Source organism: Microcebus murinus, chromosome 5, assembly GCF_040939455.1.
Source record: "Microcebus murinus isolate Inina chromosome 5, M.murinus_Inina_mat1.0, whole genome shotgun sequence".
In the NCBI taxonomy this organism is placed as follows: Eukaryota; Metazoa; Chordata; class Mammalia; order Primates; family Cheirogaleidae; genus Microcebus; species Microcebus murinus.
In genome coordinates, this window is record NC_134108.1 from 65,165,463 (window position 1) to 65,309,641 (window position 144,179).

A 144,179-nucleotide genomic window follows, 5' to 3' on the forward strand; every position below is an offset into this window, starting at 1 on the left:
TAATAAAGATACTTGAGCCCAGAATGCCCAATTGTCAACTGCATATAAATATACCAAAAATAATTCAAGAATTAATGTTCTATTTAATAGCCTATTTTAGCTCTTCAATTTCCCATGTCGGTTCTGGGGTATGATTTTTTTTATCATCTTATAAGTCATCCCTCCAACAGACCTCTGGATTTGTTTTTTTGGTTTTTTTGTGTGCTTGTTTGTTTGTTTGTTTGTTTGTTTGTTTTTGAATAAGGTATATGACCCTAAAAACAAATAAACCAACATGTATTTATGGCATGTTGGGCTTCATACTCTGGTAGGCTGTGGCATACACCAAAAATGGTCTCCACATGGAAATCAGTCAAAAATCATGCCTGTGGATAGTTAAGTGCTAAATCATGCCACAGAATACAAATACTCTTGGAAATAAGAGGCAAGAAGAACACTGAGGGTGGGAATGGTCAGGATAGTCTTTCTGAAAGAGTGGACTTGAGCTGATCTTTGAAACACGACTTAGAATTCAGAGGGAAGGGTACTAGATTTTCAAGTAGGGAAAAGTTCAGGATTAAATTCTGGGAAGAAATCATCAGAAGTCTGGACTGACTAGAGATAAGGGATGATGTTAAAAGGTAATGACAGATTCATTTGGCAAGGTAGAAATCATTTTGTAGAATCCTGATAACTTTACAAAGAAGTCAGTCTTGATAGGCAAAGGAAACCATTAGGCTAGTTCTTGAAGAATTTTTCACATGAAAAATTAGTGTTTAAGGAATCTTTAGGTGGCAATTATAAGCATGGGATTGAATGGAATGACACAGACAGCCAGGACACCTTTGGAGATAGTTATATAAATCTAGTTGGCATCATAATCAGAAAGAAAATATATAAGACTAAATCCCTGGAAGGAAACTATCTAATTCAAAGTTCTTCTAGGCACAAACTAGGGCTTAGAAATATTGTATTGCTTGCACAAGTTGATCGTCTTCCCAGTTAGTGGCAGAATTAGGACTGAAATCTAAGTTTTTGGCCATGTAGAAAATTTCACTTGAGAAATTTTGAAGAACGACATTATAGAACTTGATAATAGTCAAGTTTGGCAATAACAATAAAGATGGAAAGTGTGAATCTTACCTCAATGGCTTAGATTGCAGAGGTGGTTGTCCTAACATTGCCACAGTTAAACATAGGGGTTAAGAAGATTAGCATGGGAGAAAAGCTGATGAGTTAGAATTTAATTAAGTTGAATTTCAGGTGATGTTAGAGTATTTAGATAGACATGTCCTACAACAATTGGAAATGTGGAACTGCTCAAGGCTGTCAGCACAGTTCTGTAGCTCCTGCCCAGATCCTCTCCTGAACTCCAGTATCATCACATATCAAACTACTCATCTGACATTAGTATCTCCAATTTAATGGGCAAAAACCAAATTCATTATCTTTGTCCTCTATCTTGGTTAGTACCATTATCTATGCTGTTCATTTTCACCAGACAAATATTTATTGTCACTGACTAGTCTATCTGGCTTGCATTTCAATATCTTTGTTTGGGTAACTCTCTCTGCTTGAAATGCCCTTCTTTCTACATCTCCCCTACTCTTACTGTACACTCCTGCTCACTAGTGAACAACTATTTATATTTCAATATGAACCCAAATATGACCATCTCTGTATAATCTTTACTGATATTCTCTCACCCAGAATTGGTCAACCTTTCTTTGTGTCTTCTTTGTCATAAACCATATTATTCTATTGCAAGGGTACTTGAATGCCTGTAACCTCTTCTAGACTACATGGTCTTTGAGAACAGAAACTATATCCTATTCAGTACTGTATCTCCTAAAAGAGATCTTGTTTCACAGTGTGTACTTCATAAAGGACTACACTTATGTATTATGTGGAGTAATACCTGAGTATTGTCTGAATAAAGCTAACACTTGAATGAGACTAGAAGTGCAAATTTCCCAAGTGGGTTGATTCAAGAACCTGGATGACAGTTGAGATCCAAGGACAGCTTAAAAAGTCATAAAAAGAGAAGACAGAAACTAAATAATAAGAACTTTCCAAGGAAGAAAAGAGTCTTAAAAGTCTTAAGAAGAAATAGGAGAAAATCATTCAAAGAGAATTTTTTAATTATTAAAAGATATTTGTATTACCATTACTATAGCATTGAAAAACTAAAAACAATCCAAACCTCCAAAATAGGGCACATTCTGACATATTGATTTGATAGAATAAAATCATAACAATAAAGAGTTAAATATGAAATATGGGCAGAGAAACACTTACGAAAAACAATGCTAAATGAAAAAGTAGAAGACAATGTTGTACAACTCATTGATTACAACCATATAAAGATATAAGCAAAAATTGAAAAGCAGACTATATTGACAGACTATATTATAAATAGTCAAATAAGAAAGAAAGGGATTAAAAGAACTATGAAAAGTATAAATACAAGGGTAACTGATAGAAAAAACATAAATTTTCCTAAATACCAAAAGGAACTTTTTAAAAAGTAGCAAGAATATATACCACAGAAAGAAATATAGTAAATATAACATAATATACACAGTAATTACAACATAAATAATATAACAGAGTCAACACCAATCATATCAGTCATACCAATAAATGTTAATTAGTTTACATTGCCTATTAAAAGAGGAATATTTTCAAATTGGTTGATAAACCAATAAACCAGCTATGCTATATACAAGAGACACATTTAAAACAGTGATTTTAAAAGATTAAACTTAAAGCTATCGGCATAGATATCCAATACAAATGGAAACAATAAGAAAGCAGGGTTTTTAATCCTGCTTTCTTGTTTAATGCCAAAAGGCACTAACAAGAAAAACACACTATGTAATGCTAAATGCAAGAATTCACCTTGAAGATAGAACAGTTATGAATATCTATGCACCAAATAACACAAAAATCACATATGTAAATAAAAAACTATTCATGATGCAAGGAGAAAGAGATGGAAACTTAAAAATAATAGAAAAATTTAATTCTAAGCACAGCACTTTCAGTACAAAGACAGTCTAGTGGAAAAATGTTTAAAAATATATACATAAATAAGTATATAGAAGATCTAAATAATATAATCAATAGAATATATCTTATAAATACATATGTAAAATACAACACTACACCTTGATAATAAAGAATACATTTCTTCAGTATGCACATGAAAAATTCACCCAAATTGGTAATATGTTAGATGACAAATATGACATATTGACCAAAAAATCATAAATTGTATAAAGTAGAAGTATTACTAAACACACAGCAGTCAGAATGCAGTAAAACTAGAAATAAAAAATGCAATCAGGCCAGGCACGGTGGCTCACACCTGTAATCCTAGCACTCTGGGAGGCCGAAGCTGGTAGATCGCTCAAGATCAGGAGTTCAAAACCAGTCTGAGCAAGAGTGAGATTCCATCTTTACTAAAAATAGAAAGAAATTAATTGGCCAACTAAAAATATATATAAAAATTAGCCGGGCATGATGGTGCATGCCTGTAGTCCCAGCTACTCCGGAGGGTGGGGCAGGAGGATCGCTTGAGCCTAGGAGTTTGAGGTTGCTGTGAGTGAGCTAGGCTGACACCATGGCACTCTAGCCCAGGCAACAGAATGAGACTCTGTCTCAAAAAAAAAAAAAAAATTGGATAAAGTATTTGATAAAACATTTGATAAAGGTAGTATCTCAAATTACTGAGACATAGATGAGTGTTTTAATAAATGGTATTAGAACAACTAATAGCCATTGGAAAAACAAAATTGAATTCATTCCTGATACAAACATTAAAACAAAATGAAAGAATATAAATACTAAATGGAAAGCATAGTAATTTTTATAAACTGGCTGTAGGGAAAGACTTATTAACCACGACTCAAAATCCAGATGCAATAAAAGAAAAATTGATATATTTAACTACATAAAAATAATAAACATTTGCTTGACATAAAACATTACAAGCAAAGTCAAAAGATAAATGGCAAATTGGGAGAAAAATCTGTATAACGTATCACAGATAAAGAGCTAGTATCACTGATACAAAAAGAAATAATGAATAAATGAACAAAAATCCTATAGAAAAGTGAGCAGAAGTCATGAACAGTCAATTCACCAAAGAAAAGACTTAAAAATGCTTCTAACCATGTGAAAAAAATGTTCAACTTCACTCATAATAGATAAAGTAAAATTACACTAGGATACCATTTTTCACCCCTCAAATTGGAAAAAATTCAAAAGCTTGACAATAAACTCTGTTCGTGGGGTTTTGGGAGAAAATCACTCTCATACAAGACCAGTGGGAAAGCAAAATGATACAACCCTAATAAAGAAGACTTTTATAATATCTAATAAAATTGCATACCCATTTACCTTTAGTGCAACAATCTCATTTCTAGGATTTTTACCTAGAAATTACACCTCCAACAATATGAGGTTATCCATTGCCACATTATTTGCAACTAAAAAAATATTGAAATGTATCTAAGGTCCCTAACATAAAAGACTGAATGAATTAACTATAGTACAAACCACACAGTGAAGTATGATGAAGCAGTAAAAAGTAATGAAGAAAATATCTGTAAACTGATAGGGAGTAATTTTTATATCAGTGAAAAATGTATATATAGTATGCTACCTTTGTATAAAAAAGAAAGGAAAGTAGAAAGCATACAAGAATATGCTTGTTTTTGAAAAAAAAATTGATTACCTACATAGAGGTAGAGGAAGTGGAATGAAAGGGATAGAGGAAGCATTAATTAAAGCTGGCACACATTTGTATATACTTTTGGAAGTATGCTAATGTCCTCAATATTCAAAAAACAAAAATAAATCAATAGGATGGGGAAAACTCACAATCTAAAACTAAAAGCAAATAGAAATAATGAACCAAGCTATTTCAAATAAATAATATAAACATTCTGCAGAAGAAATAAAGAACTCACTTCAGTTTCTTTTAAGCACCAGCTAAAAAATAAAAGAATTGCAAACAAATCTGGAATGGTCTTAGTAGGTTTGTTTTTGTGGTGATAAAATGGATGAATTCTGAAACTATTTTATGTACCTTGAAGGGATGAGCAAATGAGTCAATGTGTTAATGTTGCCAGAAACCAGAGTTCTCACTGCAGGAGAAGGGCATGCAAATATGTAATGAAGAAAGGCAAGTAAAGAACTTTGTGAATTTGGATTAAAATTAGAAGTATCAGCATGATATCTATGATTTTTGATACACACGCACACACACACACACACCACATGTTCTGACCACTAAAGGGGCCTCGTAGCAAATGAGCACATTTAATACCTATCTTCATTTCTAAATACCATTCTCTACTAACAGAACAAGAGCTCCTTGTAGAAATGTTGATCCCAGGTCTGGTGCAGAAAAAGTTCAAGGTCAGCCTTAAATATCTTTTTATGCCAGAAAATAAGAACGTATTCAAAACAATGATGGAATCACATCAAAAAGACACAAGATTCAGCTTGGAGGTCCTCCCACTGACCAAATCGGGGGGAAATTTAAGCATAAAAATAAATATAGTAAGAATTATAACCCATGAAAGAAATAGGAGTTTATGAGTCCATTCTGATACTAAATGATGATAATGATAGATAACTTTTTCAATATATCTTATTTCAATATTAATTTTCTGATTGTTACTAACAATGGATTTTTAGATCTTTCTATTTCTGCTTTGAATTATCTGCCCTTGTCCTCTCCTCTTACTTTGATTGGAGTTTTAATATTTTTGTGAGATAATAAGCTTGCTCTGTCTCTCTCTCACACATGCACAATATTATATAATATATAGATAGTAAACCTTTATCACATTTATTGTAACTGTTTTTCCTAATTTGTCCTTTTCCTTTTAACAAATGAAATTTTACTTTTGAAAACTCTGATAGTAGTAGATACACATTAAGAAAAATAACTGTTTATTGTATTCCTTCAAACATATTCCTTCACTTTTCCTCATAAAAATAAAGTCAGACATCATCCCCAAAATCCCTAGAAGGCACCCTTCCCTCTGTCATGCCCTAAACCATTCAATTGCGATAGTGAAGGGCACCAGAAGAGGAAAACAGGATCCTCTTCCACAGAGAAATTAATTACTTTCTTAGATTTGAAACCATTCCAGTAAAAAATTTCCTGTTGCCCAGAAGCACCTTTCCAATTAATGATCTTTAGTTTCCCAGGTAAGCTCAGGCTATTCAAATCCTCTCTCAATCTCTTTATGAAGGAAGAGGCATTTAAGGCATGAACTGCAGGCTGATAGAATAGGAGAATTTGCATGGAGGAAATGAACTTGACAGTTGGAGTCCATGCCCCCCCCCACTCTTCTGTATGGAGCCATAAGATGGTGGAGCTCCAAGAATCTTTGCCCCCTGGCTTGGTGGAAAGGAATGTGTGCTGACTCAAGGCTCCAGTGCATTCTTGAAAAATCACTGCACAGTTAACTTCCAAATTACTGAGAACAATTGTAAAGATCAATAGAAAACACCAAGCTGTAAAGACATTTCCTACAGCATAATTTGAAGAAGTAGAATAAATGAAGCTATGAGCCACAGAAAATCAGGTCTTAGCACTAATTAGAAAATTTTCTAAGCTTTCTCCCTCAAGAAAATAAGTTCATCGGTTAAAGGGACAATTGGAAACAAGGTTGGTTTACAAATTTTCATTTGGACTGAAAAAAATTGCAGCGGAATATTTCAACTAACATTCTAAATAAAATTGTGAAACTGATTAATTACTTACTATTAATAAAACCATAATAAAAAATTGATTATCCACTAGTAATTAAAAGCCATTTTCCATATGTAAGAATGAAGACAGCCTATAAAATAGAAAAAGCAAGACACCCACTAGAGTATCTCGTTTAATCAGAAAAGGGAGAAAGAAGCTTAATATTGTATCCCCAGAAACATAACTTCCTCCCTTAAGCCCTGATTTTATAACATTTACTTTCAACAACTTAATAAATGCTTACTTCATGTTTATTAATACTGACTGGCAAAGCAATTTCTTCTCTTACAGCTTGATCCCATCTGACCCAGAGTGGAGATGCCCTGAAGAGCTATTATATGTATATCTATATGTGTGTGTGTGGTGTTTCTCAAGTAAATACTTTAGGGGCCATTTTCCCTCTTCCTATCAATGAAAAATCCTGCTGAACCTCCATTCAAATCCATCCCTCTCATTTGATTTTTGTATGTTTGGTTCAACTGTGCACATTGATGTGATGTCTGAGACTTATATCGCCATGAGAATGCATCTGCCAAAAACTATCATTTTAAATAGAAATAAGGAAATAAACTGTCTTTGAGAAGATCAATTGGGCCAAACTTTCTCCTCATTAAAAGGGATACAACCTTATAAAAATAGATTGCCAGGGTGTTAGCTGAACTCACCACCTACCTTTCTTCAAAGCATGACCTCCTGCCCTGACTGATTGGTTTGGCCAGTCACTACCAATAGTTCTATCTTCCTTTTCCCCACAGGCACACTTAAAATGTGGTCTCATTTGGACTTCTTTTCTATCATCTCATTCTTCCTTTATGCCCAGGTCACATTCTATACATAATTTGCTGCACATAATCTTACATACTCACTTCTGCTGTATTTGCAAAGCTAAAATTCAGATCCATTGTTCATTTGTCCTTTTTTTCTATTTCTGAATTCACTGTATCCTCTCATTTGTATAAAACAAATTAGGTGTTATCTGTGTTATATTTTGCTTAATTTTTAATACTTCTTGCAAGAAAATATATAAATATAAAAACAGAGGACACATGAATAAATAGGAATTATAACTATGTTAGGACCAACACAACATCAACAGGAGTACACTGTTGTATTCCAAAGTAACATGGAAAATTTCCTGCTAAATACTGGGAAGACTGGATACTAATGTATCCTTTTTATTAAATAATTAAATATATTTTCTGTGGAAAAATTAAGAAAATACAGATAAACCTAAATGAAATGAAAACTTCCCTAATCCCACTGCCCAAGATGACATTGTTAATGTTAGGTATATGTCCTTTCTGATTTTTCACATTCTTATATATGTTATTTTTTTCTTACCATATTGGGATTCGTACTGCATAATCTATTCTGTAATGTGCTTTCTGTGTTAATAAATATACATCTAAAACATTACTCTTTATGGCTAGATTTTATGAATTTTATGAATGTTCTAATTTGGTTATCCAAACCTTCAACGATTTTTAGATACTATATCTGAATCCATGTTTTGCATGAAATTTTGACTTAATGATTATTTTATAATAGTTAATGTATAATGACCAGGCTCCACATAAAGCCTGCTATTACATGAAAACATCGGCAATCGTGTTTAGTGCTTAGAAAAACCATGCATCATCATGTGAAATTCAGCTAAACACATTTTTTATTGAGCTGCAGCATTTAGTTCCTCGGGCTCATCTACTATCAATTAGGGTGATGAGCAGACACTCAAAAGCTAGCTTTTCAATTATGTTCTCTACCTTCAACTGAATGTTCCTGTCATTGCATATCGTGTAGTAATTTTGAAAAGGCTTCATCTTAGCAACCAAGTGATAACTCTAAAATCCAGAATCTGAACCAATTAATTCCTAACATTAATTACTTCTTTTAAAACAAAAGGCACTTTAAAGTAAGTGACTGCAAATATACTTTTATCCCACTAACAGTCCTTATCTCTTTTTCCCCCAGCTCACAATTCTGTTGACAACTCATGCTCAGACTCAAATCATCATTCAAATCATAATTAAAGCATAATTCTGAGCTCTCTTTGTACATGCTAATTCCAAAATCACCAGATGTAAAAGCCACACAGAAATTCCTATAGAGTATTATTAGCTTGCAAGGAGCAGAATTAAGATGCATAAAAGTATCTTCTATGGCAAGTAAATATTTTGGTTTTAATTACATTATTACCTTGTTTTATGCCACTAATTACTACAATTTATTGTATAATTGACTCTTAGAGAAAAATATTACCAGAGCAGTTCTGCAGTCTTAAACCGAAGATAGTATATACTAATCATTTTGCCTAGCCACTCAGTTCCCTTTAGAAAATATAATGTGAAGTATTTTTTGTAGTGGGTTTGACAAATTTCTTTCCTGTTTTCCCTCTAATATATAAAGTTATCGTACACTACAGTTATTTGCTGATTTATTTCTCTATAAATCACGGGGCAATAAAAACAATGTATTCTCAAGCCAGGGACGATATATTATCTGTCTTTATTCCCTAGCACCCAGCTCAGAACTTGAAACTTAGTAGGTGCTCAATAAATTTTATTAAATAAGTTAATGAATTAATTAATCATTTAAAGTATTCCTTTAACTTGACACTATTAAAGTATTATTGTTCAATGCTTGCTCGTATCTATTTCAGCCTTTACAGATTAAAACCTGCAGCCTTTAGAGGAAAAAGACTGAACATTAGCAATAATAATAGTTTGCCGTAGATTAAAAACAAATGAACTCATTCTGAGACCCGGCAGTCATTCATAAGCCACTTGAGCTGCTTGCCCTCTTGCAGTTTATGACCTCAGTCAAGTCTTTTCAGTGAAATAAAGCCTTGTGTTCACTCCGGGGCCATCTATTGTTCTCTCTGTAATTTGTACCAAGTTTTAAAGGTTATAAATATTTGCTGTGAAGCCTAGTTGCTGAGCTGCATTCATTCACACTTAGGCACCGTTTTTCATTAACTACAAAACCAGGGACTGGCATTTACTTACTTTATAATAACCTAATCATACGTACCTTTGAACTCAAGATGTTCTTCAAATGCCATGATTTATTATGTCCTCCTTGGTCACCTAACAGTCAACCTCATCAAATTCAACTAGGCCAACCTCACTCTCCTAGGAGTAGTAGCTAGCAATAAAAAGTGAAGAGTTATTTCTTACGTGAAACTACATATACTTGAAGTCTTTTTCAGATTAAAAAATTTCTGATAAATTGTATTGCAAATGACAATGAAAGGAGTGAAAATAAGCACAGTTAAATACTTAAATTTTCTCTGCCTACCACTTCTAAACCTATTTCCATCTTATTGCGGTGCTTTTTGTTTAATTTCTCTTGAACTAATGTGCCCTCTAATGGTTAAAGTAAAAATATAATCAGAACCATAAAATAAGTGCCAACATATAAATTGCAAAGAATATTTCTACTTATAAGATATCTCTTTGATTCAAACCTATGCATTCAAGACTAAAATGGATGTATTTTAATGAATAACAAGAATAAGCATTTTATTTGTTTGCTGCAAATGAGGTACAGCAAACAGACCTTCCTCAAATAGAATCAAATGCTAGTTCCTATAAAAAAGCATCAGATATTTGCAATGATGTCTATAATTACGTCTTGCAGGTGCTGATGATGAAATATAGTTTGGGGCTATGACTATTCTAATACTATAATTAAGGATTTAATTTAAGAAATATTATTCCAAAAACAGATTATTTGGGTTCTTTCTTCATTTTTATTTCTCTAACTTAAAAAGAATATTTGTCCCCACCACCTCCAAAAAATATAAACATGTATACACAAAAAAATTAAATAGCTATGTTTTTATGTTCACAATTCACCCTCAGTGCTCATGCTTTTTTATTTTTGGTTTTGCTATAATATCAGAAAATAATGAAGATTAAGTAATTACCCAGTTCATGTGAGCAATGACAATTGTCTATCCAGATAAGGCAGAGATCCAGGGGGAAATTACTTGAATGATTTAGCTTGGCTTATTAAGTTAAGAAAAGTTATTATAGTTTTATAACAATTTATTTCTAGCAAGAATTTGGTCAAGACAGAAAAACATATATAAGAGAAAATATTTTTAAATCTGTAGAAAAGAATAGAACTGAAATCAAAGACATAAACAAAGGATATCATGCTAAAAGGCTTTCTACCTTACTTAACCATTGTTGCTAGTAGTTTAGGTAATTTGCTTCTCATCAAAACGTTATAGTATGTCCATAACATGGAATTTTCAAGTCCTTTCCAAATGTCGACGCTTAAAAAAAAAAAAGCAACCTTTTCCCTACCTCAGAAAGTGAAGACATTATTTTTCCTACTATCTACATGGGGTAACTGTCATTGAGGTGATCAGACCTACCAAAGACTCCATAAAGTCAGTGATGGAAGCATGATTAGAATTTAGAGTTTTTATGTGGTTTGCTGATTGTAGCTAATGTTTTATGTGCATCACAGGAATGAGTTTGTTAGAGAAAAAAATTACATTTTCCTGAATTAAATTTCTGCCTTTGTCTTCCAGCACTAGTTTTACAGATGTACAATCTGTATTATATATACAATATGAATATTTTTAAATAAACACAAAAATATTGAAAGGGCTAAAGGCTGAGGGACAGGATACTTGGATTCCAGTTCTGTTTGTGCTCCCCAGAGACCCTGAGCAAGGCATGAAAGATTCTGATCCTTAGTTATTCACCCTACAAAGGGGAAAGTTGAATTAGATAACCTCTGGGCTCCCTTCTCATTTAAAACTGGAAGGTTTTTTTAATAATACACGTGGAAAAAATATATAGGCACTTTGTATATATACTCTAAAATTACAAGATGTTATTTAGCTTTCTTAAGATAATGTAATTTTTTTCTTTTATATTTTGTCCTTGTACTTTATCATTTTGCAAAAAATACATGATAATATTCAAACAGATTAAAGTAGGATAAAATATATGGTGAAAACACTTTTAAGCTATAATCACTGAGAATTAATGTAAGTAATTCCTACTACCATTTGCCCTTTTTTACATTGCTTTTGATTATGTTGTTTATCTTTTGTTTTGTTTTACTTTCTGGCATTTGTTCCTTACCTCTATACTTTGGAGACAGGAATTATTTTCTCCATATCAGCTTCCCATGGTAGCACTATTCAATAAAGAGGTCCTCAGTAAGCTTGACCAACATAAGATTGAGTTTGCCAGTTTAATGAATAGAATACAACTGGGATCCAGGTGAGTGAATTATCAATAAAAGAGGTGAATGAGTGTGTTCTCATATTCTTTAATGAAAACTTAAACATAATATGTCAAAGAGTTTAAAAGTATATGTGGTAAATGTATGTCTATACCAAAATTTATATCATAATAAATGACTGGGACTAGAGATGTCTTAGTAATAAGGATGAAAATAACCACCAAAAAAATCAACACAACTCACATTATGTAGAATTAGAACTGGCATGCAAGAACAACAACAACAAAGAATTGGCAGTATATTGCTCCTAGTTCTTGAATCTCATCATTTCCCACTATGAAGAGAGCTAGAAATCAAAATATAATCAGTACAGTGGTTCTTCGTGATTTCTCAGCACAGCATCAGCCTAGGGGAACCTCTGCTGACATCTCCAGCAGTTCAGTGGTAGCCAGGATTGGAGGCTGTGACAAGGAGCCTTAGGGCATGGACCAGAAAACCTGTCCTTGTCCCTGTATTCACCAGCTCCCTTTCATACTTTTATTCCCTGGAAGCAAGAGGAACTCCCTCCCTTCTACCAACAAAAACTGAAGCCTAGTTTGTATATATAGTTCTTGTGTAGAATGCATGGATGATCAGGAGCCTCTATTTCCTACCTTTACACATCACTTCCATTGGATGCTGCTTCTACCTCTGCCTGCTCACCCAGGCTAACACTGTTACTACTTCTGCTTCCTGAACAGCATGTGTGAGACCCACATGTCAGAAAGCACGCTGAGGGTCATCCGTAACTGTAGCCTAATTCCTTATTTGTGATCTCTCATATAGATGTTTTATCTCATTCTCTAATTATCTACTACGTCCTACGCTGGGCCTTCAATTATTTAAGGCCCTAAAATTGCAAATCTTTGAGATGTACTCAGCCCTTCAAATATTATGCCATTGGAGACCTTCCTCTGCAAACATCAATATTAGAGGCAGGAGAGGCAGAATGAGGTGGCTGTCAAGACATGGATTTCGGAACCAAAATACCTAGATCCTAGATCCTTTACTTGCTAGCTTTGCGATGATAGACAAGTAACTTTACCTCTCTAGGTGTCAGTTTCTTCATCTATAAAATGGGGACAAGTGTAGCAACCGCACAGGGTTATCATGAGGATTAATGATGTTTCTATAAATAAAATGCTCAGAATAATGTCTGGTACATAAAAAGTGATTAAAAATGTTAGCTATTATTAGAATTGCCAATTTAACTTTTCCCTCAGTCATAATGGCAGAACACTAAAAAAGCAATTAAATTAATTTTAATGACTCAACCGTCTGGCAATTTTAATTTCCATTTTTTATAATCAAGGTGCTCATAAATCCTAGTTTCCCAGTTTACACCTGTTGTTCTGAGGCAATTATTAATAACAACCCCTTTTATTCTCAAAAGTATCCAGGTTCGGACAATCAAGTATGGAGTCACCCTAATTATAATAGAGAGTACTCAGGTTTCTCCTGTGCAATTGGGAGAATGAATTAGACGGCCTCTGAGATCATGTAAAACATGAGGAGTTTTGTGACAACGTGTAAGTCATACATAGAAATATTTGGGTGTTTTCTAAATAAAGTCTGAAGTCTAATAAAGTACTGTTAACATTAGTTAAGATGGCATAATTTGGTAAGTTTTAAATTTTTCAAATAAATAAAGCATGAACTTACATGTATGTAAAGAGCTGCTTTTATTTCGCATGTTCAAAATGCACGAGACTATCTCTGGAACTGCTGCCTCACTCTCTTTCAGTTCTTCCTCTCCTCTTCCCTACTTGCTTCCACTTTCCCTCTTTTCTCCCCTAGATTGGAGGTGGAGTAGGGAGTGGGCAAGAAGAGAGACAGCCTCTTCTCTCTCCCCAATCTCGACCTGTGCCCGGGTCCATCAGGGTTCCCAAAAAAGCTGACCAGTCTCCAATGCAACCCTGGGTGAACAATCACTCCTAAACAAATATCGACTAAACTTCTTAAATATAGCAAAGAAAAATATAGATTTGTAAGAGTCCTCTGTCACTGCATGAAATCCGCAGAATGACAGTATCAAATCTGAGAAGTAATAACATCTTCATTTAGTTCATTACTAAACATTTTAAAGTACTTAAAGCCAGAAATAGCTTCTAGAGGATGATACGATTTTTTAAAGATTGAATTAAATACCCCACATGAGAATTGTTTTTATTTCTTACCTTTTTTCCATCATACATACAGAGAAGCTTTTCCAATTTGAATATTGTACTGTTTACATTCATCTTTAAATTAATCACATTGCTTTATTATAAGTTATTGATTGGTGAAACTTATGAAATTCAATACTACTTACTTTAAAAGTTGATTGATTTTATAAGCATAGTTCATAATTATGAAAAATAGAGATTTTTATGTACCTCAGTAGACAAGCAAAATTTAATCTTAAATATGAATCACACTATAATTGCTTGATTGTTGCAATGAGCTGAGGGGGGAAAAAAACAAAAAACAAGGATCCTGCAGAGAACAAGAAATTGTGAAAGCAATCATACAGGGAAATAATTGTTACATTTATGATTCTTTCAATTATGGATTATGGAGGCGATTGCACGGCATCCTCTTCAGTTTCAAGACAGCATGGTGTTTTATATAATAAGCCTCTGAATAAAGAAACTATTATCAATAGTGTTTGCAGCTTAATTGGCTACCTTTGAAGCCAAGGAGGCCTTTTTGCTTTCGAGTTTTGAGTCCTAGCTATATTTTAAAACATTGGCGTTCTGTCCAGCTGTTTAAGTTCCATTTATGTTCATAGATTCTCCAGACGACAGTGCACATACATTTTCCGAGAGCTGAATAACATTTTCACAAGGGAGAAATAAACCTTACAATATAAGCCCAGAATCTGTTAAGCATTCATAAGTTTACATATTTATCCAACAACATGCCTACGTTGCACCTCTAGCCTATTATAATTACATTTAATGTAAAAAGAACATCACCTCAAAGCACAAGTAGAATTTATTAAGTCCTTAAACAAAGCTAGCCTCTAATGTGTGGCCTATTTACCAGAAATAGTATTAACAAGGATGCATTCCCTGTTTAAAGAAGCTTTGCTTTAAACAGGCTTTGGTCTCTTGAAGCCTGATGTTCTCAAAGGCATCTGCCCCAACAGAATCGCCAGCCAGTGAGGATAGCAGCTTGAGAAAATGACAGTTTCACTGGCCTGGCTTGGTGTAAGCAGAAAGGAGAAGGCTTACTGATATATTGTAAAGGGAGGGGAGGGAGAGAACGTGAAAATATACATCTCTTGATTAAAGGGTGAAATTGAGAATTCCAATGAATCAAATATCTTAGAAGGCAAAAAACTGGGGGAGGGAAACATCTCAAGCTAATTTCAATGATCCATCCTGTTTAATTTTCCTATAGTGAGGTCTTCTCTATAGTATGACAACATCCTCTTTAATTCATATCATAGAAAAAAAACTTGTTTATTTGATGTCTGTTATCATCTGATCAGTAATACCAACATAGAAAGTGTGAAAAAGAGTGGATTATTAAAGACAACAATAGTTAAAGAGCAATACACTGATTCAGAGTGAAGTTTCCCACAGTGATTTTATCTGAAGTAACGCAGTGTTTTGATTGGTTTTACTAAGACTATTTCTGTTTTTCCTGGAAGATCAGTGCTTATCTAAAACTATTTGGAAGAAAGTAAATGCAGTTCTGGGGAATAAGGTCCCAGTCATGGTTCCCACTCAATCAGTTCCTGCAGAGGAGTCCTTCTGTCCCTAAGACAGTTCCTTCTGCTGCTGTCCCTCTGCCCCGCTGGCCCTGAACAAAGATATGTTATAATTTCAGAGATGTTGAAAAGCTCCCAAAATACCTCCCCATGAAATCCAATACTGACAAATTCCCAAATCTAACACTGACAAATTCCCACTTTTGTGACTTTTTCTGTATCTCAAAGGATTGATTTCAGATAGTCTTTATTAAAATACAAATATGTTACTAGAAGACCTAACACTTTGCCATCCTCTATGATAGCAACACTAACTTTGCAATTTCATAAGCTTTTTATTAGAAAAGGCATCGAGAAAATAAGGCTCGTTTTCATTCATTCAAACATATATCATCAACCAACCAAAACTAGACTAATTGCTGGGAATCTCAAGATAAATTTTTTTCAGCTGTCTCTATCAAAAGGTTTTATGTCTTTTGGGGAAGATAAGTATACTATATACAAATAATTTTATTGCACGTAACACATGAGTCTTAAAAAGGAATCATTTGATAACAAGAAACAGAAACTCACTTGGGTTATTTAAATAAAGAAAATATTAGCATAAAGAGTTAAGAGTATCTCACAAGCAACTGCAGTCTCAAGAGTGACTCAAACAGGAATTGATAAGCCAATAGGAACCAAGATGGTGCCCCACTGCTTTTCTCTCTTTTAGGCCCCTTAGGATTTCTCATATATACTTTTCCCTGCAATCTTCTCCATATTCCTACCTTTTCCTATAGATCAGCTCTCTTGGCTTGCACGTATGACCACATCAGCACTTGAGACTGTGAGACCTTATTCATACAACACCCATAGCCAAATAATTCACTCTCTCTGTGTCTCCGTATCAGTTCTTTGCAAAGAGAATGTGCCTCAATCCACCCCTAGTCCAAGGATACGTTCTCTTAAGAGAAAGTATGGTAATGCAGAAATAATTATCCTCTCCATTACAGTAAGATAATTTCAAGGTAAGCCTTCATAGGCAGTCCAAGCAGACAAAATGTCACATTCAAAGATATAGATGGAGCAAAGCAGCCCATAAATAGAGAGCCTATAAAAGCCATGTATAAAGATTCATGGACAGGGGGCAATTGATAAAGCTGGGAAGATAGCCAGGGACCAGATAACAAAGAACTTTTTATGCTCTGCTTAGAGGTATGATTTTTACTCTGTAACTGATGGAGGCTGGGTGTCAAAATTTTTAAGCAGAGGTGAGACAAAAGCAGATCTGTGTTCTAGAAAGAAAAGTCTAACAGCAGGGTGAAGGATGCCCCACAAGGAGACCAGACTGAATATACCATTCAAGAAGCTATTCCAGCAATTCAGACAAAAGATGGTACAAACTCAAAATAAGACCATGGCAAAGAAGATATAGAAGAAGGAAAGGATTCAAGAATATTAAGAAACTGGAATCTAAAATGGAATGGGGTCAGTTAGGAAAAGAATCATAAGCTTTGATATGGGGAAAAAAAGGGAAGTTTAAACCAAACCCAAGGCAGGTATAAGGGTTGCACTAGATATGGGGAAAAGAAGATGCTGGAAGAAGTGATGTGCATAGACGACACATTTTGCCATCTTTCTAGTCTTGTCATGGGCTACTCTAGTCTACCATCTCTGACTTTTTCAACCCGAATAAATTATGGCAGATCCCAGCTCTTCAGGGTGTGAGCACAAAGGGCAGCAAAAGAATTGGTAATTAAACCTTGATCAAAGACATATTCCAGTCATCCTGTCATATTATTAAAGTGTCTGTCGATTCAGCCTATCACACAAAAGGACAAGAATTCCTTCCTAGTGAAGCCTTAACTTATGAATGCCAGGCCTTGTTTCATTATGTATTTAATTAGAAATTTTTATGGTGTTGTTTTCCTTTCAATTCCAAGAATAAAAAGTAAAAAATAGGGAATGCGAACTTCTCAGATGATCCTATGACTTTGAAGCCACATATCTGAATATGTGATCTCTTGCTTTTGCATTTAGAAGCCCTGGGGAATGACATTATCTGGCTGATTATGAATTCGTTTATTTTCATAAGAATATGCAATCTTAACCAGCTCAGCACAGGACACTGAAGTGACTAAGTATCAAATTAAAGATTATTCTTTTTTGTGTGGAATTCACTCCAGCAAGAAATTGAACAAAGGGATTTGAAATCCAAAAACAGTGGGACCACCTCATGAGACATTATTAATTATTAGTGGGCCCCAGTCTTCCAGTTTCTTATCTCCCTATACACCCAACGCTCCCATTGCTTTAAATTATTATCATTATTTGCTAAATGCCTTCAGTATGCTTGGTACCCTGGCAAGCACAGAAAAAAGGTGCCATACCTGCCCAGGGGCTTTCTACCTAAATTACACAGATATAATTTAAGTTTGAAAATGAGTTATAGTTGTCAGTTACAGTCTTTTCAATGGGCTTAGAAGCAATAGAGCCAAATTAAAAGTATATAGGTTCATGTACCTCCTCTTTTGCCCTTGGATCTTCTTTCTAGTTCACAGCCTGGCTCACTAGCCCAGACAACAGTGTCACAGAAATATGCCACAGGTCAGTAGTGAAAGGCCATTATTGATAGCTCAGAAAAAAGTATTATTAGCACTTAGAAACAATCCTGGGTGTGTGTTCCACTTCTCATCCGCTCCCTGCTCTCCCGTGGGGAAGCCTGTGTCCAGAAGCAATAGCAAGCAAGGAGAGTTGAATGGACAGTGAAGTCTCAGAGTTGCCTTCCTCTTCCCTGACCCTACCTCACCCAGCTCAAGCCTCAATGTCACCAGCAGCACCCACATCCCCCTCCAAATCCTCACCCACCTCAGAGACCTTATTCGTCCCAGACGTCTCCTCTGACTCCTATGACAGCTGTCTAGAGAAGTGGGGTCTGAAACCTCAGTGCCTCTGGTTTCCATCCTTCACATACACTCAGAAACACGTTTTGTCTATATATACTGCATTGTGTTTCCATAAATGTCTAAGCATATAAAAGAAAGGCAAATGGGGGTACCCTTTCACCTGTATTTCTTCCCTCCCTTTTTATTATTGCTAATAAAAACAGCAATCCTTTTTAAAAATCAAAAATGTTGTATTTGCCTCAAGGTCAGATGGATGATAGGACAAAAGCAGTGAACCAGGGCGCCATTCCACAAGATGGAGAAAACTCCAGACAAAAACCATGGGAGACAGATGTGGAAAATGAGAGCAGCCGACCCTTCACTCCCTTGAGGCAGTGAAGAAAAGAACAGTAGGAGCATTGGCACAAGGGATGGGGTGTAAGGAAATGGCCCAGGGCTCCAGAAAATGACTCTGGGTGTACTCTACTAGAAGTTCTTCGCACCTCATAACCCCACTGCCATTACAGCCATCCCCAAACCAACCACACCCCAGACCCTACCTCGGCCTCTGCCAATGGTTTGTCTGCCAGTGGTGTCTCCACCACCAGTGGTTTGTCTTAGGGCATGCCTTGCTTCTCCTGCCCAGCAGGAAGAAGAAGAGGACTCCTTCCCATTTACGGAAAGGGGAACCATGTAGTCACCCAGAAGTTCAGTGACTGAAAGTCATTTCCCAGCTCATCATTACACATAGTGGCATGGGTTCTACTGCTTTCAGGGCTAAACCAAGAACTTCCACATACATGTCTTTCTGTGGGAGGATGTTTGAATTATCTAAATTTGAACATATATGTTCCCTAAAGGCAAAGCTCTTGTCTGACTGTGAATACAGTGCATATGAATACATTTCCCAAGGATAAGTGCTTACATATCTGCTGCATTATTGCCTACCAGCTTTACCCTGTACCTTAATTCACACAGAACCAGCTCCTCAGTTGTTTCAACCCAGCAAGATGCCACCAACTACCCCCACTTCTGCAACTAAATGTGTCCAACTATGCCACTTTTCTGGCCATCTCTTTTGTTTTCTGTCTGTGTTCATGCCAACCTGCATTCCCTCCCCCACGCATGCTTTACACACACATTCACTATTGATGGAAAGATCATTTACTGAATGCCAACCATGTACAAGACACTGTGCTGAGTACAAAGTATTGTTAAGTTTGGAGTCCCTGGAGTTTTAACATTCCATTCATGTCTGTTCTAACCCAACAATTTCTAAAATGTCAACCAGGTCTTAGTCTACTGATAAAATATGAACCTAAGTTCTTATTCCTTATACTCCTGGCATTTTTCTGGAGAGTGTTGAATGCATGCGTAGTTATTTTCTTACTGATCCTTTATGGTCCTATTGTTTGGACCACCAAAACCCTAGCCCATTTTCTCTGAATGAACTTTGGCTGTTCAGTCATTAAAATAAATGAAATAGCTTTTAATAGATAGCTCAATGAAATTGTGTTTTGCAAAGACTGTATAAAAATAACTTCAAAAGTAGTTCCCTATGGGGTTCAGGACATGCTAACCCCAAAATATGAAACCTTGGCATATTTTAAGCTGAAGGAGTATTTTAAGCTAAAAGAACTTGAGAAAATGGCAGACGTAGGAAGGGCTCCCTAAATTTCCCCCACTCTTTCCCCCTGAACAGGTCATAAACCTAGGAAGGATTTTCTGACCTTCCCTTGAAGCAAGTCATAAGACCCTCATGTGAGAGACCTCCGCCCTATACCCAGAGGAAAGGAACACCCTTATCTCTGTAGACAAAGGGACACATGGAAGAATCTGAATCAACAGGCCTTACTGATTTCCCCCAGTTTGTCACATTTAGCACTTACTCCTTTTGTCGTATCATATTTGTCCACGACTATCCACTCTTCGTCAAACCTACTATTAAAAAAATTCAGATTTAACTGTCTCTTCAGGTCTTCATTTCATTACGAAGGCTCTCATATCATGTAAAACTTATATTAAATAAATTTGTATGTTCGTCTCTTATTAATCTGTCTTTTGTTATAGGAGCTTCAACCATGAACCTAGAATGGGTAGAAGAAAAGATATTTTCCCCTGAAAATATGTATATCTACTATGTATCAATTTTTTAAAAAGATATTTTTTACCCTTACAGCCCAGAGATGACTCTCAGGATATAAAGGGAGGAAAACTACATAAAGGGAGGCAAAACTACAATAAAAGTAAAACCAAACTGGAATTAAAACGGCAAAAATCCTGAGTGTAAGAGGTACTGCTATACCAATGTACTTGAAAATATACATTTTCAGAGGAAAAAATGGAAAAAGATGAGTTTTCACTTGACAAAAAGATTTACAGCATCATTTTGCAATATATGAATAAAGTGTGGTTCGATTAGTAAAAACAGAATATACATACCTCTTTTCTGGTATGCATGAATATAGCAAATCTGTAGTATGTATACAATAATTACTCATTATAGCCTTGTTAAATAATGGATGATCATTTCTCATTTTTTAGTTCCCATTCTGTCTTTAGTTCCCATTCTAAACCTTGCCAAATAGCTATGAAAATAAGAATAATCAGTTGGGAAGCATATTTTAAGAACAGGTCAAATGATTTAAGACTGGATCAGTCCTCTGCTTTCTCTTCACTGCCCAGACAAAGGCTAGTATATGATTGTCAGATCTGGAATCCATAAATGTCATAAGCACAAAGCTAGATAATCCATATCAGTGGGGGAAGGGGCAGAGTCCAGGGGTGCAGGGGTGAAAGAGAAAAGAGAGAGAAACACAAAGATTCCACTTAAAGAAAACATTTTATTATTATAGTTTCTGAATGGGAGAGGGATGTTTTGGTCTTATAAAAATATTTTTTTCCTAGTTTCTGTACTGCCTAAATTCTATCCAAATTACTACATGAATTTACTGGAAACTTCATTTTTTCTTCTATACATTCTATAGCTCTTTTCATCCTATATTTTTCCAGGCTTTTTCATCCCTGCCTGTCCCCCCACCTTTTTTCTTTCATTTGTCTGTGTAATCTGTTTTCCTCCCAACCGTTTTATTTTTGTCTAAGTTTTTTTTTTTTAAATCCTAAATCTGGTTTGTACACAATTAAGTATGTAGACAACAATGGTAGGTAGCTAAAACAGGATGCTAAAAATAAGTATAAGAGCAATAGCAACTTCATTTTATTTTTAAATTGTTTTTAATCAGCTTTCCTGCCACCCACACCCGGAAGGATTTTCTACCTTGCTTTCCTGTTACTGTCATAAGCATCTTTACTCAATTAAAGGTACAAGTGTGAATCCACATTTCCAACAATAGCGCAAACCCAAAGCCCAGAGAATTTAGGCTCTGTAAAAACCTGTGGGTGCCTTGACTCTTTGATGGGAACAGATTTGGGTCTGGATGAAGTCACCGATGTGCCTCTGAAGAAACAAATGTCAGCGCGACCTATTAAAGTCAACCCTGAGCTAGGTAGCAACAATGAGCTGGGGATTAGCATTGACAGCTCCCTTAATGTGATTCTTTTGGACAGGGATTAATTTAATGTGTTGCTGTCAAATGAAACAAAAAACGAGATGGATTTACTAATGACTCTATTCTATACCACACACTTTTCCACTCCTGATCTATGTCAGAATGAATCTGACAGCAAGAGAAAATAATTTTTAAAATGAAAAGGAAGAAGACACTGCCTTCTTGACAAACTTTCAAGAAGGGCTTTTTTACTGGGCTCCCAAGAGGGAGGATGAGTGTGGGGTGCGGGGCCACGTGGGGAGAGGCATTGGGAGCCACCCTCTGACAAGCAGACAGAACACCAGCCGGGACCTGGGGTCCAGTCCCAGCTTTGGCACAAACTTGCAAGACAACCTTAACTTCTCCAGGCCTCAGTTACCGCCGATGTGAATGTTAAAGGTTGTATTAGGAGACTTCTAAATTTCCTCTTAACTTTAAAATTGCTAATCTCTAGAAGAGGGAGCCCCAAACCCGCCAGGAGCACTAGCCTTGTTCCAAAGACGACTCTGCATCTGTGACAGGGAGGGGGCGAGTCAAATAGCGAAGCCTGATCTTTAGCAAAAAACGGTTTGCCAAGGCAAATGCTAAAGCCTCCTTAAAATAATTTGGATTCTTCTTTGTTCTCCCTAACAAAGAAACTTTAATTCGCAGTTCTCTACGGAGAAAGACAGTGCAGACAAGCCATTTTCAGGTGAAAGGTGTCTCGTCAATTAATAATCATTGAATAATCACTGAGGATTGGCAGGAGCTATATTCATCGAATAGGGCGCTCCTAACATGAGGCTGCATCGATTCCCAGTATAGACTGGGCATTATTCTTTCTTCCCTGCGGTCGTTTTGTTTTTACTGCGTACGACGGACACACGTCCCTAGTCGTATGTATTTGTGTATCTTCGTGTAAGTTACTGTGAGGTTTGCAAATAGCCGTGGCTTCCTTGTGTGGTGTAAGTCTGGTCCCATCTACACGGATGCTCCCTGGCAGCGCCCGAGCGAGCCAGGCGCTGGGACACCGTGTCCCGCCCCGAGCCTGAGCGCGGGGACGCGTGGTTCACTCGGCACCGACTCGGCGCAGCGCCCGCCCGCAGGCCTCGGGGCACGTTGGTGGGCCCGGCGGGGACGCGGGGTGTGGGCCCCGGGAGCGGGGCGCCCAACGATGGCGTGGCTGGGGGACCCGAGTGTGGCGCGGAAGAGCCTGGGCGAGACGGGGAGCGCAGGGATGGGTGCTTCTCCCCGCACCGGAGCCCGGACGGCGCTCGGCCCTCGCTCCCCCGCCTGTACTCTGGCCGAGGAGGGGACGCCCGGAGAGCGCGCCCGGCCGCGCCCCCGCAGAGCGCTCTGGCTTGGGGAGGAACCGGCCCCGACCCGGCCGCCGCCTCCGCGCGCTCCGGCGCCGCCGCCGCTTCCCGGCCCGGCTGCGCCCTGCCCTGCCCGCCCCGCGCGTCCTCCGCGGCCGGCCGCCGGCCAGAGCCCGCGTCCGGGTAGGCGGCGCCGAGAGTCCCGGCTCTGGGACTTAGCTCGGTGACCTTGAGCGGTTACCTAACCTCCCAAGGTCGAAGTTTCCCCATCCGTTAAGCGGGACTTAAGACACCCGTGTCTGCGGGCTCCCCGGGAGGATGACAAGAAAGAATGGATGCGCAGCCCCGGGCTCCCGGCGTCCGGCCCCGTCTTCGCTACCCTCCACTCCTTCCTCTTTTCTACTTTTCTGCCTTCTCTCCTCGCTGGTGTTTGCTGTGGTTTTTGATTCTGTTGTTTTCCCTTGGTTTTGTCTTCCCAGTCTCTCGCAGAATCCTTTTTCTCGTCTTCTTTCATTTTTTTCCTTTTCTTCCCACGTTCGTTACTGTGACCAAATTCATCAAAGATTTGTTTCCGCTCCCTAGACCCTGGCCTCCCCCGGACAACACCCCTATCTCCATCAGCCCCCTCCCCGAGCCACCCCAATAAACAGGCACTCAAGAAAGAACTCTGCTTGCTAGGTCAAGGCAGTCTTAAGACACAGGTCCCTCGCCCCACTTCCAACTATTAAATTCCTGCTACGCAAGACCCCTGAGAACGCCGCTGCCCGAGGGCAGGAGCCGCGGTGGCTTCTTTGTCCCGTGTCCCCGACGCCAGACCCAGAAATCTATGCAGGGACTTGACAAGCGGCGGCCTGCGACCGGCGAGCAGCGTGGGGAAGCTGAGACTGGAACCCAGTCTTGCAATTACTTGTCTTGGTTATTGGTACAGAGAAAAACAAATTTATATGTGTGTTCCATATCCAAAAATGAATATATATTTTTTTAAATCGTCAAAAAAAAAAAAGCTGAAGGATACACTGTAAAAAGAAATTAACAGCATTATGTCTACTCACATGCTTTTAAAAAAAAAACATTTTCGGTAATTTTTACATGTAGAACTGAAGTTTGGATCAAATTCTTTATCATGAAAGTTTGTTTGAAAATAGAGAAAATTAAAACACCACAAAGTTGAATTACCTAAAGACAATGAGCTGCATTTATACTCATTTATTGAAACATTTTAAGGAGGTTAATATTGTTATTTCTTTACAACAAACTACTACTATATCCACTAGCGTAGTATATATAGTACAAAAACTATAAACTGTTATAAACTATAACCAAAGTTTGTGCAAGAACTTTTTAAAAGAGACAAAAAGCTAAGGGAAAAAAAACCTCTTGTAAAGAAGGCTAAATAGAGAATTTTTAGTCGCTTGCAAGTTACTTCAAACCTAAAAGTAGCAGGTTTCCTTTGAAATTATTTCTCATTTTTATTAGAATCTAATTGAAGATCACCTGTAAAGGTGGGGGAAGGAAGACAAGTGGAGAAATATCAGTTCTAGACGCAGATTTTTGAAAGAGTAAAAGAACCACAGTACCACCTTGTGGGGAAGAGAGATTTTTTTTTTCTTTTTCAATATTATGGTTGTTTTACTTCCCTCTACTATAGCACACACATGCACACACACGTTAAAAATAAAAATAAATAAAGCCATTTAAGGTACAGTACAAAAATTTAGGTCTATGTGAATAAATTGTTATGCATGCTTTCCCTAATTGTTTAAACACACTAGCATGTTTATGTCAAAACATTTAAGATTTTACAAGCAAGTTAAGCATAACAATATATGGTATTAAGAAATTGCACTTCTAATACTGAAAAAAAAAATCCCATAAATCAAACATTAGGCATGAAACAGCTAATATAAAATTGTGTGTACATCCTAAAAGAAGGCTAATTCTTTTAAAAATTGGTTTAGATTTCACTATTAAATGCTATTCATGCTTTTTAAAAATATATTTCTTTGTTCAATTGCTCAGTCCTGGAAAAGGCATATTCTTATAGAAATACAAAACAATATTTTATTTTTTAAAGTTGTTTCATTATATCTAAGAATGGTAGCGCAGCTAGACATTTACAGAACCTATAATCATTACCTTAACAAAACTGTTCTAGTCACTTCCAGGATATAAAGAGGGCACAGATCATAAAGCTTGCATGTGAAGAAGTACAATTATAAGACACCAAAGCCAAGAAATGCAAAATGAAAAGTGTTCCTCTTCTATTGTACATCTGGAAATATCTTACATGACATGAATGTTTCCTGCTTTAAACGTGTTTTCTGTAAGGCAAGAGGGAATTCAGGGGTTACCTGTAGGCATTCTTTATTCTTTGTGCTTTAGAATCACAGGGCTGGTATATCCCTCTGACCTTCAGGAAGGACTAAATCAAAAGCATCCCGGGAAGAGACCAGTGTATTTCAAACTGTGTTCAGCAGAGCCCTAGGGGCTGTCAAAAGATTATGAGGGGAGGGGAACACCGAGAGAGGCCCCTCACTCCCAGCTTCCACTAAGCAACTCTGCTTTCATCACTTTTCACATACAGGAATTCTGCCTACGACTGAATGTAAACAAAAGGCTCCACGGCTATAAAAATGTTAGAAAATCATTAATCTAACCTAACTGATTTTGTGTAAGTCTAGTAAAGAACTGCTATAAGAAATGTCCTGATGCTTCCCGCAAGTTTATTAACAAATGTACTTTAAGAGCAGTCCACCATGCTTCCACATCTTCTGTATTTCTTTAAAAAAAAATTATCCATTACAAAATGTATACAAGTTATTTAGATTTTTTTCATTAAAACCAAAGTATATTAAATGAAAAATCTCCCTATCATAACCCCAACCCATTCACTCCCCAGAAGTAAAGCAGTTAATGTTTTGGTTTGTATCCTCCAAGACACTTTTTCTCCATGTGCACATACCTGCATTCGTTTGTTTGTTTCAAGAAAACAGGATCCTACACTTGGGTTTTCTTCCTCAATAACATAACATCTTTCTACTAAACCATCTTGTTCTTTGTTATGACTCCATAGTATTCAAGGTATGGATGCATATAATTTATTTAATCTCACCTCTAGTATTGAATGTTTGGAGTTTTGCTTTTATATCATATATTTGCACTTGCTCTTCCTTCTCTCTAAAATACATTTCCTGTACTTTTTACCTGGCTAACATCTACAAGTTTCAGTTTTTTTATGTTACTTCCTCAGAATAACCACACCATCAACTTATAAGAGCAAAAATTTCAAAATCTTAAAACATAATTTCTCAATACAGTATACTTTTCCTGAAGGAGCCAATTTTTTCTCTATTTGAACATTTAAAATACAACAGAATATGTTGTTTGTTTGTTTGTTTGTAGAGACAGAATCTCACTATGTTACCCAGGTTGATCTTCTACTCCTGGCCTCAAGGGAGCTTCCCACCTGAGCCACCCAAAGTGCTGGGAGTACAGATGTGAGCCACTATACTCAGCCAGAATAGGGTTTTTAAAAACATAGTTGCAGATTAATTCCTTCACAAGAAAACAAATAAATCCATATCCTTTTTAGATTTTTCCAATACCTCAGGAATGGGATTTATGCTTTTTGGAGAGCTATTTGTCTCCATAGATCAATATTTTAAATGTTCATGTCTTTCAAACCAACATCAAGGTAGCTTTCCTATAGGAATATTCACACAAGTTCATGAATTCATTCAACACATTTATTGTACACATCTAAGTGCTAATCACTTTGCTAATTTCTCATAGAAGAGTGGTTAAAAGAAAAAAATCTCAGGAAAATTATAGTGTAATGGGAGAAATCTACACCAGATAAATAATCACATAGTATATATGTCATTATAAATTGTAATAGATAGTAATAGGAAAAGTACATTATAATAAATGACTTTAACAATGGATTTTCTTCCCAAAGACCTACAAAATGTTATACTGTAATATCTCTCATTATACTTCACCTTTTAAACCCAATCTTTGATGATATAGTTCTAAAGCATTCCACATATGTTCTTTTTTTTTTAGTACACCTCAATACAGGGACAAGCTGCTTAACTCTAATGAACCTTTAAATGAGATTGACAAATCACTGCTTTCAGCTCACTTTAGTCTTCGTCCCCAATTCATTATTAAGATACTTAAGCCTTTGTATCTTACCAGCTCTTTCATTTTTCTATTGTGAATTCATTTTTCAAATAAGGATAAAATATAATAGGATATTCAAATATATAAATAAATACCATTGCTTAGATAAAGCCAAGAACATGAGTGAAGCTAAATTTTTGACTGGCAGTCAACACCAACCCAGCAAAATTTCAAAATCATTGCCAATAAGATGGTCTAGAAGAGTCCAAATTCAGTGTACAAGAGGTAGTTTGAGTATGTTAATGTTTAATAGAGTCTGCACTTTAATACATCAAAAGGCATGTATAAAAACTAAAGGCTAACATAAAATAGAAAATGTTTTCTATTATATTGGGCAAATAAGGTCTAGAAAAACGATACAGCCCTTATCGATGATGTAGTTTTCAAGGATGTCAGTTGTGATAGTATGTAACAAATACCAGGACTATGTCGAGCTATGAACCCACAGAAAATTTAGACATGTCCGAGCATATCTAGAGAACAAGTGAGATTTGGCCACCAAAGATCTATCTATAAAAGATGCTTCTAGAAAATAAATCATCTTTAGGTTAACAGAGACTTTCAAAGTACCAGTTTGACCCAACAAAGGGTAATGAGCTAGTCTCAATACAGAGGAATGATTTTGGCTGTTTGCAGGCTCATATGAGACATATACTTCCTGAAAGTGCTGGTAAGAATTTAAGAGGCCAGAATGAACTCAGAGTGGGTGGGAGGAGGGGGAGGTGATAACCAAAGAAATACTGTTTTGTTTCTGTTAATGTAATACTGTGACCCTATGACCCTATTTTCAATCTGTATCTGGTGGACCCTGAGGAAATATGAGTTAGGTAACATAACACTGGGCTCTAAATGGAGAAAGTCATTATGAAGCCGACACTGGCTTTGTTGTTTCAAGTTCTTTCTTTCAAGCTTTGGCCAAGTTTGAATTTTGGAAGCAGAGTTCTTTCCATATGAATCATGAGAAGAACAGATAACTGCTGAAGAAAGATTATTTGAGGGCTCATTAATGACACTAACTGGTATAAATCAGTGTGTCGAAACTATGGTAGCAGAAAAACCAAAACAAAAAACAGAACAGCCCCGGCCTCTAGCGGTTGGGGCAGGGATTGACGGGGAAAGGGCATAAGAGAACTTTCTGAGATGATGGATGTTTTATATTGTTATAGAGTTTGATTTATACAAGTATATTCATCTGTCGAGACTCAGTGAATGTATTCTAAAGGTTTATGCATTTATTATGTGTACAATTTACCCCAGAAGAAAAAGTGTAAAAATACTAAATTCTTGTTAATGATGAGTGCTAAAGTATTTAAGGGGAAATGTACCAACAACTATATTTACTTTCATCAGTAAATACATCAAAGATTAAGATGCAGTAATGGGTGAATAAAGGGCTAAATAGATGGATGGTAATGCGATAAAACAAGCAGAGTGAAATGCTAATGATAGAATCTAGGTGGTAAGTATTTGGGTGTTGACGGTAAATTATTTCAAGTTGCTACATGTTTCAAAACTTTCATAAGAAAATATTGGAGGGAAAATTAAATCCTTGAATCTAAGATTTAAAGTCTAAAAGGGACTAGAGTAGGCTAAGACAGAATCTATTTACATCCTGTCTAAAGCCAACAGAGAACCAGAATGATGGGAATAGGCCAGACTGGAATGTCAGCTCATCTCATTTCCCCTGCCTTCGGCTCCCCAAGCATTCCAGTTAGTTATACTGATTATCCCACCTAAGGTCTGTCTTTCCCTTGTTAGCCAGCCATTCTGTGTGTTAGGCAGTCAGTAGGTAAACAGATACAGCTGCTCACTATATAACTACCCCTGACTCACACACATATCACATTGGAAAAAAACAAGCTTAGAAGCAGACACTTGCCCATATTCTCAGTCTCATCACTGGCTTCGATGTTGCTGAGCCTCTTCTGCCCATAGTCAGGCTTGGGGTTCAGTGCCCCAGGCATGACGAACGGGATTCTGGGAATGTCCTGCCCCTTTCAATTCCAGCTCTGGGAAGCTCCAGTTGTAAGGGTGGAGTTTCTGTTTTGGGTCCTGTTATCTCATCAGGTGTCTGTGGTCACCCTCCCATTTTGGTGCCTCAGGCCCAGCCTACCACATAAATAGATGATGACTCCTGTACCAGAATGACTTCTAGGACAGGCAGCTAAAGAAGAGGGCTAGGAAAGGTCCTGCAATTGGAAGACATGAGACTCAAAAAAGGGTTGAGAGAATCGAGACTACTTCTAAAAAGTTATTCAACAAATGTATTTAAGTCTCTACAATGTACTAGGCACTATGCCAGGCGCTGAGTAATTTGGTGGTGAACAAAACAGATATAGTCTCTGATTTGACAGAGCTTACAGTGGTGGGAGAGGTAGTAAATAAACACTAAAAAATGTAATTCCTTGAGACCCTGTTTTTAGGGAGCCCACTTTAGATGGGGTGAGTAAGGAAACTCTCCAAAGAAGTGCAATTTAAGCTTTAAGCTGGGCCCATATGAAGTGAGGTGCAATGGAGGGAGGGGAAGATAGTCAAAACAGAGGAGAGAAAATGTGAAATTTTCTGAGACAGATTAATGTTAGAGAAAAAGAAAGAAAGCTGGTGTGACTGGTGTAAGTTGGTGTAAAGCAGGGGGTATAAATTTTTGGATAAGGTTTTGGGCAAGTGAGCATGGGCCAGATCTTATCAGGCAGGCTCAACAATGTATTAAGGCCTTCGGATATTATTTAAGTACAATGGGAAACCATTTAAGGGTTTTAGGGAAAGGAATGAAGTCTTCCTGAATGCCACCTACCCCAGAAATGGCTCCTGTTCTGGGTACCATGCCTTCTGCAATAATACAAGAACGTCAGCTCTAAGAAGCCAGGGATTTTTATGTGTATCACTCATTACTCTTTCCCCATATCTAAAATAGCCACATCTTGGTAAACATTCATTGAATAAATAGTAGGTATATCTCTAAGTACAATAGGTCTTCTTTACAATTATAGATTTAGATCACACTCTAAGCTTAATGACTCTGCCCTCCTTTAGGCATCTACCTAGGAATTCAACACCCTAGGGCACTTCTTATTGCTACACAGCAAAGAACAGCTTTACTCTCCCACACATAGGACAAGAGCCGTCAGAAGTCTATTTATTTGCAGTTTTGAACACAAAAGTCTTGTGAAAGGAGGGAGAACAATAGGTTCATATAGTCTATGTAGTATTAATAAGTATTAGGAAACCTGTGGTTGCGAGTAAGAAAAAATAATGCAAACAGTAAAGGGGTGGTGGGAGAGTGGTGATGGGGCAGCTGAACATTAATGGTTCAAGTAAGAGGACAGGGCTGGATCTCAGCACCACTGGCCCCAGGTGCTTAGGCTTTGTCAATAGGATTCTGTTTGTCTCCATTTGTGCTCCAAATCCTTTTATAGGCTTTATTCTGAAGCAAACTCTTCTCAAATGGTCCTAAAAATATTCTAGCTGCTAGTAGCTCCAGACATATAGACGACCAGCCTAGCAACCCTAGCAGGAAGAGAATGCCTCTTTCCTATAGTTCTAGCCAAATTCTGCAGGCTCTGATTGGCCTGTCTTGGTTTACATATCCACCTTGAACCAACCACCATACGGATGTCATCAAAGGGATGTATTAATACTGCTAACCTTAGCTACTCCTAAATTATGTTCCATCCATGGAAGCCAGAAGCAGTCAACCTCACCTGAAACCCAAGTATTGAGAGAGGTCATTCTCCAAAGGAAAATCAAGATGGTAATGCCAGCAGAAAAGTCAACTACAGAGCATAAAGCATGTCTATATGCAAAGAATATTAGAAGCAAAGAATGCCTAATAAACTGTCTTTTTAAAGAAGAAATACTCATATTTTATGAATATAATATTTTAAATAATGGACTCTATTATACATAAACTTTCTGCTATGTTTCCTCAAGGTTTGGCTAGTTGCAAATTTCAGGTGAGTATTCCAATCAGTGAATGCACAGGAATACCGTGACCATGAGGAAAACCATAGTTTTTAATTTATAAATGCTTACACTGACATATGACAGGAAGAAGTAAGTATTTGTAAGAATTTTAGGCATTTCTAAGACATTATTAGCTTTATTTTTTAAATTAAGATGAAAAATTGCTATAATGTCTAAAACTAACTATGGCACTTATTTCAAACTTATATATACTATTCATAGTATTAAGAATTATTTGTGCTATAGACAACCTAATCAAAAATATATTCAGTTTTGAGCATTTTTATACATAATCAAAAGCTTTTAAAATTTTACATAACTATGGCTGAACCAAATATAAAAACTCTGAGAAATGCTAATCTCAGTGAGACATTATTGGAACAATAAAATAGACCTTGAAACAAATAAAATTTTACAATAATGAAAAGTCATTATTGGAAGAAAATAATGAGTAAAGATGAAAAGCAAAAAAAGAACTAGTTAAGTAGATGTACCAGATATTCAAAATCGGTAAACTGAAATCAATATAGAAGAGCATAGCAGAGGAAATATATTATCACTCTGAGTATTGCAGTGTACTAGGGAAAAGAATTAGACACATTCAGTAAAACCAATAACCTCTTTTTAACAACTATTAAGATTTGCAAGAATACCATATATTTGCAAGAACAGCATGTAATATAGCTAGAAACAATAAAATAACCTCAACTTTAAATATCTATAAAGGCAGAGAGTTAAGACTAAGCAATCCTTAGTCTTAGTCATTGCTGTATCTCTAAATAGTACCTGGCACATGATAGACATTCAATAAGTTTTGTTCAATTAAAAAATGACATATATAATTACTCTACCCAGTTATTTCCATTATTTAAAGCTAACAATTTTTAAGTCATTTGGCTACCTCAAAGTGAAACCAGTTAATCCAATACAAGATTTATGTGAACATGGATTTTGTGAATGTGAATTTATATACACCAGAATTTCTGTGACCATAATCTGCAATCAAATATACCCACTAAGATTCTTCCAGTCATAGGGTGAGATATGTAATTTTTCAGACCTGAAAAAAAAAAAATCTACCTGCTTTTAGTATTTGGTGGCCTTACACTGCTACAGTCAAAATTCTACCTTGACTGTTTGGACAATACCAAATTCTTGGTTGTGTTTCCCCTAGAAGCAAACCCTAAAACAAAACTTGAGTGCACATAGTAATTTGGAACAATGATTCTTACATAAAAATAGGAAGATGATACAGAAAAGGTAAGGCAGGCAATACAGTGTGTATTATTAAGCCAACCATCCCAGTAGACACCACAGGAAAGCTCTAGAGTTAGCCAGCAAAAAAGGTGAAGAGCCTGGGTATTTATACCTCCACACCACAGGCCACTGGGTTAAGGGCCGTCACCCGGGGAACATTAACTTCCATGCACTTCCAGCCTGCCTACGTGCGTGGGCAAAGTGGGTTTTGGTAACCCAAAGGAAGCTCCCCACCAAAGATGTAGTCTCTGGCTGTGGGAAGTCAAGCTCTCACGTATGGAAATAGTAAGAGTGTATAAGAGGATATGGGTGGGGCACTTAGAATGTCTGCTACACCTGGAAAGTATTGGCCATTTTCATGTAAACAAAAGGGATCCCAGAGTAAAAAACAAAAAAAAAAAAACAAAAAAAAAAGGGAGACATGAAAACAAAATATAACTGTAACTTCTTTTTTGCTCAAGGCTAAACAGATTTTATGGGTACCATAGTACAGTGGCTACTACTGTCTACACTCAGTAAATCACCATTGCTTGATGAAGGGATGAATACATGATTTAGAACTAAGCTGTCCCAGGTATAAATACACGAGAACACAGCCATAACAGCCCACTTGCACTGAGCTCTGAGTTTTAATTTATTTTTCAAAGTTCACTTTGACAACCTCGCTAAGAGGGGATAGCTTTGATGCAGGACTTTTTCTTTTGTAAGAAATCATCCACATAGTCCACAATCCATTTTTACCCATAAAAGAACCAAGAATAAAAATAATAGATAAAACCCTAACAATTTTTCTTAATATAAAAACAATTTTATATATAGCAAATTAAAATCTAAAGTAAAAAAACCATCTTGAATGTAAGAAGCAAAGTCATCTTACCACTTTTTCTCTACATATTCTGAATCTCTCACTTTCTTTCTCAAGATCCAATGGTATCTCAAGGCTAAATTTTTAATGCAGATTTTATATCTTATTGTAGGCCCGCAGCTAATTTTGTTGCTTTCAGAAATCGTTTTTATGCCAGTTCAATATGCTTCAATTGGAGGTGAATTATCAAATATGATAATATCTATTTTTTATAAATTAAGCTAGAGACCTAGGATATAATGTATTCTTTGTTTTCCAAAGGGGATCAATCCCAAGCTTATTAAAGTTGATAATGAGTCCTTTAGAAAAATGTAGAAATCAATTCTGAACAGGAGAGTTAAGGTAAGCAATATTATATGAAATTAAAACCAAAGACAACTCCATATTTGTTAGTTTAATAAGCATCATATGTCAATTAGAATATGCTATTGTTTTTCTTTTAATGAAAATGGCTTATATTGATTAATAAACTTTCGAATTGTCTGAATGTATGAGGAAGTGTAGAACTTACTCTCATTTAGATTGATCGAGAATTGCTTAATTTGATTTCAGAATGAAATTTCCCCTTAGGCTATAGACCAAGATAATGACATACTAACTCTAAGCAATTGTCACTTATCAAGGAAAACATAAGTATTTATTAGAAAAGTTAAGAAATTTAGAGATTTAAAACCCTAACATAAGCTGAAGGATAATAATCATTCTTTTTCATCTTCCCAAAATTACCTATTTCTACTTAATTCCACGCAGTATAACGTTACCTTTGATGCATTCATTACAGTACGGACCACATTCCTAAACATCCCTGAGGATTCATTCCTAGGGATTAATTGACCTTGCACTCTTTAAAATGTTTTACTCTGCTTAAATTTCAACTTTAATTTCTTCTTCCTTAAACCAAAGGATCTCTCAACCCTACCCCCAAGTTTTAAGCATAGCTGGCCTTCAATTTGTAATAAATGATCAGATAAGAAAAGAAAGGGAATACTGTTAGAAAAACCATAATGATGCAACCCTAAAGCATAATTATCTCATCAAATAAGGAAACAGAAAAGCTTCATACTTTTCTGGGGAAAGTTCATATTCAAAAATAATCCCTCAAACAAAGAAGATTACAATTAATCATTTGTCTTAAGGGCCTCCAATATCCCCCAAAGCAATTTGATCATCTCATAGCTCATGGGACCTCTAGAACTGGAAATCCAACTCTAAGTTTTCAGGCAAGTAGACTTTGGTGACTGTATATAAGAGCATTAAAATGACATGTCTTCCTATGGTTACAAAGCTAGTTGTTTTCTTTTCAAGCAGTAATCAGGCCAAGTTGATAAAGCAATTTTTACAGGATACTGAAATTCACCCATAACTGTGACAATATCTTTATACAGCAGTCCCTTCTTATCCACGGGGAACATGTTTCAAGATACCTAGTAGATGCCTGAAACCGTGGATAATACTGAACCCTATATCAACCATGTTTTCTTTACCTGATAACCAAGATGGTCACTAAGCAACTAATGGGCAGGTAGCATAGATAGTATGGATATCCTGGACAAAGGGATGAGGCACATCCTAGGCAGGACGAGTGGGACGGTGTGAAATTTCATCATGCTACTCAGAATAGTGCACAATTTAAAACTTACGAATTATTTCTGGAATTTTCAATTTAATATTTTCAGGCCATGGTTCACCACAGGTAATTGAAACTGCAGAAGGTGAAACTTCAGACAAGGGGGAACTGTTGTACATGCTACACTTTTCAAGCCTCTTGTTCTTCTCTCCTATTATAATTGTCCCCAACTTAACCAGTCTCCCTTCCTCCAGCCGTGCACTCAGGACTAGTACACTGTACTGGCTCTTTAGTTCAGTACTAAACTGAAGTGACTAGTGAAGTACTAAACTAGGTGACTAGTGATTTGGCAAGCAGGAACCAAAAGACTTATCATTCTTTGAATGAACCAATGAAATTGAGGTACTGAACTTACAAAACCAAAGATGACAGCCAAGATCAGGATGTCCTCACCAAGGTGGACCCTACCAGAAATAATCTTCAACTTTGTTCAAAAGAAATATATTACAAATCAAAACAGAATCATTAAAACCAACTTTATTCTTTTAAACAACAGGAAAATGGGCCCAAAATTAAAATATAATTACTAATTTTTAGTTCTTTAAAATGAATTATTCAAATTATTTATGAAAATAAATGCCGCTGCCTATCTGTGATCTCACAAGTACTCAACTCTGCCTGGGCTATGAAATAGAAAGTAATGCTGCCCTAGTCACATCAAAGACTTACTAGATCAGAATCTGCAAGTGTTTAATACTCACTGACAAATCTATAGGGTGATGACTAACTTTTGTTGTTGCATCATGTCATCTATTTCTGTTCCTCTCTATAGTATTTCACTCATATTAACATTTTTGAATACCACATATTTTCTAGGAATGCACAACATACTTTCACATATTGTTTCATATACAATAAAAGATTTAGAGATGGATTGGCATCATAACATTTAACAAAATTGATATGATTCAAGTTCTTATTAATAACTCAAATAAAATATTTTAATATTGATAGGAGTATAGCATAGCTCATTTAGCTCAATACTTACACCTAGTATGTTTGGTCAGGCTTCAAATACCGAAAGTTTATCAGATTATTTCTTCATTTAACAATTCAAGCTTGGGCCTAATAATCTGTGCTGAGATTGTCTTCTGCACTTCAGATAGGAGATTCCATTAAGGAATAGTTGTCAGAATTCCACTTCCTGAATGTCTTCTAATACTACTAATATTTCTTCAAATATCTGAACACTAAATATTGATTTCTCAAACTTATCAAATGTGATAGAACAACTGAATATTGAAGAGCAAACTAAGGCACCGTTTGGGGATAATTTTCCCATTAGACTTTTTCCCCTTAACTTTCTGAAAGCCTCTGGGCATAATTAAAAGACCCTGTTTCTTTTCCTGTACTGTGTGTTAAAGTTTAAGTGTGTTACATAATTGAATTGATTAACAATTTTTAGAAGATTAATTAGCATTGCAACAGAAATTTAACAGAACTTTTCATTAATACCTTAATCTTGATAGTACCAATTTCCCTCTCAGAGCACTTTGAATTCCCACAGATGGCTTCTAAATATGGAGCCTCTATTTACTTAATGGAGCTTTGCGCCACTGAGAGTAGCTCTGCGGGGTGCTAGGGAACTCAGAGGAAGATGGGAAATGGGTTGCTAACGAACAGGAATGCAAAGTGGGCCCTCTCAGCCTTGCAGGTTTCAAGCACTACAATATCCCTTACCCTGATTGCAACTTCAGCAGAGTGGAGTGGTTTGTTTGTTGAAATAATGAATAGTAGATGGCATCCATTTTAGTGGAAAGTTTTAATTTGTGATTCCCTGAGGCTGTGTGAAATGAAACACCCTTATTTATTCCTGAAAATGAAACCAAATTGCTTCTGCAATTTCTTCCGAGAAAGATCATCTGAGAACACCAATTTGACATATTAGTCTATGATATAAAACATTTAATGAATGCACATCTGTAGTGAAGAGCACTATTTTCCATGAAGATTATTTTTATTTCTGACTCATGTTCTTTATCTGATTAAGTTTCTGCTTTGAAAAACTGATGGTGCGGTGCGTGATTATGTTAAAGCTTGCCTCTGAAGCTTGGAAAATAAAAATCTCTCTATTCTCTCTGATTTTACATATTTTTCAGTTAAAATAGCAATTATTTCTGAAAGTAATCGTTAATGCCACAATACCACTTTACTACTAACTTTTAGCAAGCAAACCAATGGATTAACTAGCAGCGGGTATTTGGAAAGAAGAACTAAGGTTTACCCTTGGAAAATCTAGGAAGAATAAGAACTAAGGTTTATCCTTGGAAAATCTAGGAAGAATAAGGATCCTAAAAATTGGTAACATTAAGATCAGAGAGAGATTTAAACTGGCCAGAAAAACAAAGCATTTTCAAAACACTCAAGTACTTAAAAATCTTCATTACAAAATAATTTGTATGCTAATTGTATATGTAGCTATTTATTAAATCATTCCCCAATGATATTATGAAAATATTTTGTTAACCCAATTCTTATACCTGAAATAAATTAAACATCATTTACCTAAAAATGTAGATATTCATTTACTTCCTAAATAATTGAGTAAGTGTCTACTAAACACTTATGATTTCTGCCCCAGTGGAGCTAACAGCCAATGGGCAAGGTCAGGGAGGAAGCGGAGGACAGAAAATAAACAAGGGGGGAAATAATTAAATTAGATGATATCAGATAGGTAAAGGGCTAGAAATAAAATAAAAATAATGGATAGAAAGTGAAGGGGTAGGGACCTGAAAGGAGGATAATATCACCATCTCTGAGCTAGTAATTGAGCTAAGACCTAAGTGATTAGAGCCATCTGTGGGAAATTTAGGAAATAGCAAATCCAAGCTGGGAACACCTTACCTGTAAACCACTAGCTGTACACAGGAATAGAAATAAAACACATAGAAAAAAAATTTTGGAGCTCAGGTCAATAGTACAAATGGAGGCCCACATATGTCTAAATATGAATATCTATAAGTTCTAAATGAAGATAAACTGGTAAATGAAATATATTCTATCCTCCCACCTCGACCATGGTCCCTTCACCTGAATATGGTAGTATGAGCACAGCTAGCTCCAAATCCTGATTTATTCCCTGTCCTCCTTCTCTAGGCCCTATGAACACTGCAAGAGGCCTTACACACCCACATGGGGGCATCCCAAATGCCCATCTGAGTCCCTTCACGCGCTCTCTCTCTCTTTCTCTTGCGCTCGCTCTCTCTCTCTCTCTCTCTCTCTCTCTCTCTCTCTCTCTCTCTCACACACACACACACACACACACACACACACACACACAGATACCCTTTGGTTAGCCCTCGGAAGACAGATCCAGAGAAGAACCTTGCACACATAGTCTTGGGGCTGTTTGGGTGGGCGCTTTGGGGTCCTGAGTATCTGAAAGGTCATTTCCTCATGCTCCCATCCCATTCTGGAGAACCAGAGAAGACATTTTGAAGTGTAAAGCTCAGAGCAGAGACCCCCCTTGTTGGGGCTAGTGGGCATTACCGTATGTAAAAAGCACCATGCTTATTTCCCCTCCACAAACCCACCCAAGCCAGCTCTCTTTTCCTTTCAAGGTTATACCAATCAGCAACTAAACTCTCCTGGGACAACAGAGTCTTCTAGTGTCCGTGATAGAGAACTGTTCTTCCCAATATCACCACTTAAGGACGGAAAAGAGGAAAACTAACAATTATTTCACATTTAATTTCTATGAATCTGTCACTTTCAATCTGCACCAAAAAACCTTTGATGTAAGTATTAGGGAGATAAACTAAAGTTGAAAGTCTAAGTAATTTATTCAAGATATGTGGCAGAATCAAGATAAGAACTCTGTCATTACAGTTCTAAAACCTGTTCTCTGAAGATAAAGCACAGAAATCCTAACTGCAATTATTAATAGTTTACTACCCCTCTTTAAAGTATACGAAAACTAGAACATTTCAAAGAAAGGAAAATAAGATAACAAGGGAAACAGAATAGCTTTTGTATGAAGACACCGTGAAAACATTAAACTTAAATACAAGGATGTTCATCTCAGTGATATTTATAATACAAAATTAATGTTAAAAACAACTTCAATGTCCAACAGCAGACAGTTAGATGAATGAACCATACATAACCTGACTTCTTAGTTCCTGCTCTTCTCAGTTCCAAAGACCTAACTCTTCTTTTCTCCCAATCATATCTCAGATTAAATCTTGTCCTCGGCCAAGACAAAGATCACCTGAGGCCAAGAGTTTGAGGCCATCCTGGGCAACCTAGTGAGATCCCATCTCTATAAAAAATAAGAAAAATTAGCCAGTCATGGTGGTGCATGCCTGTAGTCCCAGGCATGGGACTTCTCAGGAGGCTGAGAAAGGAGAATTGTTTGAGCCCAAGAGTTCCAGGCTGCAGTAAACTATAACTGTGCCACTGCCCTCCCAGCCTGGGCAACAGAGCAAGACCCCATCTCAAAAAAAAAAAAAAAAACATAAAAACAAAGAAAACCTTGCCCTCACCTGAAATTTCACCACCTTTGAAATCACAAATTCAAATATCTCACTTTCTAATCATAACCCCAGATGCTCTCAGTTTATGGAGGAAATTTTCATCACATCTGTTCTTCAATCACATATCAAACCTCCACCCCACTGACCCTACTACCTTCTCCCAATCCGTCACACCCTCCCACTCTCTTGTCATCCCTCTCTTCAGGTTGGCTTCCATGACACATCATTTCAACTACACTATTACCAAATCTCTAAACTTCACACTGTTCTATATTTCCCATCCCCTTAACAACCAAATTTTTCAAAAGGTTGTCTATATTACTGTCCTCATTTTCCTGACCTTTCACCCACTTCTCGATCCGACTCATCTGGTTTCTGTTCCCATCATAGAAATTGTCCTAGTTAAGGTTATAAATGACCTCTGAGTCCCTAGATCCAATAGGTACTCTTCAGGTTTTTTTTTCTCATATTTAACTTCTCAGAAGCATTCAACACTGAAATATCCCTTTTATCTTGGTTTTTACAATATCATAATTTCTGGTTTCCCACAAATTTTTTGGCAGTTCCTCCATCCCTTCCTTAAGGCTCTGTCTTAAATCCTATTCTATCTCATTTTACACATCTTCCTTCAGCGATCCCATTCATTTCCATTTACTTATCATCAGTAGGTTGGCATGTTTCTTTAGCTTTGCCTTTTTCCCCAAGATCAACTGCTTACTTGATAATAAGACTGGGAATTTTTTTTCTGGTATCTCTAGCTCAATGTGCCCAAACCAATTTCTTCATTCTCTTCTCCCCCTTCCTTATTCCAGTTCTTCTTCTTCCTGTCTTCTGTAAAAGGCACCCTTCTTACCCTGAGTTTCACAAGTAAGAAATCTGGGAGTCATCCTTTACATTGCCCTTTTCTTTACCTCCTTCCCCACATTCAGTGTCAATCACTGACTCCCACCAACTCTATTTCCTCAATGTCTCTCAAATCTATTCATTTATCTACAACCCCTGTGGCCATCATTCATGTTATTTAAACCACTATTATTCTTGCCTTGACCAATGCAACAGCCTCCTGATTCAGTGCTTCCCAGTTTTTCATGTCATGGCACAAATAGGAAATGATAACATTGGAAGATACTCTGGGATGAACTAGAAGGGATCTGAAGATATCCATTTGGGGCTTAATTTGTAAAATCATTGCTTTTTTTAATACTATAAAATTTTGAAAAATAAAATAAATATATTAGAGATAATGTTAAACACTGAATTTATATAAAACATCAAATATATATTTTAAAATTTTAGTAAGAATTCCTAGTAAACTTTCCTTCATGAATATAACTTTTTTTTTTTTTTTTTTTTTTTGAGACAGAGTCTCACTTGTTGCCCAGGCTAGAGTGAGTGCCGTGGCGTCATCCTAGCTCACAGCAACCTCAAACTCCTGGACTCAAGCAATCCTCCTGCCTCAGCCTCCCGAGTAGCTGGGACTACAGGCATGAGCCACCATGCCCGGCTAATTTTTTCTATATATATTAGTTGGCCAATTAATTTATTTCTATTTATAGTAGAGATGAGGTCTCGCTCTTGCTCAGGCTGGTTTCGAACTCCTGACCTTGAGCAATCCGCCCGTCTCGGCCTCCCAGAGAGCTAGGATTACAGGCGTGAGCCACCGCGCCCGGCCCAATGAATATAACTTTTTAACATGATTTTATATTTGAAATGGCTACCATCAATTTCTGAGCCAGACTTCACAAGGCTGATCTCTTCAATTTCTTAATAATCATCATCAAAGAGAAACTTTGTTCATATAAGTAAATGAAAAAAAGCATTTAAATATTTTTACAACTATTCTAAAATTTATGACAGTTGAAATAATGTTTAAAGAATCCAATAGCTCTCCTCTTCTTTAATTGTCAAATACAATGTTCAAATTTCTTGTGATAATATGAATGAATTTTGAGACAGGTAGAACTTTTTCATATCAAGTCTTTAGAAAACAATTATGGAGTCTTATCTGCCGAATACACAGGCACCATCAAAGCAGTCACCTATACCTAGGTTAGTTGGAGATGGGAGGAAACATTAGCTGAAAACAGAAATGTCAGCTAAGCGTGATGTCACACAATGTCTTGGAGGTGCACTTCTGGAAGCCTCTACTCCAACTTTCCATGCCCACCCTTACAAGCCACATTGTGAACACCTAGAATACAAACCCTTCTGGCAGCTCCCTAGGTTGGTTAAACTCCAGTTTAGTTTCTCCTAGGATGCCAAAGCCCTTCGATGAAGATGTGGGGAGTAGAAATATGGAATAAACTCAGATATCAAAGAAATGCATAAATTTGAGAGCTGCTCTCTAGTAGTGTCACTGAAATGTTAAGGGATTAGCTATCTTCTGCATACTCCAGTTTTGAATATAGTACAGCAGAACTTCTGAGCTTTCTGGAAAGAATAATATTTGACTGAATTCAGCTGGTTTGGTTCTCAGAGAGGTAGTAAAGATAGTATTAATATTTTCTTGGTAAAGAGCTTGCATAAGGGTTCTCCAGGAGAACAAAGCCAATAGAATATATATAAGGAGATTTATTATGGGAATTGGTTCACATAATCATGGAGGCCATGAAGTTACACCACCTGCCCATCTGCAAGCTGGAGAACCAGGAAAGTTGGTGGTGTGATTCAGTCCAATTCCAAAGGACTGCTAATCAGGAGAAACAATGGTGTAACTTCCAATCCAACTTCAAAGGTCTGAGGGGGACACTGGTATAAGTCCTGGAGGCAAAGGCCCAAGAACCAGGAGCTACAATGTTCAAGGGAAGGAGAAAATGGATGTCCCAGCTCAAAAAGATACAGTAAATTCACCCTTCCCTCACCTTTTTGCTCTATTCAGGTCCTCAACAGATGGGATGAGTCCTACCTACATTGGTGAGGGTGAATCTTCTTTACTCAGTCTACTTATTCAAATGCTAATCTCTTCCTGAGACACCCTCATAGGTACACTTACATATAAGTTTTGCCAGCTATCTGGATATCCTTTATATCAGCCAAATTGACACAAAATTAACCATCACAGACTTCAACCTGAGGAGATATGTGAATAATGACTATTTGCTGGTTGCATACCCAGCAACCATTCCCTGCTGTGCTCTTCCTGAGAGTATTCAGATTTTTCTTCTAGTTAACATCTTCTTCTCCTCAAAGACCATGTTTTCATAAGCCCTGAATCTAAGCTAAACAAGATACAGTTATGCATCACTTAATTACATAACTATGTTCTGAGAAAAACATTGTTAGGCAATTTCATCATGCAAACATCATAGAGTGTATTTACACAAGCATAGATGGTATAGCTTATTACATGCCTTGACTATATGGTATACCTATTGCTTCTAGGCTACAAACCTGTACAGAATGTTACTACTGTGCCAAATACTGTAGGCCAGTGGTCCTCAACCTTTTTGGCACCAGGAACCATTTTCATGGAAGACAATATTTCCACAGACCGGGGGAGGTGGGGGATGATTTTGGGATGATTCAAGCACATTATATTTATTGTGCACTTTATTTCTATTATTATTATATTGTAATATATAATGAAATAATTATAAAACTCATGATAGCTTGAGGACCCCTGCTGTAGGTAATTGTAACACAATGGTATTTGTGTATCAAAACATAGAAAAGGTATAGTAAAATACAGTATCAAAGATAAAAAATGGTACACCTGTTTAGGGCACTTACCATGAATGGGGCTTGTGGGACTGGAAATTGTTCTGGGTGAGACAGTGAGTGAGGGGTTAGTGAATATGAAGACCTAGGATAGTATTGTACATTGCTGTATACTTTATAAACACTATATGCTTAGAATACACTACAACCAAAGTGCCCATCAATTCTTGAGTGGATTAATAAAATGTGGTATATGTATACCATGGAGTACTATTCAGCTATAAGAAACAATGGTGATATAGCACCTCTTGTATTTTCCTGGATAGAGCTGGAACCCATTCTATTAAGTAAAGTATCCCAAGAATGGAAAAATAAACACCACATGTACTCACCAGCAAATTGGTATTAACTGATCAACACCTAAGTGAACATATAGGAGTAACATTTATCAGGTGTAAGGCAGGTGGGGGGGAGGGGATAGATATATACAAACATAATGAGTGAGACGTGCAACGTTTGGGGGATGGTCACACTTGAAGCTCTGACTCAAGGGGGGGGGCATGGACAATATACGTAACCTTAACATTTGTACCCCCATAATATTCTGAAAATATTTAAAAAATATTTTTCTTTCTTCCTTAGCTTTACAGTAAGCTAATGTTAATAATAAATTTATCTCAGCTTACTGTAATTTTTTATAAACTTTTTAATTTTTTAACTTTTTGACTGCTTTGTAATAACAGTTTAAAACACAAACACATTGCACAACTGTACAGTAATATTTCTTAGTATTCTTATTCTATAAGATTTTTCTATTAATTTTTTTTTACTTTTTAAACTTTCTTGTTAAAAACTAAGACACAAACACACAAATCAGCCTAGGCCGACACAGGGTCAGGATCATCAATAACTCTATCTTCCACCTCTGCATCTTGTCCCACTGAAAGGTCTTCAGGGGCAAAACATGTATGGAGCTGTCATTTCTTATAATAATGCCTTCTTCTAGAATATCTCCCAAAAGACCTGCCTGAGACACTTTATAGTTAACCCTTTTAATATAAGAAGTGCACTCTAAAATAACAATAAAAATATAATATAGTAAATACATAAACCAGTAACATAGTCATTTATTAGCAAGTATTATGTACTATACATAATAGTGTGTACTATACTTTCATAAACTGGCAGCACAGGTTTGTTTACACCAGCATAACCAAAAACACATGAGTAATGCATTGCGCTATGATGTTATCACTGCTATGATGTCATGAGGTAATAGAAATTTCTCAGCTCCATTATAAAATATATTATGGACCATCATTGTATATGGTGTCCATTGTTGACACCATTGTTATGCAGCGTGTGACTATATCTGTATCCTCAAGCATTTGTCCACCATCCCTCACTCAAAGGTATAGTTGCCAAGGGCTTTTTAAAAAACATGTTTCCTGTTCTTCTGAGATGGCTACCAAAAGAGATGCTCCCTGTCATACATCTTAGTGACATAATGTCCCCCATGCATTCTCAGTGGGGGCAAGGAATAAAAATTGGAGAGAGAAAAAATCTTGACCCTTTTCGTGTATAATGCACAAATATAATATGGTACATAAATAAACATACAGTATATTCATGGTATTTAAAATTTGAGGGAGAGGCATTATGGCATCTGAAAAGGCAATAATGGGGAGAAAAAAGTTGAGAAACATTATTCTACAGCATGGCAAATACCACAAAAAGCAGAAGAGAATAATGGAAACTCAAGTATTGATATTATCATTAAGTCTATGAATTAAATGAAACCTGTAGCCTGTCCTAGCTTTTGACTTTCCACTTAAGTAAGCCAATAAACCTCCTTTATTGTTTAAGCCATTTTGTGTTGGGTTTCCTGTCACTTGTAACAAAAGTCAAATTAAGTGGTAAAATATGGAACTCTTTAGATATATTATACATACCAATGCCACAGAACATTAAAGTAGAGCTATTTTAATCTCAGTTTCTGCTAAGCCTCCATGAAAATGGGTGCCAGATATCCCCATATCCAAAATGAGCCAAGTAAGTTGTGAATCCCATTCAGAATATGCAAAGGAGTGGCAGGAAATGGATTTTGAAACCCTTGTCCCCTCATTTCCTGGAGATTATAAAAAGCCCAAAATTGAAAACAGAGTTGGGAGTTAGAGAGTAGTTGTTAGGGTGCTGACATAAGGGAGTGTGGGGAAGGGTTCTCAAACTGGGAGGGACTTCAAGGATACCACATAAATAGCTTTATACGTATCTCTGGGGATTTATGGAGACACACAGATGGGTTACTGAAGTTGACATGAAATTGTAAGGTCAAGCTTCCATCCTTAATTCGTGAAAGTTAAAGAAATTAAAAGGAATGCAAAGTCAAAATTGAGGTGAACTGAGATGGGTTCAACTCCACTCCATCATATTTCTTAATTAAAACTTTACTACTTAGGGTTCTTTGCATGTAAATGACAAAAGTACAACTTGGACCAGCTTAAATGAAAATGGGAATTTACTAGCTCACATAAGCAAATTGCAGAACAGAAGAGGTGAATTGGACCTTGGGAATGACCTTGGAGTTCAGAGACATGAATACTACTGAGACTTCCTATTATCAAAAGCTAGGGAAAAGTTTCCATGCAGACAAAAAAGAAAAATCAAAAAGAAATCTGCCAGTAAGTTGGATAAGGATTCATTTTGACTGGTATCAGTATCAGAAGTCCAAATCAGTGAACAAAACACAGAAACAGAAGTATTGGGGTAGATGAGGTTCAAAGTTATACAAGCAACTCACTTTGAAATGCATCTAACAAAAAAAGGATAGATGGATGTAAGTATGGATGGATGGATAGATGAATACATATATATGTGTGTGTGTGTGTGTGTGTGTGTGTGTGTGTGTGATAAAAACAAGTATAGTAAAATGTTAAAGATAGAATCTTGGTGGTGGGTACACAGGTGTTCATTGTAATATTCTTTCAACTTTTCTGTATATTCGATATTTTGCATAGCAAAATTTGAGGAAAAATCAAGCAGAATTCATCATGGCTGTAGCAATTAGCCCCTTGTCAGGATTCTAGCCCTAAACTGGAGATATAGGAAATGGATCGTACACTCCAGGGAAAGAGCAGCCTGACAGAAGCTATTCATTTGTCCAAAATATATAAAAATATTTCTTTAATTGACACTTGGCAAGCATCCATTGTACTAAGATCAAAGTATTAAAGAGAAATCAGATATGGACCTGCAGCATGATAACACAAGGCAAGAGGTTACCATCCTAGTTTGGAAAGGCAAGAAATGACAGGTGAACTTATTATTCCATGGATTAAATCTGTTTCTATTTGGTTATTAGTGCATGCACATTATTTCACATGTCCTGTTTCTCACTTGGCTAAGTGGGTGATGGATGGGATCCTTCAGTGTGATAGGAAAAGCACACAAAAGAACATATTTGTAGTGGGTGGTAACTTTCAAATTTCCTTTTGGCATCTTGTAGTTTAGGTGGTTTATGTTATATCTAAATAGAGATGTCCAAAAGGTCCAGAATTCAAGAAAAATCTGAATATTGGGAGTCATCATCATAAAAAATGGCATGGGAAGCCAAGACCCTGTCTGTGTAAGATCATCCAGAGAGTGTGTGTACAGTGCAAAGAAATTATTCCTTTTTTTATTCTTTTGTCCATCCATCAAACTGTCATTAAGTGTTACTAGAACCAAAGTAAAAAGCAACAAAATGTTTTCCAAGAGTTCACAATAACTTCTTGATGTCCAAATCAAATGATGTATTTGCAATCCTAAATGTGTTTAACTTCTGTACAGTATTTACTTGGTTGGTTACTCCTTCACTGGAAAGTCCTCCTCTGGTGACATCTGGATCACTATTCCCCTCACATCCCCCCTTTCAGACTGCCCCTTTTCAGTCTCTTACTGAGACTTAGAATTTGGCATTCACAAGAATCTGTCTTTGGTCCTTAAATCTTCATCTCTAACTCCAATTTTTCCACAGTTAGGCTTCAGATCAAAATGACTAAAGTTTAACAGCTAGTTTAAAACTGAAAATTGTGTTGGTATTACAACACGGGCAATACTCTCCGGCTCGGAGACAGATTGACTTAGCTTGTGAGGATCATAATTGCTTTAATCTCTCTGATGCCTACTTTCTCATGTCCTCAAAATGGCAACAAAAATATTTGGTTTGCAAGGTTGCTGTTGATTAATTTATCAACGTAAAGCACTAGTATCCTGTATGTCTGTCCTGCACTAGTGATCTATAACTTGAGGTGAACAGGACAAATTATGCCACATTATAAATACCTCACCAACCTAATCCGTGTAAAGTTTGTAACACTAAAATATTAAATTCTGTTAGTGAGCATTCAGCCTCCACAGTGTTACTCAGGTTGCATGAGCTGACTGGCTGTTCCAAAATCTCTCACAGCGTCAGGGACTAGCTCAAAGTAACAGAAGCAACCACTTCCTTGCTTACACATTGAGAAAAACACAATTTGCGAGGCTTCTTAAAGAAACAGCTCAGCTTAGCTTAGGAATGAAACTGAAAGTGAAACAAGGCAAACATATCCCGCCCGTATGCAGGCGGCTCAAAGAAGATAAAGTGAGGACAAGACACAGTTCACGAAGAAGAGACAAAATCGCAGATTTCATCTTTCCCGCTTGTTCTTAAAGGACCAACCGCACTGACTTTCCGTCATGCTCCGCGCCACTTCCCTTAGCGCACTTTAATAACGTCAGTGCGTCAGCTCTCGCGGTATCATCCGGTTGCAGAGGCCCTTTAACAAAGGTCTCGCGAAATTTCTTCCACAGGTCCAGGCTAGCCTCTCACCCTACTCCACCCCACCCCCAACCTGTCCTTGCTTTCTCTTTAAGTCACAAAATTCTCCCCTCCCCTCCCTCGAGCTCACAGCCCTCCTCCCGTTTCCTATTTCAGACCGGAACCGGAAGTGTGGTGGGCGGGCCCGGCAGCGGAAAACGCAGCGGGGCCAGAGCCGGGACACGGCTGTGGCCGCTGCCCCTACCCCCGCCACGGATCGCCGGGTGGCAGGACTGCGCGGCTCCAGGCTGAAGGTCGGTCCGGAGGCGGGTGGACCTGGGTCTCACCCGGATTGTCCGGGCGGCACCATCCCGGGTCCTCCCGGGAGCCGCGAGGGATCATGTCTACAGCCTCCGCCGCCTCGTCCTCCTCCTCGTCTTCGGCCGGTGAGATGATCGAAGCCCCTTCCCAGGTCCTCAACTTTGAAGAGATCGACTACAAGGAGATCGAGGTGGAAGAGGTGAGCGAGGCCTGGCAAGGAGACGCCTATCCCGGCCCTTCCTCGCCTCTGCCTGGTCCCGGCTCTGAAGGCGCCTCTCTGGCCCCTCTAATTCACAGGGCTCCGCGCCCCAGGAACCACCCGAAGTCCCCACAGCCCCTCAGAGATGGGGTGTCGGGGGGACTCTGCACTCAACTCTTCCAAGGTAGCTGTCTTTTTTCCTCACTTTGGCACTCTTAAGTTTGAATTTGATACTCCAGTGCCTGGATTTGAGTGATCTCAAACGAGAATGAACTGGTGAGATCGTGTGGTCCATCAGTCCTCATATCTGTAAGTAGTAAATTCAGTAAAGACCGTAGCCGTTTTGGAGTTTCAATTCCCTAAACGTGGTGTTCTTACGGGCCAAAGATTGTATTATGTTCGACTTCTAGCTCAGTGCCTGGCATGTAGGGGATGCTAATAAATGGTTGTTAAATTAGTAGATCATGGAGTCTAATAAAGTGTTTCCCCTAGTGCCGAATGCTTCTCGGTTTCTCTGATACCATAGAATTGTGCTCATAATATTTAAATATTCTGCCTTCAGTTGGGCTAATTAGATGAATTTCTATTACTAATAGTAATACCATTACTAATACAGACTGATCTGTGATGGAAAGATGTTTCAAGTAGCATATTCTGAAGAGAGGTAACTAATGATTTCAGTGACGATCAGAATATAACATCATACTAGAAATCACTGTTGGAAACCCCGAATCCATTCTTTATTCTGCAGTAATATAAATTAGAGCTTTTCAAATTCACAGAGGGGTAGATTGGTTCTAAGGACTGCAAAATTTAGAAAAGTAAAAACTTTTTGTTTTAAAGACATTTTAGAACTTGCTAAAACTTTGGTTGAAAATAGTATCTACCAAACAATTACCATTTAGTTATCATTTTTAAAATTACTTTGCACTACATGTAGTATAAAGAACCCTGTATGATATCCTAATGAAATATTACAGACTCTCAAAGAATTGTGTCTATTTTGAATATCTAAAATTACTTTTAGGTAGCAGCAAATTAAAAGTAGTGAGATAATTAACGTTCAGTGAATAAATTTTTCTTCCCATGCATGCTTTGGAAGAATCATTACTGAATCATCTTTAGAGGTTATTGAGAACATCATTTTACAAGGTAGTATAGTGGAAAGAGCAGGGTCTTTGGAGTTAGAAGAAGGTTCAGTATGTCAGATACACACCACTTACTAATTGTGTGATTTGGAGCAAGTTTCCTAACTTTAGTTTCCTTAACTAAAATAGTTAAGTAGAGATAATAATTTCTATTTCATTTTATGTGTGTAACAGATCCTAGTAGACAATACATGCAAAACACCCAACACAGTGCCTGACACATATTATTAGGAAACCTAGTTTCCAGAGAGGAACAGTGACCTGGTCAGATGGCTAAAAGAAGCCTATTTTTGAAAAGAGGGTGTAATGTTTTTGGTTTGTTCTTTTTTCTGTTGAGGCTATGATAAATTCCTTTTTCAGATGTGGATAGTTGATACAGCATTCGTGGCTAACATTCTTTTTAAAAATAAAAATTCAGTGAGTCAGAATACAAGAATTGCAGTTTTTAAATAAGCATTTACGTCTACTCTGTGATGAGTTGCTATGCTTGTAGACTACAAATTGTTATATAATAATAACTTGTACTTTATGGTTTACCAAATGCTTTTACAAACTTACCTCATTCGAATTTTACAAATTTAGTTTTTTTGCGCTACTTTCTAAAGCTTTTTACCTTCTTGCTTCATGGAAGAATGCAAGTTACTAAAAAGGCATTTATCATTTTGGTGTTCTTCCCCCAGAGCCATCTCACTTCTGATTAGGTTTTTGTTGCCAAGACCCTTTCAGTTTAGATAATGTTTCAATGTGTATGTATGTGTACACGCACACATTTAGGATGTTCCTGGGGAGTAGATTTTTGTTTCTAAATGAAAATTTATTTCTAATATTAGGCAGTCATTTAGAGGTTTTTTTGGTTTATGTTCTTTTCATTTTCTAACACCCAATTTATTTTCACAATAAAGATTGAATTTGGACCTTTCTGATGTTGAAAACATTACTTAATTTTCATCATGTTCATCATTTGCACACATTAAAATGGTGTTATATAATCCAGGATGTACCATGGACACCCAATATTTCTGAACTTAGATTCCTCTTGTAGGTTAAATCATGATTAAGAGAACAGAATAAGATGACCAGAAACAAAAACTAGTTTACATTACTTTCAATATTTTATATTGTGCAAGAGTGTTACCTTTTAAATTAAGAAAATCAGTTTGCAGTTCTCGAATAACAATATAATTGAATCACATTATATCAACATAATTAGAAACTATATAAAAAGAAAATTTTAACCACAATTCAAATATGCAGTCATTTAGTAGGTACTTATTTCTAAGACATCAGCTGATTTTTATCCTTGCATTCCTAATATTGTAACTCAATGATATTAGGTTAGGCACTTCTTAAATTTAATTCCGATATCAAATTTTGTAAATTCTTAGTCTCAGAAATCTACCTAGGTACTTTTTTTTAAGTCATTTAGTTTTTTCTATTCTGGATGTGGGCATAGTAGATGTTAGAATAAAAGAGTATATATATTAGGGATGAGGTTGCAAGAAATAGTGAAGACAGCATGGTGTAGTTGAAAGTGTACTGGGCTAAAAATTAGAAAATTTAGGTGCTATACCAATCCTGCTGTAACTCTGTGCAAGTCACCTCATTTTTCTGGGCCTGTGATTATTCATGTAAAATGAGGGATCAAACAAGATCATTTAAAGCCTTTTCCAGTTCTAAAATGGAAACACATTCATTGTTTCCAGTATTTATGTTCTGTTTCCACAGTAAGCTTAGAAGTTCTTTAAGGACAGTGATTATGATCTCCCATGGAATGAAGTTGGTAACCAACTAATCCTGGGTAGACAGGGCAAATGATATCCCATTTTATGGATATTAACAAGTGGTCATAGAGTTTGATTTGCCAGAAACCACATGCCTAAGTAAATGGTAAAGCTGGGAATTGAATTTGAGATTTCTTACTCATGAGTCAGTTGCTTTTTCAAAGTTTTTACAAAGTTACTTTAGTAACTTTGTACAAAGTTACTTTTATAAAGTTTACTTTACAAAGTAAAGTTTACAAAGTTACTTTAGTTCTTTCTGAAGTACTTTATAACCAAACCTTATTCTGGAAATGGGGAAATAAAATACTGATTTCTTGTATAGAGTATTTGGTCCTGAGTATTTCATAAATGTTCCTTTCTGTACATAATACTGGTAAGGTATTATGGAAGATGAACAGAAGAATCCTAGGATTCTCTCCTTAAAATGTCTGACTTATTATGAGACTAGGATAAACACAGAACAGTTAATTATTAATGTTTTCAGAATTGAGCATTTAGCCCATAGTTTGAAAGGGGAGTTGTTAATCACAGATGGCTGCATCTAGTGGGAACAGTTTTAAACTAGGTTTTGCATAAAGTGACCATCATATGCTGGGAAAGTCACTAAGATGAACTCTTTACAGTTGTTAGTCTGTATAGAGTACTATTCCACTGGAACTTCACGTGACTATCTCCTTCTCATCCAAGTCCCACTTTAAATGTCGCTTCCTTAGAGAAGCATTCCTTGAGCAACCTAGGCTTTTGCCATTTCTATTATCTTTCATGGCACTCACTAGTAACTGAAATTGTATATCCCTCTCAGCAAATGTAAGGTGCCTTATTCACATTTGTGACCCCAATGCCTAGTAGTACCTAGAAGGTTCTTTATAAATATTTGTTGAATGAATAAATAAAATTTTCACAGTGTAATCGTAAGAATTAAATATCTATCTGGTTCTCTTATATTACAAGTTATAAAACAAAGGTGAAGAAAAATTATGTGATTTGACAAAGGCAGTACTTATAGAAATGAGATCTGGTTCTTATTCTGATGTTGATTACATTATACTCCATTATACTTAGCAAATACTTTTGTTTACAGATGCTGTAAAGGGCTAGGTACTGTGAATAAGCCAGTTGTTGCCCAGTCTTTACTAAAGTGATAAAAAGACCCTAATTACAAAGATTGCTTTTTAAAGGGGAGACCCACAATGTTAATCTCAACTATAGTGTATATGAGCAAGAATACGATATTGGACACATATAATCACTATAGCATTTATATATGTTCTTAAGCTTCATTAAGGAGACACACAAAAGTTTTGTTTTAAAAGCTAAAATATACTAGGGAGGGGAGATATAGAAAGAACTTTGTCAGTGATAGTATTTTGTAGGTTTAGATTATAAAAATATGGGCAAATAGCCGGGCGTGGTGGCTCACACCTGTAATCCTAGCCTGAGCAAGAGCTAGACCCCGTCTCTACTATAAATAGAAAGAAATTAATTGGCCAACTGATATATAGAGAGAAAATTAGCTGGGCATGGTGGCTCATGCCTGTAGTCCCAGCTACTCGGGAGACTGAGGCAGCAGGATTGCTTTAGCCCAGGAGTTTGAGGTTGCTGTGAACTAGGCTGACACCACGGCACTCACTCTAGCCTAGGTACCAAAGCAAGACTCTGTCTCAAAAAAAAAAAAAAAAAAAAAGATATGGGCAACTGATAGTAGAGAAAAACCTAATTTATAGTGGTTTGAATAAACTGAGTTTGTTAGTCACTATTAAATACAGATACCAAAAATTATCAATACATTCTTCCATGTGAAACTTAGTGACCATTGATTTTAGTAGAAATCTGGAATGGTTTTTATGGTAAAGAGGTAGCTACAGAGAGAATTTTTGTATTGTACGTGTGTAACTTAAAGATAGCATATTTCAAAGAAAGGACTATTAAATGAGTCAGATATATTATGACAAGCTTTAAAAGACTACATGAAAAATTCAGAAGAAAGTTTGAATAATCAACACTTTACTTTTATGTTAATCAAGTCTATCTTGTCAGCAGATGGCAGTTTTACTCTGCCGCAGTTTATTAATAGATATTGAAGTTCTGAAATAGTTGGAGGCCCCAAGTTCTAATTAATAAATGTAAGATCTATGCTTGTTCTGTCATGTTCTACATTTCTAGCTAGAGCAATGATGGCCACATAGCCAGGGGTCCATTCACATAGTCCATAGAAAAGGGCCAGACCAAACTGACAGCTACAGTCACTAAATAAAAAATAACATCAATTGGGGACAATTAAAAGAGTTATTTCATAGTAAACTAAGAGCACTGGGCATACATCCTTTTCAGTTTAGTTTAGGTGTGTGTTTGTTTGTTTGTTTGTTTGTTTGTTAACCTGACTTGCCTGAAGAAGTGATCTTCCATCCTAAAGAAATTGGATTTAAAGGAATTGCTTATTTTAAACACTCACACACACATAACACATTCTGATTTTGGTTTTTGTGCTTTTTAGTAGTAATTGCATGGAAATATTCATACCATCTCTCACATTCTTCTTTTATATATTTTTTTTTACTAAGAAAGTAAATTTAAATCTGCTTTGTTGTATGAGACTGAGGTTGTAAACCCCAAGCCAAGAGGATTAAACTATATAGGGAGATATGCTTATCATAGAATTAATCCAAAACATTTTAATTTAGAAAATATTCATAAATTTAGAAGAATATATTTCTAAATTGACTTCCTTTTCAAAACCAAAGTTGTCTTTGCATTCCTTTGTTCTTCTATTTTTACAGATGAGGGATTGTGAAGAATATCTGAAATAGTTCTTTATAGGTTCAGCATTTTGGTTGGATGAGTATGATGGAGGAAATACTTCTAACTTGGATGTGTGCTTTTTGTTAACACTCTTGATGAAAATTGATCTTTGAGGAAAACAGTCATTCCAAATAATTGTTAATAATAATGTATCAAAGAAACTATATTATATTATTCAGATAAGAATATAATCCAAAAAGCATTTTGACTTGTGAACTTGAATTAGAAATTTGGTAGTAAGTAAAAAGTGTCTTTCAGTGTTTCATAACTTGAATATTAAGTTTTTCTTTGTTCACCTCAGTTGCCAGTATGTATTAAGAGTGGCCATCTCTTCCACTCTTCCACTAATAAACCATACGTCAAGAAAAGCATCAGATTGCTTTCTGTAGTTTGTGACATTGGCTAATTCCTTATCTAATAATGTACATAATCTCCTTATGTGTTTTCAGGCTTGGCCATCATAGTCTAGACATCCTATTACACCATATCTGATCTTCTCCACCATTTTATATTCTTGATTCATCTGATAAGTAAATTCATTACCACGCTATTTGTATTTGAAATGTTTCCTTAAAGGTATATATGATTTTTTTTTTAATCCATACACTTGTAATATTTACCCCCATCAGCAGAATGCTATTTTACACTGTCAGCCTGAGAGAGCTAGAGTGCTGACAGTAGGGCACTTTATTTACCAGTTTTGTAAGGGCAGTGTTCATCTTTTTTTGATCATCTAGTAGTAAAACAAAACACTTTCTGTTTTGTATACTCATGGTTTTGGATGTGTATGTATAAAATAGATATTTTTAAACAATGGGAGATGAAATAACAATTAGCAAAACTTAAGTTATGGTTCTATGCTATCATTTGATGATGGCTCAAGTCGTAATAAGTACTTTCTAAGTAAAACCTTTCCAATATGTAAGGATTGACTTAATTAAAATGAAATCATATAATCTGTAAATCTACTTAACCACGGTCAAGTAAACTACAATATGCTGAACGTAAAAGATAGATAATGGAATTGGTATTTCACATGTTGGACTTTAGGAGCCTACAGAACCTCCAGCTCCCAAAGGCAGTTTTAAATATATCTTGAGCTTGAGCAAAAGACCTGGATGGGAGAAAGTTTGAGAGTGTGAAGCTGTGGGATTAGAGAACACATTAAGAAAAAAAGCCCAGGGACGGAACCTTGGAAAGTATCAGCATCTAAGGTTTGGACAGATGAAGCAGAGTCAGTGAAGGAGGCTAAGGTGGAACTATTTCTTAATTAGGCACAGACAGGGAAGGGATTGATGGCTGCCATCTTTGGAGACTATCTACTATAAGCCCTTTATACACAAGCTTTCTATTAACCCAAATTCACTCTTATTTCTCACAGGAGATTAGGCCTTTTAAAAACCTCCTTCTAAACAGTTAGAAATTTGAGTATAATCTTTTGAAAAGTTGACTGTTAGTTTGTTCTGGCAGATGTGAACAGCTCTTGGCCTAAGAAAAACCCGAGCGGCACACAGAGAGTTAGAGAGTCAGCTTTATTACCCTGGCGAGCTCAGAGAGGCATATCTGCCACCAAAACTCTGAGCACCCCTTTCTCGTTTTTTCTTTTTGTTTTATACTTTTTGGGGGGTTACAGTTAGCTAATCACAAGTTTTCACAAAAGTCACCTCATTTACATAGTAGTCAGCCAATCAGAAATATGTCCCAAAAGTCACCTCATTTACATGGTAGTCAACCAATCAGAAGTATGACTCAAAATCACCTCATCAGCTGTGAGTATTAGTAGCTGCTCAATTTAGGAGTGGGATAAGTGAAACAGGTGGGTTTTGGTAAAACGTCCTGACAAGTTGTATCATGCCTATTAGGTTATTAAGTATAAAATGTCCAATTTCCTTAAGTATTAATACTAAGTTTGACAGTTGGTATCTCTGACATTTTACTTTAACACTTCTTGTTTTATTTTTATTGTGAAGGTACATCCTCAGTCTTTCAAATGCACATTTTGGCTTATAATTATCTTTCAGATTTTGTTTTAGAGTGATTTGTGAAACCATGGATAAGTCAAAAATTCATGTTATTTTCAAATATGAGTACCATTGTGGAACCAGTGCAACACAGACAACTTAAAATATCAACGGAGTGTTTGGGAAGGATGTGGCTAATTAACGCACAGTACATCATTGGTTTGAGAAGTTCCATTCTGGTGATTTTAATCTTAAAAATGAGTCACATGGGTTACCTGAGACCAAGGTGGATAATGATGAGCCGAAAGCTGTAGTGGCAGCGTATCCATCTCACCCTATGCAGGAATTAGCAGCAAGGCTTGACATTACTATTCCAACAATATTGGACCATTTGAAACAAATCGGCAAGGTAAAGAAGCTGGATAGATGGGTACCCCATGAATTAAACAAGCATCAGAATAGAAATCGTCTCGAAGCTTCCCGTTCTTTGCTGTCATGACATAAAAGCAAACCATTTGTATACCATATTATATGCAATGAGAAATGGATTATTATTCACAATCACAAGCATTCAGTATAATGTTTGGATAAAGATGACGTGCCAAAACACAGTCCAAAAACGAATATTCGTCAAAAAAGCTAATAGTGTCTGTTTGGTTGTCCAGTGCAGGTATTATCCACTACAGCTTCATGAAACCTGGTCAGTCGATTACAGCGGATGTCTATTGCAACCAATTGGATGAAATGATGAGGATGCTTGTGATTAAGCAGCCAGGATTGGCCAATAGAGACAGGCCAATCCTCTTGCAAGACAGTGCTTGACCAAATGTAGCGCAAACAACGCTGCTCAAACTACAGCAGCTGGACTTGGAAACTCTCTGTCTTCCACCGTATTGACCAGTCCTTGCATCAACTGACAAACACTTCTGCCAGGTTTTGGACCACTCCTTGCAAGGAAAAATACTCAATCCTCAACAAGCTGTGGAAAATGTCTTTCACAATTTCGTCACCCCTTGCTCTCAAGGCTTCTTTGCTGCTGGCATAAACAAGCTACTGTTAAGATGGCAAAACTGTCGATAGTTTAGGTGCATACTTTGCTTCTTGTTTGAGATATAATAAACTATACTTTTGATTCAAAATCGGATATTTCGTATTTAATGACCTAATATTTCTGAGTAGCATTTTCTAATGTTTCCTCTGTACAAGGCACTGGACCAAGTGCTATGTATCTATTGGGCCTGTCTTTTGTTGGGACCATGAGACCTATTTGAAAGGTGACTCTGGTTTACTAGTTATATGATCTTGAGTAGATAACTTCAACTCTAGGAACGTTGGTTTTCTCCTAAGGGAGCAGTAAAAAATCTTGTATATTCACAGGGTTATGACTTAAACTTTGTCATATTTGTAAGAAAGTACTTTATAAGTTGTAATATTTTGTTAAACAAATATAAGGTCGCACTGTTGTACAAATAATAAAATTGCACTTCTTTAAAATGTTATTTCTTAGAAAATGTGATTAGGAGTGTATTGGAATGTGCTTTTTTCATTCTATACACCTTCTGCCACCACTAATTCCCATTCAGATTTGCTCCCTTAGAGAGCTAGTGTCAGAATTAGGGGAGGGAAGGCAAAATATAGCATCAAACAACTTTCCCAGTTATATATCATCTAATTATTATGTTTTCCACCCAATCCATTATGGATGTATACTTACACTCTTTTTTTAAATTCCATGTCTGTATTTCCTATTTGTTTTTGAAGATTGTTCAGAAAAGTAATTATTTTTCTGTAATTGATTGCCACCTTGAATTCTCCTTCTTTTCAACTCAGTAGAAAAAAAGATTTAATCTTGCCGCGTTAAAGGTAACTTGGTTAATTTCAATGTAAAACATCTCTTTGAGGTAATTTTTTACTCAGAAAATTAAAGGTGTATTTAGTTATTTCAAGGTTCAGTCTCCTCTTATAAGGATTTTCCTTTTCCCTTTCTCCTGCCCAAGATGATATCTGGGTGCTCTGGAAAGCTTTCATCAATAATATCAGCAGCAGGGGAGGGCTCTCTTGTCTATGTGATGGCTTCTACTAAAATATCTTGTCATAATACTACCTGTTAATGTATTAGCCTAATGCAGTGGTTTTGAAACATCAGGATTACCTGTAAGGCTTGGTAAAACACGGATTGCTTGCGTCTTACCCTCCTAAGAATTTACAATTCTTACAAATTTCCAGGTAATACCTATCCTTCTGAACCAGAGACCACGCTTTGAGAGCCACAGGCTTAAATGCTTTTGCTGTTCTTCCCTCTGTTTTCTTCTTCAAATGCTTCTTTCTCTTGGCTTCTGTGACACTCCTGGTTTGCCTCCTACCATATTAACTATTTCTTCTTAGTCTTTGATAGCTCTTTCTCCTGTGTTGTGTTTTAAATGTTGAAATGCTTCAAAGCTGAGTTCTCAGACCTTGGTATCTACATATTATTTTTTGTGATGTCATCCAATTGATTGACTAGAAATACCAACTATATACTGATGACTCCCAAGTTTGTACCTCTTTGCCTGACTTTCCTTAGGTCCCACTTGGATATCTAGTGGGCATCTTAAACTTCATATAACTGAAACAAATCTCTTGAGTTATTTTTAAAAATCTGCTTGCTTCATTCTTATACTTCAATAAATTGTTGCCCAATCCAGACATTGTCCTTGATTCATCTCTTTTCCTCCCCATGTGACCCACCTGCATGCAGTCAGCAAGCCATATTGACTCTACTTCTAAATCATGTCCCAGATCTGCGCAGTTTTCTGTACTATTCCCATCAACCTTGTTCTCACAGCCATTACCACTTGCTTGGGCTGCTGTAATAGCCTCCTAATAGGTCTCTCTATATATTCCAGCTTCCCTATAATCCATTCTTTAAATGAGAGCTAGACTGATTTTTTTTAATGTAAGTCACATATATCTTTCCTTCCTTAAATTTCTCCAATTGTTTCCCATTGCACTTAGACCGAAATCCAAAGTCTTTTTCATGGTACATAGAGCCTTTCAGGATCCAGCCTCTGCCTGTCCCTCCAGCCTCATCTTACATCACTCTTCTACTATGCACCAACCACACCAAACACTCCAAGTTTTCTTCTAGATCATCACTAAAATGTCACTTTTCTCTATGAGACTTCGCATGACTACACTGTCTAAAACTGGTAGACAGTGTAGTCGGGAGTGTATACACATGTATATACACACACAATTTACTCCTTAGCACACTTATTTTTAAAAATATTATATATTTTTCTTACATATCTCACTTCCTCTTTGTCTCTTTCCATGAGAATATAAACAGCGAGAACAAATATTTGGATTTGGTTTATTCAGTGCTGTCATTGCCAAGATTAGCACCTAGCCCATAGATGGGGTTCAAATATTGTTGAATAAGGGAATGAACTTTTTTTTTTCCCCTTAGGGCCTTTATATTAGTTGTTTCTTCTCCCTGATATTTGGATCGTACTATCCAAATATCAAGTTAGTGACCTGCTCAGATGGTCTTTCTATGCTACCTAGTCTGGAGTTGCCACTAGTCTCTTTTTTGTAGCATCCTACTTTTTTGTTCTCTATGTGTTATTTTTTTTACATTCTGATATTTTTCTTATTCATCTTTTTGTGTATCAATTGTCTTTTCTCCTTCCCACTTCCCTCCACACACACTAGAAAGTGCATTCCATGTAAAGCAGAGCCTTTGTTTTATTTACTTCTGTATTTCTGATATCCCAAACAGTAGCTGGATGTAGTAGGCACTCAAGAAATATTGGTTTAAGGAGTAAACAAATGAAGTTCATCATTCTTTTAGCATAAAGCCTCACTTGTACCCTTTGAAGGCAGAAAACCTTACTCATTTCTCCTGCTTGCTGACAAGGCCTTTCCCTTGGCTTTCATCGATCCTCTGAAAGTCAGCTGTATTCTTAATTAAGCTGCCTGTATTTTAGCTGGCTGCCGTCCCACAGCCTCTGATACAGGTCCCAGCACTCTGCCCTGCATTAGCTTCCCTCCTGCAGTCAGAGGCTCTTTAATTTTCATTTACCTTGCTTTCCTCTTGGCCGGAGTTTTTCTGTATCACTTCCATGTTCTGCTAGGGTTAAGGGAGCCTTAGGTAGGGCCTCCCTCTGTCCATCTCCCTTGCCACTCTTCTTACTCCTTTGTAGCTTCTCATGCTTGCAAAGCACATTCCTTGAGGCTTCCTGCTGCCAGGGATCTAAGTGAGAAGTGGAGGGTATAAGTCCTTTTTGCCTTTGAATTCCTAAGCCTATTCTGGAAAGAGGTAGTGGGGAGTTCTTTAGTCTCCATCATGGACTCTCACCTTTGGGGCTTCAGCTAGTAAGTGTTTAAAAAATTAAAAAATATTATTTAGTTTTGAATTTCTTCTCTACTTCACATTTATCCCATGAAGACAGGGGCCCATTCTTTATACATTTTTTTTCTTCTCACCCCTAATATCTTTAGATTTATGCCATTTGAAAAGAATTGGAAGTCATTTTCTGATACACAGAAATTTAATTCGTTAAGCATTGATTCTGTGTTTATAATTTCCTTTGAATTCACAACAGTTATTCTATCATATATTTCGGTTTATGCATACAACTTTGGACATCTTAGCCTTTCTTTATTATCATTTTAGATTCTGTTGTTTTATCATACATGTGAAATATTTTATGGCCATAATGAGAGTAGAGGTTTCTTGAAGCCATGGGGTCTCATCTTACAGGAATGTGCCTATTTTGTATTTTAGAGTGTTCTGAAAAATTGCTTTCTCAAGCAAAACAGAGAAAATTTATCATGCCCTCATTTGGCCACATTTTTTAAATTAAAAGCTCAGAGTCAGCTATCATCTCATCACTAGGTGGCACTTGTGGATTACAAATAGTCATATGAATTTTTGTGACAAGGCATGATCCACAAATGTAGGTAATTAGAATCCTTGTGTAGACATTCCTTAATAGAAAAATGAAACAAGGGGAGTCCTATTGAGTCCCAGTTTCTTTAATACATTTATAAATACATGGTTGAAGACTATATTAAATGACTTTATAATAATTGTTTCATAGTTAATAGTAATATCAATAGATAGGCTGGTCCCCATTGTATATCTTCTTAGTCTAAAGTTGCCATAAAGTTGAAATTTCTTTTAGGATTTGTTTGCTGTTCATCTTAGTTGTGAGAGAAGTATTACAGCTCCTTACACTGATTCATACCTAACTCCAAGTATTTATTGTTCTTTTTTAGTATTTAAGGAAATACCTGGTTTTAACTTGTGAACCCTATTGATATTAAGAGAAATGTAAGGACCTCCATTTTACTGTTTAGAAAACAGCAACTTAGGCTTGTCCAGTATTAAGAGCTAATAGGTAGACAGAGCCCTACATTCAAACTCAAATCTTTAGGGTTCCAGAGCCTCGATGTGCTCTTTCCATTATTCTAATGGCACCTGATAGCTAATACCCGTTCATGGTAAAGTAACTGGATGGCAAGTACAAATGACTGATGTTGGTTCCTTGCTGTGAAGGAGAGCGAGAACTTAAACTTCTGGAAGGGTAAAAGAAAAAGTTACCAAAGAAAAGACTAGCTACCAGAGATATTGACCTACTTTGCAATTTTGCCTAGAGGCAGCACCGTTTCCTTTAAGCCAATGACAGAAGCTGAATATAGAATATATTGGTCATTACATGCTCTACGCTTCAAATGCTGGCTTCTCTGAATACTTTCTGTGATCTTGGAAATGTGACTCCATTTGCCCACCTTTAAAATGGGGGAGGATTAAATGTGTTAGTGCATGAAAAGCACATAGAATGGTATCTGGCATGTGGTAAACATTCAAAAAATGTTAACCATTTGTGTGGCTTTATACATTGAGCAATATGAGAAATGTTCATATTACTTTATGTGATTTGTAGAATAGAGTTTGAGCTATGGCTGGAGGGGCCATACATCCCAGTTTACAACTACTATCCTGATAAGAGTTATTATTAGTGCCTCCTTTTTCCTCTATAGAGTGTCCCAACATAGATAATAAATAATTTGATTGGCTTAGCAATAGTCAGCTTTGTTATTAGAAGAGTTTTGTGCCAGGAATTTGTTCATGTAAGTTTGTCTAAAATGGAGATTCCTCCAAGGGAAGATATAACTTCTACTCTCTGATATAGGAAGGGATTTATATATGTTACAAATTAGGATCATTAGCATTCTGATTTTAGATTACCTGTCATCAAATTGCACTTTACCACTAGCTAGCTATATAGCTTTGGGCAAATTAGTTTACTTACTGAAAGCTAAGTGCTTCATCTTGAAAATGGGGATGGCATTAGTACCTGCCTCCTAGGGCTATATAAATTAGGTAATGTATGTAAAGCATTATTTCAATGCCTACTATATAGAAAGTACATATAAATGTGGTATAGGAAGGTAGATTTTTCACTTAAGAAAAAGACCTTGATATAGAATGCTTAGACACATTGGAAGTTGAGAGATTAAAGTAGATGGCACTTAACTAAAGTCCTCTGCAATGATAAAATCTAATAATTTTGTTCTAACAGGTATCAAAAACTATTGTTTGTTTTTATTTTGTTTTTATTGAGTAGGTAATACATTTTGTTTACCCTTCATCATAGCCAATCTTTTAATATTTATATTTGTATCCTTTCTCCCCTATCCCTTTTGAATTATTTAAAAGCTATTTTTTAACTTCTTAAATATGATAGCTTAAAATATTCATGTTTATCCTATGTTCAGTTTTATTTTTCCAAACCATCTTCTGTTTTCTCATTCATCTTGCTTGTTTTAAATTTTTTCTGCATTTAACAAATTGTGTTACATTGTTTATGTTCCATGGTTTTTGTTTGTTTTTTGCTGTTTTTGGTTTTACTTGAGGAAGGGAGAGGTGTCTAGACCATAAACTTTCAAAGATAGAGACAAGTGTGCATTTCATTATCTCCTCACTTTAATGACAATTCGTACTTTCTTGGTGGCAAGTCCAGATATTGATGATTTCTAAAATCTGTTATATATTAGGTGGGATCCATTTGATTCTGATTGTTGTGGGTTTTTTTTTTTTAATTCAGGTTGTTGGAAGAGGGGCCTTTGGAGTAGTTTGCAAAGCTAAATGGAGAGCAAAAGATGTTGCTATTAAACAAATAGAAAGTGAATCTGAGAGGAAAGCTTTTATTGTAGAGGTAAGTTGAGATGACATTTCTGTTGTCTAGTTTTTCACTTAAGATACTCTGTGAATTTAATATGAAAAAGATTGTTTCTCATTTCTTTGTATACATGTACATCAGCAATTTGGTTGAACCGAGGATAATGCCATATGGAGCCATAGGAATACTTTTTAATTCACGCTCTTATTTCTGCTTAAAAATCGGGGGAAAAGAGACTTAACTAGATAAATGAATTCATCTCTTATTAGTGAAATTCAGATCTATTTCAAGGCATAGTATTTTAATTTTGAAATAGAAAAGAAATGGTATTCTTTCCCATTATCTAAAATTAAGAAAGGAAATTTTACCCATTCTTAACTGAATGTTTTTAAAACCTCAAATGAAGTTATTTTAAAAGTAATTTCAAATTTGATTTTCTCATTTAGCATGAAAATTTATAACTATTCTATTGTAAATTGATGAAGGAAAATTCAATAATCATGGCATTACCATATTATCAGATTTATTACTTAGTTTATTAACTTTATATTAGTTTATATATTAGATCACAGTATTTAATTAAATCAGTGTTTTCATCACCTTAACCTCATTGGCCAATGGATAAATGGCCTCTACCTATTAACCTTCTGAATTCATATCTGTTTCCATTTAATCATAATTTCAAAATATACTTCAGGATATTTTTTAATGTATAACATGGAGAAATGAAGATTTAATTGATATGATGAAGTGATTTGTAATTGGCCAAATGAGTTGAGAAATGTTGATGAATGATTTGATGTCATTATGAAGAAATATGATCTGTAGTAGAATGCTCTAGGAGTTTGGCCTCAGCCTTGCCTTAGTCATGATTTTTATTTATGATTTAAATAAGGTCATTGATCATATACTGATGTATTGGCAGTTTCACAAAGCTGGGTGAAACAGCATATGTGTTAAATACTAGGAATCACGAGTCATATAGCTTGGGGAAATTTTTTTTTAAAATCAAGATTGTATGTGCACGGAATTTAAAGAGTCAAATGGTTCTCCAAAAATTCTTAATAAAAAAACTTCAATCCCCTATACTTCTTTCCATCTAATTTTCTCCATCCCAGAGACAACTACTTTGATCTTATTCCTCCTTTGTGTTTGTCCCACAATCCAGATGCTATTTGTTCACCTTCCCTAAAGAATCAACCTCTAGTCAGTCATCTGCTGGGATGATAAGATAGTCATTAAGCTGTTTGAAGTTAGGGAAGGAATCTTTGAGTCTAACTTTAAACCAATCTCCCATCCCATTTCATTTATTAGCTCACTTGCATAGGTACCTGGTTCTATTGTCACTCCCTAACTTTTTAGAGGTTTTGTGAAATATATCTGGTTGCTTCTCAGTTTTTCTCATTGCAGGTTTATGATGCAGCTCTTTTAGGTCCGTTACGTCACTTACTTATTGCTAGCCATTTGCTTTCCAACTTCCAGAAAATGGGTTCTGTTTTCCCATTTTGCAGTATATAATAAATAAATATAATAAATAGTGATTTCTGTTAGGACTGACAATCCACAGATATTGACTGTAGAGAGATAAAGCTTTCTAGTGGTATATAAGATAAAGATTTAGAGACCTTCATGGACTTAATATGAGCCAGCAGCATAATGTAAGTAATAGAGGAGAGGAAGAAGAGAGGGGAAAGGGCAGACAAGAAAAGAGAGAGAAGAAAAAGCAAGAAGTCATTTGGTGGGGGGAGGGGATACATTAATAGAAGTTTGAGATCTAGAACAAGAGAAATTAGTGCAGCCAAACCCCTCACTGACCTCAGTGTGAATCACTGGATCAGGGAAGATTAAAACTCGAAGTAGGGAGACCAGCTATGAGAAAGTTCTAGTAATTACTGCAGTGGTTCAGGTTAGAATCACTAAGGCAATGCCAGTGGGAATGGAGTGGAGAGAATTAATTCAAGAGATGGGAAATGGAATAGAGGCAAGTGTACATAAAGAGTGCACATTTTCAGTAAGGAAGATTAAAGTTGAAGCCCACCTGTGCCACTTCCTAGCTATAGGGTTATTTAATAATCCTCTCTGAGCCTTAACTTTAAGATCTCATCTTTAAAATGGAAATGATAATACCTACCTAGCAGGATGCCCACTAGGGATACATGCAGAGTAGCTAGACTGTTCAGTTATACCTATAGAGCTGATGATAGCAGTGATAACATGGCTTCTACTGGCTTGGATAACTTCACTCAGTACCATCTCTAGGATGATATCCTAAAATTTCTTAGCAGTGTTAATTTCTTCTTATTCCATGTTCTCATCATGCCTTGTTCATAACTGCTGTTATAGCACTTTGCACATTGCTTTAATTGTTTCTTTACCTGTCTCCCCAACTAAGTCCTGTGAGCTGGCATTCTGTGCCATTCCTGGCAGGCAGTTGGTATTTCCAGTGCCTATGACCACAGTGCCTGCTACATAGTAAATAGCGATTGTCGAGTGGTTTAAATGTTTTGTACAATGAAAAAATTTTAATGATGCTGTGAAATGAATACTCAAAAGTTACCACTTTTTAAAAGAAACCTTAATTTGTTACAGCTTCGGCAGTTATCTCGAGTGAACCATCCTAATATTGTAAAGTTGTATGGAGCCTGCTTGAATCCAGTAAGTTTGTCACTTTTTTGTTGTCATCTGTCTGTGAGAAATGACACAGCAGATGTATACAAGTGTGTCGTTTATGAAACTATCTTGATCTGCTATCTTAGATGTATTTCTGAAAGAACAGTTGTACTTCATGCATTTATTTTGTTTCTAGTCTTTTAGCAAAACAGTATAAGAGTTGTTTTATAACTTCATCTTCTTATGAGGCTTTTGATATCCTGTGACAACACCTACTTACTAGCACTGAAGAAAGTCCCCAAAAGATCTTATGATTGTGTTTTTACATATATCTCCACTCTTACTGGGCTCCCAGAAGATAAGATCTTAGGTAATAGATACTGTTTTTCCTTCTTTCATGCCAGTCACATAGCAGGGGCCAAAAAAAAAAAAAATGGTTTGTAATGTATCTATAATATCAAGGGGTTGAATTAAATTATTTCTCAAGGGCCCCAAGATGCCATAGCTCTGGGGTTAATTCTTCTTGCATATGTTTTCTTTAGGTGTGTCTTGTGATGGAATATGCTGAAGGAGGCTCTTTATATAATGGTGAGTGTCATTAGACCTGTCTTTATCCTAGTAGATTAAAAGAATTTGAAAGTTTTTAATATAAACTCTTAAGTTATTTAATGTTCTTCACAATTTATCATCAAAGTCTCAAAAGGAGGTAATTAAAAGAAATCTGCAGGGGGAGGGGAGAAAAAAAAGAAATCTGCTAAAGATTAAAAATGAATAGATAATAAAGATGCTATAACATTAGTATGTGAAATTTGGAAGTCTATATAAACTTTTAAAATTGATAGTACTTTTCATTATGTTAAAAACATTAAGTAAAATAAAATGTGCTTTTTTAAATAGATTTTAAAATATCTTCAGACTTTTAATTTTTGTTTTTGCCCTCCCTTATCGTTGAGCCTCATCATTTAAAAACCCTTTAACCATACTTCCATTTCACTCTGCTTTATTTTTTCTTTTCAAAAAATAAAATTGTGAAAACTTATGGCACAGAACACTTTAATTGTAACAATGAAGAAAACCTGCATGTATCATTTAGTTACCTTTGTAGAACAAAGCTCTTTTACCCTATAAATACCAACCATAAACATAAATATATTGTTTCTTGTAGCACCAGGTAGTGAAAACAAATTGTTGCATTTTGCTTTTTAATTAACATTTTATATAAACTTTTACTTATATTTACTGCCCATGTATTCATCATGATTGATGAGTAATACACCCTTGATTTTTTTTTTTTGGTTGAACAACTTCTAGTTTTTAATTGTTACAGAAAATATAGTTGTAAACATCTTGATACACATTATTTTACTTATTTGTATACTATTTCTCTGCATCTCCCTTATAATGTGCGCCATAAGACTGCTTATAATTTATATTACTGTGTGAAAGACTTTATTAATATCACTTAGAAAAATTTGGTGATGTATATTAATTTTACTTGTATGTATGAATAACATTTAGTAAACTATTAAATGTTAGATACTTATGTGGCAGTTATCCACTCAAAATTATTTGCTATTTCCATCTTTTTTATTTAGAAAAGAATTAAAAGCAGGACTGATGGACCATGTATAGAAAAATACCCAGTCATATGTTCTAATAGTACTTGCATTCACGTTGTATCTTTTGTTATATACAATAAAGTTCTTTTTAGTTTGTGCCTTTCTTTTGCAGTGCTGCATGGTGCTGAACCATTGCCCTATTACACTGCTGCCCATGCAATGAGTTGGTGTTTACAGTGTTCTCAAGGAGTGGCTTATCTTCACAGCATGCAACCCAAAGCTCTAATTCACAGGGACCTGAAACCACCAAAGTAAGTTCTAATGATACCTCTCTCCCCTCCCCCCTTCCTCTTTCTCACTCTTGAGTCTTCTTGTTCTCACTCTCTCACTTTCTTTCACCACCCCCACCCACTCCCTAATTACCTGATTGCTGTATAAAAGTTTCTCTTTTTCTTTTTGGCTAACTCAGTGTTTATTTTTTTTTTTTTTTTTTTTTTTTTGAGACAGAGTCTCCCTTTGTTGTCCAGGCTAGAGTGAGTGCCATGGCGTCAGCCTAGCTCACAGCAACCTCAAACTCCTGGGCTCAAGCGATCCTTCTGCCTCAGCCTCCCGAGTAGCTGGGACTACAGGCATGCGCCACCATGCCCGGCTAATTTTTTATATATATATCAATTGGCCAATTAATTTCTTTCTATTTATAGTAGAGACGGGGTCTCGCTCTTGCTCAGGCTGGTTTTGAACTCCTGACCTTGAGCAATCCGCCCGCCTCGGCCTCCCAAGAGCTAGGATTACAGGCGTGAGCCACAGCGCCCGGCCTCAGTGTTTATTTTTAACTCATCATCGTTTAGTCATTTATCTAAGCTTGTATTTCAGATGTTGTCTTTAGTGGAATTTTTATTTTTAATAACACCTACCTTTGATTAGCATGCTTGTAGAATCTGTTAGCCTCTCCATCTCATTTTGTGCCTGCAATATATAATGTTGCTCATAGACAGTTCCTGGAGAACAGAGACAAGTCTGACTTGTTTCTTCCTGTATCCCTAACAGCTAACACAATGTCCACACATAGTAGACATTCCACAGAAATTTGCAGAGTAATTACTTGCCTTTTCAGAGGAAAGCAAAAGGGCATTTCTGGCATCTGGGTGGAGATTGAAAATATTCTGAATTTCTTCATAATGAGAATCCTTGGGACTTTGAAAAACTTATAAATTCCTTAGATAAGTAGTTTAAAAGGCAAACGTTTTGGGGTTTTTGTGTATACATATTCAGTTAAAGAAAACACATATAAAATGTATTGTTCCTTTCACTAATTTCCTATGTACCTGTGACAAAGTGAAAAAGTCCCCACATATCTTGTCACACGCCACCCCCACCCCACCACATCAGTCTTTCCCGTGAGAGATGAGAGGTTCCCCTTAGAAATCAGTATAGTCTTCAATTTTCTATTCTGTTGATGCTGGTTTAAGACATTCCTTCCGGGTGTAACTTTTCACTCATGTTTAATCTGGTATACTCTACGTATGTTCCAACTCTCAGAATGGCTGTTCTTGCTAGTGTACCTTATTTCTACTTACAGACTTAAACTGGTTCTGTTTCCCCAAGTCCCTGGTAGAATAATGTTTAAGTTCTAGATTCATGACATTTTCATTTTTTAAACTTGACTCCTAAGGCTATTATCTTAGCTACCTGCCTTAACTAGTGAAGAAAAGAATGTCTGTTTTCTCTGATTATGGATATTTGATCCTCCTTCCCCCTCATATTAATACAGAGATGAATTATTAAAGCAAATTAGTGAGAATTATAGCTCTTCTCTAGCAATAAATTGACTAATGGCTTAAAGAATATAGGCACACATCAGGTACAGACAAAGCATTCTTTTCCTTGAGGAGCCTGAAACCATCAGATGCAACACCTAAAATGTCCCTTTTCCTGGGAGGCCGAGGCGGGCGGATTGCTCGAGGTCAGGAATTCAAAAAACCAGCCTGAGCAAGAGCGAGACCCCGTCTCTACTATAAATAGAAAGAAATTAATTGGCCAACTAATATATATACAAAAAATTAGCCGGGCATGGTGGCGAATGCCTGTAGTCCCAGCTACTTGGGAGGCTGAGGCAGGAGGATTGCTTGAGCCCAGGAGTTTGAGGTTGCTGTGAGCTAGGCTGACGCCATGGCACTCACTCTAGCCTGGGCAACAAAGCGAGACTCTGTCTCAAAAAAAAAAAAAAAAAAATGTCCCTTTTCTTCTACATTAGGATGTGTTTTGGTTTTGGAATAAGTGGCTAGTTAATGAACAATATATGGAGAAATATCTTACAAAAGGAAGCTATTTCCATTTTCTAACATCTTTTATATTGCATTAATTACACAAGTTAAACTATTATCCTCAATCTCCATCTAACCATACCTCATAAATTTTAGGTTTATTTAATCTATCTAATTAAACCAGATATATCCTTCTAAAATCAATTGTAGATAGGGATTCTCCTTTTGGTAGTAAATACCATTAACATCTAGGTCATTCATTCCTCTGGGCCTCTTCCTGGTTGGATCCATCTTGCAAATCATCTTTGGTGCACCTAGTATACAAATTGGAATTTAGAATTAGAATTGATTTTCCAGAAGGTACTGGGGAAAAGAAAGTTCTTTAGCATGGCTATGCTTTTATACACAGTTGAATATACATGAATACCTGCTATATCTTTCTGTCAGTGGAAAATCTGTAGATTCTGTGCTGTGATCAGGAAGAGTTCCTCAGAATGGCATGTAAAGAAAGCACCTGATAATCTAATAAGGCATTTTATATGGTATCAGATTGTGCTTGTGCCCCTATTTTATTTATCTTGCAAGTTCATTCACAGGTACAGCAGAAATTAAAATGTATTTTAAGTCTTAACTGTGTGAAAGTAAGCCTACAAAGATAATTTAAGTACAAATTTCAGTGAGCCTTGAATGGCATGGTCAAGGTTGGTGAACTATTAAAGTCTTATGAGTAAATGAGTACTAATATATTCTAAAAGTCATTCAGAAAAATTATTATGATATCTTAAATGTACCAGGATAAAACAAGGAAACCAGTTACAAAGTTCTTACAGTTTTCTTGGATTAAAAGTGTAAGTTTGAACAAGAACATTGAGATGAGGGGAAAATCTTTTTAGTTAAAGTGCATATAGAGTTAAATTGCATTTAGCCTTCTTGAATTATCAAGGAAGTATTTTTGGCAGTATGGAGATGTGAATAGTAGTTTATCTGGCTTATCTTAATCACACTGGACTAAAAGAGAACAAATTTTATAAATAATCTCTCCAGATATAAAAAGTTTATAAGATTTGTAATTAAAAGGAATCCCCATGTATTGCTGTTGAATATTAATTGCCACAGTGTGATTATGCAAATTATAGTACCCACCTCTATTTCTGTTTGTCATCAAAAGCAAAACCTTTTATGTAAGGTAGTATGCTACTTGATGATTGTAGTTAGGTCATTTGGAATCTAGGAAAGTCAGAATCTTTTTTTGTAATCTTTCATCAGGTTCCTTTAACTGTAATGGATTTGTACTCCCCCCAAACACACATATTCTGAACACAAAAATGGTTTGCAAATTGAACATTTTTAGAAGTATCTTCAAAATGAAGACATTTAAATTAAGGACCATGTTTTTCCTCTATATTGGTTTATTTAACTTTATTTTCTTAAATTACATAATGTTATTATTTTTAAAATAACACATTGATGATTAAAATCCCATTTCAGGACACCATAATGTCGACTTACTGGAAGTTTTTTAAACCCCAGAGAGAAGTTTTGGACAGAGAGAAGTATGGTCAGGAAAGATTATAGAGATATGAAAATGTAAGTCTAGCAGCCTCCCTAAGAGAGCTAAGTTATGTCAGTTAATTTTTGCTGATATTCCTCTGAACTATTAGGCTGGTATAGTGACCAAATAACATTTCACAGAAGTTGAATAGCATTCATTTTGCTTAACTCTTTCAATTTCTACAAATATCTCTTCTTGTATTGTAGAATCAAGTATTGGCCTTGTAACTTTTGACATATATATTTTTTTAACAGCTTACTGCTGGTTGCAGGGGGGACAGTTCTAAAAATTTGTGATTTTGGTACAGCCTGTGACATTCAGACACACATGACCAATAACAAGGGGAGTGCTGCTTGGATGGCACCTGAAGTTTTTGAAGGTAAAATGGCAAAAGCATGATATGATTGATAATCTGCCTTACCCTATGTGTATCCAATATGCGTTTATAAATTTTCCCCATTGCCATGGTTTTATTTCTGCATAGTGCATAATTATAAGCTATATATTGAAGTCTAAGGAGGAATTAAATAAATATAGCCTCATATCCTAAATTTTATGGCAAGGTTTCAGTTGTCTGGCATCTTCTATGCAGATTCAAGCATATATACAGTTGTTCCTCATTGTTCAGAGATTCTGTAATTGCAAAATTGTCTACTTTCTAAACTTTATTTGTAATCCCAAAATTAATACTTGTGATACATTTAGATTATTTATTATTGTCGTTATTTTCAGACATTATGTACGTAGACCATAGACCAGAGTAAATTTTGAGTCAGCCAACACATGTTCCTAACTGAGGTCATATAACAAGGCAACACTCCACCTTCTTACTTCAGCTCTTATGCTATAAACAAGTGTCCTTTTTATGATCTGTTTAGAGCCATATTTTTCCCATTTTGCGAATTTTGTTGGTGATTTTGCTGTATAGTACTGCCTAAGTACAAGAAGACTGTGATATGTCTTACAGAGAAAATACATGTATTAGATAATCTTCATTCAGGCATGAGTAACAGTGCTGTTGGCCATGAGTTCAATATTAATAAATTAATATATATTAAATACGATGTTTTTAAGCAGAAGCACACATGAAACAAGGTTATGTATTGATCAGTTGACAAAAATGTTGTGACCAAAGGCACGCAGGAACCTAGCCCTGTATTTTCCCCTAGGAGCAATTATTCAGTGTTCACGGAGACTTTGTAGAACATAAATACTGGAATAGCAGTGCTTTTTTTGTATTGGTTTCCTAATAACTAAAAATGGACAGCCCTAAAATTTAAATGAGCATGCCTTAAAAAGAATGCAAATAAGTAGACAGAAATATGATAGTAAAGACTACAAATATAGGGCAAACTTATATGTTTACTTTTTTACTTTCTTTTGTACGTCTGTTTCTCACTGAAGTCCTAAAAGATCAGTCCATAAATTGTATATTTCGTTTCTGTATAAAAACATCAAATTATCTTTTAAATCCAAGAAGTTAAATTGAAGGTGTATGATTTGTATGTTAGGAAGTATGAATGCCCATAACATTCAGACACATTGAATTAATCAGACCCTGATTTGGGCTTATTTCTTTTATTTTTGATGAGTTTAAAGTTTTTTACTTTTTTGTTTGTTTTTAGCCATCCCGGAGAAAAAGAAAATGCTATGCAACTAGTCACTTGAGTAGAGCCGTTTTGCCCTAAAATGCAATTAAAAAATTAGTGGACAATGAAGTGTTATATTGCATAAAATTGAATAATGCCTTCTGTGTCATATACAGAATACATATACTGGCATTGTTTTAAAGTTATATACTTACGTAATTTTTTTGTTCTCCAAAATTTTTTGTTCTCCAAAAAAAATATATCTTTCGGTAAGTTAAAATGGCATATTATGGAGAACAAAAAGATTTGTTTATACAAAAGACTAATAGTTACCATTGTCTAAAGCAACAAAACTGAGATTATTAGGCTATGTAGACATCTTCATTTCTGAAAAACATCAGCTGGCTACACCTATATCCTAAATTAGATTGTAACATTGTAATGCCACGTTACAGTGTACTACTTAGCATGTAAAGCTATCACTATAAAAACTGTTCATTCTTAATGGTGTGTTGGGGTTTTTTTGTTGTCTTAGAAGGGGGTTTTTTTGGCTGTTTATTGTACTGATTCACCCAACAACTTAGTAGTCCTACAAATTTTGCTGTATAATCTAATCTTGCTAGTTACTGTAAATTTGTTATCCATAATTGTCATTACTTAAAGCTTATGTTTAAATTTGAAAATTAAGAATTTTATCTCACCATATGTGGAGAAAAAAATGCAGCACTAAATTAGAAGGTTCTTTTGCTTTGATAGCAGACTCATGCTATCCTATCAGAGAATGGGAAGAAAATTTAAGATTAAAATATTACAGAAAAGAATGTATAAATGTTTATGCTCTACCCCAAAGAAAGTATCAGTCTAAATACATAAAAGACAAGGCCTGTGCCTCTTGAGTAAAAGGTAGAAAATAACTGACTTTCCAAAGAAGATTTTTAGTGTATTCTTGATTCTTAATTTATTTAAAAATGTATTTATTGAAAAGACTTAAAGTGCTTCAGAAAGATTAATTTCTTAGCTCCACATGTGATAACCTCTTGTTTTTATCCAAAATAGCCATTCTTAAAATTTATGAAAGCAGTTGTTTCTTTAAGTCATACAGAAAAAGAGTTTTGAGATTATACTACCTTTTTTTTTTTTTCTAGGTAGTAATTACAGTGAAAAATGTGACGTCTTCAGCTGGGGTATTATCCTTTGGGAAGTGATAACACGTCGGAAACCTTTTGATGAGATTGGTGGCCCAGCTTTCCGGATCATGTGGGCTGTTCACAATGGTTCGTGAAAAGAAATTTTTCTTGAATGTACTTTGTACATTTTCTATTTGAAAGATTGTTCTTGTCCCCTTCCCCAAAGAAGACCATTTGTTTCTAACATTAAAATGTGATAGTCTTTGTTACCACAGAACTTTCCTGTCACCAGTCTCCGCCCCTCTCCCTGCCCCAAAGTCCCACAGAACTGGCTTGGGAGCAGTCCTGGCCTTCACCTGGAATTCAGGACATTTACTGGCTGTGCTGATTAGGGAAAGGCCGTCAGTACACAACCAGAGCCAGCTGTCTAGCTTGGTGCTCTCTTAGGGATAGGGAAGCATCAGACTAGACTGTGGAAAAACTAAAATAAATACATAAGTAAAATCTTGGGGAGCCTTTTTCTCCCGAGGAGGCAAGGATCTCACAGAGGAGAGAAAGCAAAGAATAAGAGTTGTTACTTAACCTCATAGGCAAAACACAAAGTAATTCACATACCCTTTATTTTTATATTCTCACCCATCCTTATGAAATGAGTCCTATTTCCTCATTTTACCAGTTAGGAAACTGAGACCTAGAAAGGTTAAATAACTTGCCCAAGATCCAAGATTAGTTACATGATAGAACTGGGATTCAAATCCAGATCTTTCTGACTTGAATAGCTGTAAATTATATTGACTTACAGAGTCAATGTCCTTTCATCCCTCCTGTTCCTTTTATACCTCTAATAATGATGTTTTAAATTGCATATGATGTTGGAATGCATCTTCTCCATTAATAAAGTTATTTTACATTTGCTTTAGGAAAATAAGCTCTTCATGAAGTACTTAACCTTCCTAACTTTAGCTTCACTCTCAGTTATTGCAATTCTATCAGATTATTATAATCATTCTGATTAATGACATTTTTATATCTTCCACAAGTGATAAAAACAAATGTCTAAGGCCAGGCTCGGTGGCTCACACCTATAATCTTAGCACTCTGGGAGGTTGAGGCAGGCGGTTTGTTTGAGCTTGGGAGTTCAAGACGAGCCTGAGCAAGAGCGAGACCCCGTCTCTATAAAAAAAATTAAATTAAAAATAAATAAATAAATGTCTGCCTGCTATTTAGGTCATTCATATAACTTATCAAACAGTACCATCATCTAAGTAATCTTAGCTATTTTTGCCAGTTTCCTGTACTGCCTTATTACCTTTAGTGTCATAGAGAATGCTAGAACATTGACTAAGAAACTTTGCTTGCTTGCTTTCTATCAGCTGTCAGTAAATAGCTGAATGTCAGTGAATTAAGGAGTAAAAGAACTAACTTGTTGATTGATAAAATTGTTAATTGATAAAATTATAAAAATCTCCTTATATTTGAGGACTTCTTTAAGTAGGAACCTTACTAATAATATTACAGGTTTGGTAATTACAAAAGGTTGGCAGTTTTCAGCTTGTGAAATGTAAAAAGACCCTCCCCACAAAAGGGTCATTTGGTAGTCAGTGAGTATAACACTGTAGTTGACCTCTTTTTAGATATGAAAGATGATTTTTCAAACCCATTTGCAATTGAATCTGAAAAATCTAAGAAAAGTTTTCTCAAGCTACTATTTTACTTTTCTTAACACATTAAGCCATTGTTATTTGTTAAAAGAGTTTATAACAAATCAAATATTGTTAATTCTCAGCCTTACTAGAATGTACTATAAAACTTTTTATTTAATTTTTTTAAAGATGTAGTTTATCCTTTATGAAAATATACATAGGTAGAATAAATGTTAACCTAAAGAACAGAAAGCATACTTTTATTACTCTAAATTATAAATCATAAATTGCAGGATCTATAAAATAAATACTGCTTTGGAAATACATATAAAAAGCTTGCACCATTCTTTGGGTAAATACATTCTTTCCTCCCTCCTCTAATTTTCAATTATAGGTACTCGACCACCACTGATCAAAAATTTACCTAAGCCCATTGAGAGCCTGATGACTCGTTGTTGGTCTAAAGATCCTTCTCAGCGCCCTTCAATGGAGGAAATTGTGAAAATAATGACTCACTTGATGCGGGTATAATCCTTCTTTTGAGGGGCTTTGGATTTAGGGGAATTTAATATATGCTGAGTTTTAATGGGATTTCAAAGTAAAAGAAACATTATCACTATATTCTGCTTTATACTTTTCTGTATTTTCTTAATTAGAATGAGCTTTCATTACTCATATAATCACAAGAGGAAATGTTATTTTGAGGGAGAAATCTAGTTCTTTATAATGGAAAGATGGCTAGTCTAGGTTTCTAGACTTGCTTTTCTCCTTACATTAGTGAACAAGTACGTTTGTTTCTGGGCCTGTTGCCTCATCTGTAATGTAAGAGGAAACTGAATTAAATTATCTCTAAAGCCTTCACAGGACTTATGTATATTGTGACTCCAATACATGCTAAACTAAATTTTAGTGCTTTTTATAGCAATCTTCATCAAGCATTCAGTCATTTATATAAGACAGGAGAGAGATTCCATTCTCAGACACATTTATTTATTTGAGTGATTTTTACTATTCAGTTTTTGTTGCATATTTTTAGGTTTTCATATGCCAATACAAAATTAAACTTCTAGGATTTATAGACTATTTTAATTTAGAAGAATTCTTTAAAAATGATTACCAAATTGTTTCAGTCTATAAATTAAACACTTTTAGAATTATTTGAAATATTTTCGGCCTCTAGTTTTTGGTATACTAACAAAAACTGTCAATTGGTACCTTGGCTTTAAAAAGTATAAGTACTTAAGAAAGTGCCTGAATTTCAGAACAGTTTGTTCAGTAGAAGAATCTTGCAATCTACTTAAATACAAATAAAATGATGCCCTAAATGATGAAAGATTAAATGTGTTCAGTCAGTTGAAAATTACTTAGGCAAAGCAGGCAGACCTAATCTGATTAAAATTTACCATCATATTTGAATACCAGCTATGTTATATAGAACTCTAGTCCCTAAAGGTATGTACATAAGAAAACAACCTAGTCTCTCGAGTCAGATAACTTAAAATTTTGTGATGTATGAATTGTTTGAATTGTGAGTGTGTTTATACTTGCTTTGTCTAATTTGAGGGGAATATATTTCCTTTTTTTCCCCTAAGTTCTAATTTTTTGGTCCAGTGAATACTTTTAACATTATGTCTCCAATTTATAGAAAGACATCCATAATCTATCCTCTTGATATTTAAAATATTAGTTCCAACAATTATTCTTTAGTATACCAGTCTCAGTTGTCAGACTAACAATCATCGCAACAATTGAAAGTTTACATCAATGCTATAAGAACATAAATTAAATGTGTTTTAAATAATTATGAGGAATGATACTCTTCTATTTCATATGTTCCTCTAGAGAAATCTTTGTTGTTTTCTTTAAGACTATCTAGACTCCATGTAAAATAGATTCTTAAGTAGGCACATGGCATTGATCACACTTGAAATTCAAGGAAGAATCCAGTATCATCATCTTTGTAAAATCAAAAACTTAAGCAACTGCAAATTCATTATATACTTGAGAGAAAATAAAGCATCATCTTTGCTATAGTTGGATCCCATGACAAGGAAATAATTCAGATATACTCTTTCAGTTAATCATAGCAGGGTTTAATTTGTATAAAAGAAATTTTAAGCTGTGATTTACTTTTTTATATATAGTATTTTCCAGGAGCAGATGAGCCGTTACAGTATCCTTGTCAGTATTCAGATGAAGGACAGAGCAACTCTGCCACCAGTACAGGTGAATGGATGGAAAGAGTAATAACTTGATTTTTGATTTTTTTTTTGTATCTATTCCCATGAAATTATAATCAAGAAGCAATGAATGGTGTCTCCATTTGCATTTTAATTCCTTCATTTCATATGATTGACTACAATTTGGGTTTCCAGGTGCATCATTCTTCATGAAGCACCCAGATTAAAGAGTTATTGAAGACTGGCTTCCAACTCTTGGGATTTTTGCAGTTATGCATAAAAAGATTGGATATTGTATTGCTGTGAATGTCATTCATAATTTGAAAAATAATTTTTACATGGTTACTGCTAGATCAAGTCATATTAGAAATTATGGAAAATGTACATATTTCTTCATCATTTAGTTCTCTTCTACAGAGACTCTTATTTAAGAAGCTGTGTTTAGTTAAAAGTTCCCAGTTTTCTAAAATATGAAGTAGTAGTGGGATACATAGTTTGTAGTTTGTAGAAACTAAAAGGTATGTGTGTGCGTATACACATATATTGACCCTGAACTTAAAATTTTATTTTTATTGACAAATATTTTTATTGGTCTATTTCTCCCACCTCAAGAATAGTTTTATTTATTGTAAGCTAGTTTACTGTTTGGCTAGTTATTCTCAAATTCCAGTTTTACTGAAAATGTTCAGTAAAAATATGAATAATTTTCAGCTTTCTAACCCCGATCCTAAACTTGCTTGGCTAAACCATAAGCCTGATTCAGTCCAACACTCAGCTTCCTCCTTGCCTGCACCAGTGCAGCTGAATGGGGCTGGAGACAGCACATGTGTGCTATCCTCACATGCATATTTAGTGCTGCTGGACAGTTGTCCTACATTTGAGTTCATCTCCTCTCTCTTAGATGTCTTAATTTTATACTTTAGCCTCTCCTTGGACTTCATACGCCTCCTTTCCACTCCTCATTCTCAGCTGACCTTGTTCTCTTGAGTAAATTGGAGTAATCAAGAAGGCAGCTTCCACAACTTCCCTCACTACATCCACCCACCTACACGCACCTGTGCCCATCTAGTCTGCATTTTCTTCAGTTACCATGACTGAACTATCCATGCTTCAAGCCAAAAGCAAACCTTTTTACTTGTCCATTACATCCCATCTGCCCTTCCCAGAAATTCTCCCCTCTCTCATATCATGAATTTTAGCCTTTCTACTGGGATCATTCCCAGAGCATATATAGTCTGTATTTGCATTCTCTAGCTTCTCTCTTGTGCTGACTCCACTCAGACTTACATTATACCACTACTCTTGTCAAGGTCATTAGTTATCTCTACATTACTAAATCTAAGGAATGATTTTCAGTTCTCATTTTTGATTCTTAGCAACATTTGACATAGTTCATTGCACTTTCCTTCTTAAAGTACTTTCTTCAATTGGTCTCCAAGATACTCTACTAGCCTGGGTTTCATCTTAGCTCTCTGGCCATTTTTTCTCACTTTTCTTCCTTCCCTTCCTTTCCTTCTTCCTTTCCTTCTTTCTTTCTTCTTTTTTTCCCTTTTTTTGGGGGGGTACTCTTTTTCTCTCTTATGTTTCACTTTGGATAGTTTCTATTCTTCCTTCCTTTCTCCCTCCCCTCCCTCATATCCTCCCTCCTCTCCTTTCCTCACTCTCTCCCTTCATTCCTTCCTTCCTTCCCTCCCTCCCTTCCTTCTCTTCCTCTTCTTTCTCCCTTCTCCCTTCTGTCCCTCCTCTTTTTCCTTTCTCTGCTTCCCAGAAAAGTATGCTCTTTGCTAGTTATTCCTCATCTCTCCAACCTGTAAACGTCAGAGTGCCCAAGGCCTCTTCATTTGGCCTCTTCCCTTATCCATCTACACTCATTTCCTTGGTAACCCCATCGACAGCTTTATATGCCATCTATTTGCTGGTATTTTTCTCCATCCCATACCTAAACTCTGCACTCATATATCCAACTACTTGCTTTATATCTACTAGGAACTCAACATTTTCCAAATTGAGTTCCTGATACTTCCTTCAAACTCACTCCTCCTGTAATCTTCCTCATCTTTTTTAATAACCCTCAGTTCTACTCGCTCAGGCTAAAAATCATAAGTTATTCTTGACTATTAGAAGACTATTTAGGCTTCTTGGTTCCTCTTTTGTGCTATCCTTAAGTTTCATTTAAAATGGGTGTTTTTTGGGGTATCTTCATTAGCTTGAAAACTCTTATTTCTATTTATGTCTTGCCAGTTTAGAAAAGAATTTAAATTACATGTTATTGAATAAAGCATTTGTACTATTACCCACCTATAGTCATAAATGTTTCTTCTTTCCTAGGCTCATTCATGGACATTGCTTCTACAAATACCAGTAATAAAAGTGACACTAATATGGAGCAAGTTCCTGCCACAAATGATACTATTAAACGTTTGGAATCAAAATTATTGAAAAATCAGGCAAAGCAACAGGTTCGTTGTTATTAAAAATAAAATTGTATGATAGCCTTACCAGTAGTCCTAACATTATACTAGCTGAAATTTGAATTATGTGCAATCTTCTATTATATGAACCCTGAATCTTCTTCCTGAAGCAGAAAGGTGAGCTTAAGACGAGAGATATATAATGAGATTATGAGATTCTCCTTACCATTTATTACCAAATTGTTTTCCCTTTCATTGATTGCTACCTTTGCCAACTCTGTAACTCCCTCCCAATGATAATTCCTAACTTTAATGGTTGATAGTTAAAAATGTAAAATGAGTATATTTCAGCTACACTACCCGGTTAAAGGAGTTGTCCTAAATCTATCATTTCATGTTGTTCAGATTTATTATATTCTTGCCATTGTTTGTTTAAAAATATTTTAAGGAGTGATTTTATTCATCTTACTTTAGACATTTAGGTTAATAATTGAGACATTTAACTCCCAACTGTAATGACGGTCCTTTCATGCAGATAGGTCGTGCCTACAGCTTACTCTCCCTTACTGCTATAGCTTCCTCTCCTTGAAAACTTTTCCCTCTTCAGAGCAGTACAAGATCCTTAAGAATCCCACTTCGTGTCTTCCTCCTAAGCTGTCCAAGATTTCTAAATCAAAAGAACTTCAGTAATTCAGATTGATCTATAATTTTAACAGAGTGAATCTGGACGTTTAAGCTTGGGAGCTTCCCGTGGGAGCAGCATGGAGAGCTTACCCCCAACGTCTGAGGGCAAGAGAATGAGTGCTGACATGTCTGAAATAGAAGCTAGGATTGCTGCGACCACAGGTAAAAAGGAACCACAGGTCTGAAGAGAGTGAAAATGTATGTAAATCATTTTGACATGATAGTTTCAGTCGTTTCCATGGGGATGTCAGAAATGTTTGTGTCTTATGTATTTTTTTTAAAGTAGGAAGTAGATTTGCAATGGATTTTTCTAAGCTTCTAGCAATAGTTTATACATTTATCTCAAATTCCAAATAAGAAAGGTATGACTTGTAAAATTATTCACATTATAAAATATACCTTCCTAACTATAGATTTTATCAAATATCCTTCTTTCTGCTCAAAGATGAGCTGGAAGTCTAAGTGAGAAACTGAAATTTTGCCAAAGCTAGAATGCTTTAGGAGATTTTGAATGATTCAACTAGATTTTTGTGCTGAACTCAAATAATAACAAATATTTTGTATTGCAATCAGCAGAAAAATGTACTAGAGCCAAATATGATTTGGCCTTACTGTTGGCTCCTTCTTCCTTCCAGTGGCAAAAATAGTTAAGCCGCTTGTGGGTAATTCTTTTAATTGTATAATAAAAATGATAATTTTGTTGGATCTTGAAAAAGCTAGCATTTAAATTCCATTTTGTCAGTTCGTATCATTGTCATTATTAATCATGGAAGAACTGGTCAGCACAAAAACAATCACATGTTTTGTGTCCTAAGCAAATAGACAACCTTCTTGTCTAACCAGGTTTCATTTTAGTGATACCAGTTTAATTTGGAGGGTTTTTTTCTGATTTTTCCCGGGGATGGAGGGGAGCTGCTTATAAAAGTAAACACATTTCTGTTGTGTCAATTGTGGAAATGTAAACAAGCCTAAAAAATTAAACTTATATAATTACCCCACTCAGACATAAGCACTTAACATTTTGGTGTATTTACCTCTAGTCTCTTAACTATATTTGTGTATAAAAATATATTTCCTTGTGTATTCACATATACAATTTTTAACTTAGCTAACCAAGTTTTATTTTTTAGGTCTTTTTTTTTTCATTTATTTGTTTTTGGGTTTTTTTCCTAAATAGAGTATTGTCGTTGTGTGTGGAGCTCTTTTCAGAAAGAAGTCAAGATGAACCATCATACTAGTCTTCAACTAATCCTGATCACTGATTTTATCAGCTAGCATTAGAATCTGTTATATATAACAGAATATCCAAAATAACAGTGTCTATAACAAATAAGCCTTATTTTTCACACATATACAAGTCTGGAGGTAGGCTCCATGATCATTAGGCAACTGGTCTCCTCCTATCTATGTGCCACAGCCCCTATTGGATGGCTTCCAGCCTCAAGGTTACCTCACGATCCAGAATGACTGTTAGGGTTCTAGTCATCACTTCTACATTCCAGGCAGCAGGAAGGAAGAAATAGGGAAAGGGCAAAAGGACATCCACATTCTTTGAAGGAGCTTTCCCAGAAGTCCCTCCTAACAGTTTCCACATAGATGTCATTGGCCAGAGTAACATGGTCAGATGGCAAGGAGGGATCTATAGTCCTTTATCTGGGAACTTTACAGTCCTAAATAAAATTGGGTCTGTTGCAAAGACAAAAGGGAAGAATAGAGATTGGTGGGGGACTAGCAGTCTGCCACAGTTGGATCTTCAGAAACAATCAAGTTGAGTGGAAGTCACCAGCCACTAATAAGCCCTTCTGGTCTCCATGAGTCACAAGTATTTCTTTGGTGCATGGTTGTCTCAGTGGAGTGTCAGATGAACCCTGCTCACAGGGACATACCCTCACACTTTGGGGAGGTTTTTTCATTTCAGGGATATTCAAGATAGATCTGCCAAGTATTAATTGCTACCCTAAAACAGAAAATAGTATTATAATAATAGTTTTATGTCTTTGCTAGTATCATTTTTCTAGTCAAGCACTGGTTTATAATTATTCTTTATAGAAATGGTATTTCACTAGAATAAAGATAACCACACACATTAAAATTATCCTATTCTTTCTGCCTAAATGTAGAACAAATGCTATTGTACACCCTTTGAATTTTATGCAAATTAAATTTTTTAGTGAATTATCTTACACAGAAAGATCCATACTCCCCAGCCTTTCTACGACCTTCATGTTTAGTGGAAATGTACCCTAAACTTTGGAAACTATAGTAAATATTCAGTCTACTAGAAATATTTATAGGCATTTATAACTACAAAAGCATATACATTTCATACTTTGATTCAATAATGATTATTTAATAATTGAATTTTACTTATAGCACACTTCAGGAATCACCTAACTTGAACATTTATTCCTGTGTTTGTGTAATTAAAACACATATGGCAGCTTATTTCTTTTTAACTCCTTTTTTCCATCCCTCCCACTCCCATCACATATCAGTGGTTTCACCTAGGTAGACTGTTTCTATAAACACATCTGAAATTTAGCTTTCTCATTACCTTGCAGCTTTGTCTCTGTCCTTTCTTTTTTTTTTTTTTTCCTGCTAATTAAAACCAGTGTGTGAAACATCTTGGTAGTTGTTTGCTTTTTAATCACGCCTTTTCTAAGCATGGATGAAAAGTTAGATGGTTCTGCATGCCATTCTGCATGAAATGTTATTAACATAACTATTTGAATATTTTTCTATTTTTGTAGTTAATCGTTTTCCGTGTTACTATTTGTGGTTGTTTGCATGTATACTGTATATATGTGTTTTTGCAGCCTATCCCAAGCCTAAACGGGGCCACCGTAAAACCGCTTCATTTGGCAACATTCTGGATGTCCCTGAGATCGTCATATCAGGTATCATAGACCACTTGAATTGGTCTAATAGCTGTGGAACCGGAATAATGATCCCTGGTACTTTGAGAATGCTTTTTGCTCCAATTTTTATAGGACATGAAAATAGATACCTTGCATGCAGTAATTAGGGAGACAGAGTGAAAACTATACATTTATTCAGAAATGGACTTGAAAAGATACCTCAGATCTCTAATAATGAGGATAAAATGGAAGACAGAGTAAACCTTTTCACAAAAAAGAACACTAACCCAGAATTTTAGCATCTTCATCTTATCTTTTAAGTGAGCATGAGCTAAACCCAGACCATTTTTGCACCCAGCAGAAAGAGGAAACAACTATTTTAAATTTTTTGTTGTCCTTGGCCCCTTTCCTTCCTCAGTTAACTACTTTTTGGGCTCCCTTTCTAGGCTTTCTATCCCAGCCTCTTTCTGTTGGTAGCAAGTAAACATGAAGTTGAGAGAAGAGAGTTGCTAAATACCATTTTGCCTTAACCTAGAAAACCAAAACAAAATAAAACTAAATGATATTTGCTGTTTTGCAGGGTATCTTGCCAAAGAATAATGTAAATAAGTGGTCAATTCTGGTTCTTATGTATTATATAAGAAAATCTCATAAATTCCATCTTTTATACCTAACTTACACATGGTACTTTAGTGTCTCAAATTGAGAAACTGATTTTATTTATAGTTAAATATAAATCACCATTTTAATAGAAACTTAAATGACATATTGCATTTCAACATTGGTTAATATGTGTTATCAAAATTATTATTTATTTATCCCTCTGCTTTAGGTTTTCCTTTACCTCTTTAACCAAAATCTTAATAAGGAAATATATAATATTTTCCATATACATTCATGAGTGTGATTTGGATGAATTCTTCAACACTCTGTCCTTTGCCTGTGATTGTGCTTTTAGCATAGTGTTTATATTATAGTTGAATACTTAATGGTTCTTCCCTCCTAAACTGAAAATTCTGTGAAGATAGAGACCGTGTTTTTATTGATTATTCTGTTGTTGTGTTATCATTGATTGTGTCAGCAGTAGCTGGCTCATTGCTTCTCATATTAAACATATTAACATGATATTTAATAAATATCTATGAGCAAACCATTATTGAGCATCTATTGGCTAGGAACTAGGATACAAAAATAAAAATTTTACAATTCTTAGGTGTCATTTTGTCTATACAAAACTATTTTATATTAGAGTATTTTTCCATTGGTTATCAAAAGGGTTTCTTATTTTATAACATTGTTACTATTGCTATTCAAAAAATAGAGTTAATTCATTCTTATGTAGTAATTTTTATTTATTGAGTCTGGACTGTTTTAGAAATTAGCAAAGTATTTGAGATCATTTTACCTCCATGATGAAAGGTACTATGTATACTTTTCAATAATACTTTGACTAAAGAAGTGGCAGTGTTTAAGTTTACATAGTGCTGAGCTGTGATTACCTTAAATGTTTCAGGGAATAAGGAAAATTTAGACAAATGACAGTATAATCTTGGTCCAGCACTTATGGGCAAGCAATAAGAACATAAATATGGCAATATAGCCAATACTATACAAGATAATGGGGGAAGAAGGGGAGGGGAAAGAATAATAGTTTACAGCTGACAAGTGCTACTGGCATACAATGAGCAGAGGCCAGGAAAGCATCCTACAGTGCACCAGACAGCCCCTCACAACAAAGAATTATCCAGCTCAAAATATCTACAGTACCAGTGCTGGGAAACCCTGCTTAGATGTCCTTTGTGGCCTGCAAAGTAGCTTAATAGCTTATATCATCTTAATCGACCTTAATGACAGCCTTGTAACGAGGTTATCAGATAAAATTATAGCTATTTTTTTACAATTGAAGAACTTAGATCTGATGATGTTAAGTAGCTTTCCCAGAATTACACAGCCAGATCTTCTAAATCACATTTTTTGCTCTTTTAAGTCAGAGAAGATAGACTAATTCTGTCTTGCTCCTCCTTAGGGTTCATAGTAAGGAGAGCTCTTTAGCCAGGGAGACCCTCTTTTATGACATTGGGTTCTTAAAAGTCAGGAAAGCTAAATTCTCTTAATTGCCAGAGCAACAATGCTATTCAAATGAAAGTATTCAATAATACCTTTATTAAATATTTTTGTTAGTTTTTTTTTTTTTTTTTTAGATATCCAAACATTAACTTAAACTGTTGTACTTTCTTTAATACAAGAGTGCAAGTTATGGAATTGAAACTGATGGACATGAAAGCCAAACATTAATGTGTTCCTAGGTCACATTTTAAAATTAAATATAAAAATACAGCTCACCCTTTGTGAATATTCAAATTTCCAGTATGACATTTTAAATATAAAGGAAGATGATATTTAATTTCCTGATTTCTTAATAACTTCTAGAATTTTTTTGCTCTAAGTGGATTTCCCACAAGTTCTGTGTTATTGCCAAATACTTCTTGATATATCCAAATTCTTATTAATTAGCATTGGAACACAGTTGTAAGCATTTTTTAAAATACAGTTTTCTTTTTTTAATCTGTACAGAAAGTAGTTTCAATAATACTTCCCTTTGACCAAGTGCAGTATATACTGAGTCTAATGTACTTCTTGGAATGAACTGTCTCTCTTAATAAGAGCATTCCTTCTAGCATCACAAAAAGTTTTCACATGTACATCTTTATAATGACAAAAATGTCTAACCTAATCATGGGTAAAGAAACACAAAGACCCTAATCTAATCTTATTTTTTGCCAGCTCTTCAAACTGTTATGTATTATGCCATCATTCAGATATGGAAGAAAAAGCAACTTAAGGCTAACAGCAATGTTCATCAATTTAATAGTTTCTCTAGTCATGCAGAAATTGACCTTTAATCCTTCAGGACTCTCTCTGAATCAGAATGTAGTTTTTTATACCTCGTCTACCTCATTCCTAGCTCTGAAGAAGTATTGGCACACTTTGGTAGGATAAGCCTCTCTTCTTCCCACTGTCCGCCTGCTCTTCAAGTGTGAGCTATAGATCAATCTGCCTTCTTATTACCAAGCAAGACCCAAGTTAAGAGCAAATTATCAGTAGAGTGCATATGACATTTTGCTGACTCTTCATTTATGGAGAAGATCCTGCCAAGTAGCATTGTGCTACCTAAGCAAAGAAAATGTAAATGTGGAAGGTTCCTACCCAAGATTTAGATCATTTGACCTGCAATTTTCTAATAACATTTGCTTATTAAATATTATAAGCTGATAAATTGGAATAGGCTTTGAGAAAAGGAAATAGGCTTTCTTAAATATTTTCCATTAAAACTTGAGTTTTAAAAAGCATAATCCTCCTTTTCAACCAGTACTTTTTAATTTGTTGTATTTCTATTTGCAGAAAAGAGAATGGGTGGCAGATTATTGGATTTTTCAAGTTTTTCTAAATATTTTTTCTTTCAGGACTTTAATAAGGGCAATAAGAATACAGATCTTTGCTTGGATTTTCTTTACTTTCCTCCATATTTTATGTTTGTTACTATCCAAGCTTCCAAGAATCTATTTTTCTACCTTCATCTCAAAGACACAAATGAAATAGGGATTGTGATTGTGAAAGTATATCATACATTCTGATAACAATTCTTTTGATGTTAGGAAAATATCTATATTTTACTTTTTTTAAAAAAAAATCCAAATGTCAAAGATGAACAGGTAAAAGATGCCTAAAAATTACAAAAAAGGAGCAAAAACCTTTTCCAGTTTTAAGCATAGAGCAAGAACATAAGTAGTTAAGAAAGCAAATTTTATTCATGTTAGTGACATCAGTAATCAAGGAAGATCAGCAGTCCTGCTCTGGAGTCCTTGTGTGAGTAGTTATAGCACCTAAGAAAATCAACTGTGATTATAATGCATTTTGAAACCCACTGGAAAAAAATACTGATGTGTTCATACATACATACCAGCTATAAAAGGTTTAATTGAAACATTGGTCTTGGCACTTCTACTCTAATATAAAATTTGTTATACATAGTTTATACCAGCTTAATTGCTATTATCAAATGAAGTGAATTTCCAAAATGTGATTTGCAGAAGTAAAATTTTTCAAATACTGATATTATAATATATTACAAATATACCTTGAGAAAATTAGCTAAACTGGAAAATTTTATAGAATATTTATATTTAAACAGTTTTGTTAATGCTATTATAATATCATAATTGATAACTCAGAATTTATTTCTTAGTTTAGACTAAATTATAATACAAGATTTCATTTTAAGCACTGGAAAATTTTCTCATCCATTCTATGGATAAGCATTGCCTTGAAGAACTTCAATTTGAGAACCTTGAATAATGTTGCTTTAGTATACCTTTTGTTTTTTTCTAAGCCTAAAATAATATAATATAATATTTGAGATTGATAGAATGCCTTGACCAAAGAGGATTTTCTATCTTACATACTCTTATTAAAGATATAATAAAGAAAATTGAATGTGCAAATGTTTTTGAATCAATCTTATTAAAATATTTTAAATATTTTTGTCCAATTCCCTGAAGAGCCTGAATTTAATTGATATTTATTATTTGTAATATCATCTTAAAGCTAAAAAGAAACCTTAGGTGTCCTTATGATTTCAGCTGTATTTAGATCTTTCAACTGAAAAAAATTTAATGAGTATTCACTTTTAATTTCAGTCAAGGACATTTATACAATATTGTATATTGGTTTTTTGCCAAGAGTATAAGTAGTAAAATGAAATGAGTAGAATGTGGAAAAATCCAAACATATTTAACAGAAAAATAGATGTGTAGTTAGGTTTCTAATACTTATGTGTTGTTGCCCTCCTTCACAAGTTCCAAATATCAGAGCTTGACAAACAGATTGACTTTGTAGAACACCAGATAACTGGAATTAGAGATACTTTTCAAGGACACCTGGACACTATTTTGCTTTCTCCACTAGGATGAAAATACCGTGTTTCTTATATTATATTTGGTTCAAGAACTAGATATTAATGTTTTTAAGCATTTGTTTAACTAGAATTATGCAAATTATTAAATATTTCACCCTGAAAAGTGCAGCACCAATATGAAGAGACAGTGAGATAAAGAATTCAGTTTTTCTAGATCTGGCAGTTTTTCTAGATCTTCCTACCTTACACAGATAAGTGTCATTAGCAGTTGTTAACCTTTGACTGGAGATGCTGGGGCCCAAGGGGTGCTATACTATTAATTATAATTAAACATTATACCAATTTCTGTGTATAGTCACTTCACTTTTAATAAAATTCTGTATTTTTGGATAATTAAATAGGGAAGTTAATGTAACCTTACAATGAATGCTTTAGGTAATCTCTCTACTATGTTGTAGTCTACTGAGATCACTTTTTGTAATCTAAAATGTCAAACTCTAACCTAATAAAAGTGGTTTATTAGAAAGCAAAAATATCAGTAATAATTGTTTTCCTTTAATAGGAAAACAAAAAACCTCACTGAAGGGCCTTTTTAATGAAAGAGCCAGAATTTGTTGGAATTAGTAAAGGAATATGAAATTTGTGGCAGCTAAAATGAAAACACATGTTTAAAAAATACGTATTCAGTTTACTGTGAAGCAGTAATATAATTCTACAGTACATCAAGCTGTACAAATTTTTTAAAATCTTGTGTATTTTACATATGAAGAGAATAATATCCTGTAATTTCTAATATGCAAAACTTACAAATCTCAAATTTTCTAACATTTAGGTTAAGAGATGTCTCCAGGAAAATGTAGTGTTGGTTTTTACATGAAAAGAAGAAAGTCTTCAGGAAGTTTGAGAAATAGAAAGATAAGAGTAGTGAAGGTAAGGAAAGCTATGGAACTAAATTAAAACCAATAAGTAAAACCACAAGAGTGACTGTCTGGGACCTAAGCCAGCAGTCTCTGGGAGAACTCTATGATAACTTTTAAATATCAGCTCAGCTTTTTTGAAGAGGTAGATTCTGTCTTTATGACATTACTGTAAAAAGAACCAAATTGACCTATAAACTGCTCTCCCCTCCCCCCTTTCTATTTAGGGAGGGGTGGATTTAGGATGCACTGGCAGTGTTGTGTATTCTTTACTTAGAAGTCATCCTTAAAAATGTGATTTGTTCTCTATCATAAGTCATGAAAGTTCAAGAATTCATTACTCAGGGCATCATTTGCAGGTTTCAGATTCCTTGATGAGGCATCTGTTTACATTGTGTTGCCCTCATTTCTACTACTTTTTTATTTACACTACCATGTATAATGTAGGTATGCACATATCAAAGAAGCAAAAAAAAATGTAAAATGAGTGAATTTCTAAATTTGTGTCCAATTGCAGAAAAATTCAGAATCAACCCAAATTTGCTGAGAACACACCCAGTAATTTTCATTTAAAATAATAGGAGATTGGTATGTTTTACATTCATATTTCTAAATTATGGCTTAAAAGTTAATATTGGAGCAACAAGTATTTGTTGATTGCAATCCTATTTGCTTTGTCTGAACTATTTGCCAGATGGTTTCTGTCATGGTTGTGCTAATCAAATGCCTTGCCTAATATTGCTTGCTTTGAATCATGTGGTAGCTTGAAGATTTGTCATTTTATGGCATTTGTTAACTGTCAGCTCTTCTTTACCCTATTTCCTTAAAGTTTTTGCTTCCCTTTCTTCCTATCCCCTTGCCTCCGCACCTAAATTTGAGTTGAGTTTTTGTTGTTATTGCAATAGTGATGTAATGCTTTATAGACACATGTGCTGGGTGGTTCCTCAGATTCACAAATGTTGCTGTGTTGCTAATCTGAAAAGAGAATTCCAGACACTTTTACAAGCTTGTCTCATCACCACTAATTTTAGAATGAGTGTGTTGAATGAAATGTGCCTAAAATTGCTTATTAGTCATGGTGGTGGGGATCCTTTTTTTCCTATGGAACCAGGGGTAGTTGCAAGTATTCATAGAAGTAATATAGTATGTCTGATTCAATAAATGCACAGTTTATTATTTTAATTTAAAATGGAATGTTGAAACTTTTAGAAATAAAATGAAATTTGAATTCAAATTATGCAAAGAATTCTAAAGCATAGCTTAAAATGAAATAAAGTTTTGATGTCTTATACTTTCAAGGGTAGTTATAAATTTGAGTTTACATATTCACTACACATATTATTGCATTAAACATTCTTACTCCATTGTAAGGTCCTTTTTTCATGCAAAATAATAATGGGGTCACCTGGGTTTAGATGCTAAATTATATTGCTGATTAGTTTAAAATAAGGGGTTTTTTGGGGGTTTTTTGCACAGGATTTTGGAAATCTTAAGTTTTATGAATGAATCTTGTCTGCTTATTGGACCACAACTATTAGAGTACATCTGGAGTACATGTTCTAAAGGTTGCTCACTAATTGAGGAATTATAGAATATAGCTTTCAGAGTCAAAAGAATTTTGAGTATTGTATTACCTGTTATTAATAGCATTTTGGTGTTTCCTTTTACACAGCTGATCTCTCATTTAGAAGATAGTGTATAAACAGTCCTATTACCAAATAAAAGTACTGAGTGAAGGTATTGCTTAATTCATTCTGTTTTGCTGAAGAATTATATTTGCAGAAATCTTTCATAAAGTGATTTTTTTATTAAATTATTGTTAGCTTAGACGTTCCTAAAGTAGGGTTAACACAATAGCCCATTTCAACAAGCTGTATATTTAAGAACAAAATGAGAGTCATTCATCTCCAGGAGGAAATTAAGAGTTGTTGTTCACAAATAATATTAAATAAATTACTATATTCTGACAAAGTCTAATGGGATTAAGTGTGACTCAGTATAATAAATTTAATTCTAAGCATCCTTTTAGACTCTGCAACAAACAAGGTATTGCTGCCAGTTAAAGTCAGTTGTGTCTTACAACCTGCTAGCTGTCTTGCCATAAAAACTGTAACGTAAGGCCCTTGAAATAGATGCCATCATCAGCCCCAGCCCCCAGGCATTCATCTATTTAAACACTTGACAGAAGATGGTGGAAGAGAGTTCAGCAGCTATTCACGTGGTAGGAGTGGTTACTGTGTTAGGACATACTCTGTTGTAGGCCAGCAAATTTTGAGTTAAAACACTGCAGCTGTTTCTCTTCCTTTCTGTACATCTTTCTCTTTTTTTTTTCAATAAACTCATTTATTCTTTTTTCCACATTTTGTGTAGATTCAAGGAACAACAAATTCCAATTTCCTACTGTAGCAGTTACACCCCTAGAGTCTATTTGAGTAGATTTCAGTATTTTACCTTTTGTTTGTTGTTTTTGTTTGTTTGTTTGTTTGAAGGCAACGGACAGCCAAGACGTAGGTCCGTCCAAGATCTGACTGTAACTGGAACAGAACCTGGTCAGGTAAGACTTAACATTCAAATTGTTTGTCTTCCAAGGATAATAATATGCATAAATCAAGAATTAATTATAATATACTCTGCAAAATTAGGTTTATGACTTGACCTAAAATTATGATAGAGAAGTTTGTTGATACTTGAACTTAAATACTTAGGGGAAAAAAGCATAAATGCCATTATTAATTTAACTTGAAGGGCAATTTATGAAAGTAGCTTGATCAAACTCCATAGAAAAGTAATTGTTCAGTAGCACTATATATTATGGTTTTTATATATGTTTTAATAAGAAAGTATTCAGTTTCATAATTTTAACAATTTATCATTATCATTCTCCTCTAAAGTGATTCATTAGTGTATGTCATTTTTATTAATGAGGGGAATAAATATTTCCCCAATAAGATGCCACTCCTCTGGGATTATATAGGGTATTGACATACCTGGAGAACTATAACATCTTTTAATTTGACATACCGACTGGATTTATATTTTTTGTGAATTGTCCTTAAGATAACATTTATTAAACAAATGGATACACTCTAGAAAGGCTTCTATCCCAATTGTTTTTTCATTCTTTATGTTTATATTCATGGATCTTCCTCTAAACTCCCATTGTTTCTTTATTGCTGCTTGTTTGTAAGTGATCCAAAGAGTGCTATAATTTAAGTCATTACTGACTAGTGCAGAGTTTTTACCAACCAGGTATATAAAAGTAGCTCAGTCGTCATTTTTTCCTCTGTTATTCATAATACTACACTTGACATACATAATTTATCTCATATTCTATTAAATGAATGAGAGCTAATTATAAGGTATTTGTTTTCAGTGCTGCTGAAATACATTCTAAGAATACATGATGTAATAACATTATTACATCATGGTTCATATTTGTATAAAATTTTAGCCCTACAGATTATAGACCGTGTGATTTAACCCTTTGCACTCAGATGTCGAGTGTGGATAATGCCGAGTATATAATGAGAAAAAAGCAAGCGAGTGCAAAGGGTTAATTTATGGTAATATATATTAGTACTTTTCATCCTAGAAAGGTGTTTTATTATTATTTTATTTTTATAACATACTTTAAATTTTGGAGGGGCTTTGTAGTTATTAATGAAAATTTAAAAGATTTATAGCCATCAACTTAACTAACAAAAACCACCGCAGATATTTAAATGATAAAAATCCTTGATCTTCATTTATATCTGAAAATATGTTTATTTCACAACTCATAATGTCTATACACACATATATACATAAAATATATATAGACACATTTATTTGTTATATATTTTATGATATTAATGACTCTAAATCTTGATTTCATTTATTTAATAGCAGTTTTTTCAGTATATCTTTTTTTGAGATCTCAGAACTTTTGGCTCAAGTTTCCTATTTTCTCCCCCTCAAATACTTAAAAGTTTTAATCAGCCCATTTAGTAACAGATAGTTTGGCATCTGGTATTTGCTTTAATTCCTTGGAGGTTTGATGAGCCCAGCCTTTTAATCTCTGTTTACTATTGCCATTCCAATTATGAGAACTTCTAGACAAGTGTTCTCCCTTTGACTAGGAATGACAAGCTTGCCCTAGACTTGTGAGGAGCAGCTCCTAGTATCGCCTCTAGAATAAAGATGTTGTCATAATTCAGAACTTATCTCTCCACAGCAAGCCTTACTTATTTCCTCACAGGGCCTGTATTATTTGAGGTTATGATTGTTATCCTTTTAATTCAAATACCTTTAGGTAGTAAAATGCTGGAACTGAAGTGGAATCTGGTTGTGGGACAGTCATTTGCATAAATTGTCATAGGCTACTCCAGAAGATTTGGAGTGAGGGAGAGTTAGATATGGCAGTAGAACCTGTTCTTAAACAGGTGATATGTAACTATTGTATAACCAAATTTAAAATTAATCCACACTTTCCAAATTACTTAAGTACTATAACCTTAAAATGCCTAATGTCCATTTTGGGATAAGAGTAGCAAATAGTAATCCTAAGGTAGTCTGAATACATTTACTCCTGAAAAGTGTATGATAAGTGGCCATTAAATGTTTTTAATTACGAAGATAATATTCATTTGACCAAAAAAAGTATTCACAATAAGGATTTTCAAAATTTGAAAGTATACTTCTCTCTAAAGTCTGGCTAAGTGCGATTAGACAGAGATGTTCAGATTTAATTTTTTTTTTTTTTTCTGGCCATGGAAACTGATAGAAAGCCTTAAGAAAAAAATCTGGCCCATGCAGTACAATGATCAGAGGAAGAGAAAAAACATACTGATAAAATTTAATAACATTACATCTTGTACAGGAAAGTGAATTGACTGGACTTTGTACTCTGGCTCTTGACTCGAGATATAACTTAGTAAAATCACTTAGACTTTCCATCTGTAAACTAGAATTAAACTGGTTGTTTTTATACTGCCATTTTTATTTGAGAGGAACAGTGAATGAAGCAAGCTTCTTAATTAAAAATAATGATATGTGTAAAAGATTGCATTATTACAACATGCAACTCACTTTTAAACATGGGTTTTAATTAATTCAGGAAGCTTATTAAGCACTCATAATAGATATGGCTTTCTAGAGGCTTTGAAAAGATATTGAGAAAGGAAAAAGTAGCCCTGGACATCCAAGAATTGATCTGACACTGAGGCCTCACTGTTGTTAAAAGCTGGCCTGGCTATCACAGCTAGACCATGTAATTGTCCTATTGGACATAAATAATCTCTCGGAGCACCAATATCAGTTATTTATCATACCAGGTTATGATAAAATGACACAAAACAAGACTACTTTGTACTGTCATCTAAGCACAGACAAAAACAAGTTTACTGTGCCAGCCACAAAATACCAAACATTGCCCTCTCCTAGCTAATAAGAGTGACTGCTGCTTCCTTACCAGTTACAGCTTTATCCTTACTCTGTTCTGCCTTCCCTATAGAATTGCCCTTGCTTTCTGACACCAGCCAATCTGGAATGAACACCTCCGTCTTTAGAGCTTCCCCAAAAGTCACTCAACCAAAGTCTAAAACCTGTAATACATTCTTTTTCTAAAACTCTCTTATGAGATACCTACAGTGCCCCACGATGAGCATTCTCCTTCACTACAGTGAGCATTAAACGCAGTTCTTTCCACTATTCGTGTTTTCTTGGTGGTCTTCAGCTAAATGGCATTGACAGTGCCAATAAAGCCCAGTCCACAAGAAGTTCATTTGGGAAGGTCAGATTTTACCCAGATCAATTAAAGAACTACAATAGTAACAGCCTCCATTTGTTTTCACTGACTTTGTGCCAGACAAACCCTTAGTATATATTATCTACATAGTAACCCTATAACGTTGGTCCTTTTTCCCCTCATTTGCAGGTGGGTAAACTGAGGATTAGAGAAACTTACCTAAATCTCTTACTTCCTTACACTGCCAGTAATTGTTATAACCAGGTTTTAAATCCAGATCTGATGCCAAAGCATACAAACTCTACACTCTTATCATTCTATCCTGCCTGTAAAACTAGATGTAATGCATGATGATGTAATCCTAGATCTCTTAAATTTTAAATGTTTTGGCTTCTGATAGTCTGCATCATCATTAATTATTTAAATAATTTTCAGTGATGATAATTTGTAGCTGTATCATATCATTGAGCAAAGCTAACCCATCTTGATGCTATATTTCTACAGATGACTACACAAATTTATTTTTTGTACATCTAGGTGAGCCATTCTATGTTTCACAAAAATTATACATTCTCAGGTACACCTGCATACCCCTTCTGGAATTGTGTCCAATATAGTTCTATATTCAAGAATTCTCTTAGAAGGGGCTACAGTCATTGAAAATTAACAACTGCAAGATGACACAATTATGATTATTTAGAGAACTAGAGGTACTACATTTCTATCCAAACTTTATAATCCACTTTTACTGGTCAAATATGTGACTTTGGGTGAGTTCTTTAATTTCCCTGAGCTTCAGTAACCTTATCTGCAAATGGGAACCATAACACTCCCCCCCCAGAGTCCTTATCAAATGTGAAAGTTACCAGACACACAGTAGATGCCAATCCATGTTAGATGCCTGCCTCCCAATAGTGTGCTTCCCAGGGTTCTTGGTACCACTTCCTTCCTCTCATGATAGTATATTACTACCCAGAAATAAAATGAAAATCGCACCACCAGCATCTTATTCTTTTTATATCATTTAAAAAAAATTTTATGTCAAAGGTCATAGAAAGTATTTGCCTTAAAGACCTTTTGTGATATATTGATTGATATTATATATTACTATTATGTATTTAAAGGATATGATTTATTATACCACTTTTGTCTGTCTTCATTCTACACCTCATTTAGGGTAAATAGACTCTTTTAAAGCTATAAACCAGAAACTTACATGATAGTTTTAAATAATTCCTGATTCATAGTCTACCTTTCTATTGGAGAAGACCATATAAGAGTAATAAAATCTTAAACTTCCTTATGAAGAACTGTAATGAAGCCAGAATTAGATTGAGCCAATACCTGTGGATTAGAGTGTTTTCATTGTATCCTGTCATGTACTGATTTAATTGAATTATCTGTGACTATCATAGTAGAGGAAGTGCCCATGTAAATCCACATTACCAACTTGTACTCATTTTTTAAAATATTTGTATTATTGAAATCTTACTTCAGCAAGAATATCATATAAATCAGCATTTAATCTCTCTGTTTTGTGCATGTATAATTTTAACAACTAAGATTTCTGAGGGTTTTAAATAGCTTTTAAATGTCAGTCTACATAGCAACACTGGGCATAAATTCTTGACTTACAAAAATATTTTCCCAGTCTTTCAGGTGAGACATAAAAAGCTAAGCTTTATTTTTGTCTGTAGAATAACTTCCAGTTCCTTTTTATAAATATAGGGATAAAGTTCTGGTCAAAAGCCAATTCTAGTTCATGTCTACTAATGGTAAATTGCCCCTTCAGTTTAAATTTGACTTAGTATTATTTTACTGCCTTAAATTGCTATGTGGCATTTCTGTACTCTCATAACCATTTTCATATCCGATCCTTGTAGTAAGTCAAGTGTACCTAATATCTCTTAAACATTGCAGTTTATGTAAGAATAGAATAAAGTAATTGTAAATGTCTTGAAGGTAGGAGCAACCTAAATGAGTTTTAATAGATTGAGAACATTTATGGCCGTCAGAATTTTACCAGTGGTTTTTTTTAAAATGGCGACTATAAAATAAGACTTCTTTTTTAGTTAGTGTCAATAAGTAACATACATTTAGCTACAAACTAGTTTTTTTTTTTTAGTTGTCAAATGTTACTTGTTCCTCTTCTTTATGCCTTGTATATTCAGAAATTATGGCTTATTTTAAATATTTCTTTATGCGTGTTAGCATATGATGTTATTCATTGAGATACATATTCTTTGAAATATAAAGGTTTATTTAATGTATAGATTTAAATCTAATTCATTATAGTTTTAAAGAAGGACCAGTTTGGAAACTTGAAATAAAAGTATTAGCCTCGGCCGGGCGCGGTGGCTCACGCTTGTAATCCTAGCACTCTGGGAGGCCGAGGCGGGCGGATTGCTCAAGGTCAGGAGTTCAAAACCAGCCTGAGCGAGACCCCATCTCTACTATAAAAATAGAAAGAAATCAATTGGCCAACTAATATATATATATAAAAAATTAGCCGGGCATGGTGGCTTGTGCCTGTAGTCCCAGCAACTCGGGAGGCTGAGGCAGAAGGATTGCTTGAGCCCAGGAGTTTGAGGTTGCTGTGAGCTAGGCTGACGCCACGGCACTCACACTAGCCTAGGCAAGAAAGCGAGACTCTGTCTCAAAAAAAAAAAAAAAAAAAAAAAAAAGTATTAGCCTCATTTCTTAGTTACATAGCTATAGGAAATTGTAAGTGGAACAAACAAGCATGCACATGAGGTGCTAAACATTTCTTGGAAAGTAGAAGGTAAAAAGAAATATGTAGCAAAGAATTCTCTTGGGAAAGATTTAAATCTAAGGAGTACTATATAAGCCATATTAGATCCAAATACACTTACTTATTTTAATATTGTAAATGCATGGTAGCCTTTTAATATACTAAATCCATTCTTATTTTGGAAACCTAATTCTTGTACTGTATCTTTTTTAATTTTTCAGCTGATACTGATTCTCACATGTCACAAACATGTTCCCTTTTAAAATGTCAAAATGTTAGCATAAATATTAGCATTCCACTGACTCTGAAACCCTAGTCTGCCACCACTTTGAAGAGAAATTGCTTTTGATTTATAATAGTAATTATAACTATGGGCAAATCAGTATGTTCTTCTTAAATCATCAAAGCTTGCTTTCAGTCAAAGTAGGTGAGAAGGATTCAGGAATAATTTTATAATATCTAGACTTGTTTTACTAAGGGTGACAATATCCTAAAAGTAAGAGTTACGTATTTCATCACTGGTTCTCTTTGGTGTATGATTTTACTCTTCTTATATACCAAAGGTATTTTCTAATTTCCCTTTATTTTTTCTTTGATCAGTGAGTTATTTAGAAGTTTTTAAAATTTCAAACATAGGATTTTTAAAGTTAATTTTGAAATCAGTACAAAAAAATAATTACATTAGGGTTTATATGATACTGGTATTTTTTAAACTCTTTTGAGATTTGCTTTATGGCTTAGTACATGATCAGTGTTCATAAATGTTCCATGGGTGCTTGAAAAGCATGCATGTTCTTCATTTGCTAGGTATGGGGATATATATATATATGTTTAGATCAAGCTTGGTTTTTATGGAGTTCAGGTGTTATTGTGTATGTGTTTGGTTTTGGTTTTGATCTGCTTTTATATGTCTTTTACCAAGGAGTATTAAAATATCTCAGTGTGATAGTGATGTGTCCCTTTTCCTTGCAGTTTTTTTGCTTTATCTACTTGTATATACAGCATATAAATTTTGAATTTAAAGGATTGTCATATTCTGAATTGAACCATTTATCATTTTATCTCTTTCTCTAGTAATTTCTTTTTTGGTCCTAAAATATATTCTCCCTGATATTAATATAGGAACTTTATTTTGGGTAGTTTTTACTGTGTAATCTTTTTTTATCCTATACCTTTCTGTTTTCTCTGTCTCTGAATTAGATATGTCTCTTATAAACAGCCATTAATTCAGCCTAATAATCTGATTTTTGTTAATATCATTTACATTTGTAATATTACATTGTTAACATTTATTATGGTTACTGATAGTTTACTTGCTCTTATTTTATGATTTCTCTTGCTTTTTTCCTTCTTTTTTGCCTTCTTTTGAATTGAATAAATGTATTTCTCATTCCATTATCTTTTTTTCTGGTTTGGTAGTTATATATTACTACTTTTAGTAAATACCTTTGAATTTTAACATTCATGCCCAACCTAATTTACATCTATACTCTCATCCTGGACAATGCAAGGATTTTAAAATCAATGTTGAGAATTTTAGTACCATCTTATGTATTGATTTGTTTAGCAAATGTAAATTAGTCACTGTTTTTATCACTGGATATTTTCAGTGTGTCAATCAGGCATCCTCAGACTACGGGCCCGTGGGCCACATGCTGGTGTTTTTGCCCGTTTGTTTTTTTACTTCAAAATAAGATATGTGCAGTGTGCATAGGAATTTGTTTATAGTTTTTTTTAAACTATAATCCAGCCCTCCAACAGTCTGAGGGACAGTGAACTGGCCTCCTGTTTAAAAAGTTTGTGAACCTCTGGTGTAGATTTATTCCCTTGTTTACCAGTATTCTTGATTGCATCTTGGCCGTTCCATCAAGGAAAAATGATTCTTCTTCCAAAAAATAATATGCTTGAGAAATTTCTATGGTAAGAATCTATGGCTGGTAACTCAGTTTTTGCACATCTGAAATATTATTTTTACCTCATTATTCACATTTCTGTTGGCTAAAGGATTCTAAGTTGGCACTTATTTTCTTTCAGTACATTGAAGGTACTATTCTACTTTATTCTGGTTTCCTTTGTTGCTACTGAGAATCTAACTGGTATTCTTTAGTGGGTAATCTATCTTTTCTCTCTGGCTGCTGTTTCTACTATTTGTCTGTTTTCTAGAATCTGACTGTATATACCCCATGTTAAAGTCAGTACATGGGTTTCTCTTTTTTTTTTTTTTTTTTTGTATGCTTGTGGTTGAGATTTATTGTATCTTCCATCAATTCTGCAAACTTTTTATAGATTCACAGTGAATAAATTTTCTCTCCTTCACCCAGAACCACTAACAAGGCAGGCAAATTTATTTGTTGTTTGTATAGGGTAGACTTTTTTTTCCTACTTGACCTTTCTTACTCCTGTCCTAGTTGACTCTTTTCCTAGTTGACTTTTCTTACTCCTGTCCTACAAGGCCCAAGGTCTACTCTTGTGAGTGCAGTAGGCTGTCAAAACAAAATCTCTAGGCCATGAAATCCCCAGAGACAGCAGTGCAACCACTCGTTAATCTCCTGATCTTACTTTGTTTCTGGTTTCAGAGTATTTCTCTTACTTTCTAGCAAGCTCATCAGTTATTAAGAGGTATCATATGTGAGAGCATGTAACTTTTTACATATGTAGAACATTCTAAGCGGGTTTATTTTGTTTTTTGCAAGAGTTTCTTAGGGATTTCTGCTAACAGAAATTGAAGTCTGACCTTTGCCTGTTAATGGAAATGTTCTGGGTTTGGTTTTATTGTTTGTTTGTTTTTTGAGAGAAAGAGACAGCGTCTCACTCTGTTGCCCGGGCTAGAGTACAGTGGCATCATCATAACTCACAGCAGCCTCAAACACCTAGGCTTAAGCCATCCTCCTGCCTCAGCCTCCCATGTAGCTGGGACTACAGGCACACATCTGCCATTTTTTTAGTCAAAGATCACATTTTGTTCCTCCTGTCACTTCCTCCTACAGGTGAGCAGTAGATCATCCAGTCCCAGTGTCAGAATGATCACTACCTCAGGACCAACATCAGAAAAGCCAACTCGAAGTCATCCATGGACCCCTGATGATTCCACAGGTGACCAGTCTACTTTTTCATTATAATTATAAAATTGAATTCATCGTGTTTATGTTCATTTAGTTGTATCAATCTTTGCAAAGGTGGGCATTACACAGTAGTTTAGATTTACATATTAATAAAATCAACTATTTAGCAATAAATTTTAAAATGTTTTTTTGAGTACTAAAAGACTGCCTTGCCCTCTGTATTTTTTTCCCCCAGATGCTAAACATGTATTTTGAAAAAAGTTTGTTTTGGGTATTTTCCAATTAGGAAGTAGTATATTGTATTCTTGATATTTAAGTCTGAGGTTTTTTTGTTATAATCCATTCTACTGGGGTAGTAATAAAATCATTATCTTTTAAATAACCAAAATTAGCAGAATGGCAAAAATCATCATCTTCATCTCAATCTTTTGTTTTAAGGACATAAAATATCATATACCTTGGAGAAGAAAATTTCTGACTATTGACCTTTTAAATCATTTTTAACTGATAGGAGACTTTATTTCAGTTATATAAATATTCTTTTAAATAGACCTTTAAAAGTGAATTAAGAGTTATTAAACTCCCCAACGTGAATAATTGGTCATAATATTAGTGACCTTCCTGTCTGAAGGTAGTCTTGGTGTTGTTTCATTATGGGCAGACCAGAAATGATGTGCTATAGTGGAATTGACTTTCCCTAACATTAACGGAATACCTTGATAAATACTCAGAAGTATATTTAAATGAAAATTTTTATTTGTATTTAATTAAGTCAGAGAAGGAAAGATGATCTCTTAGACCTTAGAAAATTAAAGCATTGGAGATTTTATGTAAGATCAATGTTATTAATAGTGTCAATTAAATTAAAATTTAAAAGTCAGCCTCTGATTTACAAACTAAAATACAACTCAAGTATTTAGTTATTTGGGGTGTTTAGTCAAATTTATAATTTAATTTAAAAAATTAACTGGGTGGTTTTTACTCCATGTGGCATGTAAGATAAAACAGTGGTTAGCCAGGGGCGTATTCTCTCTGGTTTTAGTTAGTTTAAATTTAGTGGTGACAAAAACTTGTCTAAGTTTCACCCCTAGCATAGCTCAACCTAGGATTGTCCAGGGTATTCACCACACTCAGCAAATGTGCAGAATTCATCATAGACATGCTCTTCCCCAGTGAGTAGAGAGGGAAACGCTCTTGGAAGATTTTATTATTAATATTCAGGTGATGATACCAACTCATTTTGATTCCTGAACCCTCTGACAAGAGTACTCTCTCTGACATTAGAATTTGTGGGGTCTGGTACTCGGTTTGCAGAGCCTCCTAACTTCAGCCTAAACTAATCTATACTTGCAATTAGCAGTGTTTGTAGCAAAATTTTTAAGAATCTCTCACATAACTGCTGTATTTCAGCTTCATGTGTGCTCCTACCCTTCCAATTCCTGTCTCATTATTTTCTTTTCCAATATCTAAAAATACCACAAAATACCAATAGCTAGAAGTAGGTTGCAATATCAGCTGAATTTTGTCTTTGCCTTGAAATATATTACAAATATGTGGTTGTCATTTTTACATAATTTTGAATACATTTTAAAAGTTGAGACTCTGGTTTAACTTTGTAATTAATTCAGCTTTTAGGTATTTCTAAGAAAAGTATTGATAAACAACTAATGGAATAAATTATAGGAAGAAGATAGGTAAAGTCTGTTTTTTAGAAGACCCACTGTCCCAGAAAAAATTGAGCATAAACATAAGTTAAAACAACTTAATTAACTAGATTTTTAAAATTTAAAATAAGTTTCTGTGTATTTTGAGAGAAAACTAAAGAGCATAATAATTTAATAATCATTGCAAATAATGAATGCTCTTCAGTTTCTATTTATAGTATAATGAGTGTAAAGAAAGACATGGATACAGAGAGGATCTAGTGAGAAAGAGATCTAGACCCAGTAGAGGGAGCCACAGAGAGGCAACTAAAACTCATTAAAGAGTTTGTCCTGGGCTCAGTACTTTATAAAGATACACATAAAAGACATGGCTTATTCTTTACAATCTGATTAAACTCATGACACTGACACATTAAAAATAAACTCATCATACTATATAACTACTAAGTTTGCAGTTACAAGCTGAGTATTTTACTAGTCAAGAGAGAAATCAATTAAATAAGGCCTGGTATAGTCCATGACTTTTTCATAAACAAAGACTTGTTCTTTAGTCATAAAGCAGAAAGGACAAGGCAGCATTCCCCTGAAGGAATGCATACTCTGAAAATATGAGATGGTAACAAGTGTTGCGTTTTGGGGGAATGCGTAGAAAGGAGAATTCGCCTCACTTAACCATACCAATGTGAGTTTGACATTGAGGAGAAAAGGGATTCGATTTGATTAGCAATAGAAACATTAAAAAAATAAACTTTCACTAAATAACCTTTCTATCTTGTGACCAGTTATTGCTATTAGAGACAAGAAGCTCAATTTCAATGTACAAGTGAGAAAGTAAAACCCCACTTCTTGACGTACAGGATGCTAATATAATGAGATATATAAGATATCAATAATTTAAGAAAGATTAATAAGAATGGAAATGTTAAATTGAGAAAACATTTTTAAGCATACTTAATTTTTCCTGTTAAGTCAGAAGGAAATCATTTTTAATCAGTTTGAATTTTGTGGAAGGTAATATTTGCGTGGGAGCATAATTTAAAAACTACTATTGGCAGTAGGGAGAGATTTGGTCAAAGAAATAACAAATTAAGTGTATTTCTTGTTTAGCCTTTTCAAAAAAAAATGTTTGTGTTAGTACTGTAGATGATTTAGGATAAGTACTTCAAGGCTCTACTGGGTTTTTTTTCTCTGTTGCACTCTAGTATTTCATAAACATTACTTTTTTAATCTAAATACATGTTTGACTATTTAAAATTGCCCTTTCTGCCTAATCCTCCATTTAGTATCAGTAATGCTGATTATGATAACAACTGCTACCATGTGCTAAGTGCTTAGTTATGTGTCAGTATATGAGTTATCTATTTGGCCTGATATAGCTAATTCACTTTTGAAGTTACTTGCAAGCACATTCTCAATGACTTTTTTAAAAACCTAGAATATCAGTCAACAATAAATTAAAAGGGCACCGAACTATGGAACTATCTTAGTTTTTTATTCAGTTGAGTGCAGAGCCTCTGCTGTCATTCTGACCTTCCCTTTACGCCACTTTTTCAAGGGAGTTACTTACCAGAAAAGAGCTAAACAGCTCACTGATTTAGCTCATTTTTTCTCTACCAACAGTGGGAAAGCAGCTACTTCTAAAGTAGAAAAGTCTATATTACGTCATAGTTACTCTGCTTACTTCTGGAACTATTTTATATAAATGTTCATGTTGGGAAGAGACCATCTCATGCATCTCAATCAATTCATATAACAGTTTTACCTCTTTTGAAATATAAACAAACACTTTCTGTTCAAATAGTTTGATAGAGTTGACTGGTTGTCAGAATTAACCAATTTAACTATTTTTGGCATGACATTGAGCCACGTTCTAAACCTCTTTTTTGTTTCCATACTATTCATATTTGTAATATACTCTCATTGATAACATTTCTCATTTTCTGCAGTGATTCTCATTGGGGGGCGAGATGGAGGAGGCTTCACATTAGAATCTATATAAATTGAAAATGATCTACTGGAAGAGAAAGTGTCTCTTGCTTTCTCCCTTTCCCTGTTAAACACTGACATTAACAGAGTTGACACAGGTTTATGTAAAATAAACTTAGCACCATAAAGAAAAGAAAGAGATGTGGGTTTGATTAGGTAGGGTCAGTTAAGATTAAATTTAAAATGTAAAGGTCCTGCAGATTCTCCTGGCTGCTCAGTGGGCAGAGTAAGAGACTCAAAATATAAAGGTCCCATATCACTGTTTTTACTTTTAGTTAAACAAAGACAAGCTTTACTATATTATTTTCTATTCAATTTATACCCACCTTTAATTGTAGGTACAAGAACGTGATTGTATCCAATTATCTGGAAATTGGACGTCCTCTTTTTACCTTTAGAATTCAAAAATAAACTATTCGTTGCTAATAGCAGTAACTTTTATTTTACATGTCATATACTTTAGGGGTAAAAAAGCATTTGCATGCTTTCTTGCTTTTTGTATAATTATTTATGACAGAAAATAAATGAAGCACATGCTTATATTCCAGATACCAATGGGTCAGATAACTCCATCCCAATGGCTTATCTTACACTGGATCACCAACTACAGGTAAAGGAGTACTTTCTCAGTGAAAGTTTACTTTTTTCTTCTTAAGAGAATTTATCTTTGAAGCTGACAATTATGTTCCTATCCATCATTTTATATTCATTTATTCATGCTTTTAGTTGGCCTCCTTAAACTTTTAAAAATCAAATTAAAGTAAACAATTCTTTTAGTGAAGTTAATCAAATTTATTCAGTTTTTTTTTACATTTTTATATACTTTAATTGCTACATCTGAAGTTAATCAAATTTAAAATTGGCATAATAATATGTTCTTATCCTGACAGTCATCTTGAAATATCCCCCATATCTTTCTTCAAGACTGCCAAGCATTTAGCATTTTTTACTCTTTAACTTTAGTACATTGAAATATAAAACTCTACTTTGTTAGGCCAAAGCTGGAGGATCACTTGAAGCCAGGAGTTCAAGACCCTGTCTCTACAAAAATTTTTTTAAAAATTAGCCGCACACACTCCTGTCATCAGCTGCTTGAAAGGTTGGGCCAGAAGGATCATTTGATCCCAGGAGCTGGAGGTTGCAGTGAGCTATGATGACCACCACAGCACTCTAGCCTGGGCAACAGAGACTCTGTCTCAAAAATGTGTGTGTGTGTGTGTGTGTGTGTGTGTATGTGTGTGTGTGTGTATCCTATAAGCTATTTCTAACACATTTTGTGATACCTTCTACATCACAGTCTGTGTCTTAATTCTCAGCTAGCTATTGAAATTTGATTTAATTATGTTTTAACGTTCCTGATTATTTTCAGCCTCTAGCACCGTGCCCGAACTCCAAAGAATCTATGGCAGTATTTGAACAGCATTGTAAAATGGCACAAGAATATATGAAAGTTCAAACAGAAATTGCATTATTATTACAGAGAAAGTAAGTTGTCTTTTATGAATAAAAATAAAAACACATTAGTATTTTGAGTTTAAAATATGTTGAGGTGCAATATTATTTGAAAACATGAAAACTTTATGGTTTTTAAAATTAGTCATTAAGTGTATTTCCAATTTGGAGATTTTGTTTTCATGTTTAAGTTCTAAGTACCCTTTGACTATTTTTCATTTAAAACTCAATCCTTTTGACTATGTCATAATAGTACTAAGGAAAATAAACTGGTGCTATATACCCATGTGTTTTATGTTCTCAGAGTTTTAAATTTAAAAGCTGTTTAGACTTATTGTTATGAAGATTTATTTTTTCCTTAGACATAGGTAAAATAATTTGATTTACTAACGTTTAGCTGTTTTATCTTAGAAACATTTCTGTAGATATATTCTTTCCAGGTATATGTTTAGGAAGTAGGATCACTTATTAGAGGGCATTATTTCATACCTATGAGTATATTTCTGGAGTTTGATACCCATACATGTTTTTCTGAGAATTATAGAAACAGCCTTCCTGCCTTTTTAAAGAAATCCAATCCAATTTCCATACCACTAAATACACAGTTCTTAAAGATGTGTATATATCTTCAGTTTTCTTTAGCATGATGAAATTTTATACTTATGAAGTTGATTTATGAGTGATAACTAAAATGCAGTGTTACAGGAAGAAATCACAGTAACTTTATGTATATATAATAGAATTCCATGTATATATTTTAATCTAAATGAAATTCTTATTTTCTGAAGTAATTTGTAAAAAGTTTTCTGTTTGTGCTTCAAAGAAAAGAAACAATAGTTTTATCACTATTTACTGATACAATGATTTAAATGAAATCAGCCTGGTATCTTAAAGATAAGCCAAAATAGGAAATTAAATACTATAGTCTGGAAATAATAGAAGTAATTGTGGAACTGCTGGTACTTTATTTTGAAAAAATACTCTATGTTCTTATAACATATATTTAACCTATACTTTTGTCATACTTTAAATTCATTTGAAAGAAGAGTTGTATGCTGGAAAAAACAAATGGTGAATTAGAATGTGGGTTGTGAAAACTATGACAGTTTTAATCAATTTTAAATAAAGTAAGAAATATTAATATATTAGGAAATTATTTTTGAGGACTTTTTATTAAGTATTCATTTATATCCAGTAACCTAGCCCTACTTAATATTCTCCAAATAAAAAGGACTTAAAGAAGTTTATCAGACTATAAAAGATTCTAAGAGTCTTTCATGAAAATGTTTGCAAATGTAAGTGGCTTAATAGTGATACTTTGCTTTGTTCTGACTGTTTTGAAATAAGAAATAAGTTGGGTAGCATCTATTTTAATTAGCTTGCAAATGTTCTATTACCTACCACTTTGTATTATAGGATTGCAACTTCAGAATATGAATATAAGTATAAAGGTAGAATGTGAAATGATAAAAACTTTGTGTTATTTTCCTGTAGTCAGAGCCTTTCCCAGCCTTTTTTCTTCTTCCTACACAAAAAGGGGATACTAAATGAAATCTTATGAAATTTTTATTTTACCATTTTATCTGCTTCATTAATTATCCAACTACAGTTACTTATTAAACAGGTTATGATACATATATGGTTACACCAGAAGAGTAGGTGATAGTTTCCATTCTGGCCCATAATTATATTTGAGTAGGGTGCCTAAGATGCAAAATGATAGACCCAAAATAAAAGTTCTCATTAATTAAGCTTCTACCATCAGCAAGTAAGGTATCAATTTTTCTATCACATGTAATATTTTATTATGTGGTATTTATTTTTAGGCAAGAACTAGTTGCAGAACTGGACCAGGATGAAAAGGACCAGCAAAATACATCTCGTCTGGTACAGGAACATAAAAAGCTTTTAGATGAAAACAAAAGCCTTTCAACTTACTACCAGCAATGCAAAAAACAACTAGAGGTCATCAGAAGTCAGCAGCAAAAACGACAAGGCACTTCATGATTCTCTGGGACTTTTAAATTTTAAAATATGCAAAGAAAGACTTTTTTTTTAAGGAAAGGAAAACCCCTATAATGACAATTCATGAGTGTTAGATTTTTGGCGTGTTCTGAATGCCATCTGCCTATATTTGCTGCGTTTGTTTCATTGTTTGTTTTTCTTTTCTCGTGGTGGACATGCAATTTTACTGTCTCATTCATAACATGGTGGCATCTGTGACTTGAATAAGCAGCAGCTCTCATCATCAGAACAGATGCGGTGAACTGTGGCTGTATATGCATGCGCATTGTGTGAAGGCTAGCCTAACAGAACAGAGGGTATCAAACTGGCTGCTATATGCAAACATCATCCTTTTTTCCATATTAGAGGTGGAACCTCGAGAATGATTTCGTTCTTGTATCTCATCTCAAAAAACTAGTAACTTTTTTTCCAAAAGATGGTATATACCAAGTTTAAGACAGGGTATTATAAATCTAGAATAATTGCTGGTACATTATAGAAATACAGAACTTTTAGGAATAGTTCAAAGTGAGGGCTTTGATGCCAGCATCCTTGGATCAGTACTGAACTTAATTTCATTTATAAAATATTTAAAGGTAAGTAGTAGCTGATATATTTAATGAAAGCAATTTTACCAGATTTCATTAGACTAAAATTTGATTATGATACATTGAACAAAATTAAACCCTTTTTTTTAGCCTAAAGATTTTTAGTTCTGTGATTGTGTGTATGTGTTGAAGCTATAAAGCTTTTATGAATCTATTATTAATATCCCTTAAGTGAAATTAAAAGGCAAAAGAACATAATTCAGTTTAAATGATCATTTCTTCCTGATCCAATGATTATTGGATTATTTTATATTTGAAAAAAACTGAAAAGAAATAATGGAAAATGGAAATAATTACTAAAAGGCTTGGGTTTAGATTTCTGTTTTTGATACCAAAAGAAGAATAAACCAGGCAAATCAGTAGAAGTTAGTGAGGAAGTTAAAGCACTAAATATAAATCCAAGTATCCCCATTATCTTAGATATTTTAACGACTGATATTCCTTGTAAGCCCATTCTGGAATACCTCCTGCCTTTCAATACTGTTAAGAGAATTTCAACGCTTAAAAAGAGAGAATATTTATATTGTTAACAATAACTTTGCTACCAACCTTCAAAATAACTTAAAAGTAATAATAAAACATCATTGAAATAATAGACTATACAAGCTCTATTTTTTCAGTTGGCATTAAAATAAGTCACATTTTGATACCAATGCAAGGTGTCTTTTAAATAAAGATGTCACCAATCTCATTTTTATAGCATTAATGTTTTATGAAGAGAAATTTTTAAATGAAAGCAAAATTGCTGTGATTATTAGAATTCTATCGTGATTGTATTGTAGTTTTGCTCTATTTCAGATAAGCAAGTTGATCTAAGAAGTTATCAAACTATTCTTAAAAATGCTAAAGCAGGTAATTTTTTGTTCCATTATTTTTTCCTCCTCCCACTGAGTTTTATAGTGAATTCCTTGTGTATACAAGGAATAAAGGTAAAGGACAGTTTGTACTAAGCTGTGTCACTTTTAGCTTCTTCAGAATCTATTATTATAAAGCTTCTGGGAACTAAATGTCTTCCATTACTTAGTTTAAATAAAAAGAAGGTTATCATTCCCAAATAATTTGATTACTTAACTGAAACTGATATTGGACTCAACATAGTAACAATAAAATCAAATTGACAGAGACAATAACGATAGACTAAGGAAAAGCATAACTCATCCATAGCATCGCTGCTTGTGTGTACATTTTCACTCCACCAAAAGGGACCTAGTCACTGTTAAAAGGCTTTTCTAATTATCTCAGAGCACAAGATGTCCAAGCGTGAGTGCAAAAGCTTAACGTTTCCATTAGGATTTAGCATTAGAGGTTTCAGATTTTATTTCTAGTTATTGATATGTTTTGCTGTATCATAACACACGTAAAGGGAAATTTTATTATTGTTACATGCAGTCACTTCATAAAAATATCCAAATAGGTAAATGGAAGAAAATAGTAGATTTTTTAGTCATGGTACTAAATGCAAAGGCTGTTGAACAGTTGCTTGTTTGTTTACAGTAAGTTCCATGGGATTTTCAGTACTGTAGTTGTCCTGGACATTGAGTACAGTTCAGCCTTACTCTGTTTTGAAGTAGTTGTGTTGCCAATCTCATACTTTTAAATCCTAATGATCTCTGGAGACGGGAGAAAAGGACACCAGGGATAATTAAAATCCACAGCCAGTTTCATCAGTGTCCTCATCCAACAAACTTTCAAATAAAAATATTTACTGGAGCCAAAGCTTTTATTAAATCTGGTTTTACAATTCTAACCCTCATTTTTTTGAGTGGGAATAGCGAACAGACGAGCAAGTGGCTGAAATGCCCCAGTCTAAGAAATGTACAGACAAACACTGATAAGCCCTAATTCCAGGGAAAGAAAGCAAAGCTTTTATCTAGTCTAGAGGGAAATACTCCTCAGCAATAAAAACTGCTTTTTTGAGTTGACTAAAAATCAATTAAGAGTATTTTACCTTGTAGCAACACAGCATATTGAAAAGATTTGTTAAAGGTTGTTTACAAATGTTTGACTATTTTTGCTGAAGTATTTTAGAGTATTGAATGTCTTTTTTTTCTTCAAGTTTTTTTCATGTTCCTAATTTCAGCTCTTGCCTGTAGCTAGAGGTCACAGGTCTTCCCTGTGAAACTTTTGTTTCTTTCTATAAGTGTGTGTGGTTTTCAGCGCTCAACTCCTCTCTTCAAATGGTAGTAAGTTCTACTTCTGTCATTCAGAACATTTTATGTAAACTGATGTAATGCGGAAATTCTTGTGCATACTGTGTAATTAAAGGAAGCTTTTTAGATTTATTTTTGTTTTTAATAAAATTCAGATTGTTATTCTAAACTGGTGTGTAAAAGTGGTGGAATGACTTACATCAGCAAATGAGCTATGAGGTGTTCTGTGTTTACACGGAAACTAATAAAAACTGAAATGTCAGTATTCTTACAATAGTCAGCACTGCTGTACCTTAATCATGATTTTTGAGAGGCTGAGTGACTGGCCAGTTAACACATCATCTCCTCCAGTTTGAAATTTGGGGTTAAATGGGTGCTCTTCACAATGTTATGAGTCCTAATTTGTACGCAACACAACACGGCATATATCATTAAGTCATTCTTCTCATTAGAAAACAGATTTCTTACAGTATTTCTGAGTTACATTAAGTATTTCATTCATTTATTGACTCTAGTCACCCAGCCTGTACGTATATATACATTGTTACAAGCCCTACCTTCATTTTAGTAAATCCATCCATTCATTTGCTCATTTCTTTAACTAATGCTCTTTTAGTTCAACAAAATGTTTACTGAGCAATATAAAGGTGATGATGATATATACTGATAGTCTCATAGAAATGATAGTAAGCTAAGTAGTTTGAAAAAAGGTATACAAGTCGAGAAATATTCAGTTAACTCTGTTAGATGTTTTATTGGAAACTCTCATAGCATTTTTCAGAAGAACCTGACAGATTTTATTTTAATGAGACATAATGAAGAGGAAATGGCTTAGAACAGTAGTCCCTAACCTTTTTGGCACCAGGAAAGCAATTTTTCCACAGACCAGGGTGGGGTAGGGGGTGTGGATGGTTTCAGGATGATTCAAGTGAGTTACATTTATTGTCTACTTTATTATTATTACATTGTAACATATAATGAAATAATCATGCAACTTACCATAATGCAGAATCTAATGCTGCCACTGATCTGACAAGGCAGCAGACCTCAGGCAGTGATGCAAGCAATGGGGAGCGGCTGTAAATACAGATGAAGCTTCACTGGCTTGCCTGCTGCTCACCTCCTGCTGTGCAGCCCGGTTCTTAACAGGCCACAGACTGCTACCAGTCTGTGACCCAGGGGCTGGGGACCGCAGGCTTAAAAGATATCGTTAATCTTTTATTTAACTAAGCATTGCCCTTCATTTTGAAGGAAATGATAACAAATGTTTACTGTTAATCTGTTATGAACTGAGCAGCTATTATTAATACCAAGTTACATGTACATTTTAGTCACACAGTTATTAGATGGTATTCCCATTTGACAGATGGGGAAAGAAGCTCTTAAAGGTTAAGACTTGTGCCTGGGTCTACTTTTCCATTGTCATCTGTTTTAGACAGAATCTCATGCATGGGGATGCCATGACCACTATAAGTCCATAATGTGGAGAAGAGCATAAGAAAAATTTTAAATTGAGTGACAAACAAAGGAGAGGAACATGAGGTAACTTCCAACCTGCAGGCACAGGGGCTTTGTAACCAGCTGATAGTTAGCAGCAAAGCCAACATTGAGACCTCCATGTGTCTTTTAAACTCAAGTCTATGCTCTAAACTATTTGAGCTACTATTATTTTAAATGCTTACCAAATTCTCAGGTGCTTTAGCATTCACGTTCCCTTATTTGGCAGATGGGGTACCTTCTTCCACCACCTTCACCTAAAAAGACATGGGCCAAAAATGAAAACACAAATAATAGCATTCTGAGGCTTGGTCTGGAAAGGTGACTTCGCTACTCCACAGGAAAGTGAAACTTAACCTGAGTTTTTCCTTTTTTTAAATATTTTTATTTCTGTTTTTTGTTTTGTTTTATTATTTTACAATTAGGGTATAATTTATACACAATAAAGTACATCCATTTAAAGTGTGCTTCTTAACTGAGTTTTGACACTTATGAAAACCACCCCAGCAATCAATATACTGAACATGTCTACTACCCCCAAAAGTGTCCTCCTGTCCCTTTTCATTTGTGCCCTCCCTCCACCCCAAGCCTTAGACAACAGCTGATCTGCTTTCTAACAATATAGTTTGCATTTTGTAGAATTTTACATAAATGAAATCCTATAGTATATACTCTACTTTTTGAGCCTTGCCCCGCCCACATTTAAATAGTTTTAATTCCTTTGCAAGGAATTTTAAGTTTTCTGAATTTTTTGGGCTTTTGTAGATTACAGCTGCTTTCTGCTTGCTCCAAATCCTAGGAAAGACTAGGTTGATTATTACACCACAACATGCAAAACAATATTTTCAGTAGCAGGGAAAACAGTCTTAATAATAAAAGTATTCGATACAGTATCTCATATAGATGCTACCAGTGGTCCTTCCAGCTATAGTGGTGCACATAGAAATAAATATGATTATGTTGTCAGCATATCATGTAATGTTTCCCACCAGGCCCTATGCTCCTTTTCCATCCATGACCAGCCACTGCCCTAAGAGTTTCTCACAGCCCTTACCATGCACTCTCACCAGAACCAAGCTTCTATTTATTAATAAATGACCTGTCCTCCATATCATTTATTTTAGGCAGACTTGGAGTCAGTGTCTTCTGTGTTATGCGTAACTTGGATCTTCCAAAATACAGAAGGCCACTTTGCAGTGAAGCTTTTTTGAGAAATGAATGGTTATTTATCTGAGTTTTATAGTGCTTTTAAATTTTCAAGTCATGAAATGCATTCCTTATCCTGTAATTTAATGGTCAGTAATATCTTACAGATTCCACATAGCAGGAGGATCATTGCTTTGAAAGCTCCAGAAATTACTGAGTAAATGCTAGATATTTATCGTCTGAAAAGCAAAAACAATTTACAAAATGCAATTACTTTTCAGACTTATTGCTTGTTTCTATTTGTGGATACCTCTTTAGTTATTACAGGAATGACTACATTAATGTTTGATTAACTCATTTACTAAATTCAAATTAGAAGCTGAAGAAATCTGAAAATGGGTGCAACTTCTTTTATGGTTGCAGAATAAATAGTAATGTTCCTTTATCACACACTATAGAACCCTTTTGACTTTTAAGCAGTTTTCTACAAAGGTCCTTAACTAAATGTCCACCTGAAATGTGATAGACATATTACTTCAAAAATTGGTACCACACTTACTCCTTCTGCATATACCATAAGGATATTTTAACATGTTATTTCTTTAAGGATTGTAGGCATATCTCTTATCTAATCTGCATAAGAAATCAATGAATTATATACTTATAAAACACATCTATTTCTATACTTTGGGGCCATTATACTATTAGTATATTCTCAGTAAAATTCATGTCTGACTATATAATTGTGTCTCTCCATTCATAGTTCCAAGTTGTATATATAGAGGGATTGAAGAAGTGGTGCAGATTTCCTTGAGCTGAGCTGAACATTTCTTCTCCTTTTATTAATACTTTCTTTTTCACCCCATCAGAAAATCCCTTTAATCTTAGTGCTTCAGACCACATCCACTGTCTCCCTATATGCATTACAACATAAGGCTGGCTGCTGCCCAAAATAATGGCTTAAATGAGGTAGTAGTTCTTTCTTTCTCATATAAAAAGTCTAAAGTAATATGATAATTCTACTTATGTGCATCCCATCCAAAAGGAAAGTAAGAGCAGTGAAGGTGCACATCACTTACACTCACATCTTTGACCAGACCTTAGTCACATGGCCACTTCTAGCTGCAGGGAGGCTGGGAAACCTCTTTATAATGGGCAGCCACATGCCTAACTAAGAGATGAGAGTTCAGTTGCAAGTGAAGGATGGAGGGATACAGGGGACAAGGGCAGCCGCCACTACACTCCTTAGGGAAGAAAAGTAGGCCATAGCCTCCACCACTTCCGTTGTCCCCAGTCTCCATGATAGAAGGGAAGTGGGAAAACCTGGCCTCTCACCAGAATGCACAAGTGACTTGCATTTTCATTAATATAAAAATATGACCAATATGGTGTACACATACTTGAAGATTTTCCTCTATTTATAATTAATGTGGCTTGGAAAAATAAATTGAAACTTCTCAAAACATGTTTTAAGTTAGAACACCTTAGTTATAAATCAGATTGAAATAATTTAAATACTCAATATCAGACAGTGCCCATTAGAAAGGAAGCATGGTGGAAAGTCCACTATAAGAAAACAAAAATTGACTTAAGGGAAAAAAATGTTTAACAAACCTAGAGACATCATTATAAAGAATTTAATTGAAAGAAAAGAGAACTAAGACTTATTAAGTGTATTTTATTAATATGTTTCAGTCATTTCTTAAATGTTATCCTTGCTTTAGAGATAAACTGAAGCTCAGAGGGGTTTGAAAATTTGCCCAGCTAGTAAATGATGGACGCCAGTTCAAACCCAGGTCTTTTAAGTCTTAGAGCCTACAGAAATCTCATTATTAATTAGTTTAGAACTTGGAATATATTGATACTTTCTTATTTACTTACTAAAAGGGAAGAGAGCGAGGTTCCTAAGCCCATTCAAAATGGTCTACTTTGTCTCTTCATGGAAATGAAATAATAATGTCATTGAATGGAACAAGTCTATTAGATTATTAAGTATGAAATGTCCGATTGCCTTCAGTACTGAGTTTGACAGTTTGTATCTCTGATGTTTCACTTTGACACTTCTTGTTTTATTTTTGTTGTGAAGGTACTTCCTCAGTCTTTCAAACACTAATTTTGGCTTGTGATTATCTTTCAAATTTTGTTTTAGAGCAATTTTTGTGAAACCATGGATAAGTCAAAACTTCATGTTATTTTCAAATATGAGTTCCATCGTGGAACCAATGCAGCACAGACAGCTCAAAATATCAATGAAGTGTTTGGGAAGGATGTGGCTAAGGAATGCACAGTACGTTGATGGTTGAGAAGTTCCATTCTGGTGATTTCAATCTTGAAAATGAGCCTCATGGGTGACCTGAGATCAAGGTGGATAGATAATGATGAGCTGAAAGCTATAGTGGAAGCAAATCCATCTCAACCAATGCATGAATTAGCAGCAAGGTTTGATGTTACTTTTCCAACAATATTGGAGCATTTGAAGTAATTGGCAAGGGAAAGAAGCTGGATACATGGGTTAATGAGCATCAGAAGAGAAATAATCTTGAAGCTTGCCTTTATTTGCTGTCATAACATAAAGACAGACCATTTCTACACTGTACGTGTGATGAAAAATGGATTCTTTTTGACAATTACAAGCATTCGGCACAATGGTTGAATAAAGATGAAGTGCTGAAACACAGTTCAAAACCGAATATTCATCAAAAACTACTAATGATGTCTGTTTGGTGGTCCAGCACTGGTGTTATCTACTACAGCTTCATGAGACCTGGTCAGTCGATTACAGCAGATGTCTACTGCAACCAAAAGGACATATTATGAGGATGCTTGTGATTAAGTGGCCAAGATTGGTCACCAGATACAAGCCAATTAATTATCCTGCAAGACAATGCTCGACCACATGTTGCACAAACAATGCTGCTCAAACTACAGCAGCTAGACTTGGAAACTCTCTGTCATGCACAGTATTCACCAAACCTTGCACCAAGGGACTGCCACTTCTTCCAGGCTTTGGATCATTTCTTGCAAGGAAAAATATTCAAGTCTAAACAAGCTGTGATAAATGCCTTTTGACGATTTCATCGCCACTCGATCTCCAGGCTTCTTCCCTGCTGGCATAAACAAGCTACTGTTAAGATGGCAAAACTATGTCTTTAGGTGTATACTTTTATTAATTGTATTGCTTCTTATTTGAGACATAATAAACTACACTTTTGATTCAATAACAAATACTATGAGAGAAAACAGAAAAATGAAGTGGCTAATCTCTTCAGATGTTAGCATTGTAGTGACTGACTTTTCCCTTTTAAAAATTCTTTCCTTTTTTATTGTTTTCTGTGCATTAAAAATAAAAAGCAGGAGGGGAGAAAACCTTAGACAACAGGATGACCATGTTTCATTGGCAAGTGGCATTCCATAGGACAGCTATGTGGACCAGGAACCAGGCCTTTTGCCATGGATACAACAATGAGAGCTTTTGCCTCCATCCTACAAGGGCCAGAACTTCCCTTGCCACTACTGGCCTCAACCTGGATCCCAGCAGGTAGGGACAGATCTGATAGGAGGGGATTCTAAATCCACTCCCATGGATTTGATGAAAGAAATTTGCTCCCAAAATTTGATGGGAGAAAGTACACATTCTGGGGACATTCTGCTTCAGAATGACAGAGTAGGACCCAGGGATTTAACTTGTTTTTTCTAATTCCCCAAGTGATTCTGTTACACAAACAAATTTGAGAATTATCAAGTCTTCTGGTTCCAAAATGTCATGTAGAAGAAAGCTGGCTTCTTCTCCACCCCACCCCCCAAAACACACACACACACACAAATACACACACACATAGTGCTGAGATTATCACCAGCAATATCCCAAAACTCAGGTATGGGGAGGAGACAGTTCCTGGGGACATAGGGAATTGAAAAAACTCCAAGCACACAGTAGGAGAATCGGACCTCCATATCGGTGATGCCCTCCCTCCATTCTGCCCAGCACCAAATGTGTGGAAAACTTCTCCCACCTCACAGTTTCTACATTGGAAAAAGTGAGATTGAAGTCAACAACCAGCTTCTTTACCATCTTGGGTTCCCTGGCAAGAGACCTGTCCCTGCCTCAACCCGCTGGAAGCGGAAAATATACCTGAGATCAGCCAGAGACTGAGGGAAACAGGACTACCATGCCCAGCCCTGGAAACTCTGCTGTGTAACTGGGCCAAGGGAGACATCATATCAGAGTGTTTCAGCAGCACCACACTGTAGAAGGTTCATTCCACAGGACCCCTGGGCATGACCCCCTAGAAAATTCACCTCCACTAGACATATTTTATAAGAAATGCTAAGGGAGTTCTACCCACTGCTAAAATTAAATACACAGACAAACTCAGAATACTCTAATATTGTAATTGTGGTGTGCAATCCACTTATAACTCTAGTATGAAGGCCAAAAGAAAAATGTATCAAAAACAATAATAGCTACAGCAGCCTGTTAGGTATAGGCAATAGAAAGATATGTAAATTGAGGCTACACAAAGTCAAAATGTAAGGGAGGATAAAGTGTAGAAGTTCTTTTTTCATTCTTTCTTTGTTTTTCTATTCTGTCTGTGATCCAAGATAAGTTGTCATCTTTTTTAAATGACCTGTTATATCTATAAGATGTTTTTTGTAAACCTCATGGTAACAACAATGCAAAAATCTATAATAGATTCATTCAAAATAAAAAAACAACAAATTAAAACATTCTACCAGAGAAAATCACTTAACCACAAAGGAACACAGAAAGAAGGGAAAGAAGAGAGGAATTACAGAACAACCAGAAAATAAGCAACAAACTGCCAATAGTAAGTCCTTCTCAATAATAACATTGAATGTAAATGGACTCAATTCTTTAATAAAAAGGCATACAGTGGGTGAATGGATACAGAACCAAGTCCCAACTATATGCTTCTTATAAGAAACCCACTTCACTGGCCGGGCGTGGTGGCTCACGCCTGTAATCCTAGCACTCTGGGAGGCCAAGGCGGGTGGATTGCTCGAGGCCAGGAGTTCCAAACCAACCTGAGCAAGACCCCGTCTCTACCAAAAATAGAAAGAAATTAATTGACCAACTAAAAAATATATATACAAAAAATTAGCCGGGCATGGTGGCGCATGCCTGTAGTCCCAGCTACTGGGGAGGCTGAGGCAGGAGGATCACTTGAGCCGGGAGTTTGAGGTTGCTGTGAGCTAGGCTGACGCCACGGCACTCACTCTAACCTGGGCAACAAAGTGAGACTCTGTCTCAAAAAAAAAAAGAAAAAGAAAAAGAAACCCACTTCACTTATAAAGACACACGTAGACTGAAAGTGAAGGTATGGAAAAAAGATGTTTCATGCAACTGGGAAACAAAGAAAAGCAGGAGTAGCTATATTTAGATAAAATAGACTACAAATAAAAGACTATAAAAAGAGACAAAGGCCAGGTGTGATAGCATATGCCTATGTGGTAGCTTATCCCAGCACTTTGGGAGGCCAAGATGAGAGGATCACTTGAGGCCAGGAGTTTAAAACCAGCCTGAGCAACATAGTGAGACCCCATCTGTACCAAAACTGAAAAAATTAGCCAGGAATGGTGGCGTCACTTGTATTCCCAGTTGCACAGGCAACCAAAGCAAAAATAGATGAATGGGATCACATCAAGCTAAAAAGCTTCTGCACAGCAAAGGAAACAACACAGTGAAGTGACAGCCCATAGAATGGGAGAAAATATTTGCAAACTATTCATCCGATAAAGATTAATAACCTATAGAAAGAAATTAGCTGGATAACTAAAAATAGAAAAAATTAACCAGGCATGGTGGCACATGCTGATAGTCCCAGCTACCCAGGAGATTGAGGCAGGAGGATCACTTGAGCCCAGGAGTTTGAGGTTGCTGTGAGCTAGACTGATGCCATGACACTCTAGCCCAGACAAGAGAGTGAGACTCTGTCTCAAAAAAAAAAAAAAAAAAAAGATTAATAACCAGAATACATAAGAATGTCAGACAATTCAATAGCAAAAATACCCCAAATCAATTCAAAAATGGGCAAAAGATCTGAATGAATAGACATGTCTGAAAAGAAGACATACAAATGGCCAATATGTGTATGAAAAAATGCTCAACATCACTAATCATCAGAGAAATGCAAATTGAAACTACAATGAGATATCATCTTACCCCAGTTAAAATGGGTTTTATCAAAAAGGGAGTAACAGACACTGGGGAGGGCATGGAGAAAGGGGAACCCTTGCACACTGTTGGTGGGAATGTAAATTAGTACAACCACTATGGAGATCAGCATGGAAGTTCCTCAAAAAAACTAAAAAGAGAACTACTATATAACCCAGCAATCCCACTGCTGAGTATATATCCAAAAGAAAGGAAATTGATATATCAAAGAGATATCTGCTTTCCTATGTTTATTGCAGCTCTATTCACAATAGCCAAAATATAGAATCAACCTAAATGCCTATCAGTATATGAATGGATAAAGAAAATCAGGTATATACACAATGGAATATTATTCAGCCATAAAAAAGAATGAAATTCTGTCATTTGCAGCAACATAGATGGAACTAGAAGTCATTATGTTAAGTGAAATTAAGCCACACATAGGACAAATATCGCATGTTCTCTTTCACATGTGGAAGCTAAAAATGTGGCTCTCATGAAGAGAGAGAGATTAGTGGTTACCAAAGGGGAGGGGGAAGGGGGGAAGAAGAGAGGTTGATTAGTGTGTAAAAATATACAACCCAATAGAAGAAATAAGACCTAGTGTTTGATATATCCAGGGGGTAACTAGTTGACAGTAATCCATTGCATATTTCAAAATAGCTAGAAGAGAATAATTCAAATGTTTCTAGCATAAAGAAAAGACAAAAATTTAAGGTAATGGATATCCCAATTATACTGATTTAATCTTTACAAATTATATGAATGTATTAAATTATCACAAGTACCCTGAAAATATGTATATTTATTATGTATCAATAAAAATAAGTAAAGAAAAGAAATTTGAGAACTACCTACACTTATCAAGTAAATAGAAAGGGTATAGTGATTGTAAATTTTCTACCTCCTAACCCATCTAGACTGTAAAAGCTAAGAAGAAGAGTCAGAGAAAGATAAAATTTGCCATATCCCTAATATTCACAAAAGATAAAAGCACAGAGGTAAGGCTAAGATTAAGAAAATGCATAAGTAGACCTTTCAGAAACTGTGAAAAGGCAGCTCAAAATGTGTTCAGATTAAGTGGAGGCCTAAAAAATTACCTGCCTTTCTATAAGAAGGGAAATGTGAACATAAAATCAAGAAGTTTCAAATATACAAACTTTCTCTTTTCTACTATTCCCATCCCTATGAAGGAAGCATACAAAGTAAAAGTGAAACTAGGAATTGAGAGGTATACTACTCCACAATTATGTTTATCATAGCATTGAGTAAAAGAAGGAAAAAAAAACTAAATACAAGCAGAGCTACACAGTGTAATACTATGTATCCCTTAAAAGGTATGATACAGTTCTACAATTAGAATGTAAATCTGTCCATATGAATCCTTCAAAATATTAAAAGATTGACACACCAAGAAGTGAGATTTATAACAGGAATGCAACATTTTCATTCATTATGTAATTCCTTATGTAATGTAGTCATTATCTAAACAACTTAAAGGAGAGGAATCACAGTTATATCAATAACGGCCCAAAGATATCTGAAACTATTCACAAATAAAATAAAAGGATTAAAATGGAATTGCCCAAACTTGATAAAGAGCATTCACCAAAACCAACAGCATATTAAACAGTGAAAATGACTAGTGTCATTTTAATTACATCTGAAATAATTAAGATCTGAAACAAAGCAGATATGCACTTTCTATTATCATCCAAGATAAATGAAAAAAGACCCCAAAAATTAAAATAATGAATGTAAATGCTGGAAATCAGGATTTCCTTTGTTTGCAGGATATAAAATTATATAAAAAGTCCACAAGACTCTATTTAAATACTATTGGAATTAGTAAGAGAATTTGATAAAGTAGCTATATCTGATTTATATTTAAATCAGTAGCTTTTCTTTATAATAATCAGAAGTAGAAATGAGATTATTTTAAATCTTACTGACAATACCAATAAAATTGTACAATACTAAGGAAAACATTTAACAGGGAATAGGAAGGGCTGTAGAAAATTTTAGAGTCTTAGAGAATAATATAAAACAATACTTGTATTTAACATTTCCCTAAATGAGAAAACAATTCATGATTTTTATGTAGGTATATGTGTGTATAGATTATTTGTTTGTTTAATATAATTTCAACCAAAAATACAACGGAGTTGGGATTGGATTTATTTTGAACTAGACAAGATGATTTTAAAGTTCTTAGAAAATGCTCAAGAGTTAAGGTATGAATTACATACAAACTGTACATATTTAAAGTGTACAATTTGAACAGTTTTGACAAGATGTAAACACCTGTGAAACTACTACAATCAAGTTTCCTCAATCCCCAATTTCCTTGTGCCTGTTGCTAATCCTTTCCTCCTCATCCCCCATCTCCAGACAACCACTGGTCTGCTTTGTATAACTATATTATTTTGCATTTTCTAAAAGTTAATCCTACAGGAAGTAGTCTCTTTTTGGCCGAATATTTTACTCAGTATTATTTTGTTATTCACCTGAGTTGCTATATGTATTAATAGTTTTTTTCCTTTATTATTTTTGAGCAGGATTCCATTGTCTATTTAACAATTTTGTTTATCCCATTGATGGATATTTGGGATTGTTTCCAATTTGGGGTTCTTATTAATAAAGCTTCTATGAACATTTGTGTACAAGTCTTTACGTAAACACGTGTTTTCATTTCTTTTGGGTAAATACTCAAAAGTGGAATAGCAGAGTTTGATAATAGGTATATGTTTAACTTTTTAAGAAACTGACAAACTTTTCCAAAGTGGCTGTACAATTTTATGTTCTTCCCAGCAGTGTGTGAGGGTTCCAGTTGCTCCACATCATTGGCAACACTTGGTATGGTCAATCTTTTTAATTTTAACCATTCTAATAGGCATGTGGTGGTATCTTATTTTTGCTTTAATTTGCATTTCCCTGATGGCTAATCATTTTGAGCATCTTGTCACATGTTTATTGGACTTCCATATAATTTCTTTTGTGAAATGTCTTTAAAAACCTTTTTTCCCATTTTAAAATTGTGTTCTCTTCTTATATTGAGATGTAAGGCTTTTGTATACTCTTGTTACAGTTTTTTGTCTGACATTTGTGCTGTGAATATTTTTTTCCATTATGTGGTCTGACTTTTTATTTTCCTAATGATATTTTTCAAAGGGAAAAAGCTTTTAATTTTGATACACTCCAATTTATCAATGTTTTATTATTTCATGTTTTATGCTTCTGAGTTCTATTCAAAAAAATATTTGTCCACCCGAAGGTAACAAAGACCTTCCTTCTATTTCTTCTAGAAATTACTTTGTTTAGCTTTTACATTTAGATTTGTGATCAATTTTGAGTAATTACTATGTTTGGTGTAAGGCAAGGATCAAGGTTCATTTTTTTTTTCCAGCTAACACAGCACAGTTGCATTCCAGCACTACTCATTGAAAAGACTTCCTTTTCCTCATTGAATTGCCTTAGTACCTTTGTTGAGATCAATTGACCATATATACATGAGTCTATTTGTGGATTCACTATTCTTTTCCATGAAGCTATATAAAATTGTAGCTTTAAAACAAGTCTTGAAACCAGTAATTTTGGTCCTGTTTTTTAAAGAAATTATTTTAGCAATTTCCATATACATTTTCATATTAGCTTGTTAATTTCTACCCCCCAAAAAAACCCTATTGGGATTTTGATTGGAATTGCCTTGGAATTTATAGACCCAAGCTGGAGAGACTTGACATCTTAATAATATTGAATTTTCCAATTCGTAAACATTGGAATTTTCTCCCTTTATTTATGTCTTTTCTAATTTCTCTCTCCAGTATGTTGTAGTTTTTTGTGTAGAGATCTTGGACTTGTTTTGTTACATTTATTCCAAAGTAATCAATGTAACAAAACAAGCAAGCTTCTGTTAAAAGTAAATTTATACCCTTGGACAAAGCATTTCTACTTTGAGGAATCTACAGGATTAAGAGCAGTTATATGTAAAGACATGGGTACTAAGAAGGTACTTGAAACACCATGTATAATGGCCAAAAATTTTTTAATTAAAAAAATACCCTAAGCAACAAAAATATCTATCAGTAGGGAAACAATTAAATTAATTATGGTAAACTATGTAGTTTTTTCAGAAGAATGCATTAGATCTATATACATATTGTTCTGGATGGATGTCTATGACCTATTGCTACCTGAAAATAGAACACTGAAAAACAGATATAGTACTGTTTTTTCAAAAAAAAATTTTAAACAAAACAAAGAAAAATGTACCACGACACACATAGGAATATGGAAAACAGTGAAGAAGGAAACTCTTAACAGTATTTATCCCAGGAAGGGTGGGTGATGATGGAGAGATTATTACTTTTTTTCTTTTATATTTCTGAATTGTTTGACATAAAATTCACTTTTAGGCATTATAGCATATATAATGTAACTGATCCTGATGTAAGCCTGCAAAGATAAGTGGTTTTAGATAATCAAGCGTATTTTTGTCTTTTTAATTGACCTTCTGTGATTACCACAGTCTTTAAATAGTGTAGCAAAGAATCTAGTATTTGAGGAGGGATGTCAAAGAAGGAGAGAAGACACAAGAACTCGGCATAATGAATCAGTCTTTCACTATCAAAAGAGGACAAATTGCGACTGGCAGCTTTTCAGAGTACTTCTACAGTAATGACCAGCCGCATATATGTGAATCACAAATCCCTCTGCACCCCAGTAAGGATTTTGACCTGAAGCACACAAGGAAAAGCTTCAGGAAGTTGTATTGTCTCTTTTGAGGGGGAAAAATATGGAGGCAAATTCGTTAATCTCTGAGGAACAAATCCCCATCTCTGCCTGCCCTTGAGACACTCAGTTTATAGAGTTGTGAGCAGACCCATCAACAGAGCACACATGTGGGCAGAAAATGTGTGTAGACAAAGGCACCCTGATGCCTAAGAGACCAGACACTGAAACTGGGAACCAGCAGAGCCTGTCTTTACGAGGCCTTTAACTTTGCTTACTCACTCACTTAAGTGTATAAAGGAGAAGTTTCCTTCTGAGATCCTGTTCAGGTCTTGCCAGCAGATGACACTTCCCAATCACTTAGAGACATGACGAAAGACCAGAAAAAGTACTGCAGAGAGATACCTTAGTTTTAAAGCTAGCTTAGCTTTTTCTCACACTTAGGAGGCATAAGATGAATCTACTTTTTCCGGTATTAGCCATGCCAACTCTTGCAGTTAAAACTGCATACCCCTAAAATTTCAGTGACTTTGTGTTAAAATCAACACAAATCACACACTCTGTGGGTAGGTCTATAAATCAAAAAATATAGAAAATATGCATTTGTTTTTTGCTTGCCTAGACAAGCTAGTACCTGAGCCAATTTTGCTGCCTGAAATGTCTAAGCATTGTTGCTATAATTGTTCCTTAGAGCTTCATTCCTTAGAGCTTCATTTAGGATCTGAACAACCTGCCATTCCCCGTAAATAACAACCTGTCACAATGACGAATGTGGAGGTGGTTAGTCCGAAATGCAAAGTATTCAGGCAGACTGTTCCATGGATAGGAAGGTTCATCAGAATAAAACATAATTGGATTTGCCCCCACTCAGAGACAATGCTTTGGTTATGCAGGAGAAAAAAATGTCTTATTTTATACTTTAAAGAGGCTAAATGGGACCTGGAAGTATTAAATATTTGTAACTTAAATGATTTTCTCTACCACCTTGGTTCCAAATTCTCTATTCTGTTGTCTGTTAGAAATGGGCCATTTTATTATCCACTAAAACATGACATTTCATCTCACAAGACTGCCCTCCTCAAGCTGATTTTTGAGAACACATGGATATGCTCCTTTTAATTTTTCCCTGGTGAATATCCATTTTTTAGTGGTTTTTATATGTGTGTATTTGTAAAGAAAAAGGAAGTGAAAAAGGAAAGAGCCATAGTCACAGGAACACAGACTATTCATTGACATGACCATCTCCAGTTTTTATTATTTGTAATTCCAAGATGAGTGCGCTCACTAACGAGTACATTTCTGCTTTACCTTACATCAGCCTTCATAAAATTGCACTCAGGTGCAGGGAAGGAGCTGCAGTCAACAAATGAATTTTGCTTTGGAGCCTGAAAACAGGAGAATTCCAGCTGCCCAAGTGAGGGAATGGCAAAGACCTGGGGGACAAACCAGTTTGGGTCCCAGCTGGACACCACCTCACTCTGATCCTGTCGTAAGCCCGGCCCCAGTTTCCTTATCGTGTAAACACAGATCCAGTGCTAAATACCTATAATCTCTCCGTTTGTTAATGTTACTTCCCCATTCTCCACTGGGGCTAATTCATTTCCTCTGTTACACATACTTCAGGCATTGATGAGGATGTACCAAAACGTTGGTGGGAAACTAGAATTAATGTGGATTAGTTGGTTCCTCCTTTTATAAAAGATTCTAAATCCTTTCACAGTTACAACAATATTAACATAAATTCTTCACAGTCATTTCAAAAGTGTTTCCTCGATTTAGGAATCAGGAAATATCCTGTGAACAAGTGTAAAAGTCAGGCCCCAGTGAAAGATTTCTGGGACTGCAGGGAGAGTCCCTGAGCCAAATTACTGCTGCTCCGTTCAAGGGATGCGTTTGCAAGACCAGTGCAAGGGTAAGTCTCTCTTGGATAAAATGACAGGACAGCATTCCCAGATGCAACATATGACCCATTGTCAATCCTGGTGTATTAAACCGGAGGGACACTGAGAGAAACAGCTGCTTGCAAACGTGAGTGGAAATTGAACTTAATACTCTAATCACCATAAATTGTAGTGATTATTTGTAAAACCATACATGTGTACTATGACTAAATGAGTCATTTACAGAATATCCTTTCAATTATTGACTTGGCATAAATACTAATCCCTGAGGATTAAGTTGAACACTAATCACTTTGAGCATTCAAGAACCTTCGGTAATCCCGAGTTTCGTTATTTACATGTGGTAATTTCCCCTGTGGTAGCCCAGTAGGGCTGATCCTTGCCTCCTGAGCAGTAACAGATGACAAGACATGCTGCAACAAGGAATGGGGTTTTCATCTCTTCTCCCAATCCCTCCCCTTGCTTCATTCCCAATTCGAGCTTAATTAAAAGAACTCAGAACTCGGTTCTGTTTAACAAGAGGGCAAAACAAGCCCAGAAATGCTGATGTGCTCCTCCACTTCTGCCTGCTGGTTCAGCTCATTAAGGGTCAGGATTTTGTAGCACACTGGTGGTGGCCTGGCCGGTTGGGGTAAGCTTCAGAGCCAAGAAGCAGAACTCACCTCAGCAAAATCAACAATTTGCCTTACTTTTTAAATGTGTTTTAAAAATGAATTTTAACTTCTGAGGTAATTCATGCACATAGATTTTAAATCAAATTTGTGTTTTACAAAATTAGCAGTTTCTGTCCCACCCTTTCCTCTACATCCATTTTTTCTATTTAACCAATATATATATATATTTTTTAAACAGACAGCATCACTTTATTGTTAAAAGAAACTGGGATCCTGGTGGGGACAAATACACAGAAAAACTGACCCTCTGAGGCAGGCTTTGACTTTTTACCTCCAACAAGACCTCCCGATTCAGTCACAGTAAAATGCTCACACTAGAACAAAAATGGAAGCAAAATGATGAGAATGAAAATGATGACATAAAAGGGTTTCTTCTCAGGGCATTGTTTTCAGGATCTTGAGTCAATTTGTGCTGGTCCCAGGCTGGGCCTCCTCTGGGGTCTTGCCCTTGTCCTGGCCCAGGTGTCACCTTGGGCAGACCGAGGACCTCAGCAGCTCTGATGTAGTCCCATTGGTTGTCATGAAGGCACTTCTGAGACCACTCGAGGTTCATCCCAAATTGCGCAGAGAAAGCCTGAACCATTTTCTGCTGCTCCTGGGAGAGTGCAGCCACAGAACGGGAATAGGGCGTGATCATTGGGATGGAGAAGGCGCTCCAGATCCCTTGGGGGCCAGTGTCCCAAATGAACAGCTCATCATTTATGATGCACAGACTGGAATTGCTGGTAGGGACAGTAATGAAGATCCGAGCGAAGGCACATACACATCCCTGAGACTTTCCCTCTACTTTCTTGAACACCCCACTGACAGAAAAGCAGAGCATCCTTTCCGCCTGGAACCACACGTCCACCAGGAAGGAGCTGAGGTCATGCTGAGTTTTGGGCAACACGCTGAGGGAGTCCACGATGTCACGTTTTGTGTGCTTCAGCAGCTGTCTCTGCAGGTAGGGGTCCTTGAGCATTTTCAGATTCCTGCTTTCCTTGAAGTACTCGCATAAGCTGCTCGAAGCTGGGTCCTCGGGGTTGAAGGGAATGGTCAGGGAGAAGCAGGCCTTCTCATGGTAAGCATCCAGGAGACTCTGGCGGTCTCCATAGTCATAGATCAAGTAATACTGTTGCAGGAATTGCAGGACCAGATTCTTTAGTGTTTCAGATCCAAGGACACTTCCCTTGCTGGTTGGCAACTTCTTGTGGGCTTCAGTACCACCAAGAGTTGGTCTGGGTGACTCCTGGCCATCCAGGCGTATTAACTTGGGGAACAATTCCATGATGGAGTTTATGTTGCTGGATTTATCTGGCAAGGTGGTACACGGGGCGTTTCGGCCTGCACGCATCTGCTGTGGCTCCAGTCCTTTCTCCTTGTCCATCTCCCCTGCAGATTCCACCTCCGTTTTGGACAGATTCAGGCTGTTGATGTTGGGGGCCTTTGGCACAGTGTCGGGCAGCTGGTAGGGTTTGCTGTTGCTCAGGTTGAGAGGTACAAGCTTAGTCACGTTCTCTTCATGAACGCCCAGGGAGGCAGCCATGTACTTGCTAGGAGTTGCTGCCATTTCAGGATGTCTCATGAAGTCTGGGTCAAATTGGAGTTTCTGAATGTCAAGAGTTTCCTGGGAGTCATCATGTTTCTTCATGGTCAGCTTTACTTGCTGCACCTTTTCTGACTTCGGTTCCTTGTGCACAAAGTGGGGCACATCAGAGGGACTGACAAATATTGATATCCTTTCATTATCCTGGTCCCAAATGTTGCCACTGACATTCTTCAGTGCAAAGGCGATGGTGGCATTCTCCACGAAGAAGTGGGCCTGCATTTTCTCATAGTGAAACTTGAATGGAGTGAAAAGGACACTGCATTGGCTCTGAATCAAATCTAGCAGCCACTTCTCATCATATTTTATGCCAAATGGAACTGTGATCTTGAACCAACTCCCTGAGGTCCCATCCAGCCTGTGTCCCTCCATGCTTCTCTCTAGAGGTTTTTGCTCTCTCTCCATGTTAGCCAGGGTTTTGTCTTGTTTATGAAAAGTACCTCTCTGATGATATGGTGGAATAGCATAAGGAGTGTATCTTACTCCAGAATCCATGTGGATATCACTTGCTGTTGCATCTCCATCTTGCTGGTGACGGGATGAAGGATGCATACTAGGACTGACTGGTTCAGCCCAGTTGGGAAATCTCCTTCAGTAAATACCCCAGCATCTTGCTCTTCTTTGAACAGAGTTAACTTGGTGATTGTGCCCCATGGTGTGTCCTGAAGGCAGTGACCTGTCACCAGGGTCCTCACAGTGCTCTCTTGAGAATCTGTATGTTCTGGAGCTGGGAGTTTGAAGATCCAGGAAGGCTGTCATGACTCTTAGGGCTCCGTGAGGAAGACAGAGTACACTTCACTGTTGCCAGATCTGTCAAAATGTAACTGGCTCCACGAACTCCCATATGTTTTTTATAATCCTCTTACTTAACTACTTGGTGTGTTGAGTTGTTTCCCAGACTTAACCAATATTTTTTAAATAATATGCTTATTCAACTATATCTTGATTTAACAATTTTGCATTCCAAAATTTTGACTATCATATTTTAGTTAATGGAAGATTTAGGTAATTTATGCACTCCTCTGCTGTTTCCCCTACCTTTTCATCCCAATGCAAAATTTTGGGTTAAATCACAGTCAATATTGCATTATTATGACTGTATAAATATTATTTACTGCTGATTCAAGTAATGTATTACTATAATTGTGATGGTCTGAATGTTTGTGCCCCCCCCCCAAATTCTTACCCTGAAATCCGAACCCACGAGGTGATGGTCTTAGAAGTGGGACGTTTGGGAGGCGATTAGATCATGGAGTGGAGCCCTCATGAACGGGATTAGTGCCCTTATAAAAAGAGACCCTGGACAACTTCCTGGCCCCTCTGCCATGTGAGGACACGATGAGAAGACGGCATCTGTGAACCAGGAAGCATGCTCTCACTGGAGGCCAAATCTGCCAGAACTGTGAGAAATCAATTTCTGTTGTTGATAAGCCACCCAGTCTACAGTATTGTGTTATGGCAGCCTGAATGGACAAAGACAAAAATGATACTGCCTTTCATTTTAAAATGTTTGTCTCTCCTAGTACCTTTTTTCATTTACCTATAGATTGATCCCTTTTTAAATAAGTGTTCCAACAGATTCATCACCCACACCTGTCAACAATCCTTCATATTCTCCAAAACCAGACCTCTCAGACCCATTTCTCCCTTGGAGACGTCATTCTGCAGCCGCCAGCTGCAACACAGACTCAGTGCTCTCTAGGCCCGTGCTGAGCTGTCATCCTGTGACTTCCCTTCACTCTTCTCCTGGGATGGCCCCTGTTTCCTGGGTCTCATGTCTTTTGTGCCATGGTTTACTCCCTCATTTCACTGATGTCATCGATATCTTCTTTAGAAAGGGCACAAGTGAAGTAAGTTTTTTAATTCATTATATTTCTGAGTGTCTTTATTCTATCCCAGATGCCCAATGACCCCTTTCTTTCTTTCTCCCCAAGATGCACACAAGTTCTGCAGACCCTACCCTCTTGCTCAACAGTTTTTGGTACCATTTTAGGCTGGGGGAATGGTCTTTTCAGAATTTAAGGGTCTACTCTATTACTACCTAAGGAAATTCTTACTCTGGGGTTACATACTTCCTCTTTCAGTGACATTTGTAGGCCTTTTCTGTATAAGGTTGTGGATTGGGGTGAGGGGAGGGAGAAGGCATAAGTGAAGAAGTCAAGGGCTTGAAATCCACTCTCCTTGGACTGTGAGGGCTTGGTGATTTTCCAAAACAGAGAGTGTAGAGGAATGTTCTCTTGGCTGCCACGTGACCAGTACCTGACACCTGCCTCATGGAGGGCCACAGGTTGTGGTGCAAGGTCTCATATGCTCCAACACCTGGCCCTGAAGAATCAGGATTGGTCTATCTCAGAGAGAGGGATGAGCTGTAAACCTGTATGAAAACCAACACCATTTGTTCCTAAAGTAGCCAAAGCCACTTACTGTACTTTTTTTTTCTTTTTGAGACAGAGTCTCACTCTGTTGCCCTAGATAGAGTGCAGTGGCATCATCATAGGTCACTGCAACCTCAGACTCCTGGGCTCAAGTCATCCTCCTGCCTCAGCCTCCTGAGTAGCTGGGACTACAGGTGCATGCCACCATGCCCAGCTAATTCTTTCTATTTTTAGTAGAGATGAGGTCTCACTCTTGCTCAGGCTGGTCTCAAACTCCTGAGCTCAAAGAGTCCTTCTGCCTCAGCCTCCCAGAGTGCTAGGATTACAGGCTTAGATACTGCAACCAGCCTTCACTTAATGTACTTCTGACAAGGGATCAAGAAGGGCCATCTAGAGTGCTGCTCAAATTAAGGGAAAAAGGAAAAAAATAGAAAGATTTATGGCAACCACTATCTCCATCACCCTATCACCTCCCTCCATAGAGGCCAGAAACACAGGGATTTGCATTTGCAGCTCCTGCTGCAGCTCCATGTGGCTCAGTGACCCACAAATGGCCGATGAGTACCGGGGGACAGGCTGCTGAGAGGATTCTGAAAAAGCCTTTTCCTTCCAGACACATGGACAAAGGCTTGGGAGCAAGCAGGCTTTTGCTCCCACCTGTCCTTCTAGCTTAAGACATGGTGTGAGGACCAGATGCCTGCGACCAACACGTTGAGCCCACGTGCAGCTGATAGAGCAGAGGATGGGAATGACCTTGATGAGTTGTGCCACCAATCCTGAGACCACGCTTCTGACTTCTTATTAAGGAAGCAATAAATGCGCCTATGCAATAAGTCGCAGCAACTCGGATTTTCAGCCACTTGCCCTAGAAAGCATGCCTAACTAATTCAGGCATGACTCAATCCCATCCACAGATGCAGTGTGTGGACCACTCAGGGACTTAACATCAGGTTGTCCTTGCTGCTCATTTGACTTGTGCCCTGATAGCATGACCACTTCCCTTTAGGGTTGGAGTCCTGTCTTGATCTTGCCCATTGCTGGTCCTAATCATACCAATGCCCACCATGGAATCTGGAATCTTGTACACCCCATCCCTCTGGTAGGCACCCTGGACAAGCAGGGCAGCTCATCTATCCTCGGGCTGACCAATCCCCTGCTTGTCCAGACATCCAAATAGGATCTGTTCCCAGATGCCCCACCCAGCAGCTCGTTAGACATTGTCACCTTCTGCTGCAACTTTCCAAGGTCGGCTGCTTGCTCTCTGGACACCAGTCTCCCCATGCCTGGCTAAATTGCCTTCCTGACCTTTAACTGAGTTTGCTGGTCTTTCCTTCCCCAACTCTTACCAGGGAGGTGCCTGGCTTTATGTTCTGCCTCCTAAGTAACTCACATGTACCCAGTAGATGACATATCAAGGCTGATTTCATCCCCTACATGGCTTCTGGTCTACATTAAATCCCTCATTCTATTATCTAGTATAATGAAGTTATGAACCTCTTCTACTTCTTTTTGAGATGAGCAAAAAGGTATAAATGCTTAATAATTTGGAGGTTAAAGCTAAGAGGTTTCTTGGCACAGGGCTGCCCAAGGCAGGCTCTCTTTCACCATATCATGCACTCTTGATGACTCTGCAGTCATGATTAGAACGAATGGGCCTAAGGTAAAGCGATAAGATTTCAATTTAAAACACACACACACACACTAACCCCAGAAGAACGTTCTAATGTAAGCTTTATGAGAGTGGGACCACATCCATCTTGTTCTCTAGGTATCCCCAGCACCTCACACTGTCCAAGACAAACTGTGGAATGAATGTGAGACTGACCACAAGTGGAATGGGCAGTCTGTGAGGCAGAGACACGATCAGGCAGTAGACACTGGACACAATCAGGCACAGACTGAATGCCTGTCTGTTAGAGAAGCTGGAGAAAGGAAGTCTGCTGCTATGGTTTGAATGTGCATCCCCAAGTCCATGTGTTGGAAGTTTAATCCCAATGCAACAGTGTTGAAAGGTGGGATGTTCCTCGCTTAGCAGGTCTAAGCAAACCTACCCCCAAAGTCTGAGGAAGCTGAGAGACTGAAGACAGAGGCTGACAAATCAAGTTTCTCAGAAAGAAACATTTAATAGGGACTTATGAACAGAGTCCATGTCTTGGGAGGTGGCAAGACGAAACAGGATATGCCATTACCCCCAGACCCAGGACCTTTATACCACAGGGCAGAAATGGGTAGGACAATTGAAGTCAATCTCTCAGAGAATGGCAAGAATGCTATGTGACTCTGCCTAAGGGCAGGACTTATGGTCAAGGTTGTTTTGACCTAAGTGCAGGATTTACAGTAACAGTAGATAAAATAGAAATCTAGAGACATTTCTGAAACAGGAGTTAACCAGAGTCAACATAGCGTATTAGTATCCAAGACAGAGTTGCTCTATCCTCCACCAAGGACCTTTAAGAGGTGACTAGGTCAGAGCCCTCATGAAATGGATTAGTGCCATTATTGCAGGAGTGGGTTAGTTATGGAAGGGAGTGGGTTCCTGATAAAAAGGATGAGTTCCGATCTCTCTTGCTCACTCATGCACTCTCTCTCTCTCTCTCTCTCTTGCTCTATCTCATCCCTATCTCTATCTCTAATCTCATGTGTGTGTATGTGCTCTCTTGCCCTTCTGTAATTACCATGGGGTAGCACATCAAGAAGTTCCTCACTAGAGACAATCCTCTAAACCTCAGACTTCCCAGTCTCCAGAACAGTAAGCAACAAATCTCTGCTGTTTATAAATTTCCTAGTCTTAGATATTCTGTTATAGCATCACAAAGTAGACTAAGACACTTGTCCTAGTAGGACAATGGTTAAGTTTGCTACAGAGATTTCCTACAATTCTGAAATGGTTCATGTTCTTTGATCCTTCTTTTGAGACAGCAAATTTCTCCCAGGCAAGAATTAAAAACAAAGGAATACCATAATTTGTTATAAGGACAAGGGCTACCAAACATATTTGTATGCTTTCTCATGGAAAAGGAAAAGCAGACATTCAAATTGTTTCAAACCTGAAAAGGATGAAGGAATCTGAAGTTTAGAATTTTTTAGGAGTCTAAGTTTAAAGAGAAAGGAAAGTTTCATAAAACACTAAGAATCTGGCTGGACACAGTGGCTCAGACCCGTAATCCCAGCATTTTGGGAGGTTGATGCAGAGGCAACACTTGAGGCCAAGAGTCCAAGACCAGCCTGGACAGCATAGCAAGACAACATCTCTAAAAAAAAAAAAAAAAAAAAAAAAATTAAAGAAAAAACTTTCTAAAAATTAGCCAGTCATGGTGTCATGCACGTGTAGCCCCAACTACCCAGGTGGCAGGGGCAGGAAGATCACTTGAGCCCAGGAGTTCATGGTTATAGTGAGCTATGATTGTGCCACTGCAAACCACACCTGGGTGACAAAGTATGAACCTGTTTCACAAAAAAGTCTAAGAGTCTAAGATTATCCTATAATTTTGTTTTGTTTAATGTACTTTTCTGTAGCAATTGCAGACATTTTTATGTTTTCCAATGGAAAAATTCTGAATATTATTTTTATTGTGGCAAAATACACACAAAATTTACTATTTTAACCACCATTAAGCGTACAATTCAGTAGCATTATGTACATTCACATTGCTGTACAAATGGCAATACTGTCCATCTCCAGAACTGTTTCATCATTCAATATAAATATTATTTTTAAATATTAATATTTTATCTAGGAAATCTGTTCAAATGTTGGAGGTAAGTTATTGATTGGCAATTAGCTTTTAAAAAAAGGAAAATCAATAGAATGTTATCTTTTCAATTTAATCAGATGAAGTTGCTTTCAAGAGGAATAAAGTGGTTGAATTTCTTGAGTAGAAAAAGTGCTTTCAAGATATTTTCTATGTTTATAAACTGTGACTTAAATGTCATTTGAGGATCTGGAGAGACCACAAAAACATAGATTTCATGCATATCAATCACACTGGTCAATAAAACCCCCTAAACCTTCTATTTCAATAAGCAATAAATGTACCTTTTCAAGTATAGGTGTACTGGAGAAATTAAAATCATCAGCCTCAGGTAATCCGGTTATTTGTTTTATTTGCACCTATTTGAACTACATTTGCTTTCATACCAGGGGGTATAATCATCTCCATGTGCCCAAATCAGAATCTCATAGCTAAGACTCAAAATCCATTAACAATTGAAGTCATTTTTGACAACAGAGCTAGTTTCTATTTCTTCTACAGCTGACCTCACAGGGCACCTCCTTTGTGCTGGGCTGGGAGGTGCGGCAGTGCAGCCACTGGCCTGGGCTGCGGGATCACACAGTACCCCCCCCAACCCCCCAGGAAGCACAGGCAGCCCATCACGGGACCTAACAAGAGGGTGCCCCCAGCCAGATGAGACCACTTCTAATCAGCTTCATATTGTTTTACTTAACTTCCTTCCTTTAATAGAAACAAAATCATCAAATTCAAGATTACTGGGCAGCAAAAGTGAATGAAGCAAACAGCTAATATCAGACACCATTTCAAAAGCAACTGCCTGGATAAGCCTCTAATAGAATTTCCCAGTTTACAACTCTGAAGATGAAGAAGGCAAGTTACCATGGAAACAAATAGTCTCTTTAAAGAGAGACGGGCTCCTGTCTTAGTCTGAGCTCTTTTCAGAAGGGAAGAGAGGGAGGCGGGAAAATGCAGGCCGAGGGTGTATGACTAGAACAACGCAGGGAAGTTTTCTTCTCATTGTTAAAATTTTGCCAATGAAATCTGAAATCTGCATGGAGGTTCAGCTCAAAACTATTTCTCTCTCTCTCTCACTCTCTCTCTCTCTGGCTGTACTATTAAAAAATTCAAGTTAGAAATTTTAAGATACTTAAGCAAAATGATGTTTTATTGATAATTTCTTTAATTTTTTTTATTCAATTAGTAACATTTGCTAGTAACATGTGTGACCCTCCAGAACAATAGGGTAAAAGGCAAAGAAGCTTCACTTTTCCTGACCTTGTCCCCTAACACACACCCTCTAAGGTATCAGTCTGTTTTGTCTGTACCTCTGCCTTGTTTATATATACATTTTAAAAATATATACAAACATGGGAAGGGTGAGGAAGGGATAGGTAAATTCACACCTAACGGGTACAGTACACACTATCTGATGATGGGCACACTTATAACTTTGACTCAAACTAAACCAAAGCAGTTCATGTAACCAAAGTATTTATACTCCACAATATTCTGAAATTTAAAAAAAGAAAGTTAAAAAAATAAAAATCTGTACGAACAAAAAATGAGCAACCTGACTGAAAACGGGGCAAAGGACTTGAATAGACAATTCTCCAAAACAGGTATACGCATGGCCAATAAGCACGTGAAAAAATGCACAACACCACTATCATTAGGAAAATGCAAATCAAAATGAGATATCACAATGAGATACCATTTCACACCCACTGGGATGGATATTTTTTAAAAAACAGAAAATAACAAGTATTGGCAAGGATGGAGAGAAATTGGAACCCTTGTGCACTGCTGATGGGAATGTAAAATGATACAGCCACAGTAGGAAACAATGCGGGAGTTTCTCAAAAAATTAAAAACAAAATTACCATATAATCCAGCAATTCCACTTCTGGTTATATACCCAAAATAAATGAAAACAGATTTAAAAACTCATTTGTATGCTCATGTTCAGAGCAGCATTATTCATAATATCCAAAAGACAGAAGCAACCCAAGTGCCCACTGATGGATGCATGAATAAACAAAATGTGGAATGTACATACAATAGCACATTATTTAACCTTTAAAAAAGGAAATTCTGACACATGCTACAACAGGGGTAAAACTCTAAGACATTAGGCTAAGGGAACTAAGCTGGTCCCAAGGGAACAAATACTCCATGATTCCACTTATGAGAGGTTCCTGGAGAAGTCAAATTCATAGAGACAGAAAGTGAAATGGTGGTCACCAGGGCCTGAGGGGAGGGGGATTGGAGAGTTATTGTTCAGTGGGTACAGAGTTGCAGTTTAGGAAGATGGAAAAAGTTCAGGATATGGATGGTGGTGATAGTTGCACAACAGTATGAATGTACTCAATACTAGAGACCTGTACACTTAAAAATAGTTAAAGGTTAACCTATATGTACATTTGAACACAATACAAATGTTTAAAAATTAAAATACATATATACGCAGATATTTAGGGGTGTAGGATTTTGCTTTGCTATTGTTCCCTTGCTTTTACTAAAGGAGAATTATAAAACACACATATTCCTGTAGGGGAAAAAAACCCAAAGGTTGATATAAAGCAGCCACATAATTATGTTTAGAATGAGGGATTCCGTGGGGTGAGCATTTGATGTAGGCACAGAAGGGACCGCTGTCTCTGCTCCTCCATGTCTGAGGCTCTTCTGAAAAGACTCAAAGACTGGAGGGTGACGCGATGGCTGGGAGCTGGAATCATCTGGGGGCTTCTTCACTTACGTGTCTTATGGTTGATGCTGGGCCCTCACCTGGGCTGTCAAAATTTATGGCATTTTTACAATCTAGTGATAAAATAAAAGCTTTAGACAAAATATATATTTAACAGTTTATCTGAGCAAAGAATGACTTGAGAATTGGGCAATTCTCAAAATCAGGAGTTCAGAGAACTCTGCTCTGCAACACAGGCACTGAGTATTTACAGGCAGAAAAGGCTGAAGAAAGTAGAAACAAGGAACAAAAGGCAAACTGATCATATCAAAGTGATTTTCCTTGTAAAGATTAAATAAGAGTGGCCTTCCTTATCATGCCAGCTAAAACTGGCCTCTGGCGATTTGGCTATTATCTCGCTCTCATTCCTGATTCCTTAGATAAGCAACTTGATTGTGGCTTGGCAATATGGAACTTTAGCATGAGTGACTCCATTTTGGTTGGTCTGTTGTGGAGTTCAGTCCACATCGATGGCTTCCTATAAATTTAGTATTTATTTAACATTAGCCTCACACATCACATTGTGTCACTTGCACTATACTCAGTTGAGGCAGTTACAATGGTCTATCCAGGTTCAAGGGGAGAAGCTCATAGGAGGAATATTAACATCAAGTGGTAAGAGGTGCGTGTGGGAGGAAAGATATTATTGCAGCCATTTTTGGAAAATGAAATCTGCCTTTGCACATTCTCTTAGTTTTTTTGTTTGTTTGTTTGTTTTATTTATTTTTTTGTTTTGTCTTGTTTGCAACTTGCTTTTACAATACTTTGTTGACATCCTTAGAAGCCAGTAAAAGTATAGTACCTCAGTTTTTCTCATTTCTTTGTAATTACAAATTTACTTGAATTTCAAAAGTAATATAAAAATTATAATACAACTTGGAAAACATAAGAGGAATATCTACATTCTCCTTAATTCATTCACAATTATTTCTAGTCTTTTTATCCCATAATTTTCTCATAATATACATACAGTTTTGTGTTTATTTTTATTTCCTTTTACTATATAAGCCCCAGATTCACATCTCAATATGTTACCAATTTAATTTTTCTTCTGTGGACAAAGCAAAAATAAGATTAGTGTATACACCATGGGATAAAATCTGCAGCTCAAAACTGTTGCTTCAGCTAATCCTACCTACAAATCACTAAGAAAGACCACATCGAGGCCGTCTTGGCCCCTATCTTCTCTCTCTACTGAACACAAAGCAGAGCCATAATACTCCAGTTCTGGAAAGGAAGGTCACGCGTGATCTGTGCCTACCACCATAGCTGTGAATGGAGGGAGCAGGTGACTGCCCTGGTCATGAAATGCCAGCAGTGAACCTTAACTCACTTTTCTGCTATAAATTTGCACTGTAGACCAAATGGACCTAATAGACATTTTCAGGAAATATTATTTAACAGCTGCAGAATACACATTCTTCTCAGCACATGGAAAATCCTCAAGGATGGATCATATGTTAGGCTCAAAAAATTCAAAAAATTGAAATCATATCAAATATCTTTTCTGACCACAATAGACTAAAACTAAAAATCAATAACAAGAGGAACTTTGGAAACTGTACAAACACATGGAAATTAAATAACATGCTCCTGAATGACCATTGAGTCAATGAATACATTAAAAAGGATATTTAAAGATTTCTTGAAATAAGTAAAATAGAAACACAACAAACCAAAACCTATGGGATACAGTAAAAGTAAGTTTATAGCAAGAAGAAAGTTTATAGAAATAAATACCTACATGAAAAAAAGTAAAAAACTTCAAATAAACAACCTAATGATGCATCCTAAAGAACTAGAAAAATAAGAGCAAACCAAACCCAAAATGAGTAGAAGAAAAGAAATAATAAAAATCAGAGCAGAAATAAATGAACTTGAGATTTTAAAAACAATTAAAAATCAACAAAATGAAAAGTTGGTTTTTCAAAATGATAAACAAAATCACCAAACCTTTAGCCAGACTAAGAAAAAAAGAGATAAGATCAAAATAAAGGAAATCAGAGACAAAAAAGGAGACATTCTAAATGATACAAAAAATGCTTGAAAGATCGAGACTGTATACTTGAAGAACATAGAAGAAATGGATAAATTTATAGACACATAGAATTTACCAAGGCTGAACCATGAACAAATCCAAAATCTGAATAGACCAATAACAACTAATGAGCTGGATAAAAATCTCTTATCAAAGGAAAAGCCCACAACCTAATGAATTCACTGCTAAATTCTACCAAACATTTAAAGAACTAATATCAATCCTACTGAAACAATTTCAAAAAATTGAGGAAGAGGGAATACTTCCAAACTCATTCTATGAGGGCAGCATTACCCTGATATGAAAACTATACCAAGACACTTAGAAAAAGAAAACAACAGGCCGATATCTTTGATGAACACAGATGCAAAAGTCCTCAACAAAATACTAGCAAACTGAATTCAACAACACATTAAAAAGATCACTCATCTTGATCAAGTAGATTCATCCCAGAAATGCAAGGATGGTTCCACATATGCAAATAAATCAATGAGATACATCATATCAACAGAATGAAGGACAAAATCCATATGATCATGTCAATAAGATGCAAAAAAGCATTCAGTGAAATTCACCATCCCTTTTTGCTTAAAAACTCTCAACAAACTGGGTATAGAAGAAACATGCCTAACCATAAGAAAAGCCATATGCCACAAATCCACAGCTAATATCCTACTGAACCAGGAAAAGCTGAAAGGCTTTCCTCTAAGTTCTGAAACAAGACAAAAATGCCCACTTTTAGCACTTTTATTCAACATAGTACTAGAAGTCCTAGCCAGAGCAATTAAACAAGAGAAAGAAATAAAGAGCATCCAAATTGGAAAAGAGGAAGTAAAATTAGCCTTGTTTGCAGATTATATAATCTTATAATTAGGAAACCTAAAGACTCTACCAGAAAACTATTAGAACTATTAAACAAATGTAGCAAAGTTGCAGGATACAAAACCAACATACAAAAATCAGTACCATTTCGATATGTCAGTAGCAAACAATATGAAAAAGAAAGCAAGGAAAGAAGTCTCACGTACAATACCTACAAAAAATATAAAATATGCAAGAATATACTTTAAAAAAAGTGAAAGATCTCTACAATTAAAACTATAAAACACTAATGAAAGAAATTAAAGCAGATATAAAAAATTGAAAGATATTTGGTGTTCATGGATTGCAAGAATCAATATTGTTAAAATGTCCATACTACTCAAAACAACCTATAGATTCAATGCAATCTCTACCAAAATACCAATGACATTCTTCACAGAAATGGAGAAATAATAATCCTAAAATTTATATGGAACCACAAAAGACCCAGAATAGGCAAAGCAATTCTGAGCAAAAAATAAACAAAGCTGGAGGCATCATATTACCTGACTTCAAATTATACTACAAAGCCATAGTAACCAAAACAGCATGCTACTAGCATAAAAACAGACATATAGACTAATAGAACAGAATAGAGAACTCAGAAATAAATCTACAAATTTACAGTCAACTCATTTTCGACAAAAGTGTCAAGAATATACATTGGGAAAAGATAGTGTCATCAATAAATGGTGCTGGGAAAACCAGATATTCATATTTAGAAGACTAAAACTAGATCCCTATCTTTTACCATATATAAAAATCAAATCAAAATTGATTAAAGACTTCAATCTAAGACTGGAAACTATGAAACTACTTGAAGAAAACAATATGGAAATGCTCCAGGACATTGATCTTGGCAAAGATTTCTTCAGTAAGACCTCAAAACCACAGACAACCTGAGCACAGATGGACAAATGGGATCACAACAAGCTAAAACGTTTCTCCACAGCAAAGGAAACAATCAACAAAGTGAAGAGACAACCCTCAGAATGGGAGAAAATATTTACAAACTACTCTTTTGACAAGGGATTAATAACCAGAATATATAAGCAACTCACAACTCAGCAAAAAACAATCCGATTTAAAAATGAACAAAGATCTGAATAGATGTTTCTCAAAGAAGTCATACAAATGGCCAACAGATATATGAAAAAAATGTTCAGCATCCCTAATCAGAGAAATGCAAACCAAAACTACAATGAGATATCATCTCACCCCGGTTAAAATGCCTTTAATTCAAAAGACAGGCAATAGTGAATGCTGGTGAAGATATGGAAAAAGGGAACCCTTGTATACTCTTGGTGGAAATATAAATTAGTACAACCACTGTGGAGAACAGTATGGAGGTTCCCCAAAAACTAAAAATAAAACCACCATATGACCCACAATCCCTCTGCTGGGTATATGTCTAAAAGAAAGGAAAATAGTATATCGAGGCAATATCTGTGATCTTGTGTTTATTGCAGCCCTATTCATAATATAGCCAGGGTGTAGAATCAACTTAAGTGTCCATCAATGGATGAATGAATGAAGAAAACATGACATATATACACAATGAAATATTATTCGGCCATAAAAGAGAACAACATCCTGTCATTGGCAACAACATGGATGGAACTGGAGAATATTATGTTAAGCGAAATAAGCTAGGCGCAAAAAGACAAATCTCACTTGTTCTCACTCATATATGGGACTCCAAAAAAACTGAACTCATGGAGATAGAGAGCAGAATGATGGTGACCAGAGGCTGGGAAGGGTAACAGTGAGACGGGGATAAAGAAGGGATGTTTAATAGATACAAAAATGCAGTTACATAGAAGGAATCATAAGATCTAGTGTTCCATAGCACAATAGGGCAACTATAGTTAACAATAATTTATTGTATATTTCTAAATACTTAAAGAGTGAAATTGGGATGTTCCTAATACAAAGAAATGATACGTGCTTGAGGTAATGGATATTCCAATTACTCTGATTTGATCGTTACACATCCTATGCTTGCATCAAAATATCACATGTACCCCATAAATATGAACAACTATTATGTATCCATGATAATTAAAAAAAATTTTTAAATTTTTTTTAAAAGTTTGGCTTTTCTACAGAATACAGATCTAGCGTCCAAAAGATTGCCAAAGCCAGAGGTTTCCTAACACTACTCCAAATTATTCCTGGTTTTCCTTTTTTCTGCTGTGAAATGAGAAAAATATAATGTGGTAAGTTTTTTATAAAAGTATATGTGTTCAGTTTTTTAAAAGGTGGGCTTTATTTTGAGACAATTCTTTATGCTTTGGTGTAAAACGTTTGTTTTCTATTACGGCATCATTCTGATCATAGATTTTCTTAGCACTTCTAATTAGCAAGATAAAAAGACTGCAATCTTTTTAGTCACCCCTATGCTTAGTTTCAAGTATTTTATTGATTTGTGACCTCCCAAAGTCTAGGGAACAGTGATGCATTCCAAACAGCCTCCTTCTGGAAGGTCTTTTCGTTCAATGTGTAATGTTTGTCAAAAGGGATTAAATTCTCAGGTAGGGACCAACTGCTGGACTTGAGGGGAGGATCCCAAACTCGGAATTCTGCCTGTGACAGTCCAGTTGCATGGAGTTGAGCAAGTGGAGCGAGTGGTTTATCCTCAGGGCCTCCTAGCCAGCAATCCAGTGGATAACGCGGGTTTTCCCCCTGCGGGGCCAGCAGCAGGGAAGGGCTCAGCTGTCCAAGAGCAGATGCTGTGTGAGTGCCGAGCGCCTCATTGTGCAGCGTCCTAGGAGCTTCCTGCCCTTCACAGACGCTGCTGCTCAGCAGGTCTCATAATAGCTGGAGAAAAAAAATGAGAGGAGGGATACTCTAACATATCAAGTATTTCCCTGGGAGTTCCTCATTTCAGTGAGAAGAATATTCTCTAATTAAAATGCCACTACATTTTTTTTTTAAACAAATTGCCATCTAATTTCCCTTTGATCTATTTTTTTCACTTGGGTTGTAAGGTTTTATGGAAATTTCCCAAACGCTTGGAGTCAGCAGTAATTTTATTTCATTCTGATTAAAATTCAAAGGACAAAACAAAAAGCCATCGTAACAAGCTAAGCTTCTTTCCACTTTACTCACGCAGTAAGCACTTTCAGAGAATCTGCCCTGTGCCCGACATAGTGCTGGGCGTTGGAGACACAAAGATGACTAAATACAACGTGGTCCTCGCTCTTGCCGGGGTCAGCGTCTCCAGGAGGTGATCGTGCCGTGACCAGAACACTGTAATGGTTCCGGTAAGGTAGTAACAGCTGGCAGTAACAGCAAGGTAGTAATAGCTGAAATACCATCACCCGGCCATTTTATGCGGGGCATTGTGGGAGCAGAGTGGAGGCTCTGGATGAGCTATCGCTTTAAATGAAACTTAAACGATGAATACATT

The 144,179-nt window shown here is 35.7% G+C and overlaps 2 protein-coding genes across 3 annotated transcripts; one reads left to right on the plus strand and one right to left on the minus strand.

Moving 5' to 3' along the window:
• Positions 1–48,252: 48,252 nt before the first annotated feature.
• Positions 48,253–111,473, plus strand: MAP3K7 (mitogen-activated protein kinase kinase kinase 7). 2 transcript variants are annotated; one of them, XM_076003109.1, is made up of 18 exons: positions 48,253–48,267; positions 48,392–48,734; positions 63,518–63,628; positions 66,182–66,247; positions 66,745–66,790; positions 67,934–68,072; positions 71,832–71,956; positions 74,312–74,440; positions 76,331–76,461; positions 78,081–78,162; positions 80,445–80,575; positions 81,244–81,373; positions 84,028–84,108; positions 92,391–92,455; positions 101,366–101,471; positions 105,639–105,700; positions 106,460–106,575; positions 108,369–111,473. In XM_076003109.1, exons 2-18 carry the CDS (start codon positions 48,615–48,617, stop codon positions 108,547–108,549), a joined length of 1,821 nt encoding a protein of 606 aa, XP_075859224.1. In that variant the 5' UTR covers positions 48,253–48,267; positions 48,392–48,614; the 3' UTR covers positions 108,550–111,473. The 2 variants fall into 2 exon arrangements, with proteins under 2 accessions (XP_075859224.1, XP_012606411.1); XM_012750957.2 differs by lacking the exons at positions 48,253–48,267; positions 84,028–84,108 and having other exon boundaries at positions 48,283–48,734.
• A 1,546-nt stretch (positions 111,474–113,019) lies between these two features.
• On the minus strand, positions 113,020–129,775 carry LOC105863587 (nuclear RNA export factor 3-like). The gene is given in 3 exon segments (XM_076003569.1): positions 113,020–113,058; positions 127,901–128,815; positions 128,912–129,775. Coding segments are annotated over 3 exon segments (1,818 nt in total).
• Between the last annotated feature and the right edge of the window lie 14,404 nt (positions 129,776–144,179).

What these genes read in the sequence shown, in the direction of transcription:
- MAP3K7 (XM_076003109.1), top strand. Translation starts at nt 48,615, where the DNA reads ATGTCTACAGCCTCCGCCGCCTCGTCCTCCTCCTCGTCTTCGGCCGGT. An exon ending in CCCTGAGATCGTCATATCAG is followed by an intron (nt 84,109 to 92,390) that starts GTATCATAGACC and finishes GTTTGTTTGAAG; the next exon opens with GCAACGGACAGCCAAGACGT. An exon ending in CTGGAACAGAACCTGGTCAG is followed by an intron (nt 92,456 to 101,365) that starts GTAAGACTTAAC and finishes TTCCTCCTACAG; the next exon opens with GTGAGCAGTAGATCATCCAG.